Source organism: Notothenia rossii (genome assembly GCF_949606895.1).
Source record: "Notothenia rossii genome assembly, chromosome: 1".
Classification (NCBI taxonomy): Eukaryota; Metazoa; Chordata; class Actinopteri; order Perciformes; family Nototheniidae; genus Notothenia; species Notothenia rossii.
Genome location: NC_136912.1, coordinates 54,760,383 through 54,904,561, shown reverse-complemented (window position 1 = coordinate 54,904,561; position 144,179 = coordinate 54,760,383). Strand labels below are relative to the sequence as shown.

The 144,179-nt window shown below is 42.9% G+C and overlaps 4 protein-coding genes across 7 annotated transcripts; 2 read left to right on the top strand and 2 right to left on the bottom strand.

Annotated features, from left to right (window-relative positions):
* The first annotated feature begins 40,217 nt into the window (after positions 1-40,217).
* tprg1 (tumor protein p63 regulated 1) lies at positions 40,218-97,391 on the top strand. Its single transcript, XM_079686276.1, has 6 exons — positions 40,218-40,369; positions 40,555-40,789; positions 41,975-42,066; positions 74,749-74,925; positions 96,042-96,195; positions 96,749-97,391. The coding sequence occupies exons 2-6, from the start codon at positions 40,580-40,582 to the stop codon at positions 96,941-96,943; spliced, it is 828 nt and encodes a 275-aa protein (XP_079542402.1). The 5' UTR covers positions 40,218-40,369; positions 40,555-40,579; the 3' UTR covers positions 96,944-97,391.
* Positions 97,392-116,018: 18,627 nt separating this feature from the next.
* LOC307032136 (uncharacterized protein) lies at positions 116,019-119,224 on the bottom strand. 2 transcript variants are annotated; one of them, XM_079669914.1, is made up of 6 exons: positions 118,393-119,224; positions 117,973-118,113; positions 117,598-117,815; positions 117,348-117,501; positions 117,018-117,124; positions 116,019-116,454 (listed from the first exon to the last, which is right to left on the bottom strand). In XM_079669914.1, the coding sequence occupies exons 1-6, from the start codon at positions 118,481-118,483 to the stop codon at positions 116,143-116,145; spliced, it is 1,023 nt and encodes a 340-aa protein (XP_079526040.1). In that variant the 5' UTR covers positions 118,484-119,224; the 3' UTR covers positions 116,019-116,142. The 2 variants fall into 2 exon arrangements, with proteins under 2 accessions (XP_079526040.1, XP_079526041.1); XM_079669915.1 differs by having other exon boundaries at positions 117,973-118,110.
* A 1,803-nt stretch (positions 119,225-121,027) lies between these two features.
* On the top strand, positions 121,028-125,769 carry LOC307032128 (uncharacterized protein). Its single transcript, XM_079669900.1, has 7 exons — positions 121,028-121,344; positions 121,626-121,824; positions 122,584-122,629; positions 122,811-122,902; positions 123,769-123,879; positions 124,139-124,415; positions 125,200-125,769. The coding sequence occupies exons 1-7, from the start codon at positions 121,176-121,178 to the stop codon at positions 125,407-125,409; spliced, it is 1,104 nt and encodes a 367-aa protein (XP_079526026.1). The 5' UTR covers positions 121,028-121,175; the 3' UTR covers positions 125,410-125,769.
* Positions 125,770-125,952: 183 nt separating this feature from the next.
* On the bottom strand, positions 125,953-137,346 carry LOC307024633 (uncharacterized protein). 3 transcript variants are annotated; one of them, XM_079658943.1, is made up of 19 exons: positions 136,481-137,346; positions 136,275-136,334; positions 135,473-135,591; positions 134,933-135,346; positions 133,091-133,224; positions 132,696-132,788; positions 132,239-132,452; positions 131,389-131,464; positions 130,658-130,908; positions 130,438-130,512; positions 130,161-130,234; positions 129,957-130,087; positions 129,520-129,717; positions 129,343-129,429; positions 128,336-128,589; positions 127,993-128,121; positions 127,682-127,822; positions 127,395-127,518; positions 125,953-126,963 (listed from the first exon to the last, which is right to left on the bottom strand). In XM_079658943.1, the coding sequence occupies exons 2-19, from the start codon at positions 136,312-136,314 to the stop codon at positions 126,746-126,748; spliced, it is 2,772 nt and encodes a 923-aa protein (XP_079515069.1). In that variant the 5' UTR covers positions 136,315-136,334; positions 136,481-137,346; the 3' UTR covers positions 125,953-126,745. The 3 variants fall into 3 exon arrangements, with proteins under 3 accessions (XP_079515069.1, XP_079515071.1, XP_079515070.1); XM_079658945.1 differs by lacking the exon at positions 129,343-129,429; XM_079658944.1 differs by lacking the exon at positions 136,481-137,346 and having other exon boundaries at positions 136,275-136,355.
* Positions 137,347-144,179: the final 6,833 nt, after the last annotated feature.

The following is a 144,179-nucleotide window of genomic DNA, read 5'->3' as shown; positions in this document are numbered from 1 at the left end:
AAACCACCATTAAAAGTCACTTTTAGGGGGAAAACGCAGGCTCTGTCCATTTCGTTGACAAACTGATAGGCAAATGGACAAAAGTGTGATTAAAGCATATGCAGGACCCCAGTGAGCTCCAGACTATGTGCATTGTGTCAGGGGGCCATGTGAATGATAGCACCCATCATTTAAACGTAAAAACCATAATTAAAAGTCACTTTTAGGGGGAAAATGCAGGCTCTGTCCATTTCGTTAACAAACTGATAGGCAAATGGACAACCGGCGGAAAACGGCCGAGCCGCTGCTCCACTGCTCCAGGCTATGTGCATTGTGTCAGGGGGCCTCGTGAATGATAGCACCCATCATTTAAACGCAAGGGCCACCATTAAAAGTCACTTTTAGGGGGAAAACGCCGGCTCTGTCCGTTTCGTTAACAAACTGATAGGCAAATGGACAAAAGTGTGAAAACGGAGGAGCCGCTGCTCCAGGCTGTGTGCATTGTGTCGGGGGGCCTTGTGAATGATAACATCCATCATTTAAACGCAAAGGCCACGATTAAAAGTCACTTTTAGGGGGAAAACGCCGGCTCTGTCCATTTCGTTAACAAACTGATAGGCAAATGGACAAGCGGGGGAAAACGGCCGAGCCGCTGCTCCACTGCTCCAGGCTGTGTGCATTGTGTCAGGGGGCCTTGTGAATGATAGCACCCATCATTTAAACGCAAGGGCCACCATTAAAAGTCACTTTTAGGGGGAAAACGCAGGCTCTGTCCATTTCGTTAACAAACTGATAGGCAAATGGACAACCGGTGGAAAACGGCCGAGCCGCTGCTCCACTGCTCCAGGCTGTGTGCATTGTGTCAGGGGGCCATGTGAATGATAGCACCCATCATTTAAACGCAAAAACCACCATTAAAAGTCACTTTTAGGGGGAAAACGCAGGCTCTGTCCATTTCGTTAACAAACTGATAGGCAAATGGACAACCGGGGGAAAACGGCCGAGCCGCTGCTCCACTGCGCCAGGCTGTGTGCATTGTGTCAGGGGGCCTTGTGAATCATAGCACCCATCATTTAAACGCAAGGGCCACCATTAAAAGTCACTTTTAGGGGGAAAACGCAGGCTCTGTCCATTTCGTTAACAAACTGATAGGCAAATGGACAAAAGTGTGATTAAAGCATATGCAGGACCCAAGTGAGCTCCAGACTATGTGCATTGTGTCAGGGGGCCATGTGAATGATAGCACCCATCATTTAAACGCAAAAACCACCATTAAAAGTCACTTTTAGGGGGAAAACGCAGGCTCTGTCCATTTCGTTAACAAACTGATAGGCAAATGGACAAAAGTCTGATTAAAGCATAGGCAGGACCCCAGTGGGCTCCAGACTATGTGCATTGTGTCAGGGGGCCATGTGAATGATAGAACCCATCATTTAAACGTAAAAACCATCATTAAAAGTCACTTTTAGGGGGAAAACGCAGGCTCTGTCCATTTCGTTAACAAACTGATAGATAAATGGACAAGCGGGGGAAAACGGCCGAGCCGCTGCTCCACTGCTCCAGGCTGTGTGCATTGTGTCAGGGGGCCTTGTGAATGATAGCACCCATCATTTAAACGCAAGGGCCACTATTAAAAGTCACTTTTAGGGGGAAAACGCAGGCTCTGTCCATTTCGTTAACAAACTGATAGGCAAATGGACAACCGGGGGAAAACGGCCGAGCCGCTGCTCCACTGCTCCAGGCTGTGTGCATTGTGTCGGGGGGCCTTGTAAATGATAACATCCATCATTTAAACGCAAAGGCCACGATTAAAAGTCACTTTTAGGGGGAAAACGCCGGCTCTGTCCATTTCGTTAACAAACCGATAGGCAAATGGACAAGCGGGGGAAAACGGCCGAGCCGCTGCTCCACTGCGCCAGGCTGTGTGCATTGTGTCAGGGGGCCTTGTGAATGATAGCACCCATCATTTAAACGCAAGGGCCACGATTAAAAGTCACTTTTAGGGGGAAAACGCCGGCTCTGTCCATTTCGTTAACAAACCGATAGGCAAATGGACAAGCGGGGGAAAACGGCCGAGCCGCTGCTCCACTGCGCCAGGCTGTGTGCATTGTGTCAGGGGGCCTTGTGAATGATAGCACCCATCATTTAAACGCAAGGGCCACCATTAAAAGTCACTTTTAGGGGGAAAACGCAGGCTCTGTCCATTTCGTTAACAAACTGATAGGCAAATGGACAAAAGTGTGATTAAAGCATATGCAGGACCCAAGTGAGCTCCAGACTATGTGCATTGTGTCAGGGGACCATGTGAATGATAGCACCCATCATTTAAACGCAAAAACCACCATTAAAAGTCACTTTTAGGGGGAAAACGCAGGCTCTGTCCATTTCGTTGACAAACTGATAGGCAAATGGACAACAGTGTGATTAAAGCATATGCAGGACCCCAGTGAGCTCCAGACTATGTGCATTGTGTCAGGGGGCCATGTGAAGGATAGCACCCATCATTTAAACGTAAAAACCATCATTAAAAGTCACTTTTAGGGGGAAAACGCAGGCTCTGTCCATTTCGTAAACAAACTGATAGGCAAATGGACAACCGGGGGAAAACGGCCGAGCCGCTGCTCCACTGCTCCAGGCTATGTGCATTGTGTCAGGGGGCCATGTGAATGATAGCACCCATCATTTAAACGCAAAAACCATCATTAAAAGTCACTTTTAGGGGGAAAACGCAGCCTCTGTCCATTTCGTTAACAAACTGATAGGCAAATGGACAAAAGTGTGATTAAAGCATATGCAGGACCCCAGTGAGCTCCAGACTATGTGCATTGTGTCAGGGGGCCATGTGAATGATAGCACCCATCATTTAAACGCAAAAACCACCATTAAAAGTCACTTTTAGGGGGAAAACGCAGCCTCTGTCCATTTCGTTAACAAACTGATAGGCAAATTGACAAAAGTCTGATTAAAGCATAGGCAGGACCCCAGTGGGCTCCAGACTATGTGCATTGTGTCAGGGGGCCATGTGAATGATATAACCCATCATTTAAACGTAAAAACCATCATTAAAAGTCACTTTTAGGGGGAAAACGCAGGCTCTGTCCATTTCGTTAACAAACTGATAGGCAAATGGACAACCGGGGGAAAACGGCCGAGCCGCTGCTCCACTGCTCCAGGCTGTGTGCATTGTGTCGGGGGGCCTTGTGAATGATAACATCCATCATTTAAACGCAAAGGCCACGATTAAAAGTCACTTTTAGGGGGAAAACGCCGGCTCTGTCCTTTTCGTTAACAAACTGATAGATAAATGGACAAGCGGGGGAAAACGGCCGAGCCGCTGCTCCACTGCTCCAGGCTGTGTGCATTGTGTCAGGGGGCCTTGTGAATGATAGCACCCATCATTTAAACGCAAGGGCCACTATTAAAAGTCACTTTTAGGGGGAAAACGCAGGCTCTGTCCATTTCGTTAACAAACTGATAGGCAAATGGACAACCGGGGGAAAACGGCCGAGCCGCTGCTCCACTGCTCCAGGCTGTGTGCATTGTGTCAGGGGGCCTTGTGAATGATAGCACCCATCATTTAAACGCAAGGGCCATCATTAAAAGTCACTTTTAGGGGGAAAACGCAGGCTCTGTCCATTTCGTTAACAAACTGATAGGCAAATGGACAAAAGTGTGATTAAAGCATATGCAGGACCCCAGTGAGCTCCAGACTATGTGCATTGTGTCAGGGGGCCATGTGAATGATAGCACCCATCATTTAAATGCAAAAACCACCATTAAAAGTCACTTTTAGGGGGAAAACGCAGGCTCTGTCCATTTCGTTAACAAACTGATAGGCAAATGGACAAAAGTGTGATTAAAGCATATGCAGGACCCCAGTGAGCTCCAGACTATGTGCATTGTGTCAGGGGGCCATGTGAATGATAGCACCCATCATTTAAACGCAAAAACCATCATTAAAAGTCACTTTTAGGGGGAAAACGCAGCCTCTGTCCATTTCGTTAACAAACTGATAGGCAAATGGACAAAAGTGTGATTAAAGCATATGCAGGACCCCAGTGAGCTCCAGACTATGTGCATTGTGTCAGGGGGCCATGTGAATGATAGCACCCATCATTTAAACGCAAAAACCACCATTAAAAGTCACTTTTAGGGGGAAAACGCAGCCTCTGTCCATTTCGTTAACAAACTGATAGGCAAATTGACAAAAGTCTGATTAAAGCATAGGCAGGACCCCAGTGGGCTCCAGACTATGTGCATTGTGTCAGGGGGCCATGTGAATGATATAACCCATCATTTAAACGTAAAAACCATCATTAAAAGTCACTTTTAGGGGGAAAACGCAGGCTCTGTCCATTTCGTTAACAAACTGATAGGCAAATGGACAACCGGGGGAAAACGGCCGAGCCGCTGCTCCACTGCTCCAGGCTGTGTGCATTGTGTCGGGGGGCCTTGTGAATGATAACATCCATCATTTAAACGCAAAGGCCACGATTAAAAGTCACTTTTAGGGGGAAAACGCCGGCTCTGTCCTTTTCGTTAACAAACTGATAGATAAATGGACAAGCGGGGGAAAACGACCGAGCCGCTGCTCCACTGCTCCAGGCTGTGTGCATTGTGTCAGGGGGCCTTGTGAATGATAGCACCCATCATTTAAACGCAAGGGCCACTATTAAAAGTCACTTTTAGGGGGAAAACGCAGGCTCTGTCCATTTCGTTAACAAACTGATAGGCAAATGGACAACCGGGGGAAAACGGCCGAGCCGCTGCTCCACTGCTCCAGGCTGTGTGCATTGTGTCAGGGGGCCTTGTGAATGATAGCACCCATCATTTAAACGCAAGGGCCATCATTAAAAGTCACTTTTAGGGGGAAAACGCAGGCTCTGTCCATTTCGTTAACAAACTGATAGGCAAATGGACAAAAGTGTGATTAAAGCATATGCAGGACCCCAGTGAGCTCCAGACTATGTGCATTGTGTCAGGGGGCCATGTGAATGATAGCACCCATCATTTAAATGCAAAAACCACCATTAAAAGTCACTTTTAGGGGGAAAACGCAGGCTCTGTCCATTTCGTTAACAAACTGATAGGCAAATGGACAAAAGTGTGATTAAAGCATATGCAGGACCCCAGTGAGCTCCAGACTATGTGCATTGTGTCAGGGGGCCATGTGAATGATAGCACCCATCATTTAAACGCAAAAACCATCATTAAAAGTCACTTTTAGGGGGAAAACGCAGCCTCTGTCCATTTCGTTAACAAACTGATAGGCAAATGGACAAAAGTGTGATTAAAGCATATGCAGGACCCCAGTGAGCTCCAGACTATGTCTATTGTGTCAGGGGGCCATGTGAATGATAGCACCCATCATTTAAACGCAAAAACCATCATTAAAAGTCACTTTTAGGGGGAAAACGCAGCCTCTGTCCATTTCGTTAACAAACTGATAGGCAAATGGACAAAAGTGTGATTAAAGCATATGCAGGACCCCAGTGAGCTCCAGACTATGTGCATTGTGTCAGGGGGCCATGTGAATGATAGCACCCATCATTTAAACGCAAAAACCACCATTAAAAGTCACTTTTAGGGGGAAAACGCAGCCTCTGTTCATTTCGTTAACTAACTGATAGGCAAATTGAAAAAAGTCTGATTAAAGCATAGGCAGGACCCCAGTGGGCTCCAGACTATGTGCATTGTGTCAGGGGGCCATGTGAATGATATAACCCATCATTTAAACGTAAAAACCATCATTAAAAGTCACTTTTAGGGGGAAAACGCAGGCTCTGTCCATTTCGTTAACAAACTGATAGGCAAATGGACAACCGGGGGAAAACGGCCGAGCCGCTGCTCCACTGCTCCAGGCTGTGTGCATTGTGTCGGGGGGCCTTGTGAATGATAACATCCATCATTTAAACGCAAAGGCCACGATTAAAAGTCACTTTTAGGGGGAAAACGCCGGCTCTGTCCTTTTCGTTAACAAACTGATAGATAAATGGACAAGCGGGGGAAAACGGCCGAGCCGCTGCTCCACTGCTCCAGGCTGTGTGCATTGTGTCAGGGGGCCTTGTGAATGATAGCACCCATCATTTAAACGCAAGGGCCACTATTAAAAGTCACTTTTAGGGGGAAAACGCAGGCTCTGTCCATTTCGTTAACAAACTGATAGGCAAATGGACAACCGGGGGAAAACGGCCGAGCCGCTGCTCCACTGCTCCAGGCTGTGTGCATTGTGTCAGGGGGCCTTGTGAATGATAGCACCCATCATTTAAACGCAAGGGCCATCATTAAAAGTCACTTTTAGGGGGAAAACGCAGGCTCTGTCCATTTCGTTAACAAACTGATAGGCAAATGGACAAAAGTGTGATTAAAGCATATGCAGGACCCCAGTGAGCTCCAGACTATGTGCATTGTGTCAGGGGGCCATGTGAATGATAGCACCCATCATTTAAATGCAAAAACCACCATTAAAAGTCACTTTTAGGGGGAAAACGCAGGCTCTGTCCATTTCGTTAACAAACTGATAGGCAAATGGACAAAAGTGTGATTAAAGCATATGCAGGACCCCAGTGAGCTCCAGACTATGTGCATTGTGTCAGGGGGCCATGTGAATGATAGCACCCATCATTTAAACGCAAAAACCATCATTAAAAGTCACTTTTAGGGGGAAAACGCAGCCTCTGTCCATTTCGTTAACAAACTGATAGGCAAATGGACAACCGGGGGAAAACGGCCGAGCCGCTGCTCCACTGCTCCAGGCTGTGTGCATTGTGTCGGGGGGCCTTGTGAATGATAACATCCATCATTTAAACGCAAAGGCCACGATTAAAAGTCACTTTTAGGGGGAAAACGCAGGCTCTGTCCATTTCGTTAACAAACTGATAGGCAAATGGACAACCGGGGGAAAACGGCCGAGCCGCTGCTCCACTGCTCCAGGCTGTGTGCATTGTGTCAGGGGGCCTTGTGAATGATAGCACCCATCATTTAAACGCAAGGGCCATCATTAAAAGTCACTTTTAGGGGGAAAACGCAGGCTCTGTCCATTTCGTTAACAAACTGATAGGCAAATGGACAAAAGTGTGATTAAAGCATATGCAGGACCCCAGTGAGCTCCAGACTATGTGCATTGTGTCAGGGGGCCATGTGAATGATAGCACCCATCATTTAAATGCAAAAACCACCATTAAAAGTCACTTTTAGGGGGAAAACGCAGGCTCTGTCCATTTCGTTAACAAACTGATAGGCAAATGGACAAAAGTGTGATTAAAGCATATGCAGGACCCCAGTGAGCTCCAGACTATGTGCATTGTGTCAGGGGGCCATGTGAATGATAGCACCCATCATTTAAACGCAAAAACCATCATTAAAAGTCACTTTTAGGGGGAAAACGCAGCCTCTGTCCATTTCGTTAACAAACTGATAGGCAAATGGACAAAAGTGTGATTAAAGCATATGCAGGACCCCAGTGAGCTCCAGACTATGTGCATTGTGTCAGGGGGCCATGTGAATGATAGCACCCATCATTTAAACGCAAAAACCACCATTAAAAGTCACTTTTAGGGGGAAAACGCAGCCTCTGTCCATTTCGTTAACAAACTGATAGGCAAATTGACAAAAGTCTGATTAAAGCATAGGCAGGACCCCAGTGGGCTCCAGACTATGTGCATTGTGTCAGGGGGCCATGTGAATGATAGAACCCATCATTTAAACGTAAAAACCATCATTAAAAGTCACTTTTAGGGGGAAAACGCAGGCTCTGTCCATTTCGTTAACAAACTGATAGGCAAATGGACAACCGGGGGAAAACGGCCGAGCCGCTGCTCCACTGCTCCAGGCTGTGTGCATTGTGTCGGGGGGCCTTGTGAATGATAACATCCATCATTTAAACGCAAAGGCCACGATTAAAAGTCACTTTTAGGGGGAAAACGCCGGCTCTGTCCTTTTCGTTAACAAACTGATAGATAAATGGACAAGCGGGGGAAAACGGCCGAGCCGCTGCTCCACTGCTCCAGGCTGTGTGCATTGTGTCAGGGGGCCTTGTGAATGATAGCACCCATCATTTAAACGCAAGGGCCACCATTAAAAGTCACTTTTAGGGGGAAAACGCAGGCTCTGTCCATTTCGTTAACAAACTGATAGGCAAATGGACAAAAGTGTGATTAAAGCATATGCAGGACCCAAGTGAGCTCCAGACTATGTGCATTGTGTCAGGGGACCATGTGAATGATAGCACCCATCATTTAAACGCAAAAACCACCATTAAAAGTCACTTTTAGGGGGAAAACGCAGGCTCTGTCCATTTCGTTGACAAACTGATAGGCAAATGGACAAAAGTGTGATTAAAGCATATGCAGGACCCCAGTGAGCTCCAGACTATGTGCATTGTGTCAGGGGGCCATGTGAATGATAGCACCCATCATTTAAACGCAAAAACCACCATTAAAAGTCACTTTTAGGGGGAAAACGCAGCCTCTGTCCATTTCGTTAACAAACTGATAGGCAAATTGACAAAAGTCTGATTAAAGCATAGGCAGGACCCCAGTGGGCTCCAGACTATGTGCATTGTGTCAGGGGGCCATGTGAATGATATAACCCATCATTTAAACGTAAAAACCATCATTAAAAGTCACTTTTAGGGGGAAAACGCAGGCTCTGTCCATTTCGTTAACAAACTGATAGGCAAATGGACAACCGGGGGAAAACGGCCGAGCCGCTGCTCCACTGCTCCAGGCTGTGTGCATTGTGTCGGGGGGCCTTGTGAATGATAACATCCATCATTTAAACGCAAAGGCCACGATTAAAAGTCACTTTTAGGGGGAAAACGCCGGCTCTGTCCTTTTCGTTAACAAACTGATAGATAAATGGACAAGCGGGGGAAAACGGCCGAGCCGCTGCTCCACTGCTCCAGGCTGTGTGCATTGTGTCAGGGGGCCTTGTGAATGATAGCACCCATCATTTAAACGCAAGGGCCATCATTAAAAGTCACTTTTAGGGGGAAAACGCAGGCTCTGTCCATTTCGTTAACAAACTGATAGGCAAATGGACAAAAGTGTGATTAAAGCATATGCAGGACCCCAGTGAGCTCCAGACTATGTGCATTGTGTCAGGGGGCCATGTGAATGATAGCACCCATCATTTAAATGCAAAAACCACCATTAAAAGTCACTTTTAGGGGGAAAACGCAGGCTCTGTCCATTTCGTTAACAAACTGATAGGCAAATGGACAAAAGTGTGATTAAAGCATATGCAGGACCCCAGTGAGCTCCAGACTATGTGCATTGTGTCAGGGGGCCATGTGAATGATAGCACCCATCATTTAAACGCAAAAACCATCATTAAAAGTCACTTTTAGGGGGAAAACGCAGCCTCTGTCCATTTCGTTAACAAACTGATAGGCAAATGGACAAAAGTGTGATTAAAGCATATGCAGGACCCCAGTGAGCTCCAGACTATGTGCATTGTGTCAGGGGGCCATGTGAATGATAGCACCCATCATTTAAACGCAAAAACCACCATTAAAAGTCACTTTTAGGGGGAAAACGCAGCCTCTGTCCATTTCGTTAACAAACTGATAGGCAAATTGACAAAAGTCTGATTAAAGCATAGGCAGGACCCCAGTGGGCTCCAGACTATGTGCATTGTGTCAGGGGGCCATGTGAATGATAGAACCCATCATTTAAACGTAAAAACCATCATTAAAAGTCACTTTTAGGGGGAAAACGCAGGCTCTGTCCATTTCGTTAACAAACTGATAGGCAAATGGACAACCGGGGGAAAACGGCCGAGCCGCTGCTCCACTGCTCCAGGCTGTGTGCATTGTGTCGGGGGGCCTTGTGAATGATAACATCCATCATTTAAACGCAAAGGCCACGATTAAAAGTCACTTTTAGGGGGAAAACGCCGGCTCTGTCCTTTTCGTTAACAAACTGATAGATAAATGGACAAGCGGGGGAAAACGGCCGAGCCGCTGCTCCACTGCTCCAGGCTGTGTGCATTGTGTCAGGGGGCCTTGTGAATGATAGCACCCATCATTTAAACGCAAGGGCCATCATTAAAAGTCACTTTTAGGGGGAAAACGCAGGCTCTGTCCATTTCGTTAACAAACTGATAGGCAAATGGACAAAAGTGTGATTAAAGCATATGCAGGACCCCAGTGAGCTCCAGACTATGTGCATTGTGTCAGGGGGCCATGTGAATGATAGCACCCATCATTTAAATGCAAAAACCACCATTAAAAGTCACTTTTAGGGGGAAAACGCAGGCTCTGTCCATTTCGTTAACAAACTGATAGGCAAATGGACAAAAGTGTGATTAAAGCATATGCAGGACCCCAGTGAGCTCCAGACTATGTGCATTGTGTCAGGGGGCCATGTGAATGATAGCACCCATCATTTAAACGCAAAAACCATCATTAAAAGTCACTTTTAGGGGGAAAACGCAGCCTCTGTCCATTTCGTTAACAAACTGATAGGCAAATGGACAAAAGTGTGATTAAAGCATATGCAGGACCCCAGTGAGCTCCAGACTATGTGCATTGTGTCAGGGGGCCATGTGAATGATAGCACCCATCATTTAAACGCAAAAACCACCATTAAAAGTCACTTTTAGGGGGAAAACGCAGCCTCTGTCCATTTCGTTAACAAACTGATAGGCAAATTGACAAAAGTCTGATTAAAGCATAGGCAGGACCCCAGTGGGCTCCAGACTATGTGCATTGTGTCAGGGGGCCATGTGAATGATAGAACCCATCATTTAAACGTAAAAACCATCATTAAAAGTCACTTTTAGGGGGAAAACGCAGGCTCTGTCCATTTCGTTAACAAACTGATAGGCAAATGGACAACCGGGGGAAAACGGCCGAGCCGCTGCTCCACTGCTCCAGGCTGTGTGCATTGTGTCGGGGGGCCTTGTGAATGATAACATCCATCATTTAAACGCAAAGGCCACGATTAAAAGTCACTTTTAGGGGGAAAACGCCGGCTCTGTCCTTTTCGTTAACAAACCGATAGGCAAATGGACAAGCGGGGGAAAACGGCCGAGCCGCTGCTCCACTGCGCCAGGCTGTGTGCATTGTGTCAGGGGGCCTTGTGAATGATAGCACCCATCATTTAAACGCAAGGGCCACCATTAAAAGTCACTTTTAGGGGGAAAACGCAGGCTCTGTCCATTTCGTTAACAAACTGATAGGCAAATGGACAAAAGTGTGATTAAAGCATATGCAGGACCCAAGTGAGCTCCAGACTATGTGCATTGTGTCAGGGGACCATGTGAATGATAGCACCCATCATTTAAACGCAAAAACCACCATTAAAAGTCACTTTTAGGGGGAAAACGCAGGCTCTGTCCATTTCGTTGACAAACTGATAGGCAAATGGACAAAAGTGTGATTAAAGCATATGCAGGACCCCAGTGAGCTCCAGACTATGTGCATTGTGTCAGGGGGCCATGTGAAGGATAGCACCCATCATTTAAACGTAAAAACCATCATTAAAAGTCACTTTTAGGGGGAAAACGCAGGCTCTGTCCATTTCGTTAACAAACTGATAGGCAAATGGACAACCGGCGGAAAACGGCCGAGCCGCTGCTCCACTGCTCCAGGCTGTGTGCATTGTGTCAGGGGGCCTTGTGAATGATAGCACCCATCATTTAAACGCAAGGGCTACCATTAAAAGTCACTTTTAGGGGGAAAACGCAGGCTCTGTCCATTTCGTAAACAAACTGATAGGCAAATGGACAACCGGGGGAAAACGGCCGAGCCGCTGCTCCACTGCTCCAGGCTGTGTGCATTGTGTCAGGGGGCCTTGTGAATGATAGCACCCATCATTTAAACGCAAGGGCCATCATTAAAAGTCACTTTTAGGGGGAAAACGCAGGCTCTGTCCATTTCGTTAACAAACTGATAGGCAAATGGACAACCGGGGGAAAACGGCCGAGCCGCTGCTCCACTGCTCCAGGCTGTGTGCATTGTGTCGGGGGGCCTTGTGAATGATAACATCCATCATTTAAACGCAAAGGCCACGATTAAAAGTCACTTTTAGGGGGAAAACGCCGGCTCTGTCCTTTTCGTTAACAAACTGATAGATAAATGGACAAGCGGGGGAAAACGGCCGAGCCGCTGCTCCACTGCTCCAGGCTGTGTGCATTGTGTCAGGGGGCCTTGTGAATGATAGCACCCATCATTTAAACGCAAGGGCCACTATTAAAAGTCACTTTTAGGGGGAAAACGCAGGCTCTGTCCATTTCGTTAACAAACTGATAGGCAAATGGACAACCGGGGGAAAACGGCCGAGCCGCTGCTCCACTGCTCCAGGCTGTGTGCATTGTGTCGGGGGGCCTTGTAAATGATAACATCCATCATTTAAACGCAAAGGCCACGATTAAAAGTCACTTTTAGGGGGAAAACGCCGGCTCTGTCCATTTCGTTAACAAACCGATAGGCAAATGGACAAGCGGGGGAAAACGGCCGAGCCGCTGCTCCACTGCGCCAGGCTGTGTGCATTGTGTCAGGGGGCCTTGTGAATGATAGCACCCATCATTTAAACGCAAGGGCCACCATTAAAAGTCACTTTTAGGGGGAAAACGCAGGCTCTGTCCATTTCGTTAACAAACTGATAGGCAAATGGACAAAAGTGTGATTAAAGCATATGCAGGACCCAAGTGAGCTCCAGACTATGTGCATTGTGTCAGGGGGCCATGTGAATGATAGCACCCATCATTTAAACGCAAAAACCACCATTAAAAGTCACTTTTAGGGGGAAAACGCAGGCTCTGTCCATTTCGTTGACAAACTGATAGGCAAATGGACAAAAGTGTGATTAAAGCATATGCAGGACCCAAGTGAGCTCCAGACTATGTGCATTGTGTCAGGGGGCCATGTGAATGATAGCACCCATCATTTAAACGCAAAAACCACCATTAAAAGTCACTTTTAGGGGGAAAACGCAGGCTCTGTCCATTTCGTTGACAAACTGATAGGCAAATGGACAAAAGTGTGATTAAAGCATATGCAGGACCCCAGTGAGCTCCAGACTATGTGCATTGTGTCAGGGGGCCATGTGAATGATAGCACCCATCATTTAAACGTAAAAACCATCATTAAAAGTCACTTTTAGGGGGAAAACGCAGGCTCTGTCCATTTCGTTAACAAACTGATAGGCAAATGGACAACCGGCGGAAAACGGCCGAGCCGCTGCTCCACTGCTCCAGGCTATGTGCATTGTGTCAGGGGGCCTTGTGAATGATAGCACCCATCATTTAAACGCAAAAACCACCATTAAAAATCTCTTTTAGGGGGAAAACGCAGGCTCTGTCCATTTCGTTAACAAACTGATAGGCAAATGGACAAAAGTGTGATTAAAGCATATGTAGGACCCCAGTGAGCTCCAGACTATGTGCATTGTGTCAGGGGGCCTTGTGAATGATAGCACCCATCATTTAAACGCAAGGGCCACCATTAAAAGTCACTTTTAGGGGGAAAACGCCGGCTCTGTCCGTTTCGTTAACAAACTGATAGGCAAATGGACAAAAGTGTGAAAACGGAGGAGCCGCTGCTCCAGGCTGTGTGCATTGTGTCGGGGGGCCTTGTGAATGATAGCACCCATCATTTAAACGTAAAAACCATCATTAAAAGTCACTTTTAGGGGGAAAACGCCGGCTCTGTCCTTTTCGTTAACAAACTGATAGATAAATGGACAAGCGGGGGAAAACGGCCGAGCCGCTGCTCCACTGCTCCAGGCTGTGTGCATTGTGTCAGGGGGCCTTGTGAATGATAGCACCCATCATTTAAACGCAAGGGCCACTATTAAAAGTCACTTTTAGGGGGAAAACGCAGGCTCTGTCCATTTCGTTAACAAACTGATAGGCAAATGGACAACCGGGGGAAAACGGCCGAGCCGCTGCTCCACTGCTCCAGGCTGTGTGCATTGTGTCGGGGGGCCTTGTAAATGATAACATCCATCATTTAAACGCAAAGGCCACGATTAAAAGTCACTTTTAGGGGGAAAACGCCGGCTCTGTCCATTTCGTTAACAAACCGATAGGCAAATGGACAAGCGGGGGAAAACGGCCGAGCCGCTGCTCCACTGCGCCAGGCTGTGTGCATTGTGTCAGGGGGCCTTGTGAATGATAGCACCCATCATTTAAACGCAAGGGCCACCATTAAAAGTCACTTTTAGGGGGAAAACGCAGGCTCTGTCCATTTCGTTAACAAACTGATAGGCAAATGGACAAAAGTGTGATTAAAGCATATGCAGGACCCAAGTGAGCTCCAGACTATGTGCATTGTGTCAGGGGGCCATGTGAATGATAGCACCCATCATTTAAACGCAAAAACCACCATTAAAAGTCACTTTTAGGGGGAAAACGCAGGCTCTGTCCATTTCGTTGACAAACTGATAGGCAAATGGACAAAAGTGTGATTAAAGCATATGCAGGACCCAAGTGAGCTCCAGACTATGTGCATTGTGTCAGGGGGCCATGTGAATGATAGCACCCATCATTTAAACGCAAAAACCACCATTAAAAGTCACTTTTAGGGGGAAAACGCAGGCTCTGTCCATTTCGTTGACAAACTGATAGGCAAATGGACAAAAGTGTGATTAAAGCATATGCAGGACCCCAGTGAGCTCCAGACTATGTGCATTGTGTCAGGGGGCCATGTGAATGATAGCACCCATCATTTAAACGTAAAAACCATCATTAAAAGTCACTTTTAGGGGGAAAACGCAGGCTCTGTCCATTTCGTTAACAAACTGATAGGCAAATGGACAACCGGCGGAAAACGGCCGAGCCGCTGCTCCACTGCTCCAGGCTATGTGCATTGTGTCAGGGGGCCTTGTGAATGATAGCACCCATCATTTAAACGCAAAAACCACCATTAAAAATCTCTTTTAGGGGGAAAACGCAGGCTCTGTCCATTTCGTTAACAAACTGATAGGCAAATGGACAAAAGTGTGATTAAAGCATATGTAGGACCCCAGTGAGCTCCAGACTATGTGCATTGTGTCAGGGGGCCTTGTGAATGATAGCACCCATCATTTAAACGCAAGGGCCACCATTAAAAGTCACTTTTAGGGGGAAAACGCCGGCTCTGTCCGTTTCGTTAACAAACTGATAGGCAAATGGACAAAAGTGTGAAAACGGAGGAGCCGCTGCTCCAGGCTGTGTGCATTGTGTCGGGGGGCCTTGTGAATGATAGCACCCATCATTTAAACGTAAAAACCATCATTAAAAGTCACTTTTAGGGGGAAAACGCAGGCTCTGTCCATTTCGTTAACAAACTGATAGGCAAATGGACAACCGGGGGAAAACGGCCGAGCCGCTGCTCCACTGCTCCAGGCTGTGTGCATTGTGTCAGGGGGCCTTGTGAATGATAGAACCCATCATTTACACGCAGGGGCCACCATTAAAAGTCACATTTAGGGGGAAAAAGCAGGCTCTGTACATTTCGTTAACAAACTAATAGGCAAATGGACAAAAGGGGGAAAACGGCCGAACCGCTGCTCCACTGCTCCAGGCTGTGTGCATTGTGTCAGGGGGCCATGTGAATGATAGCACCCATCATTTAAACGCAAAAACCACCATTAAAAATCTCTTTTAGGGGGAAAACGCAGGCTCTGTCCATTTCGTTAACAAACTGATAGGCAAATGGACAAAAGTGTGATTAAAGCATATGTAGGACCCCAGTGAGCTCCAGACTATGTGCATTGTGTCAGGGGGCCTTGTGAATGATAGCACCCATCATTTAAACGCAAGGGCCACCATTAAAAGTCACTTTTAGGGGGAAAACGCCGGCTCTGTCCGTTTCGTTAACAAACTGATAGGCAAATGGACAAAAGTGTGAAAACGGAGGAGCCGCTGCTCCAGGCTGTGTGCATTGTGTCGGGGGGCCTTGTGAATGATAGCACCCATCATTTAAACGTAAAAACCATCATTAAAAGTCACTTTTAGGGGGAAAACGCAGGCTCTGTCCATTTCGTTAACAAACTGATAGGCAAATGGACAACCGGGGGAAAACGGCCGAGCCGCTGCTCCACTGCTCCAGGCTGTGTGCATTGTGTCAGGGGGCCATGTGAATGATAGCACCCATCATTTAAACGCAAAAACCACCATTAAAAGTCACTTTTAGGGGGAAAACGCAGGCTCTGTCCATTTCGTTAACAAACTGATAGGCAAATGGACAACCGGGGGAAAACGGCCGAGCCGCTGCTCCACTGCTCCAGGCTGTGTGCATTGTGTCAGGGGGCCTTGTGAATGATAGAACCCATCATTTACACGCAGGGGCCACCATTAAAAGTCACATTTAGGGGGAAAAAGCAGGCTCTGTACATTTCGTTAACAAACTAATAGGCAAATGGACAAAAGGGGGAAAACGGCCGAACCGCTGCTCCACTGCTCCAGGCTGTGTGCATTGTATCGGGGGGCCTTGTGAATGATAACATCCATCATTTAAACGCAAAAACCACCATTAAAAATCACTTTTAGGGGGAAAACGCAGGCTCTGTCCATTTCGTTAACAAACTGATAGGCAAATGGACAAAAGTGTGATTAAAGCATATGCAGGACCCCAGTGAGCTCCAGACTATGTGCATTGTGTCAGGGGGCCATGTGAATGATAGAACCCATCATTTAAACGTAAAAACCATCATTAAAAGTCACTTTTAGGGGGAAAACGCCGGCTCTGTCCATTTTGTTAACAAACTGATAGGCAAATGGACAAAAGTGTGAAAACGGAGGAGCCGCTGCTCCACTGCTCCAGGCTGTGTGCATTGTGTCGGGGGGCCTTGTGAATGATAGCACCCATCATTTAAACGCAATGGCCACCATTAAAAGTCACTTTTAGGGGGAAAACGCAGGCTCTGTCCATTTCGTTAACAAACTGATAGGCAAATGGACAAGCGGGGGAAAACGGCCGAGTCGCTGCTCCAGGCTGTGTGCATTGTGTTAGGGAACCCTATGAAGGGTGTACATGAGTGTATACATGTTTTAAATAGTAGGATACCTCCAGGGCGCATCACCACATTTTACAAGCCAGGGAAGGTGCATGGATCCTGGGTAAACATTGATTAAGTGTTTTTAAATGTGTGGAACTGTGTTTTGTCACTTTCAAAACTCTCCTGTCATTGACCGGAGAAATTGGGTCGATGTTGTATTCAATCTGGCCATTAATATTCCAGTGAGACGAAGTAGGCCTACGTACGTTGACCGGAGTGATCCCATGTTAATTTTGTCCAAAAACCGGAGCATTCCCTACCCCTATTTAGAGGCAATGGACATCCACTCTCGGGAGACTTCCGAGATTGGTGCGGTTACCCAAAGTGACAGATCTAATTTTACCCTATTTAGAGGCAATGGACGTCCACTCTCGGGAGACTTCCGAGAGTGGTGCGGTTACCCAAAGTGACGGACCTAATTTTACCCAGGGAAAAGTGGTGAAAATGAGAAAATGTATCCGAAAATAGTGCCTCATAATGCGGGCATGTGGACAGTAGCCAGAGACTCACAGGCACACACACATGCAGAGATCCAGGGGGCGGAGCACATGGCTTTTTTTACCCAGCAATAGGTCTCTGAAAGGCAGGGAGACTCCATGGATGTCGCACACCCAGAGCAGTTTGAAACCATTTGAAATGACTCTCAGACATTACCTGGAAGAATGCTTGCATGTGGACAGAAGCCAGAGAGGAGCAGGCTGCCCCTATTTAAAGGCAATGGACGTCCGGGGCGGGGAGACTCCACGGATGGCGCACACCCAAAGTGACAGACCTAATTTTACCCAGGGAAAAGTGGTGAAAATGAGAAAATGTATCCGAAAATAGTGCCTCATAATGCGGGCATGTGGACAGTAGCCAGAAACTCACAGGCACACACACATGCAGAGATCCAGGGGGTGGAGCACATGGCTTTTTTTACCCAGCAATAGGTCTCTGAAAGGCGGGGAGACTCCACGGATGGCGCACACCCAGAGCAGTTTGAAACCATTTGAAATGACTCTCAGACATTACCTGGAAGAATGCTTGCATGTGGACAGTAGCCAGAGAGGAGCAGGCTGCCCCAGAGGACAGGCTGCGTCACATCCCATTGTAACCCAGGAAAGGAGCAGGAATCCTGGCTGCGTGAGTGTTAAAAGGGCATTAAACTCTTTTAATCCGACAGCTGTTGTGCACGAAGGTCTGTCCGTTTCGTTAACATTCGGATAGCCAAATGGACAGAAATCCATCCATTTCGTTAACATTTGAATAGCCAAATGGACAGAAATCCATCCATTTCGTTAACATTTGAATGGCCAAATGGACAAGCCTGATTAAAGCATATGCAGGACCCCAGTGAGCTCCAGACTATGTGCATTGTGTTAAGGAACCATATTAATGATAACATCAATCATTTAAATGCAAAGATAACGATTAAAAATCATTTTTAGGGGGAAAACGGTGGATCTGTCCGTTTCGTTAACATTCTGATAGCCAAATGGACGGAAATCCGTCCGTTTCGTTAACATTCTGATAGCCAAATGGACAAGCAGGTAAAAACAGCTGAGTCGCTGCGGTCAGGGCCTCAGCAGAGTGCTGTCAGCGCCTCAGACTCACAGGCACACACACGTGCAGAGAACCAGGGCGGTGCACATGGCTTTTTTACCCAGCAATAAGTCTCTGAGAGGCGGGGAGACTCAACGGATGGCGCACACCCAGAGCAGTTTGAAACCATTTGAAATGACTCTCAGACATTACCTGGAAAAATGCTTGCATGTGGAGCAGACTGCCCTAGAGGACAGGCTGCGTCACCTCACTTTGTAACCCAGGAAAGGAGCAGGAATCCTGGCTGCGTGAGTGGTAAAAGCGCATTAAACTGTTTTAATCCGACAGCCGCTGATGCGCACGGAAGTCTGTCCATTTCGTTAACATTCTGATCGCCAAATGGGCAAGCAGGTAAAAACGGCAGAGTCGCTGCTCTCAGGGCTAATTTACTGTTAATGCAATGTGCTCCCTGGGATGATGCGCCCTCCTGTGGGGACACATGAGAACTGCACTCAAATCACTTTGTGCTTTGTAAACAGTTTAAAATAGATTTTTCCACATTTAAAAACCGCTTTCTGCCCTGGAAATTATTTCTAATCATTATTACCGTTATGGAGGGGCTGCAGGAACAATTTCCCCGCCTTGCAAACACTTATTCCTGGGTAAAATAATCAATTTGTTCCTCCTGCTTTCCATCAGCACCCTGGGAGTCATTTCAAACGGTTTAAAATAGTTTTTCCACTTTTAAAAAACGCTTTCTGCCCTGGAAATCATTTCTAATCATTATTACCGTGATGGAGGGGCTGCAGGAACACTTTCCCCGCCTTGCAAACACTTATTCCTGGGTAAAATAATCCATTTGTTTCCGCCTGCTTTCCGTCAGCACCTACGGCTGTCGGATTAAAACAGTTTAATGCACTTTTAACACTCACGCACCCAGGATTCCTGCTCCTGGACCTCTGCATGTGTGTGTGCCTGTGAGCCCGGGGCCCTGAGAGCAGCGACTCCACCATTTTTAACTGCTTGTCCATTTGGCTATTCAAATGTTAACGAAACGGACGGATTTCCGTCCATTTGGCTATCAGAATGTTAACGAAACGCACAGACGCATCAGCGGCTGTCGGATTAAAACAGTTTCATGCGCTTTTAACACTCACGCGGCCAGGATTCCTGCTCATTTCCTGGGTTACAAAGTGAGGTGACACAGCCTGTCCTCTGGGTGGGCTCTGTGGGGGGGGTTTCGCAGCCTGCTCTTCTCTGCCTGCTGCTGCTGCTGCGCTCTGCCTGCCGCTGCGCTCTGCCTCTATCCACACAACTTTCCCCCACCTCTCAGAGACTTATTGCTGGGTAAAAAAGCCATGTGCACCGCCCTGGTTCTCTGCACGTGTGTGTGCCTGTGAGTCTGAGGCCCTGAGAGCAGCGACTCGGCCGTTTTTACCTGCTTGTCCATTTGGCTATGAGAATGTTAACGAAACGGACAGATTTCCGTCCATTTGGCTATCAGAATGTTAACGAAACGGAAAGATCCACCGTTTTCCCCCTAAAAATGATTTTTAATCGTTATCTTTGCATTTAAATGATTGATGTTATCATTAATATGTTTCCTTTACACAATGCACATAGTCTGGAGCTCACTGGGGTCCTGCATATGCTTTAATCAGGCTTGTCCATTTGGCCATTCAAATGTTAACGAAACGGACGGATTTCCGTCCATTTGGCTATCCGAATGTTAACGAAACGGACAGACTTCCGTGCACATCAGCAGCTGTCGGATTAAAACAGTTTAATGCCTCAGCCTACCCACAAATCCGGCTCATTTCCTGGGTAACAGTGTGATATGAAGCAGCCTGTCCTCTGTTGAATTAAAACCAGTTTAATGCACCTTTAACACTCAGCCTACCCACAAATCCGGCTCATTTCCTGGGTAACAGTGTGATATGAAGCAGCCTGTTGTTGAATTAAAACCAGTTTGATGCACTTTCAACACTCAGCCTACCCACAAATCCGGCTCATTTCCTGGGTAACAGTGTGATATGAAGCAGCCTGTTGTTGAATTAAAACCAGTTTGATGCACTTTCAACACTCAGCCGGCTCATTTCCTGGGTAAAACAGTGAGATTGTCAGTGTCTGCTGTTGAACTAAAACAGTTTAATGCACTTTTAACACTCCTGTACACCGTTCATATGGTTCCCTAACACAGTGCACACAGTCTGGAGCTCTCACTGGGGTCCTGCACAGGCTCCAGTCCGGCGTTTTAACGAAATGGGCATATTTCCGTCCATTTGGCCATTCAAATGTTAACGAAACAGACGGATTTCCGCCCATATCAGCGGCTGCTGGACACATGCTGGAGGTCATTAGTCCGGTATTTGGGGTTCTTGGAGGGGCCACAGAGAGGAGATTTCCCCGGTGTCTGTCCTGGAAGTGTGAAATAAACAGAGTCCCTATGGCAGGGACACACGCTGGAGGTCTCTCTCCCGAGAGTGGACGTCCATTGCCTTTAAATAGGGCTAACATTAGGTCTGTCACTTTGGGTAACCGCACCACTGTCGGTCGTCTCCCGAGAGTGGACATCCATTGCCCCTAAATAGGGTTAGGGTTAGGGTTTAACCCTAGGGTTTTTGGACCCTCCCAGACCCCCCCAATAAAGCAAAATTGCACGTTTCAGAGTGGCCTTTTATTGTGGCCGGCCTAAGACACAACTGTGCAATAATCATGCTGTCTAATCAGCATCTTGATATGCCACACCTGTGAGGTGGAATGTATTATCTCGGTAAAGGAGAAGTACTCACTATCACAGATTTTTTCAGATTTGTGAACAACATTTGAGAGAAATGGTTATTTTGTGTATATAGAAAATGTTTTAGATCTTTGAGTTGATCTCATGAAAAATGGGAGCAAAAACAAAAGTGTTGCGTTTATATTTTTGTTCAGTGTAGAAAAGAACAAAGCTTGTGGCCCGGATCTCATCTCAGCTGAACACTTCAAACATGCCAGTCTTAAGCTTGCTCCTCTTCTTGCTCTGTGTCTTACTGGTTTCCTTAATCATGGTGTCTTACCAGATCCCGTGTTATCTGTGCTACTTGTGCCAGCCATCAAGGATAAAGCTGGGAAGATTAATGGCATTGATAATTACAGGCCTATTGCTTTAGTTAGCATTCTCTCCAAAGTGCTGGAGAACATTCTGTTGGATAGGCTGGAAAGGTATATTACAGCTGACAACCAGTTCGGTTTTAAAAGAAAACATGGCACAAATATGTGAATTTTTCTTGAAAAGACATTATAGCAAAATATAGAAGCCATAATTCAACCATGTTTCTGTGTTTTATTGATGCTTCCAAGGCATTGGATAGACTGAATCATTTCAAATTATTTGACAAAATGTGCCAGAGATGGGTACCCAAGTACATAATAAGGATCTTAGCCTTCTGGTATGCACATCAGACTATGCAGGTGAAGTGGGCCAATACTGTGTCTGAACATTTTTATGTTGGTAATGGGGTCAAGCAAGGTGGGATTTTATCTCCTTTGTTGTTTAATCTGTACATGGATGATCTGTCGAGGAAACTGAACTTGTGTAAAACTGGCTATGTCATTGGTGCAACTGTTGTCAACCACCTTATGTATGCAGATGATTGAATCATCTTCTACCCGTGCAGTGCTGGCTTACAACAGCTTCTGATGACTTGTTCCCCGTATGACATTGATTTTAATATTAAGTTTAACGCCAAGAAGAGTAGCATCATGATTGTGCGAAGTATAGAGGATAAAAAGGCTATATTTCCTAATTTTATTCTCAGTAGCAACATTCTTCTTGTGTGCAGTGAGATACCGTGGTCATGATATTTCTGATGAACTCACAGATGACAAAAGACATCCATAGACAAGGCTGCAAACTGTATGTCCAGGCAAACATATTAATGCGGAAATTTCACAAGTGCTCTGTAAATGTCAAGGTATCACTTTTTAAAGCTTTCTGTACACCATTGTACACGGCTCACCTGTGGAGTAACTACAAGGCTAGAAGAATACAAAAACTAAAAGTTGCATACAATGATGCTTTACGGTTGCTGCTGAGGGTACCAAGATGGCACCGTGCCAGCCAGCTGTTTGTTAACTTGGGGGTACCTACCTGTCTAGCCCTTTTAAGAAAGTTAATGTACAAATTCATGTGTCGCCTAGAAGACTCGGACAATCATGTTATCTCGATTTTAATTAACCCTGTGAAGAGTTTTACTCGGTTCTCTTCCATGATTTGGAGACATTGGCCCAATAGTCTATACAGACAGTGAGCATGTGTGGCTGGCTGTGACTGATTTTATGTTTTTATCTGTTTGTTTTTATCTATTTTGTGTTTAGCTTTTTATCTTATTTATTGATGTGTTTCTTGTCTTTTTGTATGTGATATGGACCTTGAGTCTGAAATAAAGATTGAATTACCGTCATCGACAACATAATCCTTGAATCCAAACTTCACTATTTTTGGATTAAAGCTAGCCGCTGCCATGTTAACTGAGACTCCTGCCTTCTAGTGGGTTGCCAGGTTTGCGCGCATGGCGCTATAATCACGTTTTTTGAAAAGACTAAACGTAATATCTCACTACAAAAACAAACGCAAATATTTAAACCCTCAAGTCCTTTCAAGTCATCTGTCTCAAGCTTAAGTCAAGTCTCAAGTCATGAATACCAAGTCAAAGTCAAGTCAAGTCTTTTATCAATGTTAGTCAAGCAAGTCTCAAGTCCAAACATATGCGACTCGAGTCTGACTCGAGTCAAGTCATGTGACTCGAGTCCCCACCTCTGGTATTTGCCATATCTCTGGAACCCATTGGTCGATTTTGGTGATTGACACCTGTTTTGAACCGTTAGAGCCAATAGAATCGAGGTTCCTAAATCCATATAAACATTACCATTGGTGAATGAGAGTGATGCGGAGTCAGCATGTCCAAAACCGGAAGTTCTCATACTCTCTCGTAGCTCTCATAGCAGCTATATGAAAACTACTCTTGTTAATAATAATAATAATAATAATAGTTTTAATTTGTTAGCGCTTTTACAGGTGCTCAAAGACGCTTTACAGATAATAGTGAAGAGAAAAGAAAAGAGAAGAAAGGAACAACAAATAAATATATAATTAAAGTTAAAGTCAAATAATACAAAAACAATCACACATTAAAACCCAGATTGAAGAGGTGATTTTTTGTGAGTTTTTTGAAGGTGGTGAGGTCGGTGCAGTCTCTGATGGGTTGTGGGAGTGAGTTCCAGAGGGAGGGGGCAGCGACGGAGAACGCTCTGTCCCCAGGTCCGGTGATTGGTGCGGGTGGGGATGGATAGGAGGTTGGCTTCTGATGAGCCGAGGCAGCGGGAAGGGGTGTGGTTGTGCAGCAGGTCTGTGAGGTAGGGGGGGGGGGGCTGGTTGTTGAGGGCTTTGTAAGTAATGAGGAGGATTTTGAAGTGGATTCTTTGATGGACGGGGAGCCAGTGGAGGTTCTGGAGGATGGGAGTGATGTGGTCTCGGGAGCGGGTGTGGGTGAGGAGGCGGGCAGCAGAGTTCTGGATATGTTGGAGTTTATTGAGGAGGTTGGATGGTATGCCATAGATCAGGGGTCGGCAATAGTGTGCCACTGGTTACGATGCCGCGTGCCAATGCTGCCACGCGGCACCGTAACCAGTGGCACACTAGGAATAAGTGGAATAAGTGTGCAAAATATTTTAATTGTATTTCCGGATCCTGAACGAGACCGCCGCCAGAGCTCGTCTCCCCGTTACCTGCAGAAGGAAGCCATGCACGCAACGCAGCCCCGCTCTCTTTATCTTCAGGTGACTTTCTGCCGCTTTCCTCCTTGGTGCATTGCTGATCTTTTCACCACGGAGGAAAGCACTTCACTAATTGCAGTACCCATAAGGAGCTGTACAAATGCCGCAGTTTTTGCGTGGCTGTGTATTTAGTTGAAAGCCCAGTGGCGATCTGCTCATCTCTCATCTAAATAATATGCTACAAAAGGGGCGGACTGGCCATCTGTGTGTTGAACTTTCCTGTCGGCTCCCAGACCGTAGTCGAGGAGGGCAGAAGCAACAAGCTTCAGGTTCAATAACCCACTTTAGCTTAAATGACTGGAGAGAGGCGAGCTCTTCTTGGGAGGCCGTTGCATTTATTTAGCTGTTCTTCTGTTTCACTAAATACATCACAGACATCTGTTTTTCTGCTTCCTCGTTTCACTTCCAGAAACATACACACGTTCCCTCACTGTCGCTCTACCATCCATAAACACACATGCACAAGCCACATCTCTCTCTCTCTCTCTCTCTCTCTCTCTCTCTCTCTCTCTCTCTCTCTCTCTCTCTCTCTCTCTCTCTCTCTCTCTCTCTCTCTCTCTCTGAGAGTGAGTGAGTGTGTGAGGAGTTCGGTGGTGGTGAGCTGAGAGCGTGGTGAGGTTTGATGGTAACATTTCGTAAAAGTTTTCTCTTTTTTCTTCCTCTACTTTGTTCATTGGTCTTGTTTGTTGTGAGTGTAGTTTAGTTTTTCTTACGTGAGGGAAGCGTTTTTTTTCTGCAGGGATGGCTTCCTGTGAGATGCCGTCCCTGCGGCACGGGGTGAGGGTGATCCCTCAGGAGAACAGCACGGTGGAGAGTGTGCTGCTGGCGGTGGGGGAACAGGTGGGACACGGAAACATCTCCTACGCATCCCGCATGAATAAAGCTGTGGTGGTTTTTGTAAAGAAGCAGGAGTTGGTAAGCCAATTAATTGAAAGTGGTTTAAACATAAATGATGAGTTTATACAAGTGTCCCCGCTGGCAGTGCCTTCTACCCGGGTTACCATATCGGGAGTCCCTCCATTTATTCCCAACGAAACGCTGGAGAAAGAGCTCAAACACTACGGGAGAATGGCGAGTGGTTTCCGCACGGTGAGTCTGGGCTGTAAAGACACCAAGCTGAAGCACGTTCAGTCTCTGCGGAGACAGGTGTTTATGTTTTTGGACTGTACATCACAAACACTGGATGTGTCTTTCCGTATTAAATATGAGGAAAGTTTCTACATGGTGTGTGCGAGTGCTGGCAGTGTCAAGTGTTTTGGTTGTGGTGATGTGGGGCACAAGAAGATCGCTTGTCCGCAGAGACTGATAGCAGCACTTCTATTGGAAGGAAATATTGTGAATGAGAGTGGAGAGGGAACCAGCGGGGTTGCTAGGCCCGTGCGGGGAGCTACCGGAGCTACCGGAGTTACGGCCCCTGTTTCCGGAGCTGACGTACTCGTGTCTGCAGCCGCCGGGGCCGCCGCGCTCGGTGCAGCCGTGTGCGCGGCTGCAGCGCCGGGGGCCGCGATGCCCGCTCCTGCTACACCCGTGCCCGCTCCCGCTGTACCCACACCCGGTGCAGACGTGCTCGTGGCCGCCGTGCCCGCACTCGCTGTGCCCAGTGTAGCCTTGCCTGTGTTGCCCGCAGCAGTGGTGCCAGGCGGTTTTGTGTTTGGTCCCATGATGGCCGTTAAAGCCGCAATGTCTGTAGGTGTTAAGCCGTTGTTTGGGGGGATTAATATGAAAGCAGTTGTGGAGGCTGAAGCTCAGGTCAGGGCTGGATGCAGGGAGGGTGTGATGGAGTGCTCAGAGCAGGAGCTGCAGCTGCAGGTTGTCTCTGGGAAACAGGCTCAGCTGTCACAAAAACTGGACAGTGAAGCAGAGCAGGGGGGCAAATCAGCTGGTTATGATGGAGTAGATATGGAGTATGACTCTGAATCGGATAGTGTCTCCGTATCTGACAGTGTTTCTCAGAGTGAGGATCTCTACTCTTTTGAACAAATCCAGGAGTTTCTGGAGGAAACTTTCGGGAAATCAGTAAATGTAAAAAATTATTTCCCAGATGTTGAAAAGTTTATTAAGTCAGCCAAGACAATTCAGAGGGTTGTTGGGCTAGAATTACTTGATGAAAAAAACCGGTATTGCCTCAAGAAACACATCACTACACTGAGGAAAGCTTTAAACAAAAAGACCAAAGTGCCGAAAAAAAGGAGTCGTAAATAATTGAATATGATCATACAACACCGGGTGTTTCCTCCTTACTGTCTTTTTCTATCTTTTTTCTTAATGGCCTGTCTCTCTTCTCCTCACATTCAGGGTTTAAGGGTAGCCTCATTAAATATGAATGGGGGAAGAGACGCTCAAAAGAGAGCCTTAGTAACAGAAGTTATTCAACAGAAAAAGTTAGATGTAATATTTCTACAAGAAACTCACAGTGACAGCAGAAATGAAACTGACTGGGGTCTATGGTGGGGGGGGCGCACGTCCTTAGCCATGGGACAAATTTGAGTGCAGGAGTAGCTATTCTATTCTCACCGCTTTTAAATATAAAAATAATATCCAGCACAGAGGTAGTGAAGGGTAGAGTTATTCTAGTGAGAGCTGAAATAGATGATTTTCTGATTAGCTTTATTATTGTGTATGCACCAAACCAAGGCTCTGAGCGTGAAGAGGTCTTTAAAGTATTGGAACAGAAAATAAGTGATATTGGTCAAGGGGAGTTTATTGTTTTGGGTGGAGACTGGAATTGTTGCACTGACTTTACTTTGGATAGGACTGGAGTTGAGCCACATCTTCAGTCTTCCTCTGTATTGTCTCATGTTCTAAAGAAAAGTGATTTAGTTGATGTGTGGAGGATGATGCATCCTACATTCAAGCAACACACATGGGTTAAAATATCAGATGGTAGAGTTAGTGCAGCAAGATTGGACAGGTTTTATTTACCCAAGCCCTTTTCTGCTAGGGTTACAAACTGTCAGATCATCCCTGTTGCTTTCACAGACCATCATTTAGTTTTGATGGAGCTGATCTTATCTTCCAACGGAAAACCCAGATCTTTTTAGCATTTCAATAAAATATTTTTACATGATTTGAATTTCTGTGAACATTTTAAAATGTTTTGGGCTTACTGGAGATCTAGGAAAGATAGTTTTTCTTCCCTTACTCAGTGGTGGGAGGTAGGAGAAGCCCAAATTAAGGTTTTTGTCAACAATACACCTCCTATTCAACAGCCAACATTAAGAGAGTAGTGGAGAATTTAGAAAAAGAGATAATAGATTTGGAAAGTGTCTCATATGCTGATCCACAGAATAATGCCAGTTTAAAAGGAAAAAGACAGGAGCTTAACTCCTTTATGCAAGAAAGAGCCAAAGGAGCTTTAGTCCGAGCCCGTTTCACCAAACTCCAGGACATAGACGCAGCCACTGCCTTCTTTTTCAGTTTGGAAAAATCAGTGGTAAAGAGAAAACAGATGTTGTGTCTGCGGCTTCCTGAGGGAAAGGTGACCACGGAGCCGGCTGAGATGAGGAAGCATGCAGTAGATTTCTACACAGATTTGTTCAAGGCTGATGAATGTGATGTGGATTCTGCTGCAGAGCTGCTGCAGGGAATTCCTCAGCTGAGCTCAGAGGAACAGAACACGCTCAGCTCTGAGCTGACTTTTGATGAACTAACTGCCGCTGTGTCTCAGATGGCGTCAGGAAAGGCTCCTGGAATAGATGGATTATCATCAGACTTTTTTAAGCATTTTTGGAGTCTTATGGGACAGGACATTTTGGATGTTTTTAAAGAATGTTTTGAAGAAGGGATGCTCCCAGCTTCCTCCAGGCGTGCAGTTCTCTCTCTGCTTCCTAAAAAAGGAGACTTGACCTCTTTAAAAAACTGGAAACCAGTGGCTCTTTTATGTACGGACTACAAAATCCTCTCAAAGGTTTTATCAAACAGATTAAAACTTGTTATTGTTCAATTGATTGTTGTGGATCAATCGTACTGTGTGCCAGATATGTCTATGCTTGATAGTTTGTTTTTAATGAGGGATGTGTTTGACATATGTAAATTATATAATATCAATGCTGGCATCATATCAATTGACCAAGAGAAGGCTTTTGATCGTGTAGATCACAAGTTTCTCTTTACAATACTGCAGGCTTTTGGTGTTGGGGAGGGGTTCCTGTCCTGGGTAAGGATTCTGTACCATGAAGCGTTTTGTGTAATAAAAGTGGGGGGAGGGTTGAGTGTTCCTGTGCCGGTTGGGAGGGGGATCAGGCAGGGCTGTCCTATCTCAGGTCAGCTTTACAGTATTGCCATTGAGTCTCTTCTCTGCAGGTTGAGGAGCCGATTGAGGGGTCTCTGTCTACCAGAGATGTCTCACAGCCCTCCTGTTGTTGTGTCAGCATATGCAGATGATATAGATATAATTATCCAGGGTCACACAGATGTACAGGAACTGAAAGAAAGCCTTGCCCTTTACGAAAAAGCATCTTCAGCCAGGGTCAACTGGGGAAAGAGCGAGGCTGTTTTAGTGGGCCAGTGGAGAGTAGGGGACATTCCTAGTCTTCCTGGCGGCATCAGGTGGGGTAGACAAGGGATTAAAGTCCTAGGGGTGCAGTTAGGGACTGAGGAGTTTCAAAAACAGAACTGGGAGGGAGTGCTTGACAAGGTGGAAGCTAAGTTGTCTAAATGGAGATGGTTGCTACCTCAGCTGTCATACAGGGGAAGAGCTCTGATTGTGAATAATCTCGTTGCCTCTTCTCTTTGGCACAAGCTCGTAGTGTTGGCACCACCACCAGGGCTGGTGAAAGAACTACAGCGGTGCCTTATAAACTTGTTCTGGTCTGGACAACACTGGCTGAAGGCTTCGGCCCTGTATCTCCCTGTGGCAGAGGGAGGGCAAGGGCTGATAGACATTCAGTCCAGAACAGCTGCTTTTAGACTGCAGACTGCTCAGAGACTGCTGTACGGCAGCGGGCAGCGCTGGTTGGATCCTGCTCGGCTGCTCCTCAGGAAGGCTGGAAGGCTTGGGATGGATAAACACCTTTACCTAATCAGGACGACTGAAGCTGACCTGACGGGACTTACATCCTTCTACAGATCCGTTCTTAACGCCTGGCAGACACTAAAGGTCACACGGACCCCGGACCAGAGACCGGGAATGTGGTTGTTTGAGGAGCCACTCCAAAAGAATGACCTCTTCCCAACCTCAACCTTTTCATCTGTAGCTTTGGGAACAAAGTTCGTTGAGGCTGGAATCACCAAGCTGGGTCATCTAAAAAGAACGTCAGTTGAAACTCTTTGTAACACCATAAACATCAGGTCTTCCAGAGTGCTACAGAGGATCGTCTTCCAGAGTGCTACAGAGGATCGTTGAAGACATCATGCAGTCCCTGTCGGCGCCAGAGAGGGCATTCATTGGGGATCCTGCTAGATTGGACACTTGGAAAGAGGAAAATGACTACGAGTTTCCCTCACTCACCGTTGGTCCTGCTGTCGGAGAGTGGCAAGAGGAGCGTGGAAAACTTCTCTCGCTAAAAACTCCAATTCTGGGCAGTTTCAGTTCCTGTGGGAAAAAGCAGCTGTACCAGTGCTGTGTCAAGACGCTTAACATCCGTCTTCTAGCTGAGGTCAAGGAGTCAAGGTGGAACGAGTTTTTCCCTTCAGACTTTACCCCTAAAGGCAGGTGGAGGGTCCTGTATAAGCGTCCTGTTGAAAAACGGATGGCTGACCTCCAGTGGAGGATTATACATGGAGCTTTAGCTACAAACAGACACCGAGCTCACCTTGATCCAAGTGCTGGGGAGGAGTGCCCTTTTTGCCAGCAGAGTGAAACAGTTGAGCACCTGGTAGTTTCTTGCACGCGGCTAGCAGGCTTATTTGGGCTACTGAAAGGATGGGTGGAAGGGTTAGGGGAAGTGTTTTCACTTCCTCTCTTTGTATATGGGCCTAATATGTGGCAAAAAGAGGAGTAACTCTCTCTCTGATTAATGCTATTTTTGCAACTGCTAAGCTAGCAATTTGGAGGACCAGGAAGAACCAGATGCTAGGGCAGGGCTGGACAGATGTTGTTCAGAGTGTGAAGGGTTTGGTGGCTGCTCGGCTAAAAGTAGAACATGCCTTTTACAGTGTGACCAACAACCTGCCTGCTTTCAGGACTCTTTGGGGGGTCAATCATGTTCTATGTACGGCAAGGGAAGATGGTACGCTGGAGCTGAATTTTTAAAAAAATGTGGGGTTTGTTATGTGTGAGCTTTGATATGAATATTTAAAAAGGAAAAAAAAAAAGAAAGTCATGAATGTGATGATTTTGTAAGTTCTTATTTAAAATGACTTAAATAAAGGTTTTATTAAAAGTCAAAAAGTCTCTCTCTCTCTCTCTCTCTCACTCTCTCAAAGGGACAGCGTCCTTTTACTAAGCCCATCCTCCTTTTCAGTTTGATTGATAGCAGCGTTTATTTCTGCGTTCATTTCCTCACTTTCCTCGTTACTCATGGCCATTATTTAGCAATCCACGGCGGCTTGGTTTAGAATTACTTTATGGGATTTTCCTGTATCCCGTTGCGTGAAGGCCACTCTCCTCCGCAACATTTTATTCATTCATAAATACTCCTACCGCAGTGGCGGTTCTACAGGGTGGCACGGGGTGGCAGATGCCACCTCAGAAAAATGCCTTGCCACCCCAGCTGCCACCCCAGTTGGCAGCTTTGTTTTGAAAGAAAAGTTGTGGCTCATCGGGCATTTATGAGAGAAAATCTCTAATGTCCGAGTGCAAGTCAATGCAGCACAAGACGCGCCTTGTAACCCCTCCCTGGCGCGAAACTGGAAATATGATTGGCGGCGATTTCCTTTGAACGGGGGGACAGCGCAAAACGAGAAGCATTTCGGATCCAAGTAGACGGAAGGAATGAGGTATTTGCGGTCTGGAATGACAGAGAAGAGACTGTCAAGTTTGGCTGCAAGGCAAGTTTATTTATATAGTGTAGTGCCGAGGACATGGAGTCGGAGGCGGTGCAATGGAGATGTGAAAAGGGGACTTTAATAGAGAGAAGAATAAGACATGTTGTCGGGTCGCAGCCCGTGTCGACAAGAGAAAGAGCCAAGAAGGCACACACCATATATAGGCAACACATAAAATGTCCGCAAGATGATAATCGCCACATTCAGCTGTTATAGGCATGCCAACTTGACTCGATGAGCATAATAAACTGTTAAGATGATGACCTTAGGTTTGTAAATATTATTTTTTTCTGTTTTAAGTCCTGAGAAAGTCAAATAAGACGGTGTGTAAAACTTCACTGCCCAGCCAAAAAAAAGTAACCACTTTTATTTTACTAGGCCAGTAGGTAAGGACTTTCCACTGGAAAATAACTTACTGCAGCGATGTTTATGTTTGAGCTGAATACACGTTTTTTAACCCTAACTGATGCAGTTAGTCACTTCTTTAGTGTTTGTTCTTTCTGATGTAAAGTCAAGGTTGTAACTGTTTGCAATGAAGTTGTGCGGCGCTGAACTGTTCTTTTGATTATTTTGATATATGATAGTAATTACTTGTCTTTCAAATTTGAAGGAGGGTGAGCAAGCATCTTGTGGAACATCCATCATTAACTCCTCCAAAAAATATAGTTTTTTTTAATAATAACACTGAATATGTGAATCATAACAGTGATTGACAGCTAATATAATATTAATTTAGACAAACCTCGAATAGACAGTTAATTAATATACTTATTGCAGCAGTCTGCATAGATTTGGTACCCCTGCTGGTCTAAGAGTGAGACAAACTCATTCAGTTATTGTTCAGTTAAAATTCATTAAAACCCCCTATGGTACGCACTATGATACAAATGTTTGGAGTGTTTTTTTGTCATATAATAGACCAAATAAACATAATCTAAAGATGTTTCAAATAAAGAATTATTGGGGGGTACTTTTTGGGGTGTGTTGCCTTGAGGCAACACTGTACCATAATTGTAAGTTAAGAAAAAAGAGTTATTGTTTCAAATTTGAACAAAATGTATTTAAAAACACATGGAAAATACTAAATAGCCTCAACAGGTTAAATTGCATGCCAATTAAAATGTGAAAATCGTTATTTTTTATATTTTAACAAGATTACATGTCTGAATGTTGCCTGCAGGCAACATTGTACCATTGTGAAACAACCTTTAGGAATAAATACACAAAGAGCCTAGGCATCTTTCATCAAACTTCATTGAGCCATTTGACAAAATAGACTCACTATTGTGGAAGTTCATGAAGCAGTTATTGTCAGCAATGAAGCACAGGTACGTGACACACTTTGATCACTGCACTTTCACCCTTACAGCCAGGGTATTTGCACCGGCCCTTTTTCTCCACCCACACAGGCCAATGGTACGTGTGGTCATGATGCACATGTGTTGATGGCACTGATGAGGAAGAACCTCTGTGCTTCTTCTCAGCCAGGTCTCTGTCAACATTATGAGATGGTCTCCCCCTCTTCTTCAAAACTTTCCTCTCGTTGCAAAGGCAACTTGCAACTTCAGCTTTGAATTTAAGCAGGCTATACACTTCTTTCTTGGGGATGCCACAGTCCTTGCAGTCGTACAAGAGCCACGCATTCACTAGAGTGAAATCCATCATGTGCAACACGATCTTGTGATGCCACTTCCTTGACCTGATCTTTGTTCTGTAGAGAGCAATCAGCGAGTCTAGAAGATCCACTCCTCCCATACTTTTATTGTATGCAAAGAAAACATTGCAGGTAACCTGCAATGTTTCTTTCTTTTTCTTATCCCATCTTTGCACAGATCGTTGGGTTGGCTTTAACATCAAATGTATCTTGGTTAAATTGTAGAGATCTATGATGAATGGTATGCTTTTGAATAGTTTATACCTAAACACACAATACCACAATATCATGGTGAATCCATAATGGTACGATGTTGCCTCAAGGCAACATTTACAATTGACCATAATGGTACGATGTTGTCTCCAGGCAACATTTGCATTTTAACAAGTTTCCATTTCCTAATTAGCTAATTAAGTATATTAAACTGTTAGAAATTAAGGTTTACTCACCTATTATTTTGAATACATTTTTTTCCAGACAAGAAATGCGCAGGAAATTACATTTTTAGACACATTTCTTGGAGAGAAATGGCTGATCTGATCCTTGTGGGAAAGGCAGCAAACAGGGTCTTCAAATTGGCCGCCAGAGAGTCATGGGACAAACACTACTATTGGTTCCTTATGGTCCTGTCTCTTTTTTAAAGTATTGCATCATAATTTGAGATGTATTGTGTGAATGCAAAAGGCAAAAAATGGGTATGTTGCCTGGAGGCAACATCATACCATAGAGGGTTAAATTAATTCTGCCACCTTATATACCGTATTTATATTTAAGGCTTTACTGATGTGCCACAATAATGTCACCAAATGTTATTGAGTTAAAATAAATATTGTGGCTTTCCAAGTTAACATTACAGTAATTGATTTGACTGCGATTAAATAAGCATATACTTCTGCCAGGGGATGCCACCCCTGAAATTCTCCTGCCACCCTCTTGCCACCCCAGGAATATGTGTCTAGATCCGCCCCTGTCCTACCGTGACTTTGATGTTTGGTCCGTCCCCGTTCCTCTTGCGGGTGCATAATGTGGATTTAAGTCGGGAAAAGTCAATGAATACAGCGCTGTCCTCCTGTGTCAATCCGTCTTTGGAAGCAAGTTTTTCAACAAATGTAAAGGCAACCGAACAATAAAATATTTGCCAGTGAGGGATATGGTGTGACAGCAAATCAGGTCTTCTCTTTGAGTGCATTTAAGCTGTTTATTTGGATTGCAGGATGATGACAGCAAAACAAGAGCCAGGTGTTTAACTGATAACTAAACAACTAACTGTGATGAAGAAATAAACCGAAATTAACTCAAAACAAACAGAAAATAAGCGAAAACACGCACGGTTGAAAAACTGTGTGGCTTCCCTCTGGTGATTCCCAATCCCTAATGCTGTGCACCTGTGTCCTCCCCAAATAGTAGGCTGTACCCTGAAATTGACTGAGTCCCCGCCTATACCCAGGTCAATTCAGTAGTATCACAGCACCTTCATATACAAATATTAAAATACATCAAATTGACTGCAACAACATGGTTTATACATGTAATTACTGGGGTTCCATTACTTTTGATTACCTAATTTGGGCGTGCACATTTGCCGCGCGGAAACCTACCTCTTTTGGATTTGGAAAGGTTGGCATGTATGAAGTTTTCACTGTCTGACTTTCACACAAGCAGCTGATACATATCCCCAGTTCCCCTTAAGTGAATGTGTGTCAGTCTGAATTGACGCTGTTTGGCATCACAACGCTGTTATTAAAGTTTCTCTGGTATAAAATGGGTGATGTTAGCATAGCAACCGAAGCTAAACTAACTATCTTGACTACTTGTTTTTGCTTTACTATTGTGGCATAAGCCGTTTTCTACAGGCATATTTTACCGGCATTTTTTTCATTATGATTCTAATTGTGATAGTCGGACATGACAACCTGTGCAGCCCATGTATTGATTCCATCCGATAGCTGCTATAATACAAAACAAAACGTCTGCCTGCTCTCCACAATGATCATGACAGCGAACGGTTGGTGAAAGTAAGGTACAAATAAACAGAATCACACGAAGCCTGGTTAGTGTTGCCTAACTTTATAAAGTGTGTTTTTTTTTTACAAGTGTGTGGTTGCGTTATAGTCACAGCACTACTGCTTGTTACAACTGTTATTTGCCGTACTTGCCTTTGACTGTTAGCTCAGGTTAATCTCGCCCCCCTCCGACGTAAGCGTGACGTATGCGGTTCTTGCTTCCAGACCGAAAAAATTTTGGTGCTTGAAACGAACCGGATTCCGGAGCTTAGAGTGTGCGCTGCGGTGTGAACTGGAAAACCGTCCTTTTTCAGGCTCTAGGTCCAAACCGGCCCTGGAACCGCGTTGGTGTGAAAGCCCCATGAGTATGTTGGCTCGGACATAAACTCCGTAATAAATGTAGTCTACATTTCACAAGAGGTGTAAAACCTGTGAGCATTTTAAATCGTATTCGAACTAAATGCTTAAATAATCTGTAGTTGTATTTGTATTGATGATTTATTGTGTGAACGAGGCAATATAGAGAAGGCTAAGCTGTCATTATTAGGCTGTTATGTACTGTTTCAGTGGTAAGCAGGCCTATTGTTTTGGGATATTTGTGGAGTTAGGTGGTCCGTGAGAGTCCTTGGTATGAAAAAGTTTGAGAAACACTCAGACCCGGAGCTAGAACAAATCTACAGAGGGCATATCATTTTCATGGGAGGGCACATAAAACCATGCCGCGGCCAGTATGGCGCCAGAGATTTTCTTGTGGGGGTGCTGTGGGGTAGCTTGACGTTTCATAGAGGCTGCTGAAACATGTAGGGTTTCCCACGGCGCCGGGTCTGGAAACACTGCGCTTATCAACGGGGGAGCCTTGCTGCAGGGAAATTCTACAGATGGCCAGTCCGCCCCTAAAAAAATTATATGCACATGTTATTATTAAAAATAATAATTCTAAAACAATTCTAAAAGAAAATTCTAAAAAAACAAAATTAAATTGTTTTAATTTTGTAATCATCTGGTCACGACCCCCGGTTTGGGAGCCCCTGCCTTAATATACGTTCATGAACTGTGGGCTAAGCCCCGAATGTTTCCAGGTCCAGGAAACGCCCCTGACTGTATGTCAGGGTAATCACATAGACCAGGGGGCGCCAGGGTGGGATTATTATTATTTTTTTTTATCTATGAGCCCAGAGATCACCGTGACAGCTTTGATCAGGCGGAAGGCCCCAAATGTATTGGCAACACACTGCATGCTCCATCGCGAGGCACTTGTTGCTAAACGTATTTTGTGTAACGAGATGGGCGCAACGTTTGAGGGGTTACTGCTCCACTCCAACGTGTGCTGGCTTTCCCGTGGGGCGGTGCTGAAATCGTGTTTTTGAACTGCGAAGGGAGATCAGTGAATTCCTCTGTTCTGAAAATCATCAACTGGCTGGCCGTTTTTCAGATGCCTCATGGCTCTTGAAACTTGCATACTGTTTCACTGCCTCAGTACTGGCTGTATTTAAAAAAAGACTATCCCGCACTGGCTGAGAGGGCCCGGCTCTCAAATCCTTTCTTCCATTTGCCACCACATACCTCAGCGAGTCTGGCTTTTCTACATTGAAGGTATTGAAAACAAAGCACAGAGGACGTTTGCAAGTGGACAATGACGAACCTAAAACCTAGGATTGATAAACTGTGTAGGAGCCACCAAGCCCATCCCTCCCACCAGGGACGTGCACACACATTTGGAGGGGCTATTGCTCTAAACTGGAAAAAGGGCCTCCCCCCGAAAAAAAACATAAGACCTTTTGAAAATTGTAACTTGTTTTTGATGTAAAAGAAATGAAACGATTTTTACATTAACTAATTTGAAGAGTAATTCACATTATCATCTCATAACGAAATAAGCTAAGGCGACTACTTGCATTCGGTGACTTGATTTTAAAAATGAAAACCAGGGAAATGTTTTGTTTTGCGGTCCATATCATTAAAATATCTAATGTTAGTAACTATTAAAGACAAAATGGGGAAAATTCTGTTATAATGTAGTTTGACCAGACCATTGTAACTGCTGTGCAGTCCAGACATACTGATACAATAGGGCCTCTAACTAATTACCTTAAAGGTGGGGTAGGTAAGTTTGAGAAACCGGCTCAAGATACACTTTTAGTTATATTACATGGAATGCTCTTAACATCCCGATAGCAATGAATATCTTAAGTGCTTTGACAAAAAAATCATTAAAAATATGTCATCTGTGGAGGCCGTAGTACTGTAAAAAGCACGACCAATCATTTTAGCCAGCCCGGCTAAAGTAACTGGATGGCCTACCTGCCTGTCAGCCTTCCATCTGTGCACAAACTTATCTCGTGCCCTCATTGGTTATGTGCTCGTTCGTGTGTGTTGGAGGGGCTCTGTAAGGAAGTGGCAGATTTTTTTCGGCTGTGTATTATCAAATTCTAGCACACTCCAGCTGGTTTATCCAAAATTACCTACCCCACCTTTAAATAAACTCACTAATTAATTAAACCAGTTCAATTATTCTTATTCTTATCATTCTTTATGAGCGCAGCAACGGTAAGGTATCTAATTATGTAGTGACCACGATATCCATTTGTTTTTTGTCCTTTGATTGTGATTCACTCGTGGGGCTGACCGACGAATAGACGCTTGTAGTTTGAGAGAAAAAAAATATAAATGTCCAGATGCGATTGAAAAGTAAGATAGTTTATTCCAGAAAAGGCAAAAATAAATAAATGTTTTTAAACAAACTATTTGACTGATAGTTCAATGTTAAAGCACAATAAATAACCAAGCTGTGATGCTCCCGACCAGCAAGGTCTAAAAACTGTTTGCTTCAGTCAGCCACACCAATAGGCTGCAGCACCTCTCCTTTTATGCTGCAGCATCTCGACCTGCAGAGTAACACACTCAAATAATAAATAAATAATATACACCACAGAATCTCAGGTTATACTCTAAAAAGATAAGATACTATAATCTAAGGGAATGGCTCCTACAAATTACTTATTTATTTAATATTCCATAATGTAATAACAGAGATGGTCAAGCTAAAGTAGAGACATGGCAGCAATCCTACAATGAAGCGGGACATTGAACTGCTCACCCGTGAGATGGCGATCAAGACAAGAGAGCGAGCTGCCCCGTTGAGGAAACAGATGAAACTTTTTTACAGATGAAAAGACACAGAAAGACAGAATCACAATAACAAAGCTATAGGATATAGTTAGGTGATTTTTTGTAAATAACCGACGGTATCAAGAGGAAGTAAAGTCCCCTGGTTTGTCCCTTATACCCTAACTGCGCCATGAGACAACTCAAAATCAAGTTTCCAAAATCCGACACTGAGGTGGTCTTAACGCAGCGGCAGATGACAGCGCTGACAAAGTGTGTTTCCCGCAGCGAGATGCTACAATACTTACGGCCCGTCCACACACAGGCATGAAAAAACTCTTTCAATGCTTCGCCCATTCACTTGAATGGGGTGACGTAGAAGATTTTTAATCTTCGCCGAACTGCATTGTGGGAAGCAGAGCGTGGCTTTGCAAGCGTCGTGAGCATCAAAAGTTGAGCAATGTTCAACTTTTGATGCTCTCAATGCTTGCGAAGCTGGCATCAGCCAATCAAATCCCGTTTATGCAAATCCCGCCAGTGCAAGCGCTAGCCAATCAAACCGCGTGTACTGTATGCAGATACCGCTGCGGTCTTTTCCATATGTCATAAAATGGAGGATAAATTAATCATCGCTGTAGGAAATGTCCCGGTCCTTTACGACTGCTCTCTGTTCACCTACCGGGACCTAAACCGGAGGAACCAGGCATGGAGGGAGGTGGCAGAGACAGTTGGTGAAACTGGTAGGTTTTCACCTGTTTGGGGAGTTTATATCCAGTTTACTTCGTTTTAAAATTGAATGGACAGGCTTTGTATGCCGGGGGCGGGCAGGATATTTCTGGGAGATTCCTGATTGGTTGTTGGTCGCCTTGGGCGCATGAAATCGCCAAGCTTCAGACATGCCTAGCATCAATATTTTTCAAGATTTTTTTCATGCCTGTATGTGGACGGGCCGTTATTGTGGGCTTATCATGTTGATTTGGCTACAACAGAAAAAGGCCCGTACCTGTGCACGTCCCTGCCTCCCACCATATTAATGTTCAAATTATATAATATTATATAGACAGAAATCTACGGAGCCCCTAAAGGGACATGAAAAAAAAAAAACAGAGAGAGGAAACAAAAAAGTCAGGATAACGGGTTAGTAGATACTTTCTCGTGCGCACAAGATACTATCTCGTGCGCACGAGATACTAACCCGTTATCCTGACTTTTTTTTGGGGAGAAAGTTACCGGTGCGCCAAGGAGGAAGTGAAGCGCACAGGACACAACCATTTCATTGCAGACTGTTATGTTTACGTGGGGAAATGACAGTGAGATATTTCGGCCAGGGGTGTGTGGTCACTCCAGGAGGCAGCGGGACGTGTAACTCAGAGAAGAGCAGCACCAGCGCTCAAAGAGCTTTTACGCACCGCCTTCTGTGTTTACCTTCATTGAACAGCTATAAAGAGTGACCAAAGGCCGTTTTAACCACACACACCTCTACACACACACACCGAACTGCCCAATTACTCCCCCTTTTATTAGTTTTATTAGTTTTATGGAGGAGATCGCCGGTCATCAGGACGCATGATGGGCGGACTGGGACTAAAAATCAGCCCGGGAATCTCACCCTGCCCAGCCGACGTAAACTATCAACGGGGGGGGTTTTATGTTACATAAGACTGTTATGTTACGTAAACATAACAGTCTGCAATGAAATGGTTGTCTAATGTGTGTTCCACTTCCTCCTTGGTGCATCGGTAACTTTCTCAAAAAAAAAATAAAGTCAGGAAAACGGATTTGTTTCTCGTGCGCACGAGAAACAAATCCGTTTTCCTGACTTTATTTTTTTTCTCTCTCCATTTTTTTTTTGCCATGTCCCTTTGGCTCCGTAGAAATCACTTTAAAAATGCTTTAAAAATATGTTTACTGTTGATATTACTGTTTAATATTGTGTTAAGAATGTTTATAACAGAAGACACAATTAATGTAATGAATGACAAACAAAAGATACATACGAAAAAATGTTAGAAGAATAGCTGATTATTAATTACAAATACAAATATATATTCAGAAAATGTATTAAGCTGTAGGATGAATGTCATATTTTCCATCATAATGTAATAAAACAAAATTGTCCCGCCAGAGGATAATGCTATATGGGGGTCCTTGGGATGGCAAAGTTTGGGAACCCCTGACATAGACTATAAGGGTAATAATATATAAAAGGTAGTAACAACACATACTGTATGTCAGGGTAATAGCAGCTGTGTGCCTCACTGAGATGAGCACGCCCATTAAACAAACGTTGGAGTCGGAACAGGAAGTTAATGCTACCTGTCGCTGCTTCCTTTAAATCTAGCTTCCAACACCTTCTGCCACATCGATCATTTGTTGTAAGTAAATACTTTGTATTACAATACTTTTGAACCATGTTGACTCAAAGGGATTGAGAGATTAAATACATGTGGAACGACTGACGTTTCGATACTAGGGACGTCACAGGAGGAACTTGACAGGTCTTTAAATCCTGCCTGCTATTCAGTCAAGTGTTCTGAAAGAAGTGAGCCGTCTGTTACAGTGCTGTTGGGGTCTTTAAGCCCACCATGCCAGCAGTCGCGGAGGAAGGAGCACCCGGTGAGGAGGAGCAGCCCCCGCTGAGCTGTTCTCCCGTGGGCCCGGAGCCCAGTCTGCCCCCTGCCCCCACAGAGGGCGCGGAGGAGCGGGCAGAGGAGGCGGCAACGGCCTGCCCCCAGCATACCTCTGCGGAGCCACCTCTGGACCAGTTCCGGATCAGAAAGTTCTTCGTGTTGAGGGTAAACACTTCTGCTGTATGGTCTTGTTGGTGAAATGAAACAAGTTTTAGAAATGTCCCATCACGTGCAGCTGACATGTGTGAAAAGTCTAGAAGAATATTACTAAAGCTAAGCAACGTCGCGATATACTGTACCGGAGCTAGCTTAAAGCTAATGTTTTATCTGAAGTGCACGCACGCTCGCGCACGCACACACACACACACACACACACACACACACACACACACACACACACACACACACACACACACACACACACACACACACACACACACACACACACACACACACACACACACACACACACACACGCTCATTGTTCTGAAAAATACTTCCTTCACCACTGTGTCAAATCCTAAGTGATTGCTCTTTAAAATAAACCTACATTGCATTTTATATATTCAAAGACAGAAAGATTTCACTTTTCCCGCAGGACTTGCCCATTGTTTATTTCGAAAACCCTGATAAAACATTGGCAAAATACTGTATGCAAATGTCTATGCAAATGTTTTACAACTTCCCTTTCCTTCTAGCACTGCAACTGGATTCATGCAGACTGTAATGTCTAAAGAGATACACCTCTATATTACATAATATACAGTTAGATATAGACCAACATATCCATAGTGATTAATTAATACCTATATGACACATCATTAACAAATGGAATAATATCAGCACCTCTGTTAGTTGCCGGCCGGTGGTTTTGGGGTCCCGTGTTTCCGACTCAGTTCCATGCTCACATTGCTGTTGAACTGTCAGCGGCCCTTATGGACTCCTAATATCTCTAACTTGCCATTAAAATAATAAAACGTGCAAAGATAGAATCTTAAATGACAGTTTGAGTGTGGATTGCATTAGAAAACAGAAATGCTCAAAGCTGACAATTGGATACGTAATGTATTATGTACAGAAGCTTTCTCTTCTTCAGGAGTTTCTCAGATTTATACAGTACAGTAGCTGCACACTCAGCTTTGTTCATTTGCAATCATTTTCATATGCAGCAGAGGCTTTGTTTTTTGTTTATTGTCATTTTGTTTGACACAAAGACATGCTGACATTTTGTTGGAGTACGAGTTCCATCTGTGTTTCTGCCTCAAAGATTGCCCCTTAAGCGTTCTGTGCACTGATTGTTATTGTCACAATGGACATTTAGACAGTGACATCGTGCATTTTTCTCCTCAGCCTGGAACTCTGAGTCAGGCCGTGAGAGATGTGGAAGCTCTGGTGGATGGAGCGGTGGATGGCAGTGTTCGTGGCGTCTGGCTGATGGCAGAGTGAGTTTTTAGCATTTTATCCTTATAGATCATTCGTATTACACCATTATCAAATTACTTGAAATTTCATTTTTTCCGATCAACTAATCAATTGAGTTCTAGTTAACGTATAATTGTACAAAAAATATTCAAGTCATAATTTTGATTCTGTGACATTAATTGTCAAAAATGGTAATAATCCTTATATTCATCAACTGCCCATGCTAAATGGGGGCATTTATTTGTATTGAACTGTTCAAAAAACCTTACAAATCTGGGATCATTCAACTTAAAAAAATAAAATGCGCTTACCTAACCGGAGTTACAAGGTTTTCACATGAGTGATGACCATAATTTCACAGTTTGTATCATATGTTGCTAATCCATAATCCATCATTAATATATGTACTATATAACTGAGGAAACCCTCCTGCACAAAGGAGAGTGGTCCCTTCTTCTTAAAATCTTCACATATGTGATTTTACAGGCCATTTTGTCCTGCATGATGATGAGGCTTTCTCATTAATTAAGCTTAATATCAATGTTTTTATAAACTCTAAAATCCTAAGAATATTATATAAGTCAAATCAGAGGAAGTGAACCCTCTGCCTCGAACGCAGAGCAAATTGAAGTGACTACAGGACATTTACCAAGTGCACTTACAGATGTCGGATTGTATCACTCCTGCACAAGGTTTCAGGAAACATTTAAAAGGCTGGCCATGTGAGGATGAATAATACATCCCGTTTATGCAGCTCCGTCCAACTCACGTTAAAGTTTGTCCTACATTTGGTCGCAGTCACTGTCGCCACAGAGGCAGCCGCAGGATGGCTGATGTCAGGAAAGCACAAGGAAATCCTCGTGGTTTTGCTGGTGACTGCCGCTGACTTTAGAAAGAGCAAGATGATCTTAATTGATCTGCTATAAAATGTAAATTATAGTGTCCATCCAAAAAACATACATTGCTTATAGTGAAAACCACCCTTGAATGATGGGATAGTAGACTAAAAGCTCTAGGAATACAAACTATAACATATAAGAAGTACCCTGTATCAAGATTGATGCAAAACAAGTGACATTTGACCTTTTTAGAGAGGTTTAGCAAAAAAAAAAACACCTCTGGGGTCATTTGGTTGCATTTTCCATATGTATGGCCCCCCTCGGTCGATTTTGATGATTGACACCTCTTTTTAACCGTTAGAGCCAATAGAATCAAGGGAAAGTTCCTAAGATCCATCTAAACATTACCCATTCGTTAATGAGTGATGCGTAGCCAGAATGCCCAAAACCGGAAGCTGTCATACACTCTGGTAGCTCTCATAGCAACTATGTATATGAAAACTCAGTTTTTGACATAAATATGAAGATGGATTATCAGTAATCATTTCAAAGTGACACAGACACATTGGATTAACCTATGGATTAACCTTCAGCAGCGTTTTTATCATTTTGATGCCATTGAACACAACTTTTGATCAGAACAACAGCATAGGTAAGACAATGTCCCGTTTTTGCTCCGTAAAGCTCTGTGTTGTGTTGTCGCTCAGTGATGATACTTATAACCCTAGAATCTGTGGAATCTCAGTTTGCTAATCAATATCTTGTTTGTGCAGATCCTATATGTAATAAGGGTATTTATACCTAGAGTTCTGTGCTAAGTGTGTTAGCATTTTTTCGCTCTGGGCTCATTTAGACGATTCTTGTGAGACTTTTGTTTTGTTTCGGTAAAAATGTTTCGTATAATCAGTTAGCTGAGTTTCTTCCCGTTAAGTGGGTATGTCACATTAATAGGTTTTTAAATTTTAAGAAGCCCTGAGACACAGTTTCGTCAAAAAAAAAAACACAGTTTGAACAGGTTAAAGATGTTATTTAAAACTTTACCTCAATGTTACATGATAACAAAAGAAGAACATTCTCCAAGCAACATTCGGAAAATGTTTTCAGGAGGCTATTCTTTTTTATAAATGTTCCTGTGACAATATCCATACATTCATCTGGCTGCTACTTAGAAATTATTTATCTAATATATAGGGATGCAGCGAATATTCGGCCGCCAAAAATTATCGGCCGAAAATGGTAAAAAAGGCCCTTTCGGCTTTCGGTCGAAAATATTACGTTGGGTTACGTTGGTAAGCTAACGTGTTGTTGTGATAACGTAATCAAAACGCGGCGACAAGCACGGCGTGCGACCATGCTCGCGGCTGGCTCACAGCCAACATGTCTGCCACTTGGAGATATTTAAAAATATCAGAGAAAGAGGCGCGGATTGCGATTTGTAAAACGTGTTCAGCTGACATTTCTCGAGGGGGTGTAACTGCAAAGACTTTCACCACTTCGGGATTACTCCACCACTTGAAATCAAAACACCCGGACAAATATGCGGAGTAAGATCAAATCACAAGCACTGACAGCGGGAGACTGTTCAGCGCTGCCTCATGTGCTTGATGAGAAGAGGAACAGACTTATGGCTGATAAAGCAGAGAGGCTAATGTTCATTAAAAAGAACCTCCCACTTTTCCTTAATAAGTAGACAAGGCTGGCTTATCATAAGCTTATCTAGTTCTACATGTCTACTCTATACCCACTTTCCTGAACAATTTTCATTGTGAGTTATAATTCACCATCTCAGGTTATCATTAGGGGGAAATGACAGCAGCACAGTGTTCAATATATTGTACTTTCGGTATCTAAATGATACAATGTTGTTTATATTGCTCATGAGGACAGACCACCTTATTTGCAGATTCTTGAAATTGTAATTTAATTTGTAATTGATTGTGGATTTTGTATCCAGTTTTCAATTTATGTATCTTTATACAATGTTTACTACTTTGCTTATGAGGACAGACAGCCTTATTTACAGATTCTTGAAATTCAATTGTAATTTCATTTGTAAATAGTTACATTCATGTGGATTTATCCAGTTTGCACATTTGTATGCATGCACTTATAGGTGCATTTGTTGTTGTCGAAGGCCTGGCTGTTACAGTCTTTATTTACACTATTTTGTTGTAGGCCTACTGGCCTAGATGTTTATACAGTTTTAAAGCACCTTGGCTTTGTTCTGAATGCACTTTGTTGTAGTTATCCTACAGAGAAAAGAAAATGCACTTGACTTGGAATTAATGTACTGTATGCATTCAAAAGTGCTGAATAAATGTTTTATGGACCCATAATAGTGATTATTATTTAAGTTAAGTTAAGTTTTGCCATAATCATTTATTTTTCCATAATCAGGCAGCTGAACAACATTGGTAAAAAAATGTATACATTATATATATATATATATATATTTCTATTAATCATTTTCGGCCTTTCGGCATTCGGTTTTCGGCCAACCGTTTCCTATTTTCGGTATCGGTTTCGGCCAAGAATTTCCCATTCGGTGCACCCCTACTTATGTATATAGAATCTAAAATAAAAATCCTTAGATTCTTCAGAGTAGCCCCCTTTTGCCTGGGTGACAGCTTTGCACACTCTTGGCTTCTCTCATCAGCGTCATGAGGTCGTCAGCTGGAATGGTTTTCAAGTAACAGGTGTGCCTTGTCAAGAGTCAATTTGTGGAATCCCTTGCCTTCTGAATGTGTTTGAGAACATCAGTTGTGTTGTGCAGAGGTAGGGTTAGTGCACAGTGGAAAGCCCTATTTGACAATTTGTCAATATTTCGCATCACGTTCAAGGTCTTTATTTTCTCATACGAACATAGCTACAGTGTAGTATGACGATGAAAATCTTAGGTCACAGGCTCCTCCAACAGTGCAACATAAAAAAACAGATAACCAGAAAAATATAGTGCAAGTAAATAGTAAATACAAAAATAAATAGTTTAAAAAAGTGAAATAGTGCAATAAGAGAGTATATATGCAAGTTATTTGAATATGATATATTAGATAAATAATGTCTAAGTAGCAGCCAGATGAATGTATGGATGTTGTCAGAGGAACATTTATAAAAAATAGCCTCCTGAAAACATTTTCCGAATGTTGCTTGGAGAATGTTCTTCTTTTGTTATCATGTAACATTGAGGGAACGTGTTATAAAGAACATCTTTAATCTTATACCCCAACAACGTCCAAAACACATCCTCAGAATGTTGCAGGCAAAATATTTCACCTTTGCTAACATATCACATTAAAGGAACATTTTGTTAAAAACTTTCTATCATCTCAAGCCTCAATAACATCCTGAAAATGTTGCTTGGAGAATGTTCTTCTTTTGTTATAATGTAACATTGAGGTAAAGTTTTTTAAAGAACATCTTTAATCTGTTGCAGCACACGAGTCTTGTAACCCCTCACCCGGCCTTGGCGCGAGCTTGGAAATACGATTGGCGGTGATTTCATTTGAGGGGGGGGGGGGGGGGACGTCGCAAAACGAGAAGCATTCCGACCCAAGTACACAGGAATTAGGTATTTGGGGTCTACAATGAGAGAGAAGAGACTGTCAAGTTTGGCTGTACTCAAGGCACAGCACGGCATTGAATCAAAATGCACTAAAGCTGTTGATCTTAATAAGTTTGTGAGGCGTTTTGCTGAACAAGATGGTAATCGCCACATTCAGCTGTAATAGGCATGCCAACTTGATGCTCTGCTGACGGATGACTCGATGAGCATACAAATCTGTTAAGATGTTGACCTTGTATGTGTGTATATTTTATTTTTCTTTGTGGGGGTCTTCCCCCAAAGAACATTTTTAATTCCTGAGAAAGTCAAATAAGACGGTGTGTAAAACTACACTGCCCAGCCAAACAAAAGTAACAACTTTGATTTAACTAGGCCAGTAGGTAAGGACTTTCCACTGGATAATAACTTACTGCAGCGATGTATATGTTTTAGCTGAATACAAGTTTTTTAACCCTAACTGATGCAGTTAGTCACTTCTTTAATGTTTGTTCTTTCTGATGTAAAGTCAAGGTTGTAACTGTTTGCAGTAAAGTCGTGGGGCGCTGAACTGTTCCATTGAATCTTTAGAATTTCGATACATGATATAATTACTTGTCTTTCAAATTTGAAGGAGGGTGAGCAAGCATCTTGAAGAACATTCATCATTAACTCCTCCAAAAAATATAGTTTATTCAATAATAAATGAATATGTGAATCATAACAGTGATTGACAGCTGATAGAAATAATATGATTGTTAATAGTATCATATTCATTCAGACAAACATAGATGAGACAGTTAATGAATGTACTTATTGCAGTAGTCTTTATAGATATTAGGGGTGCACCGAATGGGAAATTCTTGGCCGAAACCGATACCGAAAATAGGAAACAGTTGGCCGAAAACCGAATGCCGAAAGGCCGAAAATGATTGATAGAAATATATATATATATATATATATATATATATATATATATATATATATAATGTATATATTTTTTACCAATGTTGTTCAGCTGCCTGATTATGGAAAAAGACATGATTATGTCAAAACTTAACTTAAATAATAATCACTATTATGGGTCCATAAAACATTTATTCAGCACTTTTGAATGCATACAGTACATTAATTCCAAGTCAAGTGCATTTTCTTTTCTCTGTAGGATAACTACAACAAAGTGCATTCAGAACAAAGCCAAGGTGCTTTAAAATAAAGTGTAAATAAAGACTTTAACAGCCAGGCCTTCAACAACAACAACAAATGCACCTATAAGTGCATGCATACAAATGTGCAAACTGGATAAATCCACATGAATGTAACTATTTACAAATGAAATTACAATTGAATTTCAAGAATCTGTAAATAAGGCTGTCTGTCCTCATAAGCAAAGTAGTAAACATTGTATAAAGATACAAAACTGGATACAAAATCCACAATCAATTACAAATTAAATTACAATTTCAAGAATCTGCAAATAAGGTGGTCTGTCCTGATGAGCAATGTAAACAACATTGTATCATTTAGATACCGAAAGTACAATATATTGAACACTGTGCTGCTGTCATTTCCCCCTAATGATAACCTGAGATGGTGAATTATAACTCACAATGAAAATTGTTCAGGAAAGTGGGTATAGAGTAGACATGTAGAACTAGATAAGCTTATGATAAGCCAGCCTTGTCTACTTATTAAGGAAAAGTGGGAGGTTCTTTTGAATGAACATTAGCTTCTCTGCTTTATGAGCCATAAGTCTGTTCCTCTTCTCATCAAGCACATGAGAGGCAGCGCTGAACAGTCTCTCGCTGTCAGTGCTTGTGATTTGATCTTACTCCGCATATTTGTCCGGGTGTTTTGATTTCAAGTGGTGGAGTAATCCCGAAGTGGTGAAAGTCTTTGCAGTTACACCCCCTCGAGAAATGTCAGCTGAACACGTTTTACAAATCGCAATCCGCGCCTCTTTCTCTGATATCTTTAAATATCTCCAAGCGGCAGACATGTTGGCTGTGAGCCAGCCGCGAGCATGGTCGCGCGCCGTGCTTGTCGCCGCGTTTTTATTACGTCATCACAACAACACATTAGCTTACCAACGTAACCCTGTTCTCTGACATTCGGTGATATTTTCAAAAGCCGAAAGGGCCTTTTTAACCATTTTCGGCCGATAATTTTCGGCGGCCGAATATTCGGTGCATCCCTAATAGATATGGTACCCCTGCTGGTCTAAGACTGAAACAAACTCATTCAGTTATTGTTCAGTTAAAATTCATTAAATTAGGTCTGCCACCTTATATATTTATATGTAAGGCTTTACTGATGAGCCACAATAATGTCACCTATGTTATTGAATTAAAATATTAATATTGTGGACAGGGCCGTATCCAGGATTTCCTAAATACCGAGGTCCAAACATGCTAGGGGGGTTCGGGGGTATACCCCCCCCGAGATTTCGGGGATTTTCATGATCTAGTTAGGTACTTTTTAAGTCCTGTGGGGGGTCACACATTGGATAATATATTGATTTCAAACCATGTCAGTGGGCTGCAGCATCAATTATTTTTGAAAGTGTAATGCATAAGAATCAGTTGATTGTTACTATTAATGATCTGGACATGCAGAAGAGGCTAAAATTATCACAAAACATTGTCAACATTCATTTTCCATGTCTCTCTCCTTTCCATAACCTGCAGCCTCTCTTCCATCTTCTTTAGTCTCTCTGTCTTCTTCCTGTTCATTACTCTCTCTGTCCTCTACTCTTTCTCTTTGTTCAATCTCTCCCTCGTTGTTCACTTTTTGCTCCTCTTCACTTGTCGCTCCTGCCAGTTAATTGAAAGCAATTCAGCAATTTAGTTCATTTCACTTATTTGTTTGCATTCTTTTTTTAAAATTTAAATCTCAAAAGAGAACAAAGATGTAAGCAAATTGTGTTTTATACAATTGTATGTTATTATGACATCATAACTGCAATAGATGTATGTTGTTTAAAAATGATGCCTATTGTCTATATTGTAAATGAAGACTAAGTTATAGATACATAGATAGATAGATAGATAGATAGATAGATGGGGTTATTAAGCCTACATTTTCTTTTGTGTGACTGCAGTTCCTCCCTGACTTCCATCACTTTCCCTTTCTCTCTGCCTGTCTCTTCCTTACCAAAGCTGAGCTTCAACTGACCTAGTCTTTTCATTATATCTGAGTCAGTGTAAAAAGAAAACAATACAATGTTATATCTTCAATGTTTTACTCAAATTGAAATGAAAGAAAAGCATTGCAACGTTTGTTAAAAGTTAAACCTTCTGACATTGGATGAATGTAATTAACTGTAGCTCTCTAGCTAGTTTATTCACGCAATTTAAACCAAAGTATAGCCTATGGCTGCAATATAAGTTAGTGTGCATGTTGTTGGACGTCCACTGACTAACGTAGAGCGTTCACACCGGATCTGCGGGTCATATGATGTCCTGTGAGGAGCAGAAACACAAGCAGCCCGCTGGACTCAGATATCTAGATACCACATCACTCCTCCGCTGCTCCGATGCAAGTCCGGGCTGCGGTGGTTTGTTGATACGATAAATGTCGTCTTCTTCTGTCAGCTTTAATCAAGGCTACGTAGTTATGCAGCGCCCCCATCGGCAGTAAATGGAAGTTCTACAAAATACCCCGTTTAGTGCAATTATTTCACAAGTTTTGTTATATACACAGCTCGGAAATAAATACCGAGGAGGACCTCAATGGTGGATACGGCCCTGATTGTGGCTTTCCAAGTTAACATTGATTGATATGACTGCGATTAAATCAGCATATACTTCTGCCAGGAGATGCCACCCCTCAAAATCTCCTGCCACCCTCTTGCCACCCATGAATATTTTTCTAGATCCGCCCCTGGTCTTAGTTAACCTTAAACCATATAGGAACATTATTTGAAATAATAAACATCCTCAAAAGGTTCTTTGAACATCAGATGAAACCATTTTCTTTAAAACATTATTAGAACCTGTAGGTAACGTTAGCCAAAGTTGTGAGAACATTCCCTGCTAGCTGGGTACAAGCTTGATGTTTTTCCTCTAGATCAGCGGTTCCCAACCTTTTTCAACTCAGGGCTCACTTAAGAATCTAAACATTTTTCGTGGCCCACATTCAACCATAAACAATATGGAGGCTAAATAAAGTACTTCTTATTTTAATTAGAAAAGGAGCTGGCCATCAGTAACAAACTGACATTTAATTTAGTTGAATACTTAATTCTGATTGGTCAATTTAGAAACAAGTTTATTTATGTGACACGTTGTTAATCCAGTAGTACAGACCGCTGTCAATGTCTGTAATCCCAGCTAGCAGGGAACGTTCTCACAACTTTGACTAAAGTTACCTAGAGGTTCTAATAATGTTTAAACATTCCCTCAATGTTGCATGATGACAAAAGAAGAACATTTTCAAAGCAACATTCGGATAATGTTTTCAGGAGGTAATTCTTTTTTTATTAAACGTTCCTGTGATGGCAAATATTAACACGGTCATGGTCAACGTCAGATTTATTTGGAGAGCGCTTTAAAAAACAAACTTGTTGTTTGAAAAGAATGTTTACAAAATCTGATGTCACCATATTTTCCTTTTGAAAAAAACAAACAAGCACGTAATGTCATGATAAGCTGTATGCAGATATTGCATGTTTGTGGTGGCATGTGTGAGTTCCCAGCTAGACATTTTTGGTTCTAAAAACATTCTGAGAATGTTACCATTCATTGTTCTAGGAATGCTTTCAGTGGGACGTTTCATTTTGGTTCCCAGAATGTTCTTCTGAAAGGTAGTGTCGTGGCCCATTCTTGTGGGATATCTAAAAACTGTGCCACGTCAACAGGGATCCGCTTCTTGACTCACACGTTAAAAACCATCCAAATAAAGCTCTGCAGGCGCTGATTTCTTTGCCTTCCTTGGCCGATTTATGTACTTCCATATATTTAAACAAACAAAATAAACAAAATCATCAGTGTAACGTGGGGTCAAAGACTGTCCCGATTACAAGTTCATTGCTAGAGACAATTTCCTCCTCACGCTCAGTCCGACCCCTTCCTTATATCACAGGTGTGGCTCACAGTAAATTAAAGTTTTTCTCTGAATACTTAATTCGGTACCAATACATAAATGGAAAGAATATATTAAGATCTAAATTAATAAGAAAATAATACACTCATTGTCAACACAGAAAATGGCTCTAACAGGTAGGATAACGTTCTCTAAAAACATTCTTAACATTTTTGGTGCTAACTTTTTTAAGATGTATGAGCGCATTGAGACAATGAATAGGACGTATAAAAACAAATTTGCATGCCAATATTCACTCACAAGCACTTATAATCACACTAAGGTATGTAGGCCCACAGTATTCATAATATCATATGTGTAAAATATCGTAAAATAGTCACACTTATTTTCTGACTATAAAGGTTGTGTCTCGTATGTAGGTTATAACTGTTAGATAAGCTATCTGGCTGTGTGTGGTTTGTGAGGGCTGCGTATAAACAGTGTCCGCTGTTTATGCATAGTGGATAAAAATCGTTATTGCACCCTTTAGATTTGAGACCGACAGACATATAGAAGAACGGACTGACTGGCCGTTTCTCAATGTGGAGAAAAGCTGCTCCAGAGCCACTATTTCAAGCATACTACGTGATCGAGTGGCGCCGAATCACTGTTTAAATGCCCAGCATATACAGTGGGGCGAAAAAGTATTTTGTCAGCCACCAATTGTGCAAGTTCTCCCACTTAAAAAGATGAGAGAGGCCTGTCATTTTCATCCTAGGTATACCTGGACTATGAGAGACAAAATGAGAAAAAAAAAAATCCAGAAAATCACATTGTCTGATATTTAAATAATTTATTTGCAAATTATGGTGGAAAATAAGTATTTGGTCAATAACAAAAGTTCATCTCAATACTTTGTTATACCTTTGTTGGCAATGACAGAGGTCAAACGTGTTCTGTAAGTCTTCACAAGGTTTTCACACACTGTTGCTGGTATTTTGGCCCATTCCTCCATGCAGATCTTCTCTAGAGCAGTGATGTTTTGGGGCTGTCGCTGGGCAACACGGACTTTCAACTCCCTCCAAAGATTTTCTATGGGGTTGAGTTCTGGAGACTGGCTAGGCCACTCCAGGACCTTGAAATGCTTGGATCATTGTCATGCTGAAAGACCCAGCCACGTTTCATCTTCAATGCCCTTGCTGATGGAAGGAGGTTGTCACTCAAAATCTCACGATACATGGCCCCATTCATTCTTTCCTTTACACGGATCAGTCGTCCTGGTCCCTTTGCAGAAAAACCGCCCCAAAGCATGATGTTTCCACCCCCATGTTTCACAGTAGGTATGGTGTTCTTTGGATGCAACTCAGCATTCTTTCTCCTCCAAACACGTCTCGTTGAGTTTTTACCAAAAAGTTATATTTTGGTTTCATCTGACCATATGACATTCTCCCAATCCCCTTCTGGATCATCTAAATGCTCTCTAGCAAACTTCAGACGGGCCTGGACATGTACTGGCTTAAGCAGGGGGACACGTCTGGCACTGCAGGATTTGAGTCCCTGGCGGCGTAGTGTGTTACTGATGGTAGCCTTTGTTACTTTGGTCCCAGCTCTCTGCAGGTCATTGACTAGGTCCCCCCGTGTGTTTCTGGGATTTTTGCTCACCGTTCTTGTGATCATTTTGACCCCACGGGGTGAGATCTTGCGTGGAGCCCCAGATCGAGGGAGATTATCAGTGGTCTTGTAGGTCTTCCATTTTCTAATGATTGCTCCCACAGTTGATTTCTTCACACCAAGCTGCTTACCTATTGCAGATTCAGTCTTCCCAGCCTGGTGCAGGTCTACAATTTTGTTTCTGGTATCCTTTGACAGCTCTTTGGTCTTGGCCATAGTGGAGTTTGGAGTGTGACTGTTTGAGGTTGTGGACAGGTGTCTTTTATACTGATAACGAGTTCAAACAGGTGCCATTAATACAGTTAACAAGTGGAGGACAGAGGAGGCTCTTAAAGAAGAAGTTACAGGTCTGTGAGAGCCAGAAATCTTGTTTGTTTGAAGGTGACCAAATACTTATTTTCCACCATAATTTGCAAATAAATTCTTTAAAAATCAGACAGAGATTTTCTGGATTTTCTTTTCTCATTTTGTCTCTCATAGTTGAGGTATACCTAGGATGAAAATTACTCTCTCATCTTTTTAAGTGGGAGAACTTGCACAATTGGTGGCTGACTAAATACTTTTTTGCCCCACTGTATGTGCTACCAAGCAAGCCTCCTCCACATTGAGAAACGGCCACTGTCACTGCCCGTCCCTGAAACCCCTGTTAGTGTTTGTATGTGTTTGTTTCTACAGTGGGTGTTTCTCAATGTCGATTACGCTTGCTTGGTAGCACATGTCTTCCGAGTCACTTGCTTCAGAAGCGAGGCAAGAATACTTCCTCGCATTCGGAAAACAAACAGTGGAACAGGTGAGCAAGTGTGCAGGAGTGTGGCATATGAGAGGCCCCGCCTTACCTTTTCCGCCACAGATTTGGGGAATTTGGTCCGTGCGCAAAGCATCGTGGGGATTTTAAGACCGCGGAGTCTACACATGTGCAGCCTCGACATTTCTCCAAACGAAGTACGCTGGGCTCGGTAGAATTCCAAGTATGCTGGACATTCGAACAGTACTTTGGCGGGACTCGATGACGTAGTATGCTTGAAATAGTGGCTCTGGAGCAGCTTTACTCGAGATTGAGAAACACCCCTGTGTGTCTCTCTCTCTCCCTCCCCTGCCTGCTGGTCTGCTCTACACTGCTGGGAGCAATCTCCAATCAACCACACCTGCAACCTGCTCATCAGCCACACTATGAAAGCCTGCAGCATGCACTCATTCCCTGCTGGATTGTTGCCGTGAAAGGTTTGTTGCGTGCCTCTCTAGCTTTTTGCCAGCAGATCTTTTGACAACTTTGCCTGCTTTTGCCTCACACTGATTTTTCCAGGAGGAATCCAATGCACTGCCACACTCTCAAGACCAGCCAGGCCTATCTACCCACCCTGGAACAACTGTTGCTGCCATAACCAACCTCCACTCCCAGCTCCCCTTTTCTAATAAACAAATGTTACGCTCATCAGCTGATTCCGAGTCATCCTTTTACATGTGTTAATAGTAAAATTCCAATAGTTAAGTAAACTATCAAAATCATCCCACTTACCCAGGAATTTTGAGTTGAAAAATTGTAGGAATATTATGTCTTTATGTTCTAATAATGTTCAAATATTTTTGTAAATTGTTACCACAGAACATTTGCATAACGTAAAGCACGTTATCCTGGCAACATAAACAAATCTAACTTGCAGCTGAAAATGTTTTAAGAACAGTAGGGCATAATGTTCTAACAATGTTAACAAAAACATTTTAAGAAGGTTATCACCGAATATTTTAAGAATGTTTTTAGAGAACGTTATCCTACCTTTCAGAAGAACATTCTGGGAACCAAACTAAAACTTCTCGCTGAAAAGGTTTTAAAAATAGTAGGGAATAATGTTCTAACAATGTTATCAAAAACATTTTAAGAAGGTTATCACCAAACATTTTAAGAATGTTTTTAGACAACAATATCCTACCTTTCAGAAGAACATTCTTGGAACCAAACAAAAATTTCCCGCTGAAAACATTTTAAGAATAGTAGGGCATATTGTTCTAACAATGTTATCAAAAACATTTTAAGAAGGTTATCACCAAACATTTTAAGAATGTTTTTAGACAACATTATCCTACCTTTCAGAAGAACATTCTGGGAACCAAACTAAAACTTCCCGCTGAAAACGTTTTAAGAATAGTAGGCCATAATGTTCTAACGATGTTATCAAAAACATTTTAAGAACGTTTTTAGAGAACCTTATCTTTCAGAAGAACATTCTGGGAACCAAAAGAAAACTTCCCGCTGAAAACGTTCTCTCAGAATGTTTTTAGAACCAAAGATTTCTAGCTTGGTTATCACTTTAAATATTTTTCCATGATTGTGTTTATCATAAAGGATACTTTTTTACTTTTTTACAAGAGACCGGCTTGTTTAGTTAAGTTGGAACTAAAAGCCGATCGCGTTCACACCAGAATAAGTTCCCTGAGGGAAGATTACGCAAATGAAGCCGCTGACGTCACTTCTTCTTCTTCTGCTTTCGATTTACTGGCAGGCCGCAAACCACTTCACGGCGAGTACAGTAGCGGTATGCACCTTAAAGTTGTTTGCAATCCGCCAAAAAACCGAGAGAAGAACTTCACGGCGTATACTGCCACGCCCTCCGACCTCAGACATGATGGAGATGGAGTTGACTGAAGTTATGGTTTTTGTGCTCATGTTATACAGCTTTGTAACTGAGTTATTTCAGCCAACTAGGGATTTCACACAAATGTGGAGCCACCGGTCGAATGCAATTGCAATGCTGGTTCAGAATCGAAGGCGGTTAAAAAGCCTTAAAAAAAGGATTGGACGACGAAAAGCACGCACTATGGCCATGTTTCGATGTAGGATGGCTGAGGACGATGAGCGTTTTCATACTCATTTTGGATTTGTGGAGCTAAGTTGTGCCTTTGTATTTGTTCCAGATATGCGAATACTACGGAACGCGTCGTATCCCACGCTCTCTCTGGGTAAACAATAGAACATCGGCCTGGTTGGAGACGGTGGTGCCAACGTACACCTTTTTGCAGTGGATTAAAGATTTTCGAATGTCCAAGCACTCTTTTCAATACCTCTGTCGCCTGGAAGCAACGTTGGGGAGGCGCGACACAAACTACCGGGAGTGTGTACCTTTGCGTAAAAAAGACCGCCATAGCACTGTGGAAACTTGCGACCAGCTCTGAGTACAGGATCATCTCTCATTTGTTTGGAGTCGGCATCGCTACGGTGTGTTGCTGTGTGCACGAGTTCTGCTCCTCTGGAGTGGAATGCACCAGCTGGGCGTAAACAAGTAGGTCTTAACTCTAACGTCCGGCTTAGCTACGTCCGACTTAGTGATTTGAATTTACACCGAGTGCACCAAGCCTGACTAGTCTTGGTCGTAGCTGCGCCTGTTCTTAAGATGCGCGTCCACGTGAATACACGCGAAACAGTAATTGTTGCCAAGCAACACACGTCTACATAATTTAACACTCAAACTCCTCCATTCAGTGCAAGCTAAGACTTGGATAACAAAGTCATGGACAACGGAAACCAAAAGAAGAGAAACATGACGCCCACGCCCCGAAAAAGAAAGAGGGATTTTCCAGAGCTACAGCGTGAACTGGTGGAGAAAGAGATCGTTCATGTGGAGGTGGAGACCGCAAAACTGAAAGCGGAACAGGACAAAATTGAGCTGGAGAAGGAGAAATTAAGACTCAAAATGATAATTCTTAGGAATCAGCAAAGAATCACTGAAAAAGACAATTTATCATTCACCATTCTCTAATCATATTTGTTGTACTTGTTTTTATATCAATTTCATGTTAATAGTTCTTAAAATGTTGTTATCTAATGTTCTTGTGTGTGTTTTTTGAATAAAATAGGCTATAAAAAAAAAAGAAAATATGTGGTCACAATGGGAGCTTTGTTGAAATGCAATTGCAAAAAAACAGCGTTCATATTACAAATATACAGGGCTATATGTTGTTTATAATGTGATTGCGGTTAAGTCGTCCACCGATATCTTCACGGGTGCCAGGAGGATTTTGCTGCTTCTTCTTGTGTTGGAAGTGAATATAATTCCTAAGGCGGCGCTGGAGAGCCAAGGAAACTTGTCTAATAGCCCGACATGCAGTTGTGCGATGAACATTAATCATGTCTCCCACAGTATTAAAGTAAAATCTGAGCGCAATCAACACCTGCAAGGTTGGGGAGAGCGCAGCGTTTCTGTCTGATCCGTTCTGTTGTTGAGGGGAAATCTCCTCGATTAAATCAAAAAGGGATTGTCTGCCGAAACGAAACCTCTATCAGCTCACTGAATAGATGTCCAGTGGGTTTGTCCGATCACGGACGACTCTTTCTCTTCTTAATGCCCTTTCGTTGTTACAACATGTAAACAAGACTTACTGCCATAGTTATTTTCCTTCTTGCCTGTTTTACGTTACTATGGATACTAGTCTCTCTTTCCGATTTACGCTTGCTCCATACTAGGCGTAAAAGTTACATGCAATGCATACAGGGCTTAAGTATGAGGGGCCGTACAGGCCGTAATTCATACTGGTCCTCTCATGCACATACATTCTCCTTTCACATACCTACATTTTCACTCTTACACACATACATTCTCCTTATACATACTGTACATACATTTTCACTCTTACACACATATATTCTCCTTTCACATACATTTGCACTTTCACACACATACAGATGTAGCGATTCATTTCAGACAGTTTGAAACGCGAGGGCCGTGATTGGTACGTGATCTGCCCTCGCTCAAGGGAAAACCTCCAGCTTGACTTGAGATCGCCCCCGTGATAGATAAATGTAATTATAATGAAGCCAGCTGCAATGGATCATTGATCCACCAGGGGGTGCAGTGGGGTTCCACACTGGAGCTCATGTGAAATAAAGTCAGTTACAGTACGCTGGATGTACAGCGGAACTTTGTTAAGATCCATATGTCACGGATATCATACTACTGTTCCAAATAAGAGACATGTAATCATTTACAAAACATCACCATGTTGTTATTTAACAAAATAATTTTGTTATTCGAAAAAAAAACGAACGGGAGGAAATGCAGCCCGGCTCTCGATTTTTAATCCTAATTTAATCATCATCTTCACCACGATCATTTATGTTTATGTTCGCCAAATTGACATGAAATCACTGACATATATGGTTATACTGTATTCAACTTCATTAAAACGTTATTAACGTGCCTAAACTCAGTAATTCACCAAAAATATGTAGATTTTAATGGAGCTTCGTCGGTCGATCAGGATCGCAAATTGTAGCGGAGGGATCCTCATCTGGATGAAGGGTGTTATTTTCCCAATAAGGAACAAGTCGCTGCAAATTATCCCGCTTATTACATGGCCACATTCTCAACAAAGTAACGACATGACTCCCAATATTAATTGAAATGCTTTTATGGATTTAGAAAATGTTTTTATTGATTTAAAAAATAGTTGTATGTATTGATTTAAATTGACATGCATCCGCTAAGAAAAATAGTCCGTTGTTACCGTTTGTTAAACAGTCTGAATGAAACGGCAGCTCTCAGCTGTGTATTTACACAACTAATGGCCCATCAACCACAGCTCTCTCCCCCCCTCCCCCCCTGATCTTTCTTCTCCAGCAGCTACATTAACAGTAGGTTACTCTGAGTGACCATAGACTGTATGTGACAAGCTTACAGTTAGTGACGTAACAACACCATAAGAGCTGGTGGGTTGAAAGCAATACGGGAGGTAAAAATAACTAGAATAATTGTGATTTATTTATTGTGGCTTTTATGTTTTTAGGTATAAAATGTTATGTAATTCAGGCTTATAGTTCACCCTTCTCTAAAAGCCTTCAACAATGACAATATTCATTGTAATTTAATAAATCCTTCCAACACACATTGTAAAAAATAGCCTACTGTAAGTTAAGAAATCATTTCAATATGTACATCTTCTGATGCAACAACAATAACATTATAAATAGTAACATAACTGAACATGGTATTGCACATTTAGCTTTGAGTGTTACTGACCTGAGATGTTTTTATTATATGAATTAAGGTGACTGAGGCTTTTTAACATACAGGGATGCAAACTCATCAGGTATGAAAAAGGTGACAATGATTCGAGCCCCCGGCTCCCCCACCCCATGGAATGACAGAGGATTTTAGCAGTCAGAACAACTAAAGCAGCAGTGTTAATAATAACAGAAACGCCAAAGAGTCACATCTAATAGAAATATATAAAAGCATTTATTTTAAATTGTGTAGCAGTCAGTTTATAATTTTGGCAGCACTGTTGAGCATTTTGAAAATGTATTTTCGTGCCTCTGTGCAAGGCTTAAGTCTTTTTATCTTTATAGCCACATGGTGTAAAGTAACTAAGTTCATAAACTCAACAAGTACTATACTTGGGCACAATTTTGAGATACTTGTACTTTATTTAAGTATTTCAATGTTTTGCTACTTTGTTCTTCTACTCCACTACAGTTCAGAGGTACATGGTTTACTTTGACTCCACTACATGTATGTAATACCTTTAGTTACTTCACAGATCTGGATTAATTAAGTGAAATATAATCAAGTGTTAAATCAGACTTTAGTTCCACCTGGAGTAAATCCACAAGCTACCCTGCAGTATACAAAGTCATTCAAACTAGCTGCACCTTTACCAGCTTTGAGAACACTTTCATGATCAATCATTATAAAACATATCATAACTATTATTCTGAAATGGACCAATCTGCACAATGACTACTTTTACTGTCGGTACTTTCACTATATTTTGATGAGAATACTTTTCTACTTTTACTTGAGGAACATTTTGAATGCAGGACTTTTACTGTAACAGATTATTCCTACACTCTGGGACTATTACTTTTACTCAAGTACAAGATCTGAGTACTTCTACTTTTACTCAAGTACAAGACCTGAGTACTTCTACTTTTACTCTAGTACAAGATATGTGTGCTTCTACTTTTACTCAAGTACAAGACCTGAGTGCTTCTACTTTTACTCAAGTACAAGATTTGAGTACTTCTACTTTTACTCTAGTACAAGATCTGTGTGCTTCTACTTTTACTCAAGTACAAGATTTGAGTACTTCTACTTTTACTCTAGTACAAGATCTGTGTGCTTCTACTTTTACTCAAGTACAAGATCTGAGTACTTCTACTTTTACTCAAGTACAAGACCTGAGTACTTCTACTTTTACTCAAGTACAAGATCTGAGTACTTCTACTTTTACTCAAGTACAATATATATATACTTATACCACCTCTGTTTATAGCCTATAAAAAAAACTATTAGAAATAGAAGGCTAAAGCTAACGTTAGCAGATAGTGACAATGTATGCTAGCTAGCTAGCTCAACGATTCCTTAAATAATATTGCCACAGAAAAACTTTTCAGTTCACATCACGCTCTGCCGCTCCGACAGGGAGCTCTGCCCTGAACACCTGAACGGTCCGTTCAAACAGCTGTTCACCAGCGGTCCAGTCTGTGCCACAGTGACTCCGAACGCACAGTTAATATTAACGAACGCACCCGTAGGTAATGTAGCTGCTGAAGCTAGACCATCATCTCGGAGCAGCAGAGCCTTATTATACATCCATGAGCAGAGCCGACAGGCAGGAAGACTCGAGCACACAGCTCGTACTTCATTATAATATATAAAAAAAGAACACCATGCGTGTCATGATGGCACATAACAGCTCACGGCCGCAGATTACTCCGGGTCCCAGCCCCCCCCATACCCCAAAAATATTTGTATTGCAGATCTACATGAATCACACAAACGACCTATTTTGGATTCAAAACGGCGAATTTCGCCGAAAGGTGACAAGTTTGCATTACTGAACATAGACAGAGCACAACTGAAACATAACATCTGAGATGTAACAACATAATACACTTTTCGGGGATGCTTGGGATGTGAGGAGTGAGGGACACGGCTTAGAACGGGCGTGTCGCCTGGCAGGACAGGAGAGTGTGTGCACCAGTCTGCCTTGATCTATGAATTCATGTCCGTGACACTCACTGCTGCCCACAGCTGTTTTATAGAAGGAAATTCCTTCACTTCATGAAAGTGTTTTAACCACACACACCTCTACACACACATGACGGGTGTTATTTTCCCCATAAGGAACAAGTCGCTGCAAATTATCCCGCTTATTACATGGCCACATTCTCAACAAAGTAAGGACATGACTCCCAATATTAATTGAAATGCTTTTATGGATTTAGAAAATGTTTTTATTTATTAAAAAAATAGTTGTATTGATTTAAAAAATAGTTGTATGTATTGATTTAAATTGACATGCATCCGCTAAGAAAAATAGTCCGTTGTTACAGTTTTTTAAACAGTCTGAATGAAACGGCAGCTCTCAGCTGTGTATTTACAAAACTAATGGCCCATCAACCACAGCTCTCTCCCCCCTCCCCCCTTGATCTTTCTTCTCCAGCAGCTAAATTAACGGTAGGTTACTCTGAGTGACAAGCTTACAATTAGACACAACACTGTCATTGCCAGTGACCCTCAGTTTTACTTTTATGTTCAACTGCTAAATTCGTTTCTGATAAAAAAGGGCTTCTACTGTACCTAATTACCTTAACACTAGAACCGCCAGAGGTTTTTGTATAGGCCTACCTAAACCCGTCAAATCCCGCTATTAGAATGCAATTTTTAACAACATAGGGTGCTACATAACACACTTTCAGGAAAAGTTACGGACTGGGAGACTTTAATATTTTATTGAAAAAAAGTTACATTGCACACACACAACACACATCACACAAATTGACCCGATTGGCGGTTCTAGTGTTAAATAAACTCATTAATTAATGAAACCAGTTCAATACGCATTATTCTTATTCTTATCATTCTATATGAGCGCAGAAATAGTCTTAAAATCAGATCTTTTTTTTAAATGAAATCAGACGGCAGGCAGTTAGCTCTGATCACCTATGATAAATGTGCCGCACCTAATCGCTGGCCATTCAGCCACAGACACTGTTCGAAATGGGGGGGAGCTAGGGGGAGCTTGGCTTCCCCGAAGAGGGAGGGAGCTCCCCTGAAGGCTGACTTTGAGATAAATAGGGGGAGCCCAAAACAATCGTGCATATTTGTGTCACACAGATTAGAAATGTTTAGTTTCTGTAAATAACAGTTCTTGAAATAAATAATAGTTATTGTTCATTACAGTTTCTGAATATTTGTTTTATATTTGTGAATATGTCTGGGTGTTGCCATCTGTACGTGGCGGCGCTGCATTCTTACTTACGTTGCTATGGTTATGGCGGTGATGCCGGCGCGGTATTTGAAATGTTCATATTGATATTTTTTTAACTCTGGCTGTGTATTAAAAAAATATGGCAAAACGAAAACAGCCAAGCGTCACAGCTTTTGGATTCACAAGCAAAGAAGCGAAGGAGTCTAAAAATGACAACGTGAACGGAAAACAACTTTTAGTTGGCCGGCTGTAAGCGGCGTTAGGGTCGAGCTTGACAGCTACACACCGAGGGAGAGGCCTGCCGATGCGGAGCCTGAAGAGGCTTCAACAACGGCCACATCCGCCGGCATAGTGACACCGTCTGTATTAGTAGAAGAGTGTTTTTATAGCAATTGATCGCATCCGCGCTGCTGCGCCAGTCAACAGAGCGTGCGTGTGACATATTTAGTAGCAGGATGTGCTCTGAAAAATAGGGCTCCCCGAAAGCAAATGGGTAATTCGAAAACTGACAGAGCTCCCTCTATACAAATCAAACTGTAGACGGTGTGAAAGCACCTATTGTTTTAAATAATGGTCGGAATGTGACCTGTGAGCCTTCTGAATTACCGTGGGACAGCACATTCTAAACTAAAATGTTCAATCAATAAAGTAACATCTTATCTTATCTTAATAATATCTTCATATTAATAATAATAATAAATCATACAGTATGTGTCCGAAAGGGAGCAGGAGGAAGCAAACACAAAAATATACTGCATATTAAAGCAAACGATTGTAAAGGTTAAAGTATGAGCATAACAAATAAAGAAGTGTAATGTAAACATTTACATTATGATTATTTAATATATAAAGACTATATATTATTGAATTACAAGATTAGATATACTTTAGTTGATCTAAGATATTGATGTGTTCAAATGCTCTTCAAAACACAACTGAAAGTCCATGAAACTTGCCTTTCTCTATTTGTGAATGAAGCGCCATCTCCTGGTTAAAACCTGAAATAGAAAATCTGGCAACGCCCTCTTGGAAAATAGTGGGAGGGCTTAACATTCCTATATACTGGTCTTTGGCAGGTCGTAGGCAGGAAGCTGTAAGCTGGAGTCCAAAATTCAGTGCTACATCTGTATATTCTCCTTTTACATACATACATTTTCACTCTCACACACATATAAATTTACACTCACACATTCATACATTTTGCTCTTATATTATCATATTTCAATGCACACATTCATATATTGTAACTCACACATTCATGCATTTTGTTCTCATATTCATATATTTTAATGCTCATATTTATACATTTTGCTCTCATGCACATTCATTCAATGTTTACATTTAATATTATAAATAATATATGTATGTATGAAGACACTATATGTATGCAAGAGAAGAATGTATGTATGTATGAAGACAATGTATGTAGGTATGAAGACAATATATGTATGCAAGAGAAGAATGCATGTATGTGTGAGAGAAAGTATAGTGGAAACGGAAGGAGTATGGTTGAAACGGAAGGCAGGTCATTATCGCGCTGTGATTGGCTCAGAAGGTCGAGCGGGGCGGCCTCATGTTCAGAACTTCGGATTCAAATCAACATGATGGAGGGAAATGAATTTGTGTATCTACGGACCATTTTTTTTCTTTATTAAACAAGTAAACGGAAGAGCAACTGAGAGGCGTTTTTGCCCTTTTGTTTTTTACCTTTCTAAATGGTCTAATGGTCATTGGGCCGAGGGGGGAGGGGCCGCGAAACTTGCAGAAGTGATTTCAAAACAAAAAGCACTCGTTTGCTTGGAACGGTGATATTATAAACAAGGGTAAACTAGGGGAATTTAGCGATCACAACGAAAACGGCCAAGACACACATTGAGCCCAGAACATGAATGTTATTAAGGGCTGTAAATATAATAAGCCTGTGTCTAAAATGGACAACATTGTTAGGAGATTTAAACTATACAGCGGTTCTGCACTGCGGTCACCTCAGCCGTCTCTCAAGTTTTTTTTTCAAATCAGCAGCTCTTTTTTCCCCTGCTATAGTCGATGATCGATACAAATATTTGTTACCACAAGTTCTTAATAAAAGTGACACTGTTGGACTCGGTACTAGTTTGACTGCTACCAAAAATAAAATGAATTACTTTTACTGTGTACTTTATGAGTAATCCTCTGTCAAATTCCCCTCCATAGTAGCCTACATAATGCATGTTTTCTGCTATCTTTGATGAATGATAAAAAGACAATTTAACCATTAGTTCTTAATGATATTGACTGCGGTCAACTCAGCCGTCTCTCGCATTTGTTTGGTCAAATGAGCAGCGCTTCATTTTTGAGTGCGCGATTAATAGCGTTACGGTAATCGCAGAGAAGCGGCGCTCCTGGTCGCCTGTGAGTCGAGCTCATTCTTGGTAGCGACAGCCAATCACGTTCACGTCTGCTACCAAGATTCTACCAATAATTGAGAGCTCTGGCCAATCAGCGGCCGTATTGCTACCAAGAATTGCTCCCGCAGCAACCAAGAATTGACCAATCAGCGTCTCCGTAGGCGGGGCTACTCTGCGGACGCCGCGAGCGAGAGATTCACTTTTTCCCAACATCACGAAAGTAAGTAAATTATCCTTTAACTATGTTGTCAATGCTTATAAACTGTCATATTAGATGTATAGATATATTTTAACTAAACAACATGTTGCACAGGGACATTTTACGAATGACTAGCGAACCGGACATGTCCCGCCGTAACCGTTGCATGTATGTGATGTTTACCTACCGGTAGCGGATTATTATGTACATGTATCGTCAATTTAATGTTGTCATATCTGGCTAAATAACATGCCTGTTTATGACATTACCCAGTTTAAGTAAAGGACTAACATAGCTACGAGCTAGAAAGAATCTCGGACAGGACCGGACGGGACCGGACGGGACCGGACGGGAGCGAGCGGAGCTTCTTTTATTGCCTTTTTTTTCTCCGTCACCGGTGGTGCAGCGACCGTTGTGTTTTAAAAGTGAATTTAGTCTTTAAGCGAGCTTTAACAGCAGGATATGATATACAAATAAAACAAGAGCAAAACAAATCTTGCCCTTGAATGTAACCGGACACCTGTTTTTATTTTACCATTAATTTAAATACTAAACCTCACCTGTAAACAATGAAAGTCCGGGGGGGACAGTGAAGGGAAGTTACAATGCAGTTAACTCCACCTTATATTATGAAATACTTGTACTTGTACTTAGGCAGGCCTGTTTCCAGTATAATTGAGAGGAAATTATTAAATAGTTAGTATGAAGGTTGAGTCTTTCATACAAAATATAGGCTATTTATACATTTCGATTGATTGATTACATTTAAATGCATAATCTGCATTTGTACTTTTTTTTATTGATCTTTCATCATTTGTATTGTATGTAGTCATCAGTTTTTCTTTGAAAATATGTAATCTTTTACAGCTTTTTTATTAAATATTTATTATAAATTACATATTTCTCAGTTTTTTTTAATATGAGTATGTTCTTATTCTCTAGATCAGTGCTTCTCAAAGTGTGGTCCGTGAGCGACCGCTAGTGTTCCGTGAGTATATTGGTAACAATTCTTATTTGAAATAAATAAATAAATGTAAGTTTTCCGCACTCTCGTGGGAATATCTCCGCAATGGAGCGAGGCATGATATAGCCCAGTGCAACAACTTCATCAAACATTTTGCCACTTGTTTTTACCATTTTCAGGCGATTTGTAATCTGTTCTAGAAAAACGATGTGTTTTTTGACATTTGTGGAGTTAGGTGGTCCGCGAGTGTTTTTTTTATTGGTTAAGTGGTCCTTGGTATGAAAAAGTTTGAGAAACACTGCTCTAGATGGAACCATGCTTTCGAAAACGGGATGGTATTCTCAACTTGACAGACACTTTGGAAGCAACAAAGGTCAAGAAGTTCTACGCACAAACTGGCTTCAGTGTGAAGGGAGGGCACCGCCAAAAAGAAGACCAGCTTTCCACCACAAGGTGATGACTGAGACCACCATCCAGCTCCCAGAAGTGAATGTTGCAACTGTCAAACAATGGTGAGTAAATAAGCATCCTACATATACTGCAAGACATGTACTTACTTAAAATGATTTACTGTTCAAAATAATCCCAACTCTTTTTCATTACAGATATTCAATTTTGTTCATTAATATTGATTGTTTCTTGTTTCCGCAGGTTCAGCAGGCGCTGCAGGTCTCAGGAAGAGCAGGTCCTGAAGCAGGGTATCCCCGCTCCTGACGTTCCCATGGCAGGACCTGAGACGCTTCTTGTGGCAATGCAGAAAGGGACATCTCTGTTTCCTGGGAGTTTGGCTGAGCCTCACACCTTTGTTCTGCCATCAAACACTACTGGTGAGGTAAAGCTCCAGAAGAGATCACAACCAGTGGCCATCTCACAGGTCCACCTCCATACTATGCTCTTCCCTTCCTTGCACCGACTCCACCCTTCTCAACACCATACATGGTACCATCTATGCAGCTTCCTCAAGTGCCTGGATCCTCACAGGTTGTGCCTGGAAGCTCTCAGATGATGCTTCTCAACATGCCATTGCCATCAGCTACTCAGGCACTAACATCCGGTCAGAGTAACGTGCTGTACACCACACAGCAGTACAGGGAAAGACAAGAGGAGAGGGAGCAATCTGGATCAGGCAAAAGAAAATATGTCAAAAAGACAGACGCCATCATTTGTAAAAACTGTAACAAAGACAGGAAGCCACCAGCCCACTTACAGTACTTTGGCAATTGGTACTGTAAATAATCAGAGACCCAGTCCAATGAGGACTGGAGGGCTGTGCTGGAGCAAAGAGGGTATGGGAAAAAAAGAGAGGGGACGCACCTTAAATCAACAAATGTTGTGAGCCGGTGCAACTTGTTCACTTTGTTATATTTTGCACTGTTTTTATTGTATAGTTTTATTTTACACTTTACTATACATATTGTAAGAATTGTTGTTGCTATTATTACTGTTGTTTTAAATATATAAATACATATAAAACAAGTATGGATGTTTCTGTTTTGAATATTTCATCATCATATTTCACTTTCATTATTGTTATATTTACTTAATACTTTGTTCTTAAGTTTTAATACATTTATTAAAAGTTGTAATTATAATAATAAATGCACAACCTAACAATAATCCTCATACGTATTTGTCATATTACTTATATTCTAAGTAGGGCTGTCGAATGATTAACATTTTTAATCAGATTAATCACAGCTTAAAAATTAAATAATCATGATTAATCACCATTCGAACTATGTCCAAAATATGCCATTTCTTCATGTATATTGTTGTGGGAATGGAAAGATAAATGAAAGAAGGCGGATATATTCATTTAACATACCGTATGTATGTTTATTATAACATTGTTCTGTGTTTCAAAATGAAAGACAGCCCACACACCTATCAATCATCAAACCGTGGGGTCTTAATTCATTACGTGTTGATTTCTATCAACGGGGGAGTACTTCAGGAAGGTCGACGGGGGGGGGGGGGGCTAGTGGAGTACTTCGTGACCACAGAGTGTGAACGTTGTGATCAACTGTTTTAGCACAGTTCTCCAGTGAAGGGGGGGAGTCTCCCTCCGCAGCCGGTTGGCGTACTTTTGGCACAATTCCGTTGTACAGACCGACGTTAACAGCAGCCCTGTCTGTGCACACGCAGACCGACTCTGTTGTCCGGTGATCTAACCGCCTTCTGGAAAAGCCTCACAAGTACGTCGGTACGCAACTGCGCTTTGTGAAACAAGTGACGGTACGCATTTCAGATTACGCACATAACCTGCGTACCAGTTATGTGCACCCCTGGCCTGTACTACAGCAAAAGTATTCTCCGTCGGGGCTTCCTGCAACAACACCACGCTGGTATCTTGATTCTGATTGGCCAGAAGACATTATCAAAGATGTTCTATTGAGAAGACGATCACTACTTGACAAAAGTTTTCAAAACCGTTTCTGGTCTTCGGTATTTCCAGACAAGTGGCTACTGAAATCAATCTTACTAACTGCTGTCTTTGCAATTCTCGGCGCGAGTTGGCAGACTTTATTTTTCTTACTTTAACATCATTTTTCATGGTAGGGCTAAGCCATTTCTTGGTATGGGTGTAGCCTACCCTAGCCATACCCTGGCGCTGCCACTGGTGGGATGTATGGGGCGGGCCATTCTGCACATGCATTAAATATTTTAACGCGATTAATTAAAATAATTAATTACCGCCGTTAACGCGATAATTTTGACAGCATTAATTCTAAGTACTATTTTATATTAAGTACATCTATAGAAGTACTGTACAATGATGTACTTCCTTGCATGCAAAGATTTGACTCTGAACCTCATTGATTTGATAACATGAGTTACTTTGAAGATTTAGTTTAATTTATGTTACAAAGTACAATAATATAAACAGACAATGAATCACGAATGATTATGGTGAAGAACTTAAATGATCCATTGATTTTATACACAACCTACCCAAAAGTGTGGTAAAATAATAAATAAGCTCCACCTTTAAATGTATGCATGTTCTGACATACCAGGGATTGAGCAGGATTCGAAACCGGCTCGCAGGGTGTATTTCGGCTACTTCACGGTTATCAAACATAGACTAACACGCTATGTCCTCGGCGCTGACGGTAGTACAAGAGCTTATGCTATATTTGATGAGGGATAAAATAATTCAGCCATAAGTTCTTAATAAAATTGGTACTGTTGGACTCAGTAGCCTACTTGTTAAACTACCACCACAAATACAATGAAGTACTTTTACTGTGTAGCCTACTATTTGAGTAATACTATGTCAAACTCCCCTCCAGAGTACAATAATGCATGTTTTCTGCCCTCTTTGATGAAAGATAAAATTATTTTTTGCAATAAGTTCTTAATAAGATCAGTACTGTTGAATTCAGTACAACTTGTACTACTACCACAAGTACAATGAAGTACTTTTACTGTGTACTTTTTGAGTAATAGCCTACTCGTTTAAACTCCTGCCCTGAGTACACAAATGTGTTGCCACTTGTTTGTACCATTCTCAGGCGATTTGTAATCTGTTCCAGAAAAACAATGTGTTTTTTTTTTATTTCAAGACGCGTATAAAATAAACAATGGATGTCTTTTATGAACATTTATCCATGCTGAAAGTAGATTTTTATGTTTTAGGAGTGAGATAGAGATTATTATCTAATATATGCATCCAATGAAGCATTACATGAAGTCTGTTGATGATCAGAAGCTGTTGTTGGGGCTGCACACATCTTTTTTATTTTTGTTGTGTAGGCAGACCATGCAGGCCAGCCCAATGGTCACCAAGGTTCATGTTTTAAAGGGCCCATGTCATGCTTTTCCAGTTATTACCCGTCCCCTTGTGTGTTATAAAGGTTTTTATGCATGTAAACGGTCTGCAGAGTCAAAAACCCTCAAAGTACACCCTGTAGCGAGTAAAACTCTAACACAGCTGGAGCTATTGGAGCTACAACGAGCCGTTAAAGGCAGAGAGTGAAATTCAGTGAATACACGTAGTTTACAGAGAGGTTGTATGAAAAACCAATGTGAATTTGGAAAATTGCACAATATAAATCTATTCTAGTAGACCTCAACAATGGAATTATGATCAGTGGAAATGGCCATGACATGGGCCCTTTAATAGCATTTTTACAAAAAAAAGCACAGGCGACTAACATGTGAAAAAAGGGCTTGGACCTCAGACAGTTAAACTTGGGCCTGCGACCATAGTTTTACTGTATTTAGTTTGGAAAATCCACAGCGGAGGTTTGTGTCGTACTACATGCATTTTGCATTTCTCTCAGTAGCCAACGATCTGTGAGTCTGTTGGCTTGGACGTGAACTCCGTAATAAATGTAGTCTAAATTTCATATGAGGTGTAAAACCTGTGAGCATTTTAAATCGCATTTGAACTAAATGCTTATATAATCTGTAGTTGTATTTGTATTGTTGATTTAATGTGTGAACGAGGCGATATAGAGAAGTTCAGCTGTAGTTATTATTAGGCTGTACTTTGTTATACTGTTGGAGTGGTAAGCAGGCCTATTGTTTTTGGATATTTGGGGAGTTAGGTGGTCCGCGAGTGTTTTTTTATTGGTTAAGTGGTCCTTGGTATGAAAAAGTAGTATCCTTGAAATATTGGCTTGGAAGCCAGTTTCTTCGAGATTGAGAAACGGCCACAGAATAACTGGAACTTGATAGCAGACACTGAAGAATGTATTGACAGTTACGGCCAGAGAATTGACAAAGACATTTGCTGCAGCCGCGAGGTGACACAGCTCCTGCCTCAATTCTGAAGATCTGTCCCTCAGTCCCATGTACTTAGCTCTGAGAGAGAAATCAAATTCTGTCCCTAGCTAAGAATATATGCCAAAGGGGAGACAGCACCAGATAAAATCGACTAACCGATGTCCCGACAGCAAACTATCTTGTGTCAACTTGGGCTAGGAATAACAAGGTGACAAAGCTGCTGTCTCAGAGAGAGTGCAGCATCTCAAAGTCACAGGCCTGTGTTCAGCGTGGGGAGTACAAGGTGATAAACTGGGACAAAGGTATTGGCCTAGGAAAATATTTTATGCTTGATATGAATCTTCAGAAGAGCCAGTGAGCTCGGCCCGGCACAGCCCATTGTGTTGTGTCAAGCCAATTGCCAGCAGCTCTTCAGATCACCCACAGACTGACCCTAGATCTGTGTACTGTGCGCAGCGCAGTGCCCAGTCAAGGTTAACTCATACATTAGCACAGTCAAAGCTCTTCACCCACACCTTTCCCATGATGCTGTTCACTGAGCTGTCTCTCTGTGACCTGCAGCTGCCAGCGGCTCAGGACGCTTTGTTTGGATTTGGCCACATGATCCGCTGATCCGGGCTCAGCGGGCCGTAACAAAAGAGTCCATGGCACCGTGAATCAGTAGTGTGCACGGTGTTGAACGACAGAGTGTGTGTTTGTGTGTGACTTGATGCTTCTGGTGACTTATGTCTGTCACAGAGGTGAATATTTTCCGTCTGACGGAATCTTTCAAAGAATGACAAAAACAGCGCAAAAATGTCCACCAGCGGCCCACATTATATTACATCCTTAGTGGCCAGGTCGACTGAGGGCGATCTACTGTACTCTACTGTAACTATTATTTAGTCATTCACACCCCTGTCCAGTTGGTGGCAAGTGTGTGCATATTAAGTAGCTATTGTCTCAGGGCTCGACATTAAGGACTGCCCGATGGCCCGGGGCCATCTAGTATTTAGCTCGGGCCATGAAGCCTCACCTGCTGGTTGCCCGATCGGGCAATCTATTATACCAGTATCATGCAGCTCGCGGATCCAGTAATGAGTGATCCGACAGTAAAATTAAACATATCTATAACTAGTTTAGGTAGTTTGAGAGGTAATTAAAATAGCTACGTGTGATATTCTAACCTGAAGTGTGTGTTTTGTTCCGCTCACCGCTGCATGTGATCATGCAGAGCTGCGTGTCGACTCGTCAGCAACAGCTGATCTCTCTCTCCCGTCAGATTAGACTTGACTCGCGTTTATGTCCATATCGATCAGATCCAGCTAGTTTTAGCTAATGATATGACTACCTGCTTATTAAAAGACACCGTGACCTAAACAATAAGTGTTGCTATGCAACTGGGTGAGGCCACAAAGTATAGGGCATCATTATGCATTTGTTTACATGCCCACCGGAACCCCGTGGCATTAGCAACAGATCAACGCACAATCAACCCATTCAGCACATCTCTTTCTCCACATTAAGTGTTACACATTAGAATTGACTACTCTTGTCTGTCACATACTCTTCTTGTCTGTCACATAAGTGGCGCAACTGAAGCGGTATTGCGCTAAAGGGAAATTATTTTGACCGGACATTTTGACCAAAGATATTTAGATTTGCTTGCTAACGGGAACTCTGACGTCGCCATTGTGTGTGCTTCGCGGATGCACTCGGCTGCTCGGGTCTGCTCGGTCAGCTTCTGGATGAGGAGGCATTCCTTCGACCAATTTACAGTAGATAACATTACAAACATTTTTAACAGGGGCCATAATAGCGTAAATAATGTTTGTTTTGGCAGTTATAACTGAATTTAATGTTTTCTACTTTTTTACATCTGGGAAGGCATTTGCCTTCAACAGATGGAAAGTGTCTTGACCAACAACTTAAGTATTTATTATAGCTATGCAGGGCATTCAAGCGAGCAAACACAAACAAGTGAAATGAAGAATACAATTGAAATTGTAATATTGTGGTGGTTCATCTTATAATTCAGTCTATAGAATGCACCAGACAGCATCTAAGACCTGCAAAGATCTAAATGTTCTAGGGGGAGGCCCCCCAAACCCTTCGTGCGTCATTTCGTCCGCGCACATTTTTCAGGGCAATCTCTATTGGGCTCAGGGCCATCTGTAAATTAGCTTAGATGGCCCACAGGGCCATCTCCCAAAATCATTAATGTCATGCACTGTGTCTAGTCTTGTATTTGACCTCGTTGTTTAACCGGCTTTAGCAATCGCAAAATGTCACGGCAGCTGAGTGTCCGAAGTTTAATAAGCCCAGTAATACCTCATTCACACCAACGCAACTCCGGTTCAAGCTCTGTGCTAGAGCTTTTCAGGTTCAGAACCGGTTCTTCAGTTTAGCTCCGGCTCTTTCACACTGCCCAGAGTACGACTGGTGCTGCGTCATTGCGTCATCGTTTGCGTCATGACGTAACCGTTTGTCTGCCTGCTTCATAAAGCCAAACCGCGGAAACCCCTCACAGCTGACACCAACAACAACAACAATGGCCGATTGCACTCCAGCTTCCTCTGGACCTCTTCAGAAGACCAAATTCCCAGTAGGTAGCTGGTGTCTTCAGTGGACCACTGCTGCTTGTTAAGTTTCTCCATCGTTGTGTACAAACTGGATAAAACGCCGGCTTTTTGTTGTTGATCAGGAGTTGATCCTACCCCTGCCCCTGCCCCCACCTCAACGTAAGCGTGACGTATGTGGTGCTTTTGCTCTTGCCGGGCAATTTTTTGGTGCTCAAAATGAACCGGATTCCGGAGCTAATAGGCTGCTCCGCTGCGGTGTGAAGAGGAAAAGAAGGTGAAAAAGGAGGGATTGATGCAGTGGAGGATGAAGGACAAGCCTGTAAGACTAAAACTGACAACGTTCAGCCAGCAGCAGAGGGACAAGCAAGTGGCAAGGAAAAATAAATCATTCATATTCGTTTTGACATGAAAAGTGACCCCACGGTCGGTGTCTCTGTTCATCTTTTTTTTTCTCCATGCCCTTAAAATTTCTGTATGAATCATAAAAAAAAGGAATGAATGAACATTTGCTGCTCAGTACCCAAACATAAATATTAATTATGTCTCATCATTAAAACAGGAAAAATAAAATGACGGGTAATAATGGAATATGACGGAAATGTTACGATCCTGTCCGTCAAAATGACGGACAACGAAAAAGTCTAACGCAGCCACTGGTCTGTCATAATATGACAGACATCTTTGAACACACTTCTTTGTGGAGATTTAGAAACGCTTGTATGCATATTGTATCATCTTTTCCCAGGGCTTTTTTTGGAAGTTTGAAGCTTTTACAGTACATAATTGAGCTGCTTGTTAAACATGTTTTTTTTTGTTTTAACATCAAATCACCTCCTGCAGAATGCTAGCACCACACTAGAAGACACAACGAGTCACATGTATAATATGAGGTCAATAGGTCAGCATTTCCTATTCCTTTTGTTTTGTTGAGCCATCCTCAGCTCCACTCACATCCTTCTAGTAAATAAATGTCCTCAATTAACTCTCTGAGATCCACATCAAGACATTTTCACTTTTGCATAACTTATACAATTCTGATTTCTTGCAGTAAAATCAAACTACTCTCGAGGTAGTGTATAGCTCCCTCAAAACATTATATATGAATAGGTGATATAAGCCCATCCCATCACTGTCTCTCCGCCTTGGAAAGTAATGTCCAAAGCCTCAGCTTTCACTTCTTTCATTCTCGCCCGTTTACCCTCTGTTGTTGTCGGCTGTGTATATTAACAGCCAACAGAAATGTTTGATTGAGAACATCAACAACAACGATGTTGGATGAAAATGTATCAATATGCATATGGATAACTTTAGAAAGAGAGTATACTCATATTTTACAAGAATGTGTGTTCATTTATGGCTCTGTAGTTTAAGAGGAAATATGGCATGCATGTCTCAAACCATTTCAGAGTGACAACAGTTTAAAGGGTCTCAGAGGGTTAAACAATAAACAGTGTTAAAACCTCTACACGCAAAGCATGCTTAGCAAATGTGAGAGCCAAATAACATGTTTGGATTAACATTACAATATATGATTACATGATTTCCCCCCCTAGATCTAACAAACTCTGTCTCTTTTGGTGTTTCAGGGTGGATCACTGGAACAATGAAAAAGAGCGCCTTGTCCTCATCACAGACAGCTCTCTCCTTGTCTTCAAGTACGACTTTGTCATGTTCAACTGTGAGCAAATCCAGAGGATCGCGCTCAACTTTGTGGACCGCATCTCCTGCGGCAAATTCAGCTTCCCAAAGCACTCCCTGCTGCAGTAAGTCTACAACGGACTTGACAATATAAACTAAACAGAGAAATAATATTAACAAATCTGACGAGACACAACAAAATGTTAGCCCAATTTTCTGCGCTGTGCCCACATTTTCTTCATAGAAGGAAAAATCCCTTTAAAAAATCCCATTCAGCTCTAACACAAAACCTGTTCAATCGCCTGTTAGTATGTTATTGCTTCATAACTATTCTAAAGAAAGGTATCAACGCATACGCAGGGTTTTTGGAAGAGGTAAATGTGTAATGAGGATTATAACATGCAGTCTTTTCAATGACGTACAAATGATGCATAAAGTATGCATGGTTTACTTCACAGTATTGACAGTGATTGGTGTTGTCAGGGCTAACAGTGACACGATGCTGAGGGCAGCGCTGTGCAGGGACACATGCAGGGCTGGGGGGGGGGAGTTAACTGGGGACACATGGAACAGCCTGAAAAAGGCACGGCAGCGGAACACGTATTTTGGGGGTAAGTAGTGCATAGCTGTCACTTGGAGCTGTCGCTTAACTGATTAGTGGCTAAATGAATGTAGTCCTTTCATCCAAACCTTTTAAAGACGGCTCAAGGGATACCAAACCAACTAAAACTAATTTGATGAATAAAACGTAATGCGCTGTGAAGAGCTTAGAGAGCTCGGCCTTTATTGGAGGCGTTATCTCTGCACATTACGCTGAATTATACATAAAACGCTTGTGAAAGCCACCCGGGAGTCCCAACAGTGAAGAGACGGATTCAAATGAGAAAGAGTCAAACATTTCCTCTCTCTGTCTTCATCTCCTCCTCCTCTCTGTCTCTCCCTCAGGAAGTGTCTCCTTTTTTGCGTCGAGGTCATTCTGTCTAATTTTGTACAGAAAGTGATATGCAGGAGAGTTCATGGTAAAACGCATCTCCCTCGCCGCTGTAATAGTGCATATCATTTCAAAAAGGCAGTGTGAGAGAAAAGTAGGAGAAGTCAGGCTGTGAACTTTATTCAGCTGCTATCTGTCATAATCTGTCAGGGTTTCCTGTTTTATTTAGAAAATCGTTATTTTTCACTTCCTGTCTTCGTGTTTTCCCGCCTTTGTGATTGTTGGATTCTTTCCACCTGCTGCGTTCTGTTTTGCCTTCTTGTGATCCATATTAATTTTCTCTGTCTTATTTTGAAAAGTGTTCACCCCAAATGTTATGTCTGTTGCTTCCTGTCTTGTCTAGTTTTACTTCCTGTCTTTAGTTTCCCTCCTGTCTGATTGTCTGGTTGTGTCCACCTGCTGCCCCCTCTGCAGCTGTGTCTTCAAGGTTCAAGGCTTTTATTGGTCATGTGTACACAGGGGCGGCGGCGCCCCTGTGCATACATAGCTACAGTGTAGTTATGATGATGAACATTTTAGGTCACAGGCTCCACAGGCAGACAGAGAAAGTCTGCAGCCCTGTATGCGTTCACTATGCAACACCTCTCCCGAGTCCCTAAGGAGCACGGGGAGAACGCAAGTGCCCCCATGTCCCCCACACTCAGACACTGACTATAGTGTGGAGGGCTCTCCCCCTCGTGCCTGAAGGCAGGCGAGGCGAGCCCTCCAGCCCTGTAGGGCCCAGTGCGCACTACGCCAGCCCACACCCCTCCAGGAGGCCCGGAAAAAACGTAAGCGCATTTACGCCCAGAGAGAGGGTCAGATGCCCACTGACCCACAGCCCCCCCCCCTCCTCACCAGTCCTGTGTTGCCCCAGCAAGCACAGACGCAGAGAAAGAGCCAGACATATCCAAGAGATAAAACTTTATGAAGGGGCCTGGCGTTGACCAAGACGCCGCCGTACATATATCCTCACTCACACCGTTGAAAAATCGGTTGACACAGCCACAGCCCGAGTCGAGTGCGCACGGCTCTCCCTGCCTGTTCGTAGGCGTGTGCAATGTCCGCAGAGCCAGCCTGCCAGACGTTTCTTGGACAGAGCTTTCCCAGTCATCCCGCCCCCGAAGCACATAAACAGCTGTTCAGTGCATCTAAGGGCAGCTGTGCGTTCTACTTTACATGCTAACGCGTGCACCGGGCAGAGAAGGTGTAATTTAGCTTCCCTGGTCACACCATGGGGTGAAAGACTAAAACCCCCCAACTGAATAGCCCTCGACCTGAACGCACTCCTTAGGCTCTTGGGCACAAAGGAGGGGTTCGGTCTGAGTGTCGCCCCGCTCCGGTCACCCCGAATCAACAAGCAACTCGGGTGCACCGACAGAACGTTTAACTCAGACACTCTTTTGGCTGACGTTAAGGCAAGTAGCAATGCTGTCTTCCACGACAGTGCTTTCAGGGAGGAGAGCTCCAGAGGCTCAAATAGTTCTGTGACCAGAGCCTCGAGCAACAGCGGCAGGTGCCACTGCGGGGCGGAGGCGTGCACTACTGGGCTCAGCCTCCTAACCCCCTGTAAAAACCGCGACCTCAGTGGATGAGAAAAGGCTGACCTGCCGTCAAATCCCTCATGGCAGGACGAGATGGCTGCTGCATATACCTTTACCGTAGAATGAGCATGCCCTCTGTCCACCAATAACTCTAAGAAGGATGAAATAGAGTCCAGATAGGGGCTCAATTCCCCGCTCCTCACACCATCCATGGAATCCCAGTGATTGTTAATCTGACCTTAGCAGCGGTCCGGATAATTGCTCCTGTCCTGAGGCGGGAGGGCGGGGCCTCTGTTTGAGGAGTAATCAAAGAGATGCCCAACACGCCTAGATTATTGGCCGCAGCCGCCCTGCACCCTGACGATGCCCGACATGGCTGCTACTGGGGCCTTCGTCCTCAGTGGACGCCGCCACGTCGCCTCCACACACTGCCAGATATCTGGCAACGGGGGCGAGACAAAGGCCTGGGGTGAGCGGTAAGCCTACAGCAGGGGTGCCCACACTTTTTTGGCTGGTGAGCTACTTTTGAAATGACCAGCTCACCGAGGTTTACCAACCAAAAATAAAATCCCAAATTGCAAGGGTTGCTGAATAACTCGTTTTATTTATACATGGGATAACTACAATAGGGCTGCAACAAACGACTAATTTGATAATCGATGAATCTATTGATGAATGAAACGATTAATGGACTATTCGGACTATTATGCCTTGCACAATTTCTCAAACGCTCTTATTTAGCTATCAACTTTTAGATTTAGCTTGGGGTTGTTTTAGGCATGTGGAAACTAACAATGAAGACAATAAAGATGAATACTTGATTTAAAAATAGATATATTATTAAATTAACTTAACAAATTGTGAAAAAAATTCAACATTGCTTTTTATTTAAATAAAATAAAGAATATTTCACATCAAAAGAAACAACCATGTTTTAACAAATCGTATTAAATAATGTCATGATAGAACTGTAAACAGAATAGCTGAAACTTTAACAAAAATAAATAACTCAGTTACCTCTAATCATTAACCCATGTTTGTATCATTGAGTTAACTCTGTGTGTTGCTGCTAGCATACATAACACCTGACGTGGAGACGTTACTCGTGGATGGGGCTACAGAGCTGCTAGAAAGACAGTCGAACCCGGTGCATTCCTCCGTCTGGATGTGGTGCACTTTTGCTAAATGTTTAGACAAATTGCTCGTGTTACCGCCCTTACATGCTAAACACTTTTGGCAAGGAGCATTGTCCACCTCAAGACGGGTAACATTTAACATACCTTGGAGCGCTTCTCTCAGCCATCTCCTCCGTGTGTTGCTGCATGTAGCAGCTGCGTGTGTGTAAACTGCCCCGCCCCCTCGCACACAGACGGGAGACAGAGATCTGGTCTGGATTGGAAAGATCGGAAATACACCGACCATAGACGCATTTGTTTGTCTTTTTGCATGTTAGAAACGAGTTGGCAACACTAAGACTGCGAGATAATGTTTGTGTAGCAATAATACATTACCTTTATCTTTCTAAACTCGCTACTCGGAGGGAAGTCGCTGTCATATGCCTTGTGAACACTCCGATAATGCCTCTCCACGTTACCTTTCTTTGGCAGAGCAACGCTTGCTTTACAAATAAGGCAAATAACCTTTGAATGTGACATCATAAAAAAATATTCTTCCTCCCATTCTGTGTGGAAGTGGTATGTCTTTAGCTTTTTGCTCGGTCCCGCACTCATTTTGTTGTTTGTCTCTTTAACTTAATTTGACTTTTCCCGGCACTTGACTGATTTTGTATGGCTTTGCATTCTGGGTTAACAGACTGGAAAGCGATAGGTCGCTTTTTCTGTCAATCAAGTAAACTCCTGAATTAAGTGGCAGGGAGGCCAAGGGAGGAGGGATCAAAACCTGTTTTGTCAATTTTAACGGAGCTGGATTTTATTTTTTTATGAATGACTCGCAATCTACCATTATTGCACCGCTGGGGAGTCCAGCCGCGCAGACCTGAGTGCTGGGCCCTCCTGGCCACCGGAACAGAAGGTGTTGGATAACGAGGCGTCCTCGTCATCCTCCCCCTCCGCAAAGTCGACCACCCGGTCCCTCGGGAGGGTGAACTCGAACGGCACGTCGTCCTGATCGTCCATGTTGACCACCTCGAGGTCCGGATCCTCCATCTCCACCTGTACCTGCGGGCCTCGCTTCCTCCGGAAGCGACAGACAATGCAGGCCGGTGTCTCGCCCAGGCCCTGCTCGGCATGATTCGGCCCCAGGCACTGGAAGCACTGGCGGTGCGGGTCAGCCCCCGCAATTAGGCCGGGGCACGACGGGCAGGTTCGGTGCTCCAGGAGTGGTTCCATTCTTTCAATAACTTATTTACTTTCTCTCATACGTCTTACAGCTCAGTGTCACTTCCGCTCGCTGAAGAGAGGAGGTGAGATGCGCGCGCATTAGGGGTGTTGAAAATAATCGTTTCTACGATGCATTGCAATGCGGACGATTCGGTATCGATGCAGTGACGGAAGATAATCGATTATAGCGTAGTAACGTTGCTTCCTGATTTTCCGGCCACGGCTTTACTATAACGTTTTTTTTTCTGTCACTTTAATATCAAATCGGTCGGTGACGCAGAGATCAGGGAACAGACGTGACAGCGGCACAGCGGCACAGCAACACCAAACACAGAGCAGTCTGCTTTATCCACCAACACAAGAACCAACAGCAGAAGGACCCGCTCTGAATCACTCCGTGTCGCTGCGGCTCAGAGACACATGGATTTATGTTTTTCAAAAATAATCGCGTTACAATCATGTCAGGTTTTTGGTGGATTTAATTAAGTCTTGGATTGCAGAGTATGAATGTCTTCTATACATTTTCAGACGATATATACGTGTGTAAAGTTTCTGAAGGCAGGAGGAACAAAGCTTCCGCGATCAACGTCTCCTCTCCGTTCCTCCAAACCCCGCCCCCTCCCGGAAAATAATGAGTGACAGGCTGATAGTAACCTGATAGAAACTGTATTATTCACTTAATCACTGAGATATAATGAAGCTAACTTAATCTCATACATTCATGGGATTTATGTAACAGTAAGACAGAGAATGTAAATGTGCACCCACATGCAGTATTTTCGTTTGTATATGCTATTGTAAATACTCCTGTTGTCTGCTGTGTTCAGACTCAAGTCCTGTGTGTGATGCCACATTCAGGACATTCAGTCTCCTTTTTTTAACAGAAGACTGTTGCTAGAAGCTGCAGCTAGACTGCAGAAGCATTATTTTTTTGTTTTTGAGGATGGAAAAACTTCACACACAGATATAGGGAGGCTAGACCTATACAATTCATTTATTTTGGTTTATAAATTAATGTCAAGACATTTATGTTATTGATTTCTGAAGCACTTTCTAAATAATAAAAAGAGAGTTCATATGTATTTACTGCATGTATGCATTGATGAAAAATAAGCCTTTGGTAACGCATTGGTATGCATCGGGATATCAAATTGAATCGAATGGTTCACAGGATAATCGTAATCGAATCGAATCGTGAGACCAGTGAAGATGCACAGCCCTAGCGCGCATTCAGGTAGGCCCGCCCCTGGGCCGGCTATGTCTATAGAAATCTCAGTAGGTGAATGCTTGCATGATAAGGTAGTACCCATAGAGTCCAATCAATCAATCAATGTCAATCAATGTTTATTTATATAGCCCAATATCACAAATGTTACTTTTGTCTCAGTGGGCTTCACAGTTTGTACAGAATATCAGTATGACAATACGACACCCTCTGTCCTTAGACCCTCACATCGTACAAGGAAAAACTTCCGGAGAAAACCCACAGTTTAAAGGGGGGGAAAACCTCAGGGAGAGCAACAGAGGAGGGGATCCCTCTCCCAGGATGGACAGACTTGCAATAGATGCCGTGTGTAAATTGAAAAGATAATACATTTACAACATAGGTTGTCAGAATGTTTGGAAATGCATGTGTCTATAATAAGAAGATGAATCCACGAGGATATCCATCCAGGACTCATGATCCAGGACCACAGCAACAGGCACAGCCACGACTCAAGATCCAGAGCTCGCTATCCATGACTCAGGACCACAGCAACAGGATCAGCCACGACTCAGGATCCCGGCGTAGATAGACACCAAAAAGACATTTGGGGAAGCTGGGTTATTCGGAACATGAGAGCACACAGGTGCAGACAGAGAGAAGGAAGAAGTAAGGTGTCCCCCGACAAACTAAGCCTATAGCAGCAAAACTAGAGTCTGAATCTAATCAGCCCTAACTATAAGCTTTATCAAAAAGGAAGGTCTTAAGCGCACTCTTAAAAAACGGATAGGGTAGTCTGCCGCCCGAACACAAACTGGAAGCTGATTCCACAAATGTGGAGCTTGATAAGAATAGGCTCTGGCTCCCATTGTACTTTTAGAGACTCTAGGAACAAACAACAACCCTGCATTCTTTGAACGCAATGCCCTAGTAGGACAGTAGGGTATAGTGAGTTATTTAAGGTAAGATGGCGCCTGTCCATTAAGGGCTTTATAGGCGAGAAGAATAATTTAAAATGATATCCTGTATTCTATAGGCAGCCAGTGTAAGGCAGCCAGAACAGGAGTAATGTGGTCCCTTTTCCTAACTCTGGTTAGTACACGTGCTGCAGCATTTTTTATCAGCTGAAGCGACTCAACTGACTTCTTGGTACACCCTGATAATAAAGAGTTCCAATAATCCAGCCTTGAAGTAACAAATGCATGGACTAGTCTGCATCGTTTTTAGGCAAGATATGCCTGATTTTTGCAATGTTACGTAGATGGAAGTAGGCGGTTCTTGAAATTGATTTTATGTGGGCGTTAAAGGATAAATCCTGATCAAATATAACACCAAGATTCCTTAACGTCTCACTGGAGGCCAAATGAATGCCATCCATAATTAGTATATCTTTAGATAATTTGTTTCGTAGATTCTTTGGGCCGAGTACAATAACTTCAGTTTTGGCCTTGTTTAACATCGAAAAGTTCAAAGTAATCCAGGCTTTTAAGTCCTTGAGGCAGTCTTGAATTGTATTTAGATTATTAATTTCATCAGGTTTGATTGATAAATATAGTTGAGTATCATCTGCCTAACAATGAAAATGTACAGAATGATTCCTTATAATATTGCCTAACGGAAGCATATATAATGTGAACAAAGTTCAGTAGAGGGCGGAGCCTGTGAGAGATATAACTGTCCCTTTGTCTGGTGGTTTTAGTCCTGATGCTGTGGTACCGCCTGCCAGACGGCAGCAGACAGAACAGTTTGTTGCTGGGGGATGGGGGTCTTTGATAATCCTGAGGGCTTTCTTCCTGAGCCGCTGGGAGTAAAGATCCTCCATGGATGGCAGCTCCGTCCTGGTGATGTGCTGTGCAGTTTTCACCACCCTCTGTAAAGTCTTACGGTGCAAATGCCGTACCAGGCCGTGATGCAGCCAGTCAGGATCCTCTCTATGGTGCACCAGTAGAAGGTCAGGATGCTCTCTATGGAGCACCTGTAGAAAGTCAGGATGCTCTCTATGGTGCACCTGTAGAAGGTCAGGATGCACTCCATGGTGCACCTGTAGGAGGTCAGGATCCTCTCTATGGTGCACCTGTAGAAGGTCAGGATCCTCTCTATGGTGCACCTGTAGACGGTCAGGATGCTATCTATGGTGCGCCTGTAGAAGGTCAGGATCCTCTCTATGGAGCACCTGTAGGACAGGATCCTCTCTATGGTGCATCTGTAGAAGTTGCAGAGTATCCTGGAGTCCATGTTGTACCTCCGAAGTCTGCGGAGGAAGAAGAGCCGCTGTCGAGATGTTTTGGTGATGGTGGTAATGTGAAGAGTCGAGGAACCTGAAGCTGCTGACTCTCTCCATCATAGTCCCATTGATGGCGATGGGGGCGTGTCCCTCTCTCTGCTGATTCCTGTTATCCACAATCAGCTCCTTTTGCTGACATTGAGATGGAGGTTGTTATCCTGGCACCAAGATGTCAGGTTTTTAACCTCTCTGTTCGTCGTCTTGTCGCAGTCGGTGATCTGGCCGATGACGGTCGTGTCGTCAGCAAACTTCGTTGGAGCTGTGTGTGGCCACGCGTTACTGTAACGCGTTACTGTAACGCAACTAACTTTTGCGGTAACTAATAACGTTACTAGTTACCTATTCCCATTCAGTCACGCTGTTATAGTTAATGTGATTTAAATGGGTGCGTTACTGCGTTACATTATGTGATCCAACTGAACCGAATCTCCCTGCAGATGTAACTTACAGGCGAATACAGTGATGACCTCTCACAGTACCATGGAAAAGTGAAAGTGACCAGAGAGGAGTGATGATTGGTTAACGCGGGGTAACATTTCAGGGTAAGCCAATCAGAGACAGAGTTGGGCGGGTCTTGCCTTATGGGGAAAATACACAGAAACACAAACACTTGCTAACACACACACACATACACGGCAACGCCCACCACCAGCACACACACACACAATGGCAGATGCAAGTATCAGCGAGAGCAGCAGCGCATTTACAACTTGGAGATTACTTATAAGGCTGAAAGCACCTCTTCTTAAGTGTATCCACCATTATTGATTTTGTTTATGCTAAATGGCCAGATCTGAGGTAAATTATTTCACTGTTAGTTTGTTTTTGTGAGGCTGAAAATAGTTTGTTTGTCTTCAGTGTCAGTCTGACAGTTTATTATTTATTTAATTGTTACTGCCAAAAGAGTGTAGTTCTTGTTTAATTGTTACACTGCCAAAATAGTGTAGTTGTTGTTAATGTGTAGACTGCCAAAAGAGTGTAGTGGTTTTTATTTCATATTGCAATACAAGTGCACTACTTAGAACTTGATTTTTGAGGCTACAATAAAGATGCCTGTAAAAATGTCTAAACATATCTTTTGTGTTTTATTGTTCCACTACATTTCATAATGATAATTGCTACAATGATGGGGAGTTGTATTTTCTCTTACTGTGCCACAGAAAAACACAAAAACTTGTATTGTTATTAGGGTCTGAGACCTAGGTCGGCGAAGACCCTATTGAAATCGGTCGCGCAGCGACCGATAAACCTGCGAAACACACACAAAACAGGGAAAACGACCGGCAAAAGCACAGAAAAGGTTCGGAAATCATGACGGGTGATAGGCCGCGTGAGCCCAGTCACGTGGGCTTCATGATTGATATCGGTAGGATCAATTTAGTCGCTCGCAACGCGAGCGATAACCATGCAAAACCCACACAAAACAGGGCAAAAGACGGGCAAAAGACGGGCAAAAGTGGCCTAAATCATGACAGTAGGTAGCCCACGCCAACCGACTCGGCCATCCTAGGCCGTCCATAAACATGATTGATATCGGTCCGATTATTATTATTCTTCTTCTTCTTCTGATTATTATTTGAATACATTGCGCGCACTTTTGACCCCCGCAACAAATGTGAAAACTCACCAAATTTCGCATGCGCATCACAAGTCGTGAAAATAGCGATGAGTAATTGGTACCGGAACTTTGCGTAAAAAATTGCGTAGACCACGCCCACTTCCGTTTTAAACGTTAACTCCCCCTACTTTAACTTTTACGTAAACCAACGAAACTCGCTACGCATATCTAGGGTGCGGAGACGAGCAAAAAAGCCTCTTGGAGGGGTATAAAATAACGTACAGGAAGTCGGCCATTTTGAATTTGGCGTTGGAAAAACGCGATTTATCGCGTTTTTCGTCCTCCGTACAAATTTTGTATTGCGTTCGGGACTTTATCCGAACGACTCAAAATTCGTCAGGTATTATCTCGAGACATGGGCGGCAAATTGTTATCATGCAGTTTTTTGGTTTTTCGCACGGCATGACCGTGATTTGGCGCCAAAGTTCGCGTTCGCTCGATGCTAGGCGGTCCCTTGCCATGGAACACGATGATGGCATAACGCCAACTGAAATACTCAGAACGCCACCAAACTTCACATGATGGTTAACACTGCGGCCCTGAACAGCTCTAGGTCAAATCTGATGTTACTTCATTTGCCATTACCATGGCAACGGATCCTTCGCCATTAAACATGTTGTTGCTGTAACTCCAATGGACACGGTCCCATCGTCCCCCAGACTTAACTTTTATATCACCGGTCAATGCCTCAACAGCTCTACGTGAAATCCGAGATCTCACCATATGCCGTTTCCATGACAACACTTCCCTCGCCAAAAAACCCGGCATTGACGTAACTCAATGGAAAATCATCCAAACGGCACCAGACTTCCGACTATCATTAATGGTCCGGCCCTCAACAGCTCTATGTCAATTATGGGATGTCATCATATGCCGTTTCCATGGCAACGCTTCCTTCACCATAAAATACCATGTTGTTGTAAGTCAATGGAAAATAGTCCAAACGGCACCAGACTTCATATGATGGCTAATGGTCCGGCCCTCAACAGCTCTCCGCCAATTATGGGATGTCATCATATGCCGTTTCGATGGCAACGCGTCCCTGGCCAAAAAACCTGGTGTTGTTGTAATTCAATGGAAAATCCTCCAAACGGCACCAGACTTCAGACTATCATTAATGGTCCGGCCCTCAACAGCTCTACGCCAATTATGGGATGTCATCATATGCCGTTGCCATGGCAACAGATCCCTCGCCAAAAAACCTGGTCTTTTTGTAATTCAATGGAAAATCGTCCAAACGGCACCAGACTTCAGACTATCATTAATGGTCCGGCCCTCAACAGCTCTCTCTCAATTAGGGGATGTCAACATATGCCGTTTCCATGGCAACCCATCCTTCGCCAAAAAATACGATGTTGTTGTAAGTCCATGGAAAATCGTCCAAACAGCACCAAACTTCAGACTATCATTAATGGTCCGGCCCTCAACAGCTCTACGTCAATTATGGGATGTCATCATATGCCGTTTCCATGGCAACGCTTCCTTCGCCATAAAATACCATGTTTTTGTAAGTCAATGGAAAATCGTCCAAACGGCACCAGACTTCAGACTATCATTAATGGTCCGGCCCTCAACAGCTCTATGTCAATTATGGAATGTCCTCATATGCCGTTGCCATGGCGACAGTTCCCTCGCCATGAAACACGGTGTTGTCCTAACTCAATGGACAATGGTCCAAACTGCACCAGACTTCAGACTATCATTAATGGTCCGGCCCTCAACAGCTCTATGTCAATTATGGGATGTCCTCATATGCCGTTGCCATGGCAATGCGTCCCCCGCCAATAAACCTGGTGTTGTCGTAACTCCAATGGACAAGGTCCCATCGTCCCCCAGACTTAACTTTTATATCACCGGTCAATGCCTCAACAGCTCTACGTGAAATCCGAGATCTCACCATATGCCGTTTCCATGGCAACACTTCCCTCGCCAAAAAACCCGGTATTGACGTAACTCAATGGAAAATCATCCAAACGGCACCAGACTTCAGACTATCATTAATGGTCCGGCCCTCAACAGCTCTATGTCAATTATGGGATGTCATCATATGCCGTTTCCATGGCAACGCTTCCTTCGCCATAAAATACCATGTTGTTGTAAGTCAATGGAAAATAGTCCAAACGGCACCAGACTTCATATGATGGCTAATGGTCCGGCCCTCAACAGCTCTCCGCCAAGTATGGGATGTCATCATATGCCGTTTCGATGGCAACGCGTCCCTGGCCAAAAAACCTGGTGTTGTTGTAATTCAATGGAAAATCCTCCAAACGGCACCAGACTTCAGACTATCATTAATGGTCCGGCCCTCAACACCTCAATGTCACAATAGTGAGTTTTCCTCAAAAGCTGTTGCCATGGCAACGCATCCCTCACCAAAATACCCGATGTTCTGTTAACTCAATGGAAAATCGTCCAAACGGCACCAGACTTCATATGATGGGTGACGGTCAGGCCCTGAACAGCTCTAACTCCATTATGGGGTGTCATCATATGCCGTTGCCATGGCGACAGATCCCTCGCCATGAAACACGGTGTTGTGTTAACTCAATGGAAAATCGTCCAAACGGCAACAGACTTCAGATGATGGCTAATGGTCCGGCCCTCAACAGCTCTACGCCAATTATGCGATGTCATCATATGCCGTTTCCATGGCAACGCATCCCTCGCCAAAAAACACGATGTTGTGTTAACTCAATGGAAAATGGTCCAAACGGCACCAGACTTCAGATCACAGTTAATGGTCCGGCCCTCAACACCTCAATGTGACAATAGTGACTTTTCCTCAAAAGCTGTTGCCATGGCAACGCATCCCTCACCAAAATACCCGATGTTCTGTTAACTCAATGGAAAATCGTCCAAACGGCACCAGACTTCATATGATGGGTGACGGTCAGGCCCTGAACAGCTCTAACTCCATTATGGGGTGTCATCATATGCCGTTGCCATGGCGACAGATCCCTCGCCATGAAACACAGTGTTGTGTTAACTCAATGGAAAATGGTCCAAACGGCACCAGACTTCAGATCACAGTTAATGGTCCGGCCCTCAACACCTCAATGTTACAATAGTGACTTTTCCTCAAAAGCTGTTGCCATGGCAACGCATCCCTCACCAAAATACCCGATGTTCTGTTAACTCAATGGAAAATCGTCCAAACGGCACCAGACTTCATATGATGGGTGACGGTCAGGCCCTGAACAGCTCTAACTCCATTATGGGGTGTCATCATATGCCGTTGCCATGGCGACAGATCCCTCGCCATGAAACACGGTGTTGTTTTAACTCAATGGAAAATCGTCCAAACGGCAACAGACTTCAGATGATGGCTAATGGTCCGGCCCTCAACAGCTCAACGCCAATTATGCGATGTCATCATATGCCGTTTCCATGGCAACGCATCCCTCGCCAAAAAACACAATGTTGTCGTAATTCAATGGAAAATCGTCCAAACGGCACCAGACTTCAGATCACAGTTAATGTTCCGGCCCTCAACACCTCACTGTGAAAATAGTGAGTTTTCTTCAAAAGCTGTTGCCATGGCAACGCATCCCTCGCCAAAATACCCGGTATTGTCATAACTCCATGGAAAATCGTCCAAACGGCACCAGACTTCAGACTATCATTAATGGTCAGGCCCTCAACAGCTCTATGTCAATTAGGGGATGTTATCATATGCCGTTGCCATGGCAACGCATCCCTCGCCATAAAACACAATGTTCTCTTAATTCCATGGAAAATCGTCCAAACCGCACCACACTTCAGATGACAGTTGATGGTCCGGCCCTCAACACCTGAATATGACAATAGTGAGTTTTCCTCAAAAGCTGTTGCCATGGCAACGCATCCCTCGCCGTTAAGCACGATATTGCTAAAACTCCTGTTTAAATGTTCAAAAAGTGTTCAAATTTCACATGTGTGCTAACGGTCAGACATATATGTGTCAGTTTTGAGATTTCGTCAAATGTCGTTGCTATGGTAACTAAATGGTCGCCGTGAAACACGGTTCTCTCATAACTCCAGTTAACTTGCTCCAAACGGCCCAAAACTTCACAGGTTTGATAACGATGCAGCCCTAAACACATCTAGGCGTATTATGGGGTGTCATCAAATTCCGTTGCCATGGCGACAGATCACTCCCCATCAAACACAATGTTTGTCATACTGCTGTAACTCCTGTGTACGTTGTCCCATCGGCCTGAAACTTCCCACGTTTGCCAACGGCCGAGTCCTCGAGACATCTGCCTGACGTCGACGTGCGGACAACAGCCTGCGGAGCGTCGAAGACCCGCTCAACGCTGCTCGCAGCTTTAATTGTTATTATTTTTAAAGTAAAGTAACTTGTTACTGGTTACTTTTACAATTTAGTAACTAATAAAGTAACTAGTTACTTTTTTTTTGAGAGCTGTAACTATAACTATTACTCGTTACTTTTTAAAAGCAACTTGCCCAACACTGGTGGCCATGCAGTCGTGTGTGAACAGGGAGTAGAGGAGAGGGCTGAGCACGCAGCCTTGAGGGGCTCCGGTGTTGAGGGTCAGGGTGGAGGATGTGATGTTTCCCACCCGCACTGCCTGGGGTCTGCCTGTCAGGAAGTTCAGGATCCAATCACAAAGGGGGCTGTTGAGCCTGAGTTCTCTGAGCTTGATGACCAGCTTGGAGGGCACAATGGTGTTGAAAGCTGAACTGCAATCAATGAACAGCATTCTCACATATGTGTTCCTCTGGTCCAGGTGTGAGAGGGCAGTGTGGATGGTGAGGGCTATGGCGTAATCTGTGGACCTGTTTGCTCTGTAGGCAAACTTCAGGGGGTCCAGAGAGTCAGGGAGGGAGGAGGTGATGAAGGTTTTGACTAACCACTCAAAGCACTTCATGATGATAGAGGTGAGTGCGACTGGGCGGTAGTCGTTGAGGCTGGTGGTTTTAGTCTTTTTGGGGACATGAACGATGGTGGAGTGTTTGAAGCATGTGGGGACTACAGACTGCAGCAGGGACCTGTTGAAGATGTCTGTGAACACCTCTGCCAGCTGAACTGCACACACCCTGAGAACAGGGCTAGTTCTACCATCAGGTACAGGAGCCTTGTGTGGGTTAACCCTTTTAACCTGTTAGACCCCATCCCCCCGCCGGCGGGAGGAAAAACGCATCATGTGCAGGAAATAGCGTCTGAGGGCTTCTTAATATTTAATAAACTATGAATGTTTCATATCCATGTAACGGGAAGAAACTCAGCTAACTGATCTTTTTTTTTTTTCTTGCAAAAAAAAACACAAAGCTAACGCTGAGCCTTTGCATTAGCCACGAGCGCAAAAATGCTAACGGCAATTGCACAGAAACTCACTCATAACACCCTTATTACTTATCGTAACTGCACATCCAACCCATCGATTAGCATCGTGAGAATACACTACACAGAATCGATGGGTATATATATCACAACCTGATATCACGGCAAGACATGAACATGTGACAATTTACCATGCTGGGAGACGTGAAGATGTCACGATTTCGTCCCTTAAAACGTGACAGTTACACAGTATTGTTAACCCATGTTAACCAGTGGAGAAATAACCGGAAATGCCAAGCAAATGCTACCCCGACGTAATGATTTATTTTGTAATAGTCACACTCGATTACGCCGATTTCCTTCGTTTCCCCAGCTGGTCGACACCTCTTTTAGCAGAAACAAAGGCTACATTAATGTATTAAATCGATGTTAATCCATGCGTGTGGATCATAGGTGTGGATGTGGAATTAACGGACGTGACGTTGTAAGATTGAGTTGCCAGGCAACAGCTTCGGTTCATGTTAATTTACAAACTCTTCAACTACAACCGTAGTTATATTTAAAAACATGTTAGAAGGCCTCACAAAATACTTTAATGCAAATTAAAATGTAAATGTGAAGGAATGTGTGTATAACAAAATACATCGGTGATTAACGAAACCGGAAACAGACGTAGGCAAGATCCTCAGCTCGATGATTTGGATGGTTTAGCCGCAATGCATGCTGGGATTTGGTGTTTATGTGATGTGAAATCTGAAAACGTTTTTTAAAAATAAAATAATACTTTATTCCGAGTGTGCTTGCTTTTCTCTTTGAAAGTCATCACATTGTAATACACGGTTCGGCTGTATTAAGTATTACATATCTGCCGTAATTCTGTATTTATAGAGCCCTGCTGAGAAGACTTCTAGACAAACAGGAGAACTGCTGCAAAACTGAAAAAGTGACGTGGAAAATAAATATATAAGCAATTAAACAACATCTTACATTTCTTTTCACACAGTACGTCTCCTCGCACTATCAACACTAATTCGGCTGACTTTTATATTTGATCCAATTGGTATATAGGCTGTATTTACACCATAACGGTGCACAGCTGATAGAAAGGGACACCTGGTGGTTGAAGAACGTTATTGAATTTTATTATTTTATTATTAGATATCCCTATAAAGTATATTCATTACTTGTTATTCTCTACTAATAGTTAATTAAAGACTATATATAATGACTAGTTTGCACACCCCTTTCAAGATTTCAAGATTTTCTAAGCTAAGGTTTATTGACATATCATATTATACACAACTACGGTGTAGTTGTCCCTTCCAATGACCTGGGTTCCCTGCAACCGTATTCAAAACCCATGGTCACAAATCTGGGCGTAAAAATGTACAGTTCTTTTAAATTGGATAAACAAATCAACTCAGTGGTTAAGTCCAGTTTTTTATCACTTGAGGCTCCTGTCCAACATTAAACCAGTTTTATCCTTTTTAGACTTTGAGCGTGTAATTCATGCCTTTGTTTCTACGCGTCAAGATTACTGTAATGCATTTTATGCCGGCCTAAACAAGACCTTGCTGGCACGACTGCAGCTGGTACAAAACGCTGCGGCTCGGCTGCTTACAGGAACACGCAAGCATGAACACATCAAGCCAATTCTGTGTGTTTTCCTGACACTTTTCTATGACTTGTGTGAGAACACAAGTTATCTTCAGCAGCAGTCACCTGACCGCTCGCTGTCAGTGTGCAGCCTCACTAGAAACGGTTCTGGACAGCAGCAGCAGCCATCACATTTTTTCATCAGTTTGAAGCATTAATCATTGTTGATAGAAAGTTGGTGCTCTGTATGGGCTGCATGGAAGATAGAATCTTCACAGTCATAAAAGTGGAGCCATGTTTGGCTTCATCTAGGTATTAAATATAATTAATATTGTACAATTGTTCCGAAGCATTTTTCACTACAGCAGTCTTGATGGACGTTTTGCTAACGTCCGTTGGTTGTAGATCTTTAATCCCTTCAGTTTGTTTAGCAGTCATTTCTTACAATATTTGGTGTGAAAAACATAACAGGCATCTCCTTTGTTGTTGTATTTTCTCTTATCTTTGATAATACTGTGCAACACTGTGCAACCAGCACTTTAGTGAATATTTGACCCCAGTGTTCCCTGGCCCATAGCTTCAGATCAAAGAAAAGACCTCCCTCTATGGAGGACGTGATCTTCCGTCAGGACCCTTGTCTAAGCTCCATCAGTCTCCACAACCTGCATGATGCCAACAGAGCTGTTAAGGGAGCGTCAGTATTCTTAGTGCCAATGCTTTGGTTCTCATTGTGTTTTCTCCAGGTGCGCCCATGATGAAAAAGCATCTGTAGGGAAGGATGTGTTTAAAGAGCCTTCTTTCCAAACTGTCTAGATAAGCTAATTACCCAGCACATCATCTGTTTCTTTATTCCTGTCTGAGAGAGATGGTGCTGAGGCTTAAAGAAGCCGCACTAGAGGCTGAATTCAGTTAGGAAATACTGTATTTATCTTTACACAGGTTGGAAATAATCCCATGGTTTTAATATAGCATCAATAGGGTTTAAATCTGTAGTTGAGATAGTCGTGGTATGAGTTCCTTAAGACATGGTTTACAAACAGTCATCCTCCTCACAGTCACTCCAAACACTCACACACAAACCAGAGCAATTCACACACTCAGACAGCAGAGAGCAGTCAGTACTCAGCAGACTTTATTTCAGTCAGAGCTACATCTGTTGGGGTGTGAAGCAGGAGATTTAAATGCTGAATGCAAAGGAATCTTTTTTTACCTTTAGCATGTATAATGATTGTCACACACACAACCAATTCTCTTGAAATGAGCACTTTCACTCTTTTCTTAGTTCCTTAACCACATCAAACTCCTAAACAGTATTTGGGTGAGCTCCCAGGTCAGTGAGATGGCAGCTATGCTGGGTATTCACATTCATTAAACAGTTGCAAAGGTTTCTAAGAGAAGTTTGTCTTACTGTGAGATTCACTTTACGGGGTTACACATTATGTCACATCTCAACCCCTGCTAAGTAATCTGCCAAAGGAGACACACCCCATACTCTTCTTATATATGGTTTGGACACACTTTGGATCCTAGATATCCCATAATGCAACTCAATAATATCTTTCAGAGACATCGCACATCTTTTTATAAAAGCTGAGTAGTACTTCTTGATAAAGTAAACTGAACTTTATCTGAAAAATCAGCACAATGTCCCTTTATTATAAAGTATATTTACTTTGTTTAAAAACATAATAGTTTTAAAACCCTATTAACGGTCTTCAACGATAGTGTGTCATTTTGAACATTTGTCATACAAGGCAATTTTATTAAGTTGCCAATTTGTGTGAGCTTTAGGACTTCTGGTAAATGTCCTTAAGTGATGTGATTTGAGTAAGTGTCTGTTGGTTCTGATGACCACATGTAATAATACAGAAATAATCTGGCGCTGTGGAGTTAGACCCCTGTGCCAGTTCCTTATCTCTGGTGATTATTAATTCATAGATTTTCAAAAACAAAACTAGGGCCACCAGAGTGGGTGAAGGGGGTCTGGAGGACGGGTTTTGGGCTGACAGCCCAGGAGCACAGCGGAGGACCCGGAAGGGGTCTCGGGCGGACGGCCCGGGGGCAAGGCAGATTCCAAGGTGGGGGTCTCGGGCGGACGGCCCGGGGTCAAGTCAGAGTCCATGGAGGGGCGAAGACCACAACGGGCGAACTCAGGGGACCGAGCATGAGGGCGAAGGCAGCGGCAGGATGAGTCAGGGGGCTGGGCCCGAGGACAAAGACCGCGGCACTCAGGGGGCCGGGCTCGAGGGCGAAGACCAGACAGCTCCGGAGGCCGGGCAGGACCCGGTGTCGGCCGAACAGGAACCGGAGCCAGTGGGACAGGCTTCGGCAGGATTCCCCACGAAAGAGGACCAGGATTTGGCAGAACCCCCGGCACGACAGGTGATGGCGGGGCCTCCAACAGAATAGGACAAGGGGTTGGCAGGACCCCCGGCAGAAGAGTAGTCGGTGGGACCCCCAACGGGACAGGACATAGGGTTGGCAGGACCCCCGGCAGGAGAGTAGTCGGCGGGACCTCCAACGGGACAGGACATGGAGTTCGTAGGACCCCCGGCAGGAGAGCAGTCGGCGGGACCTCTAACGGCACAGGACAAAGGGTTGGCAGGACCCCCGGCAGAAGAGTAGTCGGCGCGACCCCCAACGGGACAGGACATAGGGCCGGCAGGACCCCCAACGGGACAGGGCATAGGGTTGGCAGGACCCCTGGCAGGAAAGTAGTCGGTGGGGCCTCCAACGGCACAGGACATAGGGTTGGCAGGACCCCCGGAAGAAGAGTAGTCGGCGGAACCCCCAACGGGACAGGACCTGGAGTTGGCAGGACCCCCAGCGGAACCTCCATCAGCACTTGAGTGGGGACTTGATTAGGGACAAGAGAAGGGACTAGAGGGGGAAATTGCGAGGTGACTTGAGAGGGCACTCGAGAGGTGACTCGAGAGGTGACTCAAGAGGAGACTCGAGAGGTGACTTGACAGGGATCTCGAGAAGGAACTTGAGCGGAGACTCGAGAGGTGACTGGAGAAGGAACTTGAGAGGGGGCTCGAAAGGTGACTTGAAAGGGAACTCGAGAGGTGACTTGAGAGGGAACGCCGACAGGACACGGGGATCTGGCGTCGGCCGGAGAGCCAGTACTGGAGACGAAACTGGAGTCGGGACCATGGCTGCTGGGGCCGGAACTGGGGCCGGAACCATGGCTGCTGGGGCCAGGACTGGGGCTGGAACCATGGCTCTTGGGGCTCGGGCTGCTAGCCTGAACTTGCGACTCCTTCTCTTAGGAGCCTTTTGGAGGCTTCGTGGATCTCCGAAAGCCAGACGAGTTCCCGAGAACGGCTCCTGGACAGGAGCAGGATATGGGGAAGAAGCAGGGGTTGACTCCGGACGGAACACACAGAGACGTTTGTAGTCAGCAGGCTGGAAATCAAACACTGAGAGAAAGTTCAAAAATCCAGCCAGGTAAGAATTTCACCAAGCCTGGTTTCTCCATAGCCAACCGGTGCGCCTCTACCAGAGTGGCCTCCTTCTGCAGAACACTGGACGCTCCCTTCCACCAATCATAGCAGCAAGCCAATAAAGGAAACATTTTTTAATTCCACCTCAAATGGATCATCTGCTGGGTCCATTTCTTGGTTGGATCGTTCTGTTACGGTGGGTGAACCAAGCAGGACCCAAATGCAGATAACGCTGAAAATGCCTTTATTTCAAGGATAACGAAAAAATGCTAGGACAAAACAGAACACTCACCGGTGAACTCAGTCACAAACAAAAGACGAACCAACACTGAACACAGGAAGGGACAAGACTAAATACAGGGAGGGGTAATCACAAGACGAGAAACAGCCGGGCAGGGGAGGAGAAACACAATGGCGACAGGTGAACACAATCAGACAATTAGACACACCAGGGAAACTAACGACAGGGGAAAAACACAGGAAGAAGGACCAGACAATATACAAGGAAGAAAACATGACAGGGAGAACAGCAAAACAAGACATACAAAACGTGACATAACACAATAATCGTAACAGCTCTACTTGTATCTTTGCTACATGAATGTGAGGCCAGTTATAAATATGACTGGATTTGCTTTTCAGTATGACATAGAGGTCGGTGTGGATGTCAGGCAATTATTAAATGTATCTATATGTTCCTATTCTGATGGATCCAGTGGATCACAAAGGCACAATCAGTATAGCCACTAAACAAAATAATGTCCATATCCTGTTAGGGGATATAGGAGACTCCTCCTGAAACTGATACAAAGCACCAAGGTAAAATTATCATTAACTGTGGTGTTGATATTTTGTATACATATCAAAGACTTCTCTCTTATAAATACACATACATACTCTTTAGTCTGCGCTAAGTCACTTTGTTTTCATGTGTTCCATTGTCTCCATGTGTTCAGGAGAGATGGGGAGGGGGTGCGAGTGTTCTGGGACCGGCTGAGAGAACCCTCCTTCACCTCCAGGTGGAACCCCTTCGCCACGGACTTCCCATTCGTCACGTTCACCCACCACCCCGTCATGACCGTCAGCAACTCTTTCTCTGATCTCTGCGACGTGAGTTCATCCCCCAGTGATTACAGTTTACTCAATCTTCATATACACACTTTCTTATTTACCTCTGCCTTTTCCCTTGTGTAAAGCAAAGTGGCACGAGTGTGAGCAGCTTTGATGATTCTGAGCATGAGATCCGTTTTGCTGGCTCAAATGTGGTTAAACACTCCTCTTTAGTGCTCAAATCATTAACACCATGTTTTTATTTTGTTAAAGAACTACAAGGCAAAAGGTTTGGAGCAAAAGGTTGAACTTCTGCAATGGTTCAATCACTCACTCTACTCCACATGCATTCATACTGTAGATACTCTCGAGGCGTGTTGAAATCCAGTCTGTCTATTTAGGCTTCTATTGAGCCCCTCCACATGACTGAATGCCATGACTTGCACTCAGATGAGTTGTGTTTTCTTGTTGATAAAAAATAATCTAGAGTTACTTTAAAACAAGTTTAAGATGCAATGCACATTGTTCTTGACACCAAGGAGAAGAGTAAAAGAGACGTAAACAGGAGGTCAAGAGTTGTCTGATATCTTCCTGATCCTCTCAACTCCCACAGATCCAGAAGTTTCAAGAGCAGCTCAGGGCTGCAGCGCAGAAGGCCCATGCCGTGAAGCCGGTTCCTGGGAAGGCCAACGGCGTCATGGTCCTGAACGAGCTCATCCACATCGAGGCCTACGTGGGCCTCATGTCTTTCCTGGGGAACCAGAACAAACTGGGATACTGCATGGCTCGAGGAAACATTGGCTTCTAACCATTCTTTATTTATACAATAGTTTTGTTGGAGATACGTTTGTTTAGAGTTTATTTAATTGTACAAGGATGATTTTTGATTAGATTTTTGTGTGTCACATTGAAGCATGGTTTCAGGATGTTCTGTATAAGGTTTGTAAACCCCCCCCCCCCCCACTATTTATACCAGAGTGTGGTGGATCCCTGCTGCTCTCAAGGCGCTTTGTGTTTGCTCCTCAGTGATATGCTATTCCAACTCGTTCACAAAGGGACCTCTGTTCTGTCTCTGTTAAAAGCTCATTTCCATGCCATTCGGCCCCACATTTTATGCTTTAGTTTGATCATATAAAGTGTGTTTTTACAGTGCATGCAGTGCTTTGTGTGTTGACTGTGTCGCTCTGCCTCTTTTGACATCACCTGTTCCTCTGTTGATCCTGTGATAGACAAGAAAATAAAGGCATGCATATTTGGCTCTGTTTCCTTTGTTATGGAATAAAATATGGAGATCTTGAGAGCAATTTCCATGGATATAATGCATCATTAACGCCTGAAATCACAGCTGACTGCAGGAGAGAGGAGAACCGATTTAAAGTTTGACTTTAGCGCAATGATTGGCTGCTAGAGATTGTGGTGAAATGTAATTGGTTAAAGATGCTCCCGTCTCTAGCACCCCCGCAGCCCGAGCTACGAGTGAAAGAACTAAACTTACATGAAACTTCCGTTGGGTTGCTTTAAAGTCAAGCTTCAGTTTAAGATTCACCCTGTAATAGATGTAAAATATGTGATTACTAACCTGACTCAGACGGTTTGTTTCACCAAACCATCTAGGAAAGCTCTATTGGAAGCCATTTGCAAAGGGCAGGCACTTTCAAAAATACTTGGCAGGTGATTGGATCAATTGTCTATCACCCTCTATCATGGGCCACTTCTGATTGGTTAACAATGGCTGGTACATGTGGATCACAGCACTTCTGATTGGTGTGGATGACTGACACACAAGAACAAAATGTTAAAAAAACTAAATGTTAAAAAAAATCGCAGGCTTTGCGATTTGATAATTGCATCATTTCAAATCGCGATTTCGATGTAAAATCGATTAATCGTTCAGCCCTACTGTAGTCTTCCTTCACCAGAATACTGTGTGCACATGGACTAAGAAAGGATGTGCGACCGTTGTTTTGTAGACGTTGACACCTGCTGGTTTGTGGACTGTTCCCAAACAGGCTTCCCCGACTATGACCCATCCTTGGTAAAGTCGCTGTGCATAAGGAGCATTGTGAGGCCCGTTGATTTGCTAGTGCACCTTGTGCACCCTTAAGATGTCTCTTCCTAAGAGCAGGAGGATTGGAGCGTCTGGGTCCGCAGCTGCAATCTTGTCAGCAACTGGCAGTAGGTGGGGGTGATGGCGAGCAACGTCTTGGGAGGGAATTTCCGTCCTATCATCCGGAATCAGGTCACACTCGATTAAGGTGTGGAGAGGAAACTGTAATTTCCCATCCAAAGACTCTATCATGAAGTTACTAGCTCTCCTACCTGAAGTCTCTGTTGTTCCCGAACAGGTTTTCAGCGTGTATGGAGACGAGCTGGCAATGACTTTGAAGAGATCGAAGAACTTACTTTTCTCATCAAGCACTGCATACATCTTGATAGCTGTTTTTTTGTTTCCTGCAGGATATGCCTTGACCAAACAGATCTTTGAGCATGAACGTGGGCTGTCAGCATTTCCGCACACCTCTGTACACTTTGAGGTGACTGAAGAAGATACACTCTCGCTTTGTTCATGGCTCTCCTCTTTATCAATCATAAAACTCTCTGTGGTCGAGGGAGGAGGACCTGGATGCAGGGCTGCAATGTGTTTTTCACTGTTGCACTCAAAGCACTTCACTGTCGCTTTGCAGTCTCTTGCTATGTGTCGGGTCGACCCACAACATCTGTAGCATATGCGGTTATCTCTCAGGTATAATTTTCTCTCTTCGATAGACTTGCATCTGAAGCTTCGGCACTTCTTGAGTGGGTTTGGCTTCTTATGTATCGGACACTGACGCTCTGGGTCATCAACTTTCTTCTCAGCAGGACCAGCTTGATTGTCCGAGGTGTCTGTAGGAACATCTGTTTTGTGCACACTCATCAAGGTTTTGTTGCTGTACTTCTCAGGGTTCTCCGTTTTGGAAGGAGCATGACTGCTTTAGGTAGTGAAAGTGAAGCATGGATCATTTCTGACCTTTGCTTGACGTCGTACAAACGAAGAGAAGACAGAGAAAGGGGGAAATGCCCCTGCGTGGTCCTCCTAATAATTGGATCCATGAGCTATCCATCTTTCTTGAAGGTTAAAGGGGAGCTTCTCTACTATTAGGTTTACTCCAAGAAGCGTATCCAAGTATGAGAGGCCTGTCAGATACCCTTCTGCCTTAGCACACTCCAGTTCAAGGAGAATGTCACCTAGTTCTCGAAGCTTGACGTTGTCTTTGTTAGTTAGCTTTCGGGAAGTCTTCAGTCTTCTTGAGCAGTGTTCTCAATGACTTCTGGTGTTCCATAACATTCTTCAAGACACTGCCAAACCATGTTGAGGCCGGCTGTGGGATTGAGGACATGAAGGCGCTCTGAAAAGATGCTTTCATCAAATGTTAGAAGACCCAAACTCACCATTTCCCTGCAAATTAGGTAGCTTGCAAAGTCTGGTCCCCCTTGTGGCTCCGTAACACACCCTCTTCCAGGATTGGAAAACTGCTGAGGCCTCTGTGAGTAAGTCTTGGATGGAGAAACCTTGCTTGGTTCTCCAACAAACTTAGTGTCTCCCAAATGTGGATGTTTGTGACTTTGGTGTATAGCTGGCTCTTCACAACGATTTTAGAATGGATTGTGAGAGGCCATTTGCATCTTTTCATATGGTGATGCTTTGCGAAACAGCTCTGAGTGTTGTTGGATATATTCACTTGTACGCTCAATTGGGCTGAGAGGCTTATCTAGCACATGTTTGTGGCTGCGCTCCCCACTTTCATTCTCCTCAGCTTCTTCATACATATACGGCCTTGGATAATGTGGAGACTGGCCCCTAGGTTAGCTTTCTGCTTAATCAATTCTACTTATTTTCTGCAAAGGCTAGTTTAGCATGGGCAGCTCTAGCCTTAGCCTGTGCTTTGGTGGTTGAAGACCTTGATGACTCTTTGCTTGAGTTCTGTGATGACCTTGAAGATACTTTTGAGGACTTTGATTTTGTGACAAATGCTCTAAGACACTCATACTTCTCTGTTGGCTGCTCTGTTTCACCACTTGCTTCTTGCTGCATACTGGTGTGACTGTCCTCCTTTATATACTTTCCTCCTGACCGTAGACTCATGGTTGCTGAGTGTTCGCTTCGTGTGCTTGAGCTCGCTGTGCTGTGATGTTTTCACTGTTATGCCCTCCCGGTGTGCGGCTATGCAAAGCTAGACAGGTAGCTAACAACTTGAATCCTCCAATAATCACAAGGCTTTGGCTTTTCTTGATGTTTACTGTACGATTCTCATTGTGAAACTAGAAATACAATACAGAAATAAAGCATACATTAGTACACATATAACTGATACATACATTAATTCAATTAGTCTGCGTCTCATACATACACTCATACATGTACACAGCATCTGTATGTAATGCTACTAATTAATCCCATTTAACCAAACAAATACAATTCACCATTTTACCATCAAAGGCATATGAAAACAACAGCTGACTGTAAATGTAAGTGCAATAAACACGCCAACATTTATAATGCAATAAGGCTAAACATAGTGCATTGACAATAATGCTACGACTAGAAAGCTAAATGTAAAGGTAGCTGCTAACTGCTTGCTAAATTATGCATGTTCTAAAAAAACTCTTCATACAGGGAAAATGTTACAGACTCACATTTTCTACAACATATTAATGTTATACATTATGTTCTGGTACTTACAGACATGGGCGTCGCAGCCATTATATGAGGGTGGGACAAGTCCCCCCCACTTTTTCAAATGGTTAGTTTAGACCCCCCCACTTCTACTATGCGGAAAGTCCGTGAATCGGTCTCTCCACTCGCTGCACTTTGTAGAGTGCTGTGCCAGTGCTTCACTATCAAATCCATTCCACTTGAGTCAGACGTCACTTCCCCCCTTTTCTATCCTACGGGTACAGCCACTTCTCCTGAACCCCCGTTTCCCATCTGGTAATAGGTGTTTTGCTGTTCTCCCTGTCATGTGTTCCACCTTGTATATTTTCTGGTCCTTCTCCCTATGTTTTCCTCCCTGTCGTTAGTTTCCCTGCTGTGTCTAATTGTCTGTTTGTGTTCACCTGTACCCTTTGTGTGTCTCCTGTGCTCATCATCACCAGCCCCGCCCCTGATTGGCGATAAAATGTATCGCAATGGGGAACAGCTGGGCACAGCTGCCCAGGAAATAAAAGAGCTGGTAGGACGCCAGGCAGAGTATCAAGAAAACATCTCTACAGAGATGCAATAACTGGCTGCACAGATGAATCATTTGTTCACTCACCTACGGACTGCTCCAGTACCGGCCCCAGCAACCATGGTTCCGGCTTCACTACCAGCCCCAGTACCCATGTTCCCGACTCCAGTTTCGGCTCCAGTACTGGCTCTTCGGCCGATGCCAGCTTCCTGTGTCCTGTCGGCTTACCGACCGTCTCAAGTCTCCTCTCGAGTCCCCTCTCAAGTTCCTTCTCTTGTCTCCTCTTGAGTCTCCTCTCGAGAGCCCTCTCAAGTCACCTCTCGAGTTCCCTCTCAAGTTCCTTCTCAGGTCCCCTCTCAAGTCACCTCTCAAGTCTCTTCTCGAGTTCCCTCTCAAGTCACCTCTCAAGTTCCCTGTCGAGTTCCCTCTCAAGACATCTCTCGAGTGCCCTCTCAAGTCACCTCTCAAGTCTCCTCTCGAGTTCCCTCTCGAGTTCCCTCTCAAGGCCCTACCCAATGTCCTGGTCCGCTGGAGGTTCTGCTGGGGGTCCTGCCAACTCCATGTCCTGTCCCGTTGGGGGTCCCGCCGACTACTGTTCTGCCAGGGGGTCCTGCTAATCCTATGTTCTGTGCCGTTGGAGATCCCGCCGACTACTCTTCTGCCGGGGGTCCTGCTAATCCTATGTTCTGTGCCGTTGGAGATCCCGCCGACTACTCTTCTGCCGGGGGTCCTGCCAACCCTATGTCCTGTGCCGTTGGAGGTCCAGCCGACACTTGTTTCATCGGGGGTCCTGCCAACTCCATGTCCTGTCCCGTTGGGGGTCCCGCCGACGACTCTCCTGCCGGGAGTCCTGCCAACTCCATGTCCTGTCCCGTTGGGGGTCCCGCCGACACCTGCTCCGCCGAGTTTCCTGCCAACACCGTGTCCTGTCCTGTTTCGGGTCCCATCGACACCAGCCCTTGCTCCGTCGTGGGTCCCACTGACACCAGCCCAGGTTCCATCCAGGGTCTCGTCTACGCCTGACCCGCCAGGGGTTCCACCAGCTCCTGCCCGTCCTTGTGCCCGGCCTCCTGAGTTCCCAGCGGCTTTCGCCCTCGTGCCCGGGCTCCTCTCAAGTCACCTCTCAAGTCTCCTCTCGAGTTCCCTCTCAAGTCACCTCTCAAGTCTCCTCTCGAGTTCCCTCTCGAGTCTCCTCTTGAGTTCCCTCTCAAGGCCCTACCCAATGTCCTGGTCCGCTGGAGGTTCTGCTGGGGGTCCTGCCAACTCCATGTCCTGTCCCGTTGGGGGTCCCGCCAACTACTGTTCTGCCGGGGGTCCTGCCAACCCTATGTCCTGTGCCATTGGAGGTCCTGCCGACACCTGTTTCGTCAGGGGTCCTGCCGATCCTATATTCTGTGCCGTTGGAGATCCCGCCGACTACTCTTCTGCCGGGGGTCCTGCCAACCCTATGCCCTGTGCCGTTGGAGGCCCCGCCGACTACTCTTCTGCCGGGGGTCCTGCCAATCCTATGTTCTGTGCCGTTGGAGACCCCGCCGACTACTCTTCTGCCGGGGGTCCTGCTAATCCTATGTTCTGTGCCGTTGGAGATCCCGCCGACTACTTTTTTGCCGGGGGTCCTGCCAACCCTATGTCCAGTGCCGTTGGAGGTCCAGCCGACACTTGTTTCATCGGGGGTCCTGCCAACTCCATGTCCTGTCCCGTTGGGGATCCCGCCGACGACTCTCCTGCCGGGAGTCCTGCCAACTCCATGTCCTGTCCCGTTGGGGGTCCCGCCGACACCTGCTCCGCCGAGTTTCCTGCCAACACCGTGTCCTGTCCTGTTTCGGGTCCCATCGACACCAGCCCTTGCTCCGTCGTGGGTCCCACTGACACCAGCCCAGGTTCCGTCCAGGGTCTCGTCTACGCCTGACCCGCCAGGGGTTCCACCAGCTCCTGCCCGTCCTTGTGCCCGGCCTCCTGAGTTCCCAGCGGCTTTCGCCCTCGTGCCCGGGCTCCTCTCAAGTCACCTCTCAAGTCTCCTCTCGAGTTCCCTCTCAAGTCACCTCTCAAGTCTCCTCTCCTCTTGAGTTCCCTCTCAAGGCCCTACCCAATGTCCTGGTCCGCTGGAGGTTCTGCTGGGGGTCCTGCCAACTCCATGTCCTGTCCCGTTGGGGGTCCCGCCGACTACTGTTCTGCCGGGGGTCCTGCCAACCCTATGTCCTGTGCCGTTGGAGGTCCTGCCGACACCTGTTTCGTCAGGGGTCCTGCCAATCCTATATTCTGTGCCGTTGGAGATCCCGCCGACTACTCTTCTGCCGGGGGTCCTGCCAACCCTATGCCCTGTGCCGTTGGAGGCCCCGCCGACTACTCTTCTGCCGGGGGTCCTGCCAATCCTATGTTCTGTGCCGTTGGAGACCCCGCCGACTACTCTTCTGCCGGGGGTCCTGCTAATCCTATGTTCTGTGCCGTTGGAGATCCCGCCGACTACTTTTTTGCCGGGGGTCCTGCCAACCCTATGTCCAGTGCCGTTGGAGGTCCAGCCGACACTTGTTTCATCGGGGGTCCTGCCAACTCCATGTCCTGTCCCGTTGGGGATCCCGCCGACGACTCTCCTGCCGGGAGTCCTGCCAACTCCATGTCCTGTCCCGTTGGGGGTCCCGCCGACACCTGCTCCGCCGAGTTTCCTGCCAACACCGTGTCCTGTCCTGTTTCGGGTCCCATCGACACCAGCCCTTGCTCCGTCGTGGGTCCCACTGACACCAGCCCAGGTTCCGTCCAGGGTCTCGTCTACGCCTGACCCGCCAGGGGTTCCACCAGCTCCTGCTGGTGGAAAACATTTGCTTGTTTTACGTCTGACTCTACTTGCCAGGAAAATGCTCCGACCACACGGTTTAGTGGAAGAATGGTCTTGGGCTCTATGGCAAGTGGTTCTGGGTCGTAAAGGCGAGACAATGCATCAGGCTTTTGATTCTGGGATCCGGGATGAAAAGAGAGTGTGAAGTGGAACCTACTGAAAAATAGTGTCCACCTGGCCTGGCAAGAGTTAAGGCGTTTAGCTTTTCTGATGTACTCCAGATTTTTATGGTCTGTCCAGACTAAGAAAGTATGCTCTGCTCCCTCCAACCAGTGTCTCCATTCCTGTCTCCATTTACTGCTAACAGTTCTTTATTTCCCACATCGTAGTTCTTCTCAGCTGTTGTCAACTTACGCGACAGGTAAGCACATGGGTGCATCTTGTTGTCTTCACCGGATCTTTGAGACAACACCCCTCCAATCCCTTCATTGGAAGCATCAACCTTGACCACAAACTGGCGCTGGGGATCCGGAATGGTGAGTATGGGAGCTGTGGTGAAGCTCTCCCTGAGGCGCTGGAAGGCGACATCAGCCTGGGGACTCCACTTGAAAGGAACCTTAGGAGAAGTGAGAACATGCAGAGGAGCAGGAACAGAACTTAAGTTTCTAATAAACTTCCAGTAGAAGTTTGCAAATCCCAGAAACTGCCGAACCTTTTTCCTGGTGTTGGCCAATCGGAAACTGCACTGTATTTGGCAGGATCCATTTGTATCTGGTTAGGAGATATTATGTATCCTAAGAAAGACACAGTGCAATGCATGACATTAAGGATTTTGGGAGATGGCCCTGTGGGCCATCTAAGCTAATTTACAGATGGCCCTGAGCCCAATAGAGATTGCCCTGAAAAATGCGCGCGGACAAAATGGCACGAAGGGTTTGGGGGGCCTCCCCCTAGAACATTTAGATTTGTGCAAGTCTTAGATGCTGTCTGGTGCATTCTCTAGACTGAATTATAAGATGAACCACCACAATATTATATTGTATAATTTCAATTTTATTCTTCATTTCACTTGTTCTTGTTTGTGTTTGCTCGCTTGCATGCCCTGCATAGCTATAAGAAATACTTAAGTTGTTGGCAAATGCCTTCCCAGATGTAAAAAAAGTAGAAAAAATTACATTCAGTTATAACTGCCAAAACAAACATTATTTACACTATTATGGCCCCTGTTAAAAATGTTTGTAATGTTATCAACTGTAAGTTGGTCGAACGAATGCCTCCTCATCCGGAAGCTGACCGAGCAGACTCGAGCAGCAGTCGAGAGGAGCCGAGCGCATCCGCGAAGCACACAAAATGGCGACGTCAGAGTTCCCGTTAGCCGGCAAATCTAAATCTCTTCGGTCAAAATAATTTCCCTTTAGCGCAATACCTCTTCAGTTGCGCCACTTATGTGACAGACAAGAATAGTTAATTCTAATGTCTAACACGTAATGTGGAGAAAGAGATGTCCTGTATGGGTTGATTGTGCGTTGATCTGTTGGTAATGCCTCGGGGTTCCGGTGGGCATGTAAACAAATGCATAATGCTGCACTATACTTTGTGACCTCACCCAGTTGCATAGCAACACTTATTGTTTAGGTGTCTTTTAATAAGCAGTTAGTCATATCATTAGCTAGAACTAGCTGGATCTGATCGATATGGACATAAACGCGAGTGAAGTCTAATCTGACGGGAGAGAGAGATCATCTGCTGCTGACAAGTCGACACGCAGCACTGCATGATCACATGCAGCGGTGAGCGGACAAAACACACACTTCAGGTTAGAATATCACACGTAGCTATTTTAATTACCTCTCAAACTACCTAAACTAGTTATAGATATGTTTAGTTTTACTGTCGGGTCACTCATTACTGGATCCGCGAGCTGCATAATACCGGCATAATAGATTGCCCGATCGGGCAACCAGCAGGTGAGGCTTCATTGCCCGAGCTAAATACCAGATGGCCCCGGGCCATCGGGCAGTCCTTAATGTCGAGCCCTGCACAGTTTCTGCATGGAACTCACATTTTTTTGCCTTGACATATAATTGATTCTCAAGCAGTTTCTGCAGTACCTGACGGACGTGGTTAACATGGGACTTAGTGTCTGGTGAGAAAATCTAAATGTCACCGAGATACACGAACACAGAAACATTCAAATCTCCCGCAAAATCTCATTCACAAAACCCTGAAATACAGCCGGTGCATTACACAGTCCTAAAGGCATTACAAGATACTCATAGGGGCCACTCTGAGTGTTGAATCCTGTCTTCCACTCATCCCCCTTCCTTATTCTAACCAAGTGATATACATTTCTTAAATCCAACTTGGTGAATATCTTGGCAGTCTGAAGCAGTTCAAAAGAAGATGACATGAGTGGCAGAGGATAGCAGTTATTTACCGTAATGTCATTAAGAGGACTGTATGTGCAGGGTCTCAGAGACCCGTCTTTCTTTCCTAAGAAGAAAAATCCCGCTCCAGCTGGGGAAGATGAAGGACGGATAATCCCTGATTTGAGTGAAGAAGAGATGTATTCGTCCATTGCTGCCCTCTCTGGTCTTGAGATGGAATAAAGTATTCTCTTGGGAATAGGAGCTCCCGGTAAGAGGTCAATGGGAAAATCAAAAAATCGTGAGAAGGTAGTGACATGGCTTTCGATTTGTTAAAGTTTTACTTTAAATCGTGGTAACAAGGAGGTATTTTCTGTAGATTAGGATAGTCAGGGTCTGTTGGTGCATTAACAGAGCGTGAATGTTTACACCTGTAAATACAATCCTCTCCCCACTCCTTAATCCCTAAAAAGAGCGCCAGTCAATGTGTGGGTTGTGGATCTTTAACCATGTGTGTGTCACGGAGGTGATCTCTGGGCCCATAGATCTCGCCTCCGTTACGGATTGTATAGCTTCATTGTGGTTGATTGTGTTCACCTGGTGCCCTGTGTTGTCCCCTCTCCCCTCACCTGTGTCTTGTTGATTGATTAGTGTGTGTATTTAGGCTCTGTTTTCCCTGTCAGTGGAGAGGAGAGGTGTGTGAGATCCTGGTGGCTGCTGACTGTGTTCAGGGGAACAGCAATTGAGGCTGTGAATCATCTGCTTATGATTGGAATAAATGCCCACACCGGGTTGTATTTTTGGACGTTCTGCCTCTGCCTCCTTGCTTGGTCTGGGCCGCTCAACGGTCAGTCTCACAATTGGTGTCAGAAGTGGGATTGACCAAGTGAGGAGGTGAAAATGATGGAGGAACTGAGGGAGATGATGAAATCACTCCTGCAGCTTCAGCCCGAGAACAGCGGTTCGCCCGGATACAGGAAAAGGAATCCATAATGAAAGAGGACCTCGTTGCTGTGTCCCATATGGGAGATGAACTGGACCTGGAGACCGTCGGAGACATCATCGCCATCATAGAGGAGAAGGTGGATGACTGTGGAGGCGTTGGATGCTGCAGCAGTGGAAGCCGCTCTCTCTCTGTTTGAAGAGGCCGGCTCAGAGGGACACACCCTCCCCGGCCCCTGGGAGACCCAGGCCTCAGACGCAGCGCCCTCTGTCCCAGACTCTGACCCCTCTCAGGAGCCTCAGGAAGGGGCCGCGATGTCGGCCCTGATGCCTGCAGGCATGGAGAGCCAGAATCAAGCTGAGACTAAAAGAGAACAGCAGCTAAAGGGAAACTGTGAGGGGCCGGAGGCAACCGGAAGTGATGTCACTTCTTCTGTCACCTCTGACGACTGTGCGACAGGGAGTGAGGTCATGGAGGAGGGTGCAGCGAGGAAGGATCCAACTGAAGCCATGATCCGGAAGAAAGAGGAGAGGAAACACGGGCAGAAACCTTGCAGGGGAGCCAAGACTTTTAAGACATTGTGCCTCCTGGGGAGAGGGGTAAGGAAATGTCACGGAGGTGATCTCTGGGCCCATAGATCTCGGCCTCCGTTACGGGTTGTATGGCTTCATTGTGGTTGATTGTGTTCACCTGGTGCCCTGTGTTGTCCCCTCCCCCCTCACCTGTGTCTTGTTGATTGATTAGCTCTGTTTTCCCTGTCAGTGGAGAGGAGAGGTGTGTGAGATATTGGTGGTTGCTGACTGTGTTCAGGGGAACAGCAATTGAGGCTGTGAATCATGTGCTTAGGATTGGAATAAATGCCCACACCGGGTTGTATATTTGGACGTTCTGCCTCTGCCTCCTTGCTTGGTCTGGGCCGCTCAACTGTCAGTCTCACACCGTGGAAAACCCAAAATAATCGGGTGGTGAGCAGATTCGAAAATGCGAAACTACATACTTTCTGTATGGTCCTTATTGACAGTGATCTGAATAGGCTCAGTGCAGTAGGTAACAGTGAACAAAAGACGACCGTCTAAAGCACTGGCGTTAATAGGTCGAGATAGCGGAACAGTTTATAAGCACTCCTTGGTCAATGGTTTTATTGTTAATAAAAATGTTTATCTTGGTAACTGGTCGAGGAGGAAAGTCTGTGGGAAGCTTGCTCACCAGCGCCCTCCTCTTGGCTGGTAAGCTCGGTCTTTTCCCGGGCATGAAGCGATTGGCCACAGTAGAAACAGCAACCCTCCCAAAGGCGGCGCTGCCTCTCCTCCAAAGAAAGCCTGGTCCTACCTAACTGCATGAGTTTGTCTGAGTCAGGCGGAGGAGCTGTCCTCTGACGGTCCGAAGGCAGGAAAACTTCCCCTGGCGGAGCGGCTCTCAGAGCAAAGCCCCGGAAACTGGGATGTCCGTCACGGGTGCGCCGGCGTTCTCTCTCCCTCTCCCGAAGTCGGTTGTCGATCTGGATGGACACCGCGATGAGAGACTCCAGGTCCTGTGGCACCTCCAGAGGAGCCAGCTGGTCCTTTATTGGATCCGAAAGTCCAGTCAGGAAAGCGTCACGAAAAGCCGGAACATTCCACCCGCTGTCCGCTGCTGCCGTGCGAAACTCAGTTGCATAATGAATCACCTGACGGTTGAGCTGGCGCATCTGAAGAAGCCTTCTGCTGGCCTCTGTAGCAGGTGATGAGTGGTCAGAAATGTGACTCAGTGTCTGTGATGTCGGCTAATGAGTAACAAAGCTCAGTGTCTCTGGACCATTCTGCAGTAGCCCAGGCTGCAGCTCTTCCCGTTAAATGGGACACAATAAACAATAAAACAATAAACACCACTTTATCTGATGAGAAAGCCTCTGGGTTGTGCTGGAAATGCAGATCGCACTGCACCAGGAAGGCTCTGCAGTTCATGGAATCTCCGGAGAATCTCTCCGGAAGAGCCAGCCGTAGTGAGGAAGAAAAAGCCTGGATCGGTTTGATAGCGTCATCAGGATCCTCGACAGGAAAGCAGTCAGCTGTGAATGACGTCATTGGAGGAGCAGTCTGTAGGTGGGTGAAGAATTGATTCATCTGTGCAGTCAGCTGTTGCATCTGCGTAAAGATGACTTCCTGAAACTCTGCCTGGCGTCCTCCCAGCTCTTTTATTCCCTGGTTGGCTATGCCCAGCTCTTCCTCGTGGTGATACATCTTCACGCTTTGTGCTGACAGGGCGGCGTGAAGCGTTCTTGGGTCGGCTGGGTCCATAATGGTCAGTTCGTTCTGTTACGAACTCTGGAACTCAGGGTATAGGACCCAATTGCACGACCCAGGAGACAGAGGTAAAGTATTTGTAAAATACTTTATTTTCAGGTAGATGAACAAAATAAACACTATAAAATCTCTGAATGAGATGACAAAAAGAGAACAAAAGAAAATCGCTCACGTAGTGAGGAACAAAATATCTTGACAACAAGAATAACATAGATCTGACCTAGGCAAGAGACAAGACGAACTGACTATGAACACTGGGGAATTTAAACACCCGACAACAAGACACAGGTGGAAACAATCAGATGCGGGGATGGTGCTGATGAGCACGGGAGACACACAAGAGGTGGATAATCAGGAAGCCTGGAATGACAGGTAAATGATGAGTGACAAAACAAACATAAAACAACATGAAAATGAAACTCTCTTAACATTTCTGTCGGTGCACAACAATTGTACCAAAAGCGAAATGTTGTGTGATTACTTATGGTCCCCGTACTTTAACTACAGCAGAGAAAAATTACAATCTACACTCAGGCAAATTTGAGTTTCTTGCCCTCAAATGAGCAATCACAGAACAATTCCGTGATTACCTATACTATGCACCATTCTTCACCGTCTACAGTGACAATAACCCACTTACATAATCTGTCCACTGCCAAACTGAATGCAACAGGTTGTCGATGGATAGCAGAACTGGCAGACTTCCATTTCACAATTAAATACCGTCCTGGTAAGGAAAACATTGATGCCGAAAGTCTTTCCAGAATGCATTTGGACCTGGAAGTATTCATAGATGAGTGTACAGAGGAAATGTCATATGATGTGATTGGAGCAGCTACACAAGCAGTGGAGAACCAGAATGAATCCAGTGTGTCATGGTCCATGGGTGTCTCATTAAGTTGTGCAGCAATAACTGTAGACGCCTCCATCATTCCATTAACAATAGGACAGATCAAACATGACCAAAGAAATGATCCCAATGTTGGAGCAGTGATTCAGTACAAGCTGGCAGAAAAGAAGCCATCAGGCCCAGAACTCAAACAACTCAGTTCACAAATCTTATGTCTGCTAAGAGAGTGGGACAAGTTGGAGATGAATGAGAGTGGAGTGTTGTGCAGGAAAACTGCAAACAGAACACAGCTTGTGCTTCCAGAAAAGCACAAAAGTACAGTATTAAAGGAGCTCCACGATGAAATGGGCCATCAAGGTGCAGACAGGACTACATCTTTGATACGGGACCGGTTTTACTGGCCCTACATGCAACGAGAAATCAAAGATTATGTCATGAGGAGATGTGTGTGCCTCAAGCACAAGAAGCCAAGCCGTCAGACAAGAGCGCCAATGACGAACATTGTCACCACTTAACCGTTTGATCTTGTCTCAATTGATTTCTTGCACCTTGACAAATGTAAGGGTAGTTATGAATATATTCTTGTAATTGTTGACCACTTCACAAGTTTTGTCCAGGCCTACGCCACGACTTCCAAACCAGGAAAAACAGTTGCAGAAAAATTATTTAACGACTATGTGCTGAGATTTGGCTTTCCGACAAGAATACACCATGATCAGGGTGGTGAATTTGAAAACCAATTGTTCACACAATTGAGAAAGTACTGTGGACTTGCTGGGTCGAGAACCAGTCCCTACCACCCACAAGGAAAACAGATCGAGCGGTTTAACGGAACATTACTCCAGATGTTAAAGACCCTCACAGACTAACTGGAAAGACTCACTAAATAAACTGATTTACACTTACAACTGTACTCGTAGTGATGTAACAGGTTTCTCACCCTTCAACCTGTTGTATGGACGCTCTCCACGGTTGCCAGTTGATATGCTGTTCAACTTGACCATAGAGCAAGGGGACAGTAATCATCATTGTTACATGGAAAAGTGGAAGCAGGGCATGGAAGAGGCATACGAGATCACAAGAGAAAATGCTCACAAAGCTGCTATGAGAAGCAAGAGACATTATGACAGTAAGGTGAGAAGCTCAGTATTACAGCTTGATGATCGTGTATTAATCAGGAACATGACACCTCGCGGTGGTCCTAGCAAACTGAGAAATCACTGGGAAGATGCTGTTCACACAGTTGTGCGTCAAGTGAGTCAAGATATCCCTGTTTATGAACTCAAATCTGAGAGAGGGACAGGGAGATCAAGGGGTTTTATATCGTAATCTTCTCCTCCCATGTGACAACCTGCCGCTGGAAACTTAAGTACAGCCACGTGCAAAGAGAAAGAGTGTGGAGAGAAATGAGGAGGCGGAGCAAACATAGGAAGAGGAAGAGGATGATGAGTATTATCTAGCACCACTTAAGCAGCGATCAAATCCATGCCCACCTGAGACAGTGAATCCTGCGTGCACTAGTACACCTATGGAGCTTGAATGCATACACTCTGACGAAAACCTGTCAGCTGAGCCAGAGAAGTGACCCCAGTAGTAAGGAGCTTCAGGGGCATCGACAACAATGCAGACCGCCAAAGCTCTTCACATATGATAGGCTTGGCTCACCAGCCTGCTACAACATAAAAGCACCACCTCTGCATACAAACTTAAAGGTGCCATGGACACACAATGTACCGCCATACCACTTTCAGCAGTACTATGGATATGAGGGTAGTGACATTGCACACCATTTAACTGAGTAAATGCACATACATTACACTCAAAGAACACATAAAAAGGAAAATGGATGGCAGAGTTCACATTCAAAGTGACTGTTGACGTGAGATACATTTATGGGCTGTGTTTTCACACAATATACCATTTGCATGACACTGTTGCAGTCAATCATATCTCACTCACCTGTTTTAAAGGAGTGGAGTTCACTTGGACATGCTGCACAAGCAGAACTGTTAACAAGGTAGCAACGGACTATGTTGAAACTATGTGTGACAAAGTAGGTCAAAACAAATGTAATGTATGAAAATAGTTCCAGAATGTAACATTGCACTTTATAGGTAAATGTAGCAAACATGTTTAGCCTGAAATAATGCTTATTATGTTTATTGATGGTATACAGTTTAACCCTTAGTTGCACTAAAGGCCGCTAGAGGTCAAAGTTTTAGGATTTTGGGGACAACATCTATTTTGAAGGGGAGTATGTGACAGACAAGAATAATCAATTCTGAGAGATAGATGTATCCTGCTGTATGGGTTGATTGTGCGTTAATCTGTTGGTAATGCTGTGGGGTTCCAGTGGGAGGCAAGCCAAACCCCCAGGAAGTGCGCCGGACTCAGATGAAAATATTCGTGGTGGCCAAACGGCGGTACTACACTTCCGTTTGGTTTCCAGGCCCGGAAACACTTTTTCCCATTGACTTACATGGGGAAAGAGTGGACTGTAAATCGTTGGATAATTTTTTTTAAACTAAATAAACTATCCAGTATGAACAATTGTATAGCCCTTATTAAAAACATTCGTTCCTCAAGTTGTAAACATTTGCTAATAACGTTATTCTGAGAGTTATTTCCCTCTGCATTATGAACGCGCATCTAACCCACGGGACCGCGCCGCCCGGCACGTTCATGTTACGTGTTCAGCATGGTCCCGACCAATCAGAGCACACTGTGCTCCCAGGTATGGTGGGGGCTGGAGCTATTGGAGCTACAACGAGCCGTTAAAGGCAGAAACTGAAATTCAGTGAATACACGTAGTTTACAGAGATGCTGTATGAGAAACCAATGTGAGTTGCGTTTATCTTTCTTTACCCATGGATGCACAATAAGAATGGACCCATATCGTCTTACTGCCATCCCACGGAGCTGTAATAATGGATATATTGCACATGTTTGGTGTAATTCATTAGTATACTACATGGGCTTTATGATTAAATCTTGTACCATAAATGTTGTATTAAATAAAGTTTTACCGACGTTATTAACGTCCCTGTAGCTTCGTATTGCACTAAGAAGCTTATTGCACTGTATATATATATATATATATATATACACAGTGCAATAATTCTTTCATTCTAAATTAAGCTCTGTTGCTTGGATATGACTAGATCCTGTTACAGCGTAATATAAGTATATAACGATTGATGTGTACACTAGCATAATTACTAGCTAGCCGCTAGCTGCTAACTGCCGCCTCGTTAATATCAAATCCATCATAATAACAAATCATTACCATGCTGTCATGAACGCACGGTTCTGTTACGTGCACGCAAATTGACGTGCTTGATGTGAACGAGCATTTTGGTTAAAGTTGCGCATGCGCTATGAGCGCACATACGGGTACTTCTCAGGCATGCCGGGTAATCTGTGACGTTTCGCTTTCTCAAAAGTTGGGCCATTTTATCATCATGCGCCAATGAGCAACTCTTATAGGAATGAATGAGGCCCCGCCTCCCACGCTGTATCCAGTTCTTATTATACATCCATGAGGCAAGCCCCCAGGAAGTGCGCCGCACTCAGATGAAAATATTTGTGGTGGCCAAACGGCGGTACTACACTTCCGTTTGGTTGCCAGGCCCGGAAACACTTTTTCCCATTGACTTACATGGGGAAAGAGTGGTCTGTAAATCGTTCGATAATTTTTTAAAAACTAAATAAACTACCCAGTATGAACACTAGTATAGCCCAGTGGCGTAGCCACCGTAGGGCCAGGGTGGGCCCAGGAGCACCCAGTTTACTCATTGGCCCACCCTGAGAAAGCTTCGGTGTCATTTTAATTATTTTTGATTTTAATTTTTTTTAAATTATTTTATTATTATTATAAAAAAATGTATTCATCCATTGAGAATATCCAAGCATTCAAAGCGACATTCAAGTGAACAAATATATAGTTTAATTAATGTTGTATGTGTTTTATCCTCTGAACCGAACTCATTTACGGTAAAAACTGATCGTTGGTTCCGGAGCGCGCCATAATAACGTGAGAGAGGCAGAGAGCTGCCTGCAAAATAAATGATGGCTCAAAGTTCACTAATGAACTTTGGTTTTTAAAAAAAAAGCCAGACTCCAAGAAGAGCCAAGAATACGATCATTTTCTGATAACGATGAAATAGCACCGCCTCCCTCTTCCCACGTCTCCCTCTCCACACCTCTCCTGCTGCTGGGCTGTCAGAAGAAAAAAAATGTTAGCGGAAAGTCTGCCGCACGGTTCCCTCGTCCCTTGGAAGAGGCGGAGAGGTGGGTGTTTTTCATCTTCTCATGGACAGTCCTGAGAGATATACACAGGGTTGGATTGTAACTGACAACCCGATATCACGAATATCCAGTATACAATACGTGAACATGTGACGATTTACCATGCTGGGAGACGTGAAGATGTCACGATTTCGTCCCTTCAAACGTGACTGTTACACGGTATGGTTAACCCATGTGAACCAGTGGAGAAATAACCGGAAATGCCAAGCATATGCTACCCCGACGGTCGGTTGTTATTGTCAATATTAATATAATAATGATTTATTTTTTAATAGTCACACTCGATAAAGCTGATTCTCTTGTTGCCCCAGCTGGTCGACACCTCTTTTAGCACACTGCAAAAAATAGGGGTCTTCAAACAAGATAATAACACTAAAACTAAGGGAAAAGGTACTCAAAACAAGTGAAAAAATCTGTCCATGCAGCAAGATAATTTGACTTGGCAAGATTTCTTAAATTAAGATTGTTAAATCTAGAAACAAGTATTCCTACAAAGGTATTTGGAAGGCTTAAAATAAGAAAAATATGCTCATTATAAAATTAAATGACTTGATATTTAACCTTTTCTAGCCCTAAATGAAGTGAAATATACTAAAAATACAATATAAATGCTGGTTTTAAGATGAAATTGCTAAAAAAGTAAAATTTTAGAACCTCTTAATACGTGTAATATACTGAATACAAGCGTAAAATACTGATTTTAAGATTAAATATCTTGAAAAGCAACTTTTTACAACCTCAAAATGAGGGAAACATACTGAATACAAGCAATTACATTTTTTCTTTCAGCAAATTCAGATCAATATTAGTTGGGGTAAATATTAAATGTAGAGTAAAATATTTCAAAATGACTTAACTCCGTCTTAAACCAAGATCCATGATTATCTTGAAACAAGGCTGTCTACCTTAAAACCCAAGCCGGTCTTCAATATACATATTACATAAAAAACAACCAGAATGACTTGTAAACATGTTCAACATTTATTATTGAAACTCAATGGATCAGAGTTGCTATGCAGTCTTGAAATCTTTCTTTACAGCACAAACATTTAAATACCATAAAAACAAAATTCTCAGCCCTTATGAAGCAGCATTTTCGAACATGAAATACAGGCTTTTTCAACGGACAACTGTTGACATTGCACTATGCAGTCTTGAAATCTTTCTTTACAGCACAAACATTTAAATACCATAAAAACTAAAATTCTCAGCCCTTATGAAGCAGCATTTTCGAACATGAAATACAGGCTTTTTCAACGGACAACTGTTGACATTGCACTACTTGTCAAAGAAGGATTTCCATTCCACCATTGCTTTTTTATATGCACTAGTGGCATCTTTATAATGGAGGGTGTCGCCAATGACCTCCGTTTGAATAACAGAGAGCAGGGTTGCGACACATTTGGGGTATGTTAAGTGCAATGTATAATAGTACGCCATCAACACCAACATCCCTTCTGAAAAATCTTCCTGCTTGAGGGTGGTCAAAGGTACGTTACCCACAGCCACGATGGTGGTTGAGCCATCAAAGAGCAGAACTGGGGAGCAGAGAGGACGCTTCTGCAGGTAGAGACCAGGGTCTTCGTTTGACTGGAACAGAAAAGAGAACAATGTGCAGAGAGAGAAGAAAGAAAAATGTTAAGCATCATGCAACCATTGGCTTGAATCCCCAAATGAAATTCCTGTATAAAAACTTGCAGATTCTAAGAAAAACATTATTACTTTACAATAGGGGAGGGAGGAATGCAGTAAGTATGATTCCTACAACTTTTAAGTTCATACATGTCTTTCTGTATTTCATCATAATTATTACGATTATGGCCTAGAGACTGCAATTTTTGCGCAGCTCAGCAGTTTTCCAAGTGTCAAAATCAGCTGACGTCGCTGGGTAACAGACATTCTGTCAGTTGCCATTGACAGCGGTCATAGAACTGTTATAGAACACCACATCTGTTATTCAGAAATAACAGACTTGCGAACGTTGGGGAGCCCCAATCAAGTGAACGGCACATTCTACAGAATGACGTTGAGCCATGTAATAAACTGTAAGAATGTAGTATAGATTAATACCTGACAAGCTGATGCAAAGTTGTAGAATTTTGTTGTTTTGTGAATGAATGAATTTGCATAAATCTTGGAAAATATTTACTTACCTTCAGGATATGAATAAGTGCCTCAGTGCAAGCAAGCTTCTTTGGTGGTAAAACAGGTGAGGGGAATAAGGTTGGCAGTGCATTGAAGAGGGCCAGTGTGAAATCCACTAAAGAATAGAAAGATTAGCAGAATGGTCAGAATGCTGTAAAAATATTAATACATGTACACAGGGCTCTAAATTAACACAAGCAAACCGGCTAAATGCTGGTGAAATTTCAGTTTGGTTGATAGAAAAGAAAACGTACTAGGCACTAGTCTGGTTCTGGTAGTCTGGTAAAGGGTTCATTTAGAGCCCTGCATGTACATATAAATATGGAACAGTAACTTACCACTGCGTACATCCAAAGGGAAAGGGAGTTTCAGGACTTTCTTCCACACAATGTAGAACTGCAGCCTAGTGCAGAATTCTGTCCATCTTCCTTTTACTTCCTCGATGTATCTGCTGTTAGTGCCATCTACTATGCGCCGTAGCTCATCCATTGCCTGAAACATTGTAAAACACTTAGTTAATAATGTATTCAGAACGTTCACAAAAAAACACAGTAATTGAGGTTCAGGTAAGAAAAAAAACAAACATACATTTCGAACATCTTTAAAGCATGGATATGCATCAAAGATTTTTGCAGGTCGGTCTTCTTCCCTTGTAACATCTGAATCAATGAAAGCCCGTCTGGCCTCAACCTCAAGGTCCAAAATTTGCGCCACATCATGTTGATTGGGTTTTGTATTAGGCTTGTTGTACATGTTGCTCAAGGTTTTGTAGTGTCTGGCCTGCATCTTCAGACTGTCAGGGCCCACTTTAAACGATAATAAACGAAGACAAAGACATTTTAATGTAAACATTTTCACAACGCCACAGGGGAAATGACACAGGGTTAAAATACAAGTAGTTATTTTTTTGCAAAACTTATGATCAAGGATGACAGGCTGAGAAGTGCGCTGAGGAGGGCTTACCGTCTTTTGCAGGCATGGTTGGTGAAGCAATCACAGTCATGGGTGCAGGTGAGGAAGACTTGGATGACAGCGGGGATGCTTTGGTGCCACTCTTAGCCTTAGCCTTCCGTGGCACAGAGGGAGCTGGTGGTGGGGAAGCTTCTTGAGAAATAATGAAAAAAAAATGGTTTATATATATATCACACACACACACACACACACACACACACACACACACACACACACACACACACACACACACACACACACACACACACTACAATTATTAAAATGATGACAACCAAAATCAGGCATAGATTAAGTACAGTGCATGTTTAGTCATGAACTTTAGTTCAACAAATACACAGAACAAATACAACAAAAATACAAAAACATTATAGTTTCATGACATGACAGGTCATTGTTATCTCCAGTGCACACCTGCACTGGAGTCGTTCTCACTGAGGTCATCACTGCTCTCGAGAATTCTGGTATCAGCTGAGCTGCTCGTGTCTGTCAAATCCGTCTCCATGTCTTGGTTGTCTGAACTGAAGAGAGTCTTGGCTGCTCCCCTCTGAGGAACAGAGCCCTGCCTCTTTCTTATGGAATCAAATTAGGGTCAATAATATTCGCAAATTATTTCACAGTCTGCAGTTGTATATCACCTGTTGTGCGCATGTGAAAAGATTTTGTGCATGTGTAAAAAAGTTTTGTGCACACAGATATAATTTGCTCGTGTAAAAACATTTTGCAGCTGTAGAAATATTTTGTGCGTGTGTGAAAAGTTTTTGCAGATATAATTTGCACGTGTAAAAAAGTTTTGCAGGTGTAGAAATATTTTGTGCAAGGATATTTACAACAGTGAGGTTTCACAAAGTCTGAGATACGGACACACACATTTCCTATCTGTGTGTGCGAACCTGAAGTTACAAGCTACAAGCTGCTATTTACGAGTACGAATTTTGACCCTGTTTTTACGCCTGAGTATGTTAGCCAATCAGCACGTTGCCCAGTGACTAGCCAATCAGCACGTAGCCCACTGACCATCCAATCATAGGACACAAGGTTCTAACGCGTTCGTTTTGCTGACCTGCGCCACTTGGAGCGTGCTTGCGGGAGTCAACATGGAGGAGCCCGAGGCGAACTCTTCTGGGACACAGGTGGGTTAATTACATGCTACCACGGAACATGCCACTACAGTTTTAATTAACTAACGTTACATCGTAATTAACTAAATATATCAAGACAGCTGTGCGTGCATCCCGGAGTTACTTAAATTGTATATTTAACGCTAGCTAGTTGATGTGGTCTTTGCTATTGTCTTAGCTAGCTACAGTCTGTTGGCTAAATTAACGTTTGTTGTTGTTGTGCCGTTTGAATGAGTAACGTTAATGTTAAAGAAAGTAATGCAAACGTTAGTTAGTTAAAGGTCGAGAAGGTTCAGTTTCCAATCGTACATTGTATTTGGGTTTATTTATGTTCAACGGCCGCCTGTCTGATATATTGTGGCTTTACAAAAACGTTAATTACTAGTTGTAATTATAGATAGGCCTACATGTAGGTGAAACAATGATAGTGATACATACTTAAGATGGATACAGAGAAGAAAGTTATCTATCTTTGGAGTTTATAATTTGCACGGGAAGTATTATATAGAACTGGGACACCGCTAAAATGATATCCTCTTCCATCTTGATTCTGCTCCAAATTCAACTGCAGCTTGATTTCATTTAGCTGCCTGCTGCGAACTGTCCACCACTGATTGCTGTGATCTGATCTATGAATTCAAGTCGCAGCGAAATATCACACTCGCATCGTTTCATTAGTGGTTCGCCATCGTTGACTTCCCCTCGACACCTCCCCTTGGGGCATCTTAACAGTCTAATATTTTATACTAGTTTGATTAGCATCGTCTGTTATTTGTTTGTTCCTATTGCATATTCAAATAGCCTACATATTATTCCTCACTCTCCCCCGTTTTCTCCACTCTGTCTCTCTTTTATGGAGAAAAGGAGAGTTGAGACAGACCTCTGATACATAAAGTCACCGGTACAATCCTGGGCTAATCCTCTGCACTTTACTATATGTTTCTGCGGTCCTACTTCCTAGTATTCTTTTAATGACATAATGGGCGTAGACCCAGCTAGTTTTGTGACCATAAAATGTAAGTTATATGTAGTTCATTTTGGAGTAGGCCAACAGCAACCAATATTTCTAATTAAATGGTGAAATACCTGATATTACTGACAAAGTTGTTTTCTGTTGGTAAATGTGTTGCTAGGCATCCTTGGGGTAGCTCTGCTCTCTTTGCTATCTGACTGAACATTATCTTGCCTCCTAATATTAAACCTAGTTGAGACTAGTATTATAACAATATCCAATAATTAAGTGATTGTTTGCTTCACTAGGACAATGGAAATGCCATTGTATCTGTGCTTCCCTCAACCATGGATCACCCAGGCACTTCTGCTGAGTCTCAGGTGGGTTATCATACAGTTTAGTTATTTCTGTCAACAATATCAGTATCAGCTGTGCAGCACAACCAACTTATCTCTATGCTGTACAGGAAAGCAGGTTGCTTTATTTCTCTGTTCATATCCTACCACCTCAAGCTGCGACTTGGGGTTGTGATTTCACTTTACTTAGCCACTTGTGCATTTGTATTACAAATCATTCTGAATTTGAAACCTAACGCTTGTTTAGGTTAAGTTGCTGTAGTTTCTGTATTTTTTAGCATCTGCTAGCATCTTTAACTGTTCATCTGTATTCCACACATTTTCCAACAAAGCCTGATGTCAGTACTTTTATATAAAAGCACATTTTCTGACCTCTTTGTCAGGTGATGGTGGGAAGGCATGTTCTCAACCGACTGCAGTCTAGATTGGAGCAGGCCTCTCAGCGACAGCCCTTAGACCTAGACTATCTGGAGTTCATCTGCATGAGTGAAATGACTCTAATCTGTTCACTCTCAGCTCACATACATTTCCCACAGGAGGTAGGTTAAATGGTCTTTTTTCCATGTGGCTTGATATTTCAAGACAGCTGTGTTCAATTACATCACCGATACAACATTTTAGGTACTTGAAGGTCTTCTCCAGCTGGTCACCCGCATCACCACTGAAGTAGACGGGAGAAGGACAACTGTTGTGGTTGACAGGACTGTTGGAGAAAGGGGGCGTCCAAAGCTGGTTGTTTCCAAAGACCACCTCCAGAACTTGATTGAAATGGACCTGTCAGTCCCCTGTATATCCAAACTGCTTGGCATATCATGCAAAACAGTCCGCCGTAGGATGCAACAATGGGGCCTCTCAATAAGGGAAAGCTACAGTAAAATGACTGACGACGAGCTTGACAGCTTGGTCTCAGCAATCAAGGAAGACTCTCCAAATTTGGGTAGTTCCTTCCTTCTTCAACCAGTTTTGTAAAGATTTTCTGTGAAGTATAACATACTTTTGTCCTTGGCATGAAACACAGACGCTAAGCCATAGCAGTAACTTTTAAAGTGACATTTAGCTTCTTCAGTACAATGGTTGTCACAGTTTGTATCCCTGAGAAATGGTCAAAGGCCTAAATTGTTTCACAACTCAATTCACACAATATCAGTTTATTCCTCATTTTCCCTCTAATGATAACAATATTCTTTAAAGACAATCTTTTTCACTTTATCTTCACAGGTCACAGGATGGTAAAGGGACGTCTCAAGGCTTTAGACCATAGAGTTCAGTGGACTAGAGTGTGGGAGTCAATGCACCGTGTTGATAGTCTTGGAATACTTGAGAGAATGACCAGCCTTGGGTGTGTTGTGCGAAGAACCTACAGTGTTCCAGCTCCTCTTTCACTCCTACATGTCGATACCAACCATAAGTTGATCAGGTAAGCTGACAGCAAAGGGATGCATGCGCACACAAACACTGTAATAGTTATACCTAATTGGTCTGAAATTATATTCTTTAGGTGATGTGAAGAAACCCAGATGTAGAGTCATGATTTTATGCTGATTTCATAGCCTTACTGGAAGAGGCTGTTAAAGACTTCTAATAGCCATAATAAATAACTGTATGGCCTACTCAACACAAATGCTCCTTACAACCCGCTGCAATAGACGATGAGCGATTCATGTTTTCTTAAAAATCAATCATATACTCTACAGTATATGATTGATTTATGTATTAATTATTTTATTTGTTTAAATATAATTCTATATTTTTTTCATATACTCTACAGTCCATGCATTATACTTTTTTGCATGAAAAGGGCAGAACTTCAAAAGCTTTAACCTGAAACACATGCCTCACTACTCGAGTTCAGGCCAAAATTAGCCTTACTTCATTCATTTAAAAGACCAATCAGCAATATTTAGGACACAAATAACATATTTATAACAATAAATGCTCTTCCTCAGCTATGTTTTATATAATGTAAACACAAGCAGTATTGTAGCCAAAGATAAACATTTCACTATACATTGTGCGGGTCATCTTATGTAGGCGCCGACCACATCATGTTATTCAGCACAACACCACAAAAAGGGGTCTGGCGATGGACACGAAGATTATTTCAATCATCAAAGGACTTGGTGGGACAAGATATGGTGTGGATACATCAAGCAATTAATACCTTTTTATTTTGCAGATATGGTATGGTAATATTTGGTGGAATTGATGGATTTTCAAGAAAGGTTCGTGCTTCCTGGAGTTTATTTTACAATTGACCAAAAGTGAATTGATATTAAATGCCATTTTTTAAAGTTAATTATCACGCACATACAGTATGGGGTCAGTATTTAATTCATTAATAGGTTATTTGAGTACTGTGTTTCTGTGGTGCTTACTTTTTCCTTTCTATAAATGCTCTCATAGATCATGTACCTACAAGTAGCCAATAACAACAAGGCTTCAACAGCTCTTCAGTTCTTCCTTGAGGCTGTGGACAAACACGGATTTCCATCCAGGTAACAGGCTATTTCTTGTTTTGTGTGTGTTTTTTTTACATGTAAAATTGGATTATTGGAAATACTGAATAAGAAGAAAAATGTCAGGTGCACTTGATACAGTTAAAAGAACACTGATTTGTATCAGTCTAGGCCATTTTATAAAAATAAGGTAGACTTTTGTCACGGCAGCCGTATTGACATGAACTAGCAGGTAAATACAGGTTAAATTAATTAAGTTGATTAAGGTTCCATTCTATTTAGTGCAGTAGAGCCTTTCCAGTGAGCCAACATGCACAATAGCAGCACCCTGACTGTTTGATCTGAATGGAACAGAACATTAATTAGTATCACTGGTAACACCTGTGTTTACCCTACTATTTCATGTCAAAATGGCTGCTTTTCAAAAAGGTCTATAGGCCTACATGATCAACAGAAGTTGTAAATTGATAGTTGGGGATATAGTGCCTATTAAGCAAAGGCCCAGGAAGCCCTAGCACCCCCTATATGTCATTTCTGAAACAACACTTTACCAGTGATGACACTTATGGGGATGGCCTTAGAATGAGATTGTATTATTCATTCCTTGTTTATATGACTTTACATGACCTCATGACATATTCCCAATATTATGTGTAGGTCTTTCCAGTGATGTGCCCATAAAGAATGTTTCAGTCTCATACTAAAACCTCTTGTTTCTGTGGTAACAAAATCTTTAAAACTGCTGGTTCCCTGGGGGATTAGCCAGTAACCAATAGTGAAGCTTGTTAAATGGCTATAGCTGTACTTAGAAAACTGGAGATACAGCCAGCTCTAAGAGTACAGAGATTCAAATTTCACATTGTCAAATTACTTAACATGGTATCTGTATGGTTGTACATGTCAAGGGTCAGAGGAGACCAAGGTGTGGAAAATGTGGACATTGCCAGACATATGTTTGACGTTCGTGGGTGCGGCAGGGGAAGCTTCATCTCAGGGAAAAGTGTTCATAATCAAAGGTAATATCAGTGTATGGTTGTAGCTTCTGTCATAAAGCTTTCTTTGGTCAAAATATATTTTGCTAGTGTATCGCTTAATAGTGACGTGCTGCCATTAATTATGGTGCTAAAAGTTGTTGCTGAGACTAATGTACATATTAGTGTTATTAGGGATGGGGAAAAATCCATTGAGTTACTATTTACATTTTTTGCAACGTAAAGGTGTGATAATTGTTTACGGACTGCATTTATTCATTTATTTTTGTCAACTGTCTTTCAGGATAGAGCGCCTGTGGCGTGACGTGTGGAATGTCATGTCAAGTATTTATTACGATCTGCTCCACAGCCTAGAGGAGGATGGCCTGCTCGACCCAGCAAATTGCACACACCTTTTCTGTGCTCAGTATGTCTTTCTGCCCCGAATTCAGGAAGATCTTGACACATTCACAGATGGCTGGAATAACCATTCACTCCGAACAGAACGTAACCTCACTCCTAACCAGCTGTGGGAAATCGGGAAGAGTCAAAGCCCTGTCAGCCCTCCTGACAACTTCGAGGTAAAGGGGAAAAACTGTTTTGTAGTTCTGTGTTTTATTCACCATTATGGAGGAAGCCAATGTTAGCACACCTGATGAATGAAAATGAAAATGCAAAATGAAAATGCAACACATGGGAACTGGAATTTAGCCTACCAGGACCACTGTGTTTCACTTTACCAGGCATCTTCCAATAGTACACAGCAATAACCATATGCATAATCAGGCTACAGCAGAATTACAATTTGTGTCCAAGCCAACAATGGGCTATGCAACACAATGTAACATTGAGTTTCAGTTGCATAGAATAGTTTTGTTGATATACAAAGACATAGGCCACAATCCGAAAAATGTAAAACTAATGAAAACAACTACTGTTGTAGTTGTTTTCATTTTATTTGTCTTTGAATTTGTAGGCCTCAAAAAGAATATTGCAGGAAAAAAAGATGCTGACTTCTTTCACTGGTAAATTAACACCTGAAAACGGCAATGAATATGCAGTGCACTAGTCTATTTAGTCTGTACAAGGATAACATTTAAACTAAATAAATGGCTTAATACATTACAGTTCAGTAATGCATGTCAAGTGATTGAAATCTAGTTTAGTGTTCATGTCAAGATTGACAAAACAACAATTTAATCAGTGGGGTGGAAATAATTTAATAATAAATAATGGACTGTATTAGTAATTTAGAATTTGTATTTGTTGGGAGCCAAATGATTTCTAGAAAAGGTTCCTGACCACTGTTTTAGGGTGTCATCCCATGTAATTATTTTAACAAACCCGATTACTTTTTTATTTCAGGGGATCCATTTTCCAGATGTGGAAATTGCAGACATGGATCAAATTGGAGTACAGGTTCCTGAACTGGCATCTCCCCTGGGCATCGAAGAACTGGAAGGACTGAATCAACTTTTTAATCCTACTGCTCCTTCATTGTGTTTTGGGGCAGACATCTATAGTGCTGTAGTTCACTACATAGAGGGTGTCCTTGAATCAAGTCAGGAAGCATAAGGCACAATGCATACTAACTTTCAGCAGTGGAAGAAGTATTCAGTAATTAGTTGCATATAAATCCTTTATATCCTGTTGGCTAGTTTAATCTCCATCAATGCATCATATTCTATAAGATCATCATGTGTTTGTATCTTTGTCTCTGTCCTGTGAAAACCACGTATCTCTACAAAGTCAGAAAAACAGCCTGTTTTCAGCTTTGTGACGACTACTTTTCAAGCTGATCCAAGAGGCTTTTTAAAGAGTTTATTTAGCTGAAGAAGAATTTAAGTAACACTTCATCCTTCAGTTGATCACAAACATTCAACACCAACACATCTGGAGATACGTGGTACTTTTGTGGGGGTGGTTGGGTAGAGGATGATGAAATGTATATATATATATATATATATATATATATATATATAGGGCATGACTGTTATATTCTCATTTTGAAAAGGAAAATAAATGTATTTCAATTTTAGAGGCCTACTTTATTTGTAGTAACCTGAAATGTTACTCTTAGAATAACATGGCTTTCCACTAGCTAATGCATTTCCTTGTTACATGAAAGATACTACAGTAGTAGTATAATGTTCTATTTTAGAACTCACAATAATGTCCCTACCTTTCATCCTGACATTGACTTCTGTTCATTCCGCTACGACTTGAAAAAATCATTTTCAGAGACTTCAACCTGCATTCAAAATAGTCCCCGGGGAAATGTTTACACAGCAAATGATCAGTTCTGTGGTTTATGAATGGAAATTACTTTGTTAGCCGCAGAACATTTTAAGGTATATAATATAATAATTCAAATTTTGATTGTCGTGAAAAATGTAAAATGTGGGTAAATTGAAATGAAGCAAACATCCAAAGTCACTGGTCAATGGTTTATTTCTTAGAATCTTTGGATACAAGAGCTGTAGGATTCAAGTAAATACATCAGGAATAACAAGTACTGTAATAGACCATTTTCAAAATATTGACTATTAACAGAATGAATGATGCCATTGGTTACAACTACCTGAACCAGGTGCCAGAACTACATATGGCACAATCCAAACAGCCCTTCCAACAAAATGCAGTACACAAAGAGTACCAGGCAAAGATTATAGTATCTGTCACAAAATGTCATGTTCAAGTTCAATTTTGAGCTGACCACTGGAACAAATGAAGTAGTAATAATCTCAAAAGGTTTCGTTTCTTAGAGTCGATATTCTTAAAATGGAGATCTCTTTTCAGGTGAAAGAATACAAAAGACAAAATCTCTTTTTACACCAATGAACAAAAGCAGAAGCTCCATAACACTGAAACAATGTTTTTTTTGCAACAGAATCATACTGATGAGCAGTATCTAAACTAGACCAAAGCCTGTAACATAGGTTGCAATGCAGCTCTCCACATGCTTGGAAAAGTCCTCATAGTTTTGGAAGTGCCCAGGTACATACAATGTGCCAAAACATGTGGAAGACTTCAGGTACGCCCCCTTCACAACTCGGACCTTCAAGGTGTCTGTAGGGATTTCCCACCCTACCCAGAACTTTGTCAGCTGTTCGAGTTGGGATGAAGAGGCTGCATTCAAAGACAACAAGAGGTTGTGGAAATACATCAAATAAATGACATTTGCATTTTTAAAGATGAGCTGTATTTTACTGCTTTACCATGTTTTATATATAGGTAAATAGAAATACTTTGTTGGGATAGTACTGAGCCCAAAAAAGGAGGGTGGCACAAAGTAGTATTAGAAACCTCCCTTTAATGTCCTTTTTTGATTTAAAAAGCTAATTCTTGCTGCTACAGGTTGCTTCTACACTGCTTCTCTCCCCTTGGTCTGTTCTCGTCCTGTTCCAATTCCTAATCGCTGTACTCCAATTCATGTAGCCTTAATATGATTGGCCAAGAAAATACAGTGGTCATTGGTTGCAAATCTGCGATGTAGGTAGTCACCGTCACAGTTGCAAAGATACAAAGCTTACACTTCCCTGTCCTGCTGATAAACTTGCCTGTCTCAATAAACTTCCTTAAGAATCCAGCTGTCTGGTCCTGGATGCTCCTTGGGTAGGAATCATCTTCATCTTCGTCATCATCGCTGTCATCCCTTGGCCAGACAATTAGACTCAAGATTGCCTAATAAGAGAAATAGTAAGCCACACTTTTATTAAGACATGCTTCTGGGGGTTTCCTCTTAATTTAAGTATGTTTCAGGTGTTGGTAAAGACTTGCATAGAAATACATAGACAATAACTGTTTATTCATACTTGCTATGGTGTATGGTGGGCACAGTGTTTACCTGGGCAGTGGGGAAAGCGTTTGCTTGACGAGGGAATACAATCCGGGCTGTTTCTGGCTTCTCTTTGAGCAATGTCCACACCTTTGTGTCCTTGAGTCCCTTTCTCATCTGCTTTATCTGCTTTGTTCTTCGTCCAATCACCTAGGGAGTTACGGTATTAAGAAGTTGTTTCAATTAAATCAGCTGGATGTTGAAGTGCTAAAGTAACAGTATTGCATATAGGAATGCTTTAAGATAAGTTTTGATTCAGCAGTCTTTATTTAGGCAAAATGTAATAAATAAAGTGGGTTGACTATCAGCTGTAATCTCACCGCATGTTGCATCAGTTGCTGGAATAGCCATCTGCGATTTACTGGCTTTATAGCAGGTAGGTCCCAGGAAAAGGCAAGATTGTTGATTTCGTTCGTCTGCTGGTCAGACAGGAGTTCATCTCCATCAAGCTTAAGAACAGAACAGAACAAAGATTGTTAACCTAAATTCCAAATGTAGTTTTTGCTCTGATTTTCAATCCATTTCGACATGTTCATATTCATGCTCAGCCCATGTGATGGCAATGCACTCAATAGATTTTGAGATATGTTGCGTTGGAGTAAAGAGTTGAACAAACAGTCAATTTAAGTAAAAAAAAATTAAAGTAATTTCTTTTTTTTTTACCATGTGAATGGTTTCCCGAAGGTCGAGATCTGCCACGTCAGCAAGGTATATTGTGGCAGTGTCCACATCTCCATGAAGCAACATGTGAATGATTGCTTCACTGACTCCGTAAAGTACAGGGCCACCATGCAAGAAAGAATGTCCAATCATCCTCCCGGCAACTACAAAGAGGTTACTCTCTACTAGGATCTGGGAGGTGGCGGGGAGGAGGTGGTCCTGCTCTCCCTCAAAAAGAAGGGTAATGTTGCTCACACCTATGAAATATAAATACAGGATGAAGGCAAATGGAAAAAAATCAAACTATCACCTTGTAAACATAGCTAGTGATGTTTTGTTAGACACTGAAGCTCCAGAGCATGCAGCACACTTGCTTGGCAACTAAATCTGGACCACTGTGCCAAAGCCTGCTGCAGTGCTTCATTGCTCGTCAAATGACATGACATGTTTCGGTTTGGAAGGTGGAACTTTTGACAATGTTGTGAGATTCACCGTTTTAAACATTTCTGAAACATTGCATTACCTGTTGGTTTTAGTAGCACGCATGGATTATTGTCATAAACTATTTTGTCCTCATGATGTATTACTTGATCATTACACAAGCAATACCCAAGCAAACTCTCCACCCTGGAATAATCTTACAATTTCCATTTGTAAGATTTCATTACCTTTGGCTTATTAATTATTCACAGTAGAGGACACAGAAACAGCTCTTATAGTCAGACAAACATCAATCATATCTAAACATCAAATCTAAGAAGATCATCAACATTTGTCATACGCAAATTCAAACTCCTGTAATCGCATCCCAACTGAACACCTTCCTAATTTGCCTGTATTACATTTATTCCACCAGCAGGTCCTCACATGCACTGGACCTCACATGCACTGGAGTATTGAACCCATTTCCAATACAATTGGCCAAAAAGCGTCAATGCTCCACAAAGGCTTATTTCACCATCACTAAACATAACACTCGAAATACATTTGAAATGAACACAAAATCATACCACTGTTTATGTTGAATCCATGCTGCAATTTAAACATTGCCAAGCTAAGAAAGTGTCTTTGTACCCCAACTCCAACAGCTGCATCACCTATGAATGATAGCACAAGAATCACTGAATATTCATGCACACATAATGATACTAACATTATGGCAGAGTAAAGGTCTATAGTATCATTACCTTGTAAAGTACACCGTAGAGGGCGTGCCCAGTCAACTTGTGGGCTTTTGTAGAAGGCAAGTATTTCCCTACTTTGGGATTCTTGGTCCTCCCGGATGTCCACGCTTGCCCTGATTGGGGGTTCCACCTCATTTTTCCGCAAAAGATGTCTTTTGAAGAGGGTTGCTGCCGCTTGTGGGCAAAGGATGGTTTTCCAAGCTATAATTATAATAATTAAAGATTTGAGGCAAAAATATTGAAGAACATTGTTTTTTTTAACTGTATCTGTACGTTAGGTACAGAGTTTATAACAAGTTTTTGAACACTTGAGGGCTACATCTCAAGCAGTGTACACCTCACATTTAAAAATGATTACATTAACTGGCATTTTGAAAACATTATTACAATATTTAAGTAGCAAAATGCTATTAGTGAACAGGAAAATATTTGTCAAGTACCTTCATGTGTGTCCACGCCCATTCTCTCAGCATCAAGGTCAGGAGTTGAAATGCTGTCATGTTCTTCCTGACTGCGATGTGGTCTAGCTCTGTCTGAACTGCTTGATGAACTTGGTAGATCCTCAGGTGCACTTTAAATCAGGAACGGATAGATTTCAGTTTTAAATATTTTTTTAATTTAGTTTCACAATGAAATTTGATTACCTTTCACCACATGAACTGGCATGATAGGGCAAGAGATCTGCAGGATACTGGCCACCACAAACTGGACAGGTACACTGAAGGGGAAACGGGAACTTGTCAAACATTCAGTATTTATCATAGACACAATGTCATAGATGCACAGTACTGTTGGCCATGTAGTTTTACATTTTACTATACGTGACAAGTGAGCAAGAGTATTGAATAAGTCGAGTTGGTTTGCTTCAGAACATGTTTAATGTTTGGATACACTGAGTTGTCAAATTTACATTCCTCTAACCTGGACTTGATCTTCAACATCAGCTTCATGTTGTTTCTCCACCTCACCTTCCTGGAGCTGTTCTGAGTCAGATTCCTGGCAATGTATTTGAGATTTTCAGTATACAAACTACCACACTTCCTTCAATATCAATGAGATTTCCTTTGTTTGAAGTTTAGGGGCATTATTGGTTGTACAATTGAAGTATTTAGGGTGAAATTACTTTTTACAAAATACTTACATGGCCACAAGTTTCAATGTGAATGACAAGCAACTGAAGGGGCAATGTTTTCCCACAACTCTTGCACTGTGACTTTGGCATTTTGCAGAACTCTGCAGCATCAGGAGGAAGAGGTGTAGTATCAAATTTCTCTTGAAGAGGGACGATATACAGTGGGTGTTTCCCATTGATTGTGTTCGACTTAAGCATCTTGGCTGTGTAGCCTTGTGAGCCTTGGGCCACCACGGAAATGGTCCTCTGTCCACTACCACCTCAAATATTGAATGGAAAAGAAAATAGATGTATTATAAAAAACATTATTAAACAAACAGGTCAACCCTGTTGTTGTCTTTTTCAATCATTAACAGGTTGTATAATTCACATTTATGTATCAAATGTATCCTCTTTATGCCATTATTGGGCAATAAACATCAGTAACTGTTAAGATCTTCCTTTTGCCAAGTGCCTCCTGAAGTGTATTGACAAAACATCAGAACAACTTAGTACAAAGATCATAAGTATAGATATTAGGACATATCCTCTTTGTATTATGTGGTACTTTTAGTACCTTAAATTTATAAAATATTTGACTGTTAGACCTTAATTTAACAAATTCAGTCATATAGAGAACTATATAAACTAATAGCTGTGCATTAATTTTACCAACATACAGTACTTAATCTTTTTCCCTCACAGACACAAGGTTCTTCATATATAAATTAATAAATTATTAATGCAGCAATACTTCATACCTGCCGCTTTATATAGCAGCCAACCTCCTGTTAGGTTCTTCATTTTGGGGTATTCTTCAGTGAGGACTCTGGTAATCTAGAATGAAATATGACATGAAAATCATAAGTATTCTTTTCCATGCACCCTCTCCCTCCTTTTTTCCAGATGTTAGACATACCCAATTTAGTCTATGGGCCAAACCAGATTCCGGTACCAGACAAGGTGGCAAAATGTACTTCAAATTTGTGAAAATATACATGTCTGTAGAAGATATTTTAGTATGATAAGCATTCCTGAGTGGCAGCTTTGTCACATCAATCAGCTCGTGAAGTTAACCACCAACCACAACCACAAGTTGCATTTTAGACGCATATCCTATAAGTTGCATGGTGCATATCTGTCATGTCTCGTCAGCGTTAAGTTCCTGTTTGTTAGTTTAATTTCATGTCTTGTGTCTCTAGTCTTGTCATTTCCTGTTTTATTGTTATAATGACTCTATATACTTTCTTTTAACCCTGTGGTATCTAGGAACATCACAGACACAGAACTCAAAAACTGGAATACTCACTAGGATTCAGAGAATGTATAATATACCCATACTATTCCATTGAGAGGTGATTGGGGGCCTTAAATTAGAATAATGATGTTCGCAAAAATCTCTCACATAAGGTCCTCATATAGTATAGGTAGTACCCTTGTAGGCTATGTTTTCAAAAAATTAAAAGCAAGCTTTGCCACCTTGACTGGTACCAACAAGAGAAATGTTGGGCTCTGGCCAATGGACTAATTCCTACGTTAACAGCTCCTGAACGATGTACCATGGCATTCCTTAAATAAATGTTTGAGCTGAAATACAGACAAATGTAGTACCTCTTCATGATCAGCACTATCATTAATGCTGATTGTACGCCTTCCAAGTCCTGCCTGCAGAAGCCTTATCTCATTTTTCGGAGTTTTATTTGTACTCTCGGGCATCAGACAAAAATTGAACTCAAGCTGTTTGACAGCGGGAATTATTAGACTGCCGCTCGGAAAAGGCCTCTTTCCTCGATTCTTCCTCCCCTGGTAGAATGCTGGAAATGACCTATCAAACAAATTAAAATGGGCTGTATGAAATACTATAATTGTCACAACAAATCTCAAAATCATCCTAATAATATAAGGTCAAAAAATATTTCAAAAAGGGAGAGAACTTCAGTTTTAGTTCTTAATAAACAAGTCTAATTACAGCGATAGCTTATGTCTTAGTTCATGTGAGGGTGTGCACATCCATAAAAAACACTAACAGAAATTAGCAATGGATACACTGTAAGTATGACTATAATACCTTAGCATTTCCCTCTGTACACTTGAGGCTGCTTGCTGTTGGGCTGGTGGCTGGAGATGGGCTGTTGTCTGGAGGCGAGCTGGTGGCTGGTGGCTGGAGCATAACGATTACTTAGGTTACGATAAAGTTTTATTGAGAGCAAACAAATGACAGAATAGATTCACAATCCAGCTCCGATTGCAAAGTCATTGTTTTATTGATTGTTTTATTGCATGATGACTTTGCATCGGAGCTGGAGTGTGCGTCCCCCATTCTGTCGTTTGTTTGTACATGATTCTCTGGAGTCGTCACCTCAATAACCTTGGAGTGCGGTCCTGCCTTCTACCTGTTCAAAGTTATATTGAGTAACAATAATGAGCAACAAATAAATTATACTCATGCCTCTCAAATCATACCTTTGCATGTCTCCTCGAGTTGTTGTTATGGCTGACCGCTGGTGAGCTTGTGGCAAACTTGAAACTTGTGGCTGTGCATTTGACAAGAGGTCCACAAAGCTGCGAACAGCTCTCTCTATTAAGGAGTTATTTTCCTGTGGGATACATGTTATAACATATATCAAACACTAAATACATTTAGCAGCTGATGAAAGAGGTGTATGGCAGATTAAACCAATGTTCTCCATTTATAAAACATAAGACTGAGCATATTTTGCTGTATTGACAATCCACTACTGTTGATTGTACCCTTTTAGATTTGAAAGATCGTATGGTTAGCCCACTTTACCGTTCCTTTTCGGTTCACTTGCTTTATTTTCCAGCTGACGTGAACAAAAGTCGGATTGGAAACTGAACCTTCCTCTCCATATTAAATGCCCGGGACATTATGTCAGGAAGCACCCGAAAAAAGTGTTGCATTACTTTCTTTAACATTGACGTTACTCATTCAAACGGCACAACAACAACAAACGTTAATTTAGCCAACAGACTGTAGCTAGCTAAGACAATAGCAAAGACCACATCAACTAGCTAGCGTTAAATATACAATTTAAGTAACTCCGGGATGCACGCACAGCTGTCTTGATATATTTAGTTAATTACGATGTAACGTTAGTTAATTAAAACTGTAGTGGCATGTTCCGTGGTAGCATGTAATTAACCCACCTGTGTCCCAGAAGAGTTCGCCTCGGGCTCCTCCATGTTGACTCCCGCAAGCACGCTCCAAGTGGCGCAGGTCAGCAAAACGAACGCGTTAGAACCTTGTGTCCTATGATTGGATGGTCAGTGGGCTACGTGCTGATTGGCTAGTCACTGGGCAACGTGCTGATTGGCTAACATACTCAGGCGTAAAAACAGGGTCAAAATTCGTACTCGTAAATAGCAGCTTGTAGCTTGTAACTTCAGGTTCGCACACACAGATAGGAAATGTGTGTGTCCGTATCTCAGACTTTGTGAAACCTCACTGTTGTAAATATCCTTGCACAAAATATTTCTACACCTGCAAAACTTTTTTACACGTGCAAATTATATCTGCAAAAACTTTTCACACACGCACAAAATATTTCTACAGCTGCAAAATGTTTTTACACGAGCAAATTATATCTGTGTGCACAAAACTTTTTTACACATGCACAAAATCTTTTCACATGCGCACAACAGGTGATATACAACTGCAGACTGTGAAATAATTTGCGAATATTATTGACCCTAATTTGATTCCATACTTTCTTGGGGATCTCATATTCTGGAGTCGCTTGAACATTTTGGTGTAGACGGTCAGCTGTGGTGAAAGAATGTTAGGAAAGTCATCTGTCTAGTTTTTTTTACCTGTTCGTAGTTTTGGTTTAGTAGAGAAGAGCAACTTTTTTTGCCTTGCACACAAAAAATCTCGCAATATACTGCACATTGCAAGAAAAGAAACAGCAATCCACAAAGTTAACAGTAATCCAACAAGGTGTGAAATGCCCTGATAAAATGATTTGTGGTAGACAGCATGGATTCCAGTGACCTGAAAGATTGTCCACTGTTAATTTAGTGCAAGGTGCAAGAATGAGTCATCATATGACAGAGTGGTGTGGCACAGATCAGAGAGTAGTACACAGTCAAGCCAGAGTCCTAAATGCACAGTCTAGGTAGAGAGCTAGTGCAGTATTCAAACGACGTACACACACACACTTCAGCAGTCTGATGGTGGTGGGTTAGAGCTTGTAGTAGAAGGTAATTTAGACATTACCAAAGACATAGAAGGCAAATAAAGATTTTTTTTTAAAAAGAAAACAAGATAAAGAAAACATTACTTACATATGGCATATTTGCGTTAGCATCACGAAGCATGGGGTAATATTCAATTATCTTCTGCGACTTGACTTTAATTTCCAGTTTGGAGGGGTAGCTTGCTTGTTTCCCCATGGGACTAGCACGCAGTATTGCAACCATGCTTGTGATTGTGTTCCTTACAAGTCTGCAACACAGCTCCTTTGACATCTTGAAGCCCTTTTCCTTTCCATTCCGAAGCAATGCAAAATACTGACTACGCACCAAATCTAACTCCGAGTCGCTGTACACCACATACTCTGGAGGGTCTGGCATTTTCATTGTTTTCTCAGCAGATATGGGGGTGGAGGTTTGAGGTGGGCATGGTGGCACAGAAGAAGTTGAGGGCATAATCCTGTTTCCACGGCAAGGGCTTGCATCTTGGTCCATGGTATTTTCAGACTATTAGGATTATGCAGGATGTAAACAAAATGCATTGGGACAATTACAAATATGGTTAATGTTTAACATAATTTAATGTTAATAATATTGGATTATAGATAGATAGATAGATCTGATGTAGCTTACATTTTCATTGATGAATTCCCAAACATTTTTCCTTCTAAGGAAATTTTCAGGGCCAGGAAAGAGGTCTCGCAGGTCCTCCCGGCTAAGGCCTTTCAAGGTCTGTTCATCAACACTTGCAGCTGTAGATGACAAATAAATATATTTTTGGGTAAAGCAAAGCCAAGTTACAGAACCAAGCAAGATAAACAAAAGGTCATTTGTCTGTCCCTCAGAGCTCCAACACGTTTATAAACGCTGTATCTAGTTGCTTGTGCTATGAAGCCTCTTAAAGGTGCACTGTGTAATATTTTTATCTATTTTTATCAGTGTCTTTCCAGAATTCATGCTGCCCATTCACAAATGTTACTTTTTCACAAATACTTACCACCATCAAATTCTAAGAATTCATTTTGACTGGGCAAATTGCAATTTTCATACATGAAAAGGGGGATCTTCTCCATGTCCACCATTTTGAATTTCCAGAATTAGACATTTTTAGCTGCAAAACCTGTTGTTCTTGTCATACTAGTAAATATTAGTCTATTATTTAGTAAAATTTCATGAAAAGATCAAATATGGCAATAGGCAGCACAGTTTCAATGAGCAGCATAGCTGCAATACCTACTCTAGCCACCATCCTACACAGTGCACCTTTAAGTGTATATCAGCCACAAACAGAGATGCCCCTTCCAAATCAAATCAATATTTAACTCTGGACTTAAAATATTCAGCTACCTGTATGCACCATCTTCAGTGTTGGTGATCTGAATTGTAAAATTACTTACTTGGTTACATAAAATATAAATCATTATTAGTGACTTACCGTCCAATATCGAACGAGTGGCTTCGTCAAAATCATCCATTCTCTTTACCAGGCGGCAGGCTATAACAAAAACACATAGCCAGAACTCGTTAGCAGGGGGAAAAAAAGTGCATATTCACGCACACTTAACACAGGCGCCAACACACTCTCTGCTGTAGCCGTACTACACAGAGAGCTCGAGTCGTGATGGAAAATTCCATAATCACCATTTGCAAGTCAAATTGGTTTCAAGACTTCGATCTAACAATCCATTCGGTGTGTCCCCTCTCTCTGCCATGGCTGCTGTGGATTTTAGCTGTCACATACTGTTAAATATGTTCTTTATTCTCGCGTCCAGGAGAGAAGCTTTAAAATGAGACTAAATGGAGTCTCTGAAAAGATTCAGATGGGATACTTTAATTAAAAAAGGCGCGGTAGTGTTACAGACAGAATATTGTTCCGTCAGACAAACAGCTGTGATCCGGTTCTCCTGAGCAAGAAGAAGACAGCGGATCTCTCCTCCGGCGCTGCTATATATATCCTCTGCTGGCTCCTCCCCGCCAGCCGGCTCACCTCGTCTCCAATGTCCGTTATTGCATTTAAACAGAGGATAGGTTCTTTTCACATTCAATATATGCTTAACACGCCGTTTCTCCTCATATTCTCTTTCATCACTTTTCATTTAACACATTCTAAACGCTGTAATCAATACTCTAAACAATACTTCTCGGCTCGTTTGGTTGCCGGTCATTCCGGATGTTGTCACATGCTACTCTCGTCTGTAAACAATAATGTATTCAAATAAACTGTACTTTCATTTAATATTCAACATGGTAGTATCTCGACATCTATCGTTGTAGTGTTAAATCAGTAGGTTTCGGTTTTCACCACACCAAGTCATTTCGCTCCTCAGTTCACCTCTTTAGGAAATCGTATATTAGCCACATGCTACATGCTAACCGTAGATGAAGGATTTTCAGAATAAAAGCTTAACTGCTTGTGCACAAGAATTTCTGGTTTTTCAGTATAAAAGAGCGTTTGAACTGACGGTATGTTTAAGCTACATTATACCATCAAAACATTGATTTTAATTTCTAACAATACACACGTTTGCGCACAAATTATACCGTTTGTGTATGCTCAGAACATGAAGTTGGTTGTTCTAATCGGAAATAGATGCCCGCGGGCGTTACTAATGCTAAAATGGCCGCCAAACGACAAGACTAGCAGTGCTAGCTGTAGTCAGCTCGGGAAACAAAACATGCGTCTTGAGTGCTAGCTATAACCAAAATACACCACAGCCATGAAAATCACATGCATCTAATAATAAAAAAAACTATACACCATCTTGAACTACGTACCCACTTCTGGTCAATAGCGCAAACGTTTTTGAGTGGGGTTTCATCCAGCAAATAACCCTTTTTGCAAAGCTGGACATTGGGACACGCATGCACGAGCAAACAGCAGTTAGCTTGCTAAGCAAGTGACCGGTCCAGTGGAATTGAGAAACAGGAACAGTCATAGCAAACCCCTCTATAAAAACACGATTTTAGCAAGAAAATAAAAAAACAGTTACGCTTCCTTACCTTGATTGAGCCGCTACTCCTTCCCAAAAAACGTGTCGTGTCTTCTTCTTCGTTTCCCTCCTCTTCTTCTTGGCAGGATACGTGTCGTGTCTCTCACGCTCAACTCAACTGACTCAACCTTGAAATCACTTGCACTGACGTTGTCACGTTCGTCGGCATCATGGCGGTTTGGAGGTGTTTGATATGTTTCGTCTTTGTTGCTCTTAGTCTTAAAATCCTATTAAGCCATATTAATGCAAGTCATAGTCGCAGCCCGGATTTTTGGGTTTACTGTGGCATTGATGGATGTGAAAAGGACTTTAGAGTTTTCGACTCATTTTTTCGACACATTAAACGGACGCACCTTGAGTATTACACGACTGGACGTCCACCACGTTGGAGTACAACGGATTCGTCTCACTCTTCGGGGCAGGAAACATTTGGTGTGTCAGTTTTTGCCAACTGTACCACTCTTGCAGCGGACACCACTGTGGTCGTTCCTCCTGTTGCCGTCCCACCTGTTGCCTCTCCACCTGAACCTGACGTTATCGGCCCGTCTGTAAGTTTACACAACTCCATTTATTTTAATCTCTGAGTGCCAATCATCTCAGAGAGTTGGCTAGCTGTGATCGTTCCTCCTCATCCGTCCTGAATTATGGCTTGCTTTTCTCCATAAGGAGAAATGGTACAAGATGTTTTCAACTACTGTAAGATGTGTGGAAACAATCTCGTAGACTGCATTATTCATGCGCTTTAGTCATTCGTTAAGTATTAAGTTGTAAACAAAGTAGTATCTTGTGAAGTTAATGTTAACTTGTATAGAGCCGGGTATTTACTTGCTTAGTAATATCACAGCTTTAGTAAGTTTTACACACAAACCTCATTGTGTTAAATGTATGCATTGCTTTCTGAAGGAGGATGCTGTTGCTGGGACATCCAGAGCCGGACCTGATTTGGCAAGATCTGCAGCGGCATTTGCCATCAGCATTCGGGAACAGGGCCACTTGTCACAGGTAAATTTGGCTCGATGGACAGATGCTTTAGGACTAATGATATAATTGTGAATAATTTGTTAATGTTTTTTAAAAATATAAATTCTATTGTAGTTCCTTTCTATATTTTAATGTTAACTGTGGGCCTGTAATCAATAATTATTTGAGGGTAATTTTTTATGTGTATTTTGATATTTTCACAGAGAACTGTCAGGAGTGTCATCTCAGGGGTGCAACAGTACCAAGCTGTTCTCCTTCACACACTAAGGGACAGAGTCCAAAGGGTGTTTGAAGACCGTCCAGAGACAACTGCTCAGCTCCAGAATGAGGCTTTGGCTACATTCGATACATTCATGGATCCTTTCTCAACCACAGCATACGGACAGAATAAAACCATCCGGGAACTATTCAATCCAGTCAACCCAGAGGAAGTTGTAGTATCCCAGAAGATTTGCTGGGTAAAGCGTGGTCATTCAAGGGTCATGGCCTTGAAGAATAAAAGTTTTTACTACATACCACTCATTCAGAGTCTTAAGCAGTTACTGAGGAATTCTAGAATCTTCTCCATGGTGAGCACTGTTCCACAAAGAAGTAGAGAGGGATTCCTGTATGATTTTACTGATGGAGCTCTTTTTACATCCCATCCATTATATTCTCAAAGGCCAAATGCTTTGCAAATACTATTGTACAGCGATGAAATTGAAATATGTAACCCATTAGGCCCCCATGCCTCTGCGAATAAATTATTGATGTTTTATTATAGTTTAGGTAATATTGATCCTAAATTCAGGTCCAAGTTGGCTGCAATAAGGCTCCTTGCTATTGCCAAGGCAAAGGATGTTTCTCAATGGGGTGTTGATGTTATACTAAAAAGAATCCTGGAAGATCTGACACTTCTTTACAATGGCGTTAGGATTGAAACCCCAAGTGGTGAAATTGAGTTATTTGGTGCTGTGATAGCCGTGTGTGGAGACACACTTGCACAACATGACCTTGCTGGGTTTAAACAAGGTGTAGGGTTTGCTCATAGCAAATGTAGACACTGTGAATGTTCCTTTAATGACATGCAAAGCATGTATGATGAAAATTTGTTTACTGCAAGAAGTTTGGAAAAACACATCAGGCAATGTATTGAAATAGACAAAGCAAGCACAGAAACATTGAAAGCATCCCTCAAAACCACTTACGGGATTAACAGAAGAAGCAGACTAATTGATTTTCCAGCATTTGACCTGATAAAACAAACTCCACAGGATGTAATGCATGTACTTTTTGAAGGTGTTGCACCAATGGAAATAAAACTTGTATTGAAACAACTTATTCTGTCAGGACAGATAGAATTAGATGAGATTAACTCAGCTATCATACATTTTCCTTACTCGCCTCTGGATATGCGAGATAAGCCATGCCCTATTAGTGTCAACACCTTAGCTGCCAATGACAATAAATTAAAACAGTCGTGTGGACAAATGTTAATACTTCTAAAAATAATACCTTTTCTTTTTAATGATATGGATAATGAGTATGTCACATTTATTCTCAAATTAATTCAAATTGTTCAAATTGTCCTTGCTCCTGTTATTTCATTACAAACTGTATTACAGCTCAGGCACATGATTGAGCAGCATCTGCACCAGTTCAAAGAACTATTTCCTGAAGCCAATGTAATTCCCAAGCAGCATTACATGCTACATCTACCAAGCCAGATCATATCTCTTGGTCCTTTAGTAAGAAGTATGTGTATGAGATTTGAAGCTAAGCATAGCTATTTTAAGCAATGGGCTTCCAAATTAAATTTCAAGAATGTTTGTAAATCACTTGCAAACCATAATCAGTTCCTTGTATGTTGCAATGACATAGGCATTGAGCATCCAATTTTTGCTACTGAAAGAGAATCAGGGCCTGTCTCTGCTGTTAAAAATGTAGATTATGTTAAGAGAAAAGTCAGAGATTTTTTAGGCATAGAGGTCATGCAATCTGTTGTCTCTGTAAAGTGGTACATCCTTAATGGCAATAAGTACATTAGTGGGAAATCTATGATTATCGTAGATGTAGATGATGATTTCCCAGTGTTTGGACTGATAAAAGACATCTTTTTGATAGATTCTTCTTTTATTGCTTTTGAGTTCCAGCGTTATGAAACACTGAATCTGAGTCCAGAGTTGCTGGCATATGAAGTGGCAGTTCCCAATGCTGCCCAGGCCACAGAATTAGTTAAAGAACTACTAGACTGCCTCTCCTATTTTTCAGTTAGTTTCAAAGACAGTACCTTTGTACCAATAAAATATAGTCTTTGTGATGTTATTGCCCACAGACAGTAATATGGAGGAACAATAATATTGTATGTTTCTTTTGTTTTTGTGAATTTTATACAAAAAACAAGCAAAAAAAAAAAAATAATAATAATAATTAAAAAAAATGATATTGCCCACAGACGGTAATATGGAGGGGGAAAAAAACAAAAAAAATAAAATAAAGAAAACACCCCCCCCAAAAAATAATAATAAATAAATACATGAATAAAGAAAGAAAGAAAAGGGAAAAAATTTCCCTACTTGGCATATTTGTTCTGTTCCCTGTGCATTTTGTATCTGCAAGTGTTGTATGCCATGATTATGTCCTCGGTTATTAGTCGCTTTGTAAAGAAGCGTCTGCCAAATAATGTAATGTAATGTAATATATGTTGGCCTATAAGGTTCCCAACTTGTCTGTTTCGTGCTCCCTGTGCAGTTTTGTGAACAAACATTTGTCATATGCTTAAAATCCACGGAATAAAGTGTGTTTTCAGATATTTTTTGTGTGACTCTTGAATCAAGCATGTTGAGTTTGTTATTGAATCTTAAAACAAGATTTATTTTGATGAGACTTTGGAGGAGAAACGTAATACATCTTATTTTAAGTGTTAATTGTCTCATTTTAGGATTCCCTGCCTGTTTGAGACAAAAAAGTAAAGTTTTGCTTGATATAAGATTATACTGTTAAGTTGAAGACTTAAAATAAGAAATTAATTCTTAAAACAAGAAAAAATATCTAACACTTCTAAATGTAAGGTTTTTTTTCTTGGTAAGAACCAAATAATTTGCAGTGCAGAAACAAAGGCTACATTAATGTATTAAATCGATGTTAATCCATGCGTGTGGATGTTGAATTAAGGAATGAGTGTATAACAAAATACATCGGTGATAAACGAAACCGGGAACTGACGTAGGAAAGATCCTCGGCTCGATGATTTGGATGGTTTAGCCGCAATGCATGCTGGGATTTGGTGTTTATGTGATGTGAAATCTGAAAACGTTTTTTTTAAATAAAATAATACTTTATTCGGAGTGTGCTTGCTTTTCTCTTTGAAAGTCATCATATAACGGCATTGTAATACACGGTTCGGCTGCATTAAATATTACATATATGCCGCAGTTCTCTATTTATAGAGCCCTGCTGAGAAGACTTCTAGACAAACAGGAAGAACTGCCACCAAAACTGAAAACGTGATGTGGATCATAAATATATAAGCAATTAAACAACATCTTATATTTATTTTCACACAATACGTCTCCTCGCAGTATCAACACTAATTCGGCTGACTTTTATATTTGATCCAATTGGTAGATAGGCTATATTTACACCATAACGGTGCAGAGCTGATAGGAAGGGACGCCTGGTGGTTAAAGCACGTTATTGAATTGTATTATTTTATTATTAGATATTAATAGAAGGATGTGCAAAACATACAAACTAATAAGGATTAATTTAAACATTAAAGAGTTCTTTAGGTTAAGGTCTTCTTTTGAATAAGAAAAAAGCTTTCAGGGTATAGAAGAAGAATATGGATGGATGAAACCCTCTTTAATGGTCACACATGCAGAGCACACAGCACACACAGTGACATTTGTATCTACAGATGTAGCGCTTCATTTCAGACGCCTACCTGTGCGGGTCCGTGATCTGCACGGGGTGGGCCCCTGCTGAAAAGGAAAACCCCCCAGCAGGACTTGATACGCCCCCTTGATAAATAAATGTAATTTTAATGAAACCAGCTGCAATGGATCATGGATCCACCAGGGGGAGCCGTGAAAAGCTGCCACACTGGAACTCATCTACAGGTGTCTGATATAGCGGATATTTGTTAAGATCCATATGTCACGGATAGGATCATATTCTGTGCTAAATAAGAGACATGTAATCATTTACAAAGCATCACCATGTTTTTATTTAACAAAATAATGTTGTTTAATTCACGTTGGCGTAAGTACAAAACTATCGCTATGTTTTTTCATCAGGAAATGCAGCCTGGCTCAAACAAACGATTTTCAATCATCATCCTCACGATCATTTGCATGTATCATATGTTCGCGAATTGAAATGAATGCACTAATACATGTAGTTTAATCCACGTGAGTTTACAACAACAAAAATAATCGCTTTGTTTTTATATCACATCCGACCGGATGAAAATGCAGCATAGCTCTCACTACTGATAATCCTAATCCCACGGGCAAACAATAGTATGTACAGTGTTAATAGTTTACTGTATTATTAGTGTCTAATATTAATGCTGTAACAATCACACATTGACTGGTTAAAATCAGACCGTTGTTTTTTTTTAAACAGTCTGAATGAAACGGCAGCTCTCAAGTGATCAGGTGTGTGTTTACCAGTGTTGGGACTAACGCATTACAAACTAACGCATTACTGTAACGCAACTACCTTTTGCGGCAACTAATAACGTTACTAGTTACCTATTCCCCTTCAGTAACACCGTTATAGTTACTGTGATTTAAATTGGCGCGTTACTGCGTTACATTATGTGATCCAACTGAACCAAATCTCCCTGCGGATGTAATTTAAAGGCGAATACAGCGATGTCCTCTCACAGTACCATGGAAAAGTGAAAGTGAGAGAGAGGAGTGATGATTGGTTAACGCGGGGTAACAATCCAGGGTAAGCCAATCAGAGACAGAGTTGGGCGGGTCTTGCCTTATGGGGAAAATACACAGTCAAACACACAAACACTTGCTAACACACACACATACACAGCAACGCCCACCACCAGCACACACACTATGGCAGATGCAAGTATCAGCGAGAGCAGCAGCGCATTTACAACTTGGAGATATAACCACTATTTTCAATTTGTGGGGATAAAGGACGCACAAAATATTACGGTCAATTGTAAACTGTGCGCAGGACAGAAAGCATTGTCCACATCAAATAACAGCAATGTCAATCTCCTGAAGCACCTAACTAATGTACATGACGCTATAAAACTAGTCGCCAAAGACCCCACCGTCTCAACCACCGGTAGGGACCAAGATGGAGCAACACCATCTAAACAGCCAAAAAACTATTTTTTTTTAATCGCCACATGTCAC

Coding starts and splice junctions, on each gene's coding strand:
- LOC307024633 (XM_079658943.1), bottom strand. CDS start 136,314: ATGGATGATTTTGACGAAGCCACTCGTTCGATATTGGACG. Junction 129,718..129,956: donor GGGCGTGGACACACATGAAG/GTACTTGACAAA, acceptor TTATAATTATAG/CTTGGAAAACCATCCTTTGC. Junction 129,430..129,519: donor TCTACGGTGTACTTTACAAG/GTAATGATACTA, acceptor TATCATTCATAG/GTGATGCAGCTGTTGGAGTT.
- LOC307032136 (XM_079669914.1), bottom strand. CDS start 118,483: ATGGAGACGGATTTGACAGACACGAGCAGCTCAGCTGATACCAGAATT. Junction 117,816..117,972: donor AACCATGCCTGCAAAAGACG/GTAAGCCCTCCT, acceptor TATCGTTTAAAG/TGGGCCCTGACAGTCTGAAG. Junction 116,455..117,017: donor CACTTATTCATATCCTGAAG/GTAAGTAAATAT, acceptor TTTCTGTTCCAG/TCAAACGAAGACCCTGGTCT.
- LOC307032128 (XM_079669900.1), top strand. CDS start 121,176: ATGGACCTGTCAGTCCCCTGTATATCCAAACTGCTTGGCATATCATGC. Junction 121,345..121,625: donor GGAAGACTCTCCAAATTTGG/GTAGTTCCTTCC, acceptor TTATCTTCACAG/GTCACAGGATGGTAAAGGGA. Junction 123,880..124,138: donor AAAAGTGTTCATAATCAAAG/GTAATATCAGTG, acceptor ACTGTCTTTCAG/GATAGAGCGCCTGTGGCGTG.
- tprg1 (XM_079686276.1), top strand. CDS start 40,580: ATGCCAGCAGTCGCGGAGGAAGGAGCACCCGGTGAGGAGGAGCAGCCC. Junction 74,926..96,041: donor CCAAAGCACTCCCTGCTGCA/GTAAGTCTACAA, acceptor CCATGTGTTCAG/GAGAGATGGGGAGGGGGTGC. Junction 96,196..96,748: donor CTTTCTCTGATCTCTGCGAC/GTGAGTTCATCC, acceptor CAACTCCCACAG/ATCCAGAAGTTTCAAGAGCA.